The sequence below is a fragment of the Gorilla gorilla genome, chromosome 9 (genome assembly GCF_029281585.2).
Source record: "Gorilla gorilla gorilla isolate KB3781 chromosome 9, NHGRI_mGorGor1-v2.1_pri, whole genome shotgun sequence".
Taxonomy (NCBI): domain Eukaryota; kingdom Metazoa; phylum Chordata; class Mammalia; order Primates; family Hominidae; genus Gorilla; species Gorilla gorilla.
In genome coordinates, this window is record NC_073233.2 from 6,899,047 (window position 1) to 7,015,710 (window position 116,664).

Consider the following 116,664-nt stretch of genomic DNA (forward strand, 5'->3'; position numbering starts at 1 on the left):
GCTCACTGCAAGCTCCGCCTCCCAGGTTCACACCATTCTCCTGCCTTAGCCTCCCGAGCAGCTGGGACTACAAGCGCCCGCCACCACGCCCAGCTAATTTTTTGTATTTTTAGTAGAGATGGGCTTTCACCGTGTTAGCCAGGATGGTCTCGATCTCCTGACCTTGTGATCCACCCGCCTCGGCCTCCCAATGTGCTGGGATTACAGGCTTGAGCCACCACGCCCGGCCTTCTCTGCTACAGTTTTTTTGTCTCTAAGCGACAGTCAAAAATAGAACCTAAGGGGGTCTGTTAAGATCACAATAGTTGGCCCGGCACGGTGGCTCACGCCTGTAATCCCAGCATTTTGGGAGGCCAAGGTGGGTGGATCACCTGAGGTCAGGAGTTCGAGACCAGCCTGGCCAACTTGGTGAAACCCCGTCTCTAATAAAAATACAAAAATTAGCCGGGCGTGATGGCGGGCGCCTTTAATCCCAGCTACTCCGGAGGCTGAGGCAGGAGAATCGCTTGAACCCGAGAGGTGGAGGTTGCAGTGAGCCGAGATAAAGCCACTGCACTCCAGGCCTGGGTGACAGAGTGAGACTACGCTTAAAAAAAAAAAAAAAAAATCACAATAGTCAGCATTTACAAAGCGTTGGGAATTCTACTTGGCACGTGGCCAGAGCTCCGCAGTGATGGGCAACGAACACGTGGTCTGTGCGCCCGGGGCCGCGCGGTCTGGCAGCGCCGCGCCTTCTAGATCACGCTACTCCGGGTCCCAAGGCCCCGCCCTGAGGCCCCGCCCACAGTCCCCGTCCTCGGCCCCGCCCCTCACGCGCCCTTGGGCCCCACCCCCTTCCGCTCCGACCCCGAGCAGACAGGAACGAGCGTCATTGCGAGGCGGCCTCGCGCGCAGCGTCCTTGGGGCCAGGGACCCCAGTGGGGCCGGTACATCTCCCCGCCCCGGCCTCTGCACCCTGGAGGGACGGCAGGAGGGCTCTCTGTGCAGTTTGAGAGAACACCCATACGCAGGAAATGACCCCAACGCCACCGAGAGGGCGCCTGGAATGTGAGCGCCACCTGCTGGGATGGGAAGAGGTCTGGGAGGGGACCTGAAGGATGGTTCACAGGGAACCAGGCCTGTCGGGTGATCCCTGGAAAGATGGCATGGACGGGAGCTGGCTGCTCTGGCCACTCAGCCGACCCCAGCTGGACGCGGCCAGGGCCTGGGGCAGGGGGCCAGGCCTGGGGAGGCCCAACAGCACGCCCCCTGGAGCCAGCGCCTCCCGCACTGCCCAGCCTGTGTGTCAGGAGCTGGGGTGAAGGACCCATCACAGTCAGGCCCCATCCCTGCTGGGCGTGGCTGTGCAGGAGCCCCGCAAATATGTTTATATATTTAGTATGTGAGTTATATTTCAATAAAGCTGATATGAGATATACTTCACATATCATGCAGTTCACCCATTCAACTCGTTTCGAGTGGACAGTTGAGTGGTTTTTAGGACATTCACAGATAGGAGCTGAGGTCAATTTTACAGCACTTTCATCGCCCCGAAAGAAACCTGCTACCCTTTGTAGTCGCTCCTTATTACCCCTTCCCCAGCCCCCGGTGAAAACTCATCTAATTTCTGTCTTCATAGATTTGCATTTCCTGGACATTTCATACAAATGGATCACATAATGCGTAGTCTCCTGTGACTGGCTTCTTTCACCTAGCATAATTTTTTTTTTTTTTGAGACGGAGTCTCGCTCTGTCGCCCAGGATGGAGTGCAGTGGCACAATCTCGGCTCACTGCAACCTCCACCTCCCGGATTTAAGGGATTCTCCCACCTCAGCCTACCGAGTAGCTAGGATTACAAGCGCCCGCCATAACGCCAGGGTAATTTTTGTATTTTTAGTAAAGATGGGGTGCCACCACTTTGCCTAGGCTGGTCTCGAACTCCTGACCTCAAGTCATCCGCCCGCCTCAGCCTCCCAAAGTGCTGGGATGACAGGCGTGCGCCGCCGCGCCCGGCCTGCCTAGCATAATGTTTTTAAGGTCCAGCTGTGCTGTAGCATGTGCATGCTTCGCTCCTCTATGGCTAATAACATGCCGCTGTTATCAAAATGCTGCAACTAGGAGCGCTAGTGTGTAAATTTGGCGTGGACACTTGTTTCCAGGTTTGAGGAGCTGCCACATTGCTTTTCAGAGTGGCTCAGGAGCTAATTTTTTTGCAGGGTACCATGTCAACAATTTGGGTCAACCAAAATCAGCGTGTCCGCACCACTTTCGCCCGCCCAATTTCACGCGATCCTGCGAAAGAATGACCCAGACCGGTCCGGGCGCGGTGGCTCACGCCTGTAATCCCAGCACTTTGGGAGGCCGAGGCGGCAGATCGCAAGGTCAGGAGTTCGAGATTAGCCTGGCCAACATAGTGAAACCCCGTCTCTACTAAAAATACAAAAATTAGCCGGGCGTGGTGGCGGGCGCCTGTAATCCCAGCTACTCGGGAAGCTTGAGACAGAAGAATCGTTTGAATCCGAGAGGCGGAGGTTGCAGTGAGCCGAGATCGCGCCATTGCATTCCAGCTCGGGCGGCAGTGCGAGACTCCGTCTCAAAAAAGAATGACCGGGGTCGCATGGGGTGAAGGGTCGGGAAGCGCCCCAAAAGGAGAACGGGGCTAGGCTCCGGGATCCGTCGGCGAGGAAGGGGCGAAGGGGTGGAGGGATTCGGGCCAGGCCGCCGGGGATGTCTGTGGTTACCTCCAAGCTCTGGAGGCCTTGGCGAGACCCGCGCTATCCACAGCTTGGTTCCTGCGACCTCAGCCGCAGGGCGGTCCGGCTCTGGTTTCCCAGCAACCAGGCGGCATCCTTCCCAGCAAGCACTGCGTCCAACCCGCGACGTCGGACCACAAGGCCCAGCATGCCCCGCGCGGACTACAAGCCCCACAATGCACCGCACACCCTTTACCGGCCGGCCCTGGGCTGCTCTCCTGAGACCCCGCGGGCCAGCGCCGCGACCCCTTCCCAGGGCTCCTCGCGCTGTGCGCGGCGCGTCCTCTCGCCGGTGACCGGGTGTGCGTGGGGTCGAGGCGCCGGGCGGAGCGGCTCCGGGCCGAAACGCCATGCGGAGGGGCGAGCGCAGGGACGCCGGGGGTCCGCGGCCCGAGTCCCCGGTGCCCGCGGGCAAGGCCTCGCTGGAGGAGCCGCCTGACGGGCCGTCTGCCGGCCAAGCCACCGGGCCGGGCGAGGGCCGCCGCAGTACCGAGTCCGAGGTCTACGACGACGGCACCAACACCTTCTTCTGGTGAGGGCAGTGGGCGGCCGCGGGGCGGCGAGGGTGCCCTCGACCTGGGGGTTCCGGCACCGCTGGCCTGGGGGTCCCCGGCAGCGCCCTCTCGCCGTCTTGGAGTCCAGGACTGTGGCCGGGGGTTTGAGGGTGTGGCAGCACCGCCCCCCGGGTCCCGGGGAGCGGCCGGACCGAGCTCCCGATGCCGGGTCGGGCGGAGGGCGGCGCTGTAGGTGGGGGAGACCCTGGGCAGACCCTCCCTGCGGCCGCTTTGCGTCTCTCTCGCCGCCCTCCCCACCCCTGCCCGCCTTGCCTCTGACCGCGCGGTTCTGCGATCCAGACCCCTTCCCCGCCACCCGCCTCCAGCGTCACCCCAGAAATGCTTTCTCTGTCCTGCTGTCCAAGCGTCACCTGTGTCCCCCGTCATTCTGCCTGTGGTTGCTCCTCAGTGCTTGCGGCTGCACGAAATCATCTTGTGTGTCGCGCCCGACCCCACGTGGCGATCGTGTTGATTAGCAGAGTGTTGTGCGTGCTTCAGGAATGTAGTCGGTGTTCGTCGAATCCAGGCTCTGTTTCTCTCCTCAGTTGCCCCTAGCGGGGCCAGCGCCTCCTCCCTGCACAACTCAGCCCTAGCTACACCTTGGGGTCCCCCTGTCCGCCACTCTGCCTTTAATGGGGGTGGAAAAGGAAGAGGCCCCCGGGAGCAGCTGGAGTGTGGCACTTTGTGTCCAGACAGGCTCCAGGTGCCGCTCCTACTCCCAACAGCTGCGACCCTGGGCTGGCCCCTTGCCGATGCTCCTCCGTGAGAAGGATCAAGCCGTCGACCTGAAAGCAGGCTTCGTGAGAGGAGGGTTTGGCTCTTCTTGACTGCAAGGTGCCCAGTTCCCATCCTGTGGAAGGCCCGGGGGCCCAGGGGCAGTAGAGGTGGGGTCAGCCCGAGGAAAACGTGTGGGAGACAGGCGCCTGCGGCCAGCAGCGGAAGGAAGGCTTTATGGACGCTTCCAAGAGAACCATGCTGTGGGATGGTCGGAGAGCAAATCTGAGGGGCGAGGAGGGCCTGATGGAGGAGTAAAGGACTTGTCAGGGGAAGCCGCCACCACAGACAGGGACTTAACCGGCCCTGGCCTGTCACCGCAGCCGAAGCTCTGGAGAGAGACTGTCCAAGTGGTGGGAAAGCAGGTTAGGGTGGAGGAGGCCCCACGCAGGGTCTTCCGTGAGGTGTGGGCAGCTGCTGTTGCGGGGAGGGCATGCGAGCTCTCCTTTGGGGAGATGAGTGTACCGGGTGGCTGCGGGGCCCTCGGGAGGGAGAGGAGATGGGGTGCCTGCCACATGGACCCTCTGGCTTCTGGGCCCTGTGGACATCAGGCCTCTCCATCAGGTGCCCTGCCATGCCCTTCAGGCTGTCCTCCCGCAGCACAGCTGGGGACCACCGGAGTCTCTGAGGTCCTGGAGCAAGGAGACCAGACTGGCTCTTCTGAGGTCCCGGAGCGAGAAGACCAGACAGGCTCCTCTGACATCCCGGAGCAAGGAGAACGGACGGGCTCCTCTGAGGTCCCGGAGCGCGAGGAGACCGGACTGGCTCTTCTTGTTTCTCATTTGGCCGTTCAGCACATTGCGGGGACCCCTACTGCCTGTCAGTTACCGTTCTACGGGACATAGCAGAGAACTAAACAAGAAGCTTAGATTCTGGCGCAGGCATGGAACTTCAGAAGGCTCAAAATGTGCTGGCTGGGTGCTGAGTGTGGCAGGAGCCAGGGGGCACATGCAAGCCCGCGCAGCCCACCCAGTACCAGGGAAGCAGCAGCAGCAGCCCAAAGGTAGGAGGGGGCCGGTCTCTTTAGAAGCCCAGACAAGTGGTCCCTGCCCACAAGGGGTGTTTGGGACACAGACGGCTGGGCGTAGCAGAGCTCGCCTGTCAGGAGGCCAAGCGGGTCAGGAGGGCTCTCCAGGAGCGGGTGCAGCGGGGCTGGCTGGTCCAGTACCTCCTTCCTGGGTCTTCTGGGTGGGTGGCTCTGGCTCTGGCTTTCCCCTCGACCCTGTCCCTGTAGAGACCCATGGGGCAGGTTCTTGCTGTGCCTCCTCCCTTCCCTGTGCAGAGGAAGGAGCTTCATGCTTCTGCGTGGCAGGTAACTCAATGCCTGCCTGGTGAGAATTCGTTACCTGCAGAGCCTCACACTGACCTCCTGAGTCCACCTGCACTGACTTGCTGTGCTGGCATTTTTTTAACTCTAATTTTGTGTTTTAGAGAGTTTTACTTTTTATTTTTTATTCATTTTTATTTATTTATTTATTTTTAATAGAGGGTCCCCCTGTGTTGCCCAGGCTGGTCTTCAACTCCTGGCCTCAAGTGATCCTTCCGCCTCAGCCTCCCAGATTGCTGAGATTACAGGCATGCGCCACCACATCCAGCCAGGGCGTTCATTTTCAAGGATGGGTGCACTTCCTCGGGCCAGTGACGGCGGGCATGTGTGAATTTTGTTTCTCTGTGACTGCTTGTCAGCCGTAGTGATAGGGCGTGCGGTTCGATTCAGGGCTTGACTGGCCCTGGGAGCACGAGGCTGAGCTCTCCTTCTCTGGATTCATTCAGGGTAGCAAGGACAATTGTGGGGAACATCCAGAGGAAAACGTTTAGATCCACAGACTCTGAGAAGCCCTGTGCGAAGATGTGGCAGCTCATGCGGTCTGGAAATTGTTTGGGAGAACACTTGGGGACCCCTTACCCTGGCGAGGTGCCTGTGAACGTTGCCGCCTGTCTGTGGGAGACGCTGAAGCAGCTTCGGATGACCACACTTGCTAACCAGCTCCCGAGCCGGGGGCCACTGTGATGTTCTGAGAGTTTTTATTGTATGCTTGTGTCTTGGAATGGGGTGCCTCGAATGAGCCTTTTCAGTGACCTGAGGACTTTATGTGTGAGGTGACCTCTGACCTTGAGATACCCCAGGTTTCTGGAAGATGCCTTTCTCCATCATCCTGGATCGGGGCTTTCCCAGCTTCGCCTACACCTGGAAGGCGCGAGTAGCCAGATGAAGTCTTTCTGGTCTTGCTGGTCAGAGCCAGAAGGGCCAGTGCCCGGTCCAGGAGCCTCTCGCAGGCCTTGGGCTGCCCATCCTGGCGTGGCCTCTCCTTGGCCCTTTGGACGACGACGCTGCGTTTTCCTCTTGGTCTCGGCCTCCCTGCCCACCATGAGAGTGGACATGAGAGTGACCATCTCCAAGGAGGCAGCTGGGTCTTTTCCACTCCCCATGGCAGGGAGCCAGCTGTCTTCATGCCCTCACCCTAGTGAAGTGGCTGAACTGCCAGGATGGATCACAGCTCTGCTCTGTGTCTGATCACAGGACCTACACCTTCCTGCAGAGTCTGCAGGTGGGTGGGAGGAGCCATTGAACAGACCGGGCGTCCTGGGAGGGACGCGGAATTCTTCCCTTAAGAGTCTCGTGCTATCTTGAGCGGCACTCTGTCACTTCCAGGATGTGTAGACGTCGTGCTGCGTGTAGGACAAGGACCGCAACTCACTAACACGGACCTTACTTTCCAGGAGCATTGGATTTGAGCAGCTCTGAGATGTGTCCTCCTGCAGGGCTGCTGTGCCTGGGGCCCTTTGTCTGGGTCCCTTGCCCTCTGCCTCCCTTCCTGCTGGGTCCTCTTCATTCCCATTTCTGCTTCCCCAGGGCCAGGAGGGTGCTGGGCACTCGGTGGCCACCTCAATGACAGTATGCACATTTACCTGAAGGGGCGAAGGGTTATCTTTATATTTCAGGTAATCTCTGTGTTTTGGGGAAATGGAAAGATGGTGTTGGGTTAGGGTTGATCAATGATCAGCGTTTCCCTGGGCTACACAAGGAGTGAGTGTTGGGTTGGTGGCCACTTTAGAAACCACAGGAAGGTCTCTGTCGTGGAAAGTCATATTAAAGGAGTCAAGTTTTACTCCTGTAATCCCAGCACTTTGGGAGGCCGAGGCAGGTGGATCACGAGGTCAGGAGTTTAAGACCAGCCTGGCCAATATGGTGAAACCCAGTCTCTACTAAAAATACAAAAATTAGCTGGGTGTGTTGGCGGGCGCCTGTAATCCCAGCTGCTCGGGAGGCTGAGGCAGGAGAATCGCTTGAACCTGGGAGGCGGAGATCGCGCCAGTGCCCTCCAGCCTGGGTGACAGAGCAAGACTCCATCTCAAAAAGAAAAAAAGAAGTCAAGTTTCAGTTTTAACTTGTGTTAGTGTGTGATCCTGTCTTTGTGTGCTGTGGAACTTGGTGCTGGTGGGACACAGGCTGCTCGCCCCACCCCTTGAGCTTTGCATTTATTCCTGGGATTCTGCATGTGAATGGGAGCCTGTGCTGTATCTGGGAGATGCTGACTGGGGTGCGGGCACGTCCGAGGGTCAGGGTGGGGCCGAGTGCAGCCTCCTCCTCCAGTGGGCCTGTGTGTGGAGTGGTGGCATTCTGGGTGTCCCTGAGGCCTGGTCCTTTCCATCTTCTTCCTGAGCCCAAGTGGAGATGACGAGGGGTTTCCTGCTGGTCTCTTGCAGAACAGGGGTGAGTGGTGTCCTCACGTTGATCTAGCTTCTGGGTCTCCCATTCTGCATGTGAGCAGGTTGATGGGCTGTTGTCTCTTCCACGGTTAGCCTCCCTTAGGCTGGGGCTCCTTCACCCCTATTTTCTTAGAGACATTACTGCCCAGAGTGAGAACCCCTCACGTGGGGTGGCCGTGTGGTTCCAAGACAGGGTCCTGTGCAGGCCCTGTTAGCTTCCCCACTGGAGGCCTCCCTCACAGCAGGCTCCTGTCCCGGCATCTGCACTCCAGCCAGGCAGAGTCCTGCTCCCGTGCACACCACACCCTGTCTGTCTGTGCTGTGGGCCCTTGGCGGGGTTCTGGGTGTCTGGAGCCCCTTGACCTTGTTCCTCCTACAAGGTGACCTCGTCAGGAAGCCCCAGGATGAGACTGTCCCTGGCTCCTCCGAAGGTCACTTCAGACATGTGCACCCTTTGGAGAGGTCCCTGCTGTTTCTCAGAACTGCTGGGGATGGAGGCTGAGCCCGAGAGTGCTACTGGGACCTGGCTTTGCAACAAAAATAGTTGTTTTAACCTCCCTAACCACTCCCATCCCTCTTTTGTTTTTCTCTATAACGTGTAGGGTTTCTTAGCCCTCCTGTATTGGTCTCACTCCACTGGAAGGAAGGCTCAGGAACACAGGCTGTGTCTTCTCCGGATGTGGCTGGGGTGGGGGCTCAGGGAATGGCTGTGATGGCCCAGTGTCCAGGAGGCTCCGAGCCCCACCCCCCGCCTTGCTGCATGACCTTCCCAGTGTCACTTACCGGCCCTGACTTGCCTGCAGGCACCACGCACACGGCACGAAGGTGCCCTGGCCCGGGGCACGGACACAGCCAGAGCCACCGCGCTCCTGGCCGTCATCACATCGTTGGCTTTGCGATCTAAACTTGCTTGTTGTTTTGGTTTGTTTTTCTTTCTTTCTTTTTTTCTTTCATTCTTTTTTTTTTTTTTTTTTTTGAGACAGAATCTCACTCTGTCACCCAGGCTGGAGTGCAGGGATGTGATCTCAGCTCACTGCGGCCCCCGACTCCTGGGCCGAAGTAATCTCCCCTCACCCTCCCTCTTCCCAAGTAGCTGGGACCAGACATGCGCCACCACACCCAGTTAATTTTTTTTTTTTTTTTTTTGGTAGAAATAGGGTCTCACTATGTTGCCCGAGCTGGTCTCCAACTCCTGGGCTCAAGTGATCATCCTGCCTCAGCCTCCCAAAGCTCTGGAATTACAGGTGTGAGCCACGGCACCTGCCCCCAAACACTCCTGACTCTTCTTATCCTAACCGGGGTCATCTTACTCTCCTCACCGAAATCTGATGTCACCTGTATGGAGGAAAGGGTGGGCATCATGGAGGGGCAGGCCAGGGACAAGGGGACTCCTGGGCCCCAGCTGAGCCCAGCCCGTTTCCCCTCAAGGGCTGTCTCCAGGAGGACACGTTCTGTAAGTGTAGTGCTCAGCAGAGGGTGAGTTTCTGGGTCGCCGAATCCAGGCCCCCTTAGGAATGGGGGTCTGAGAGGGCCTTCTGACGCGGGTTCTCTGCTGTGATTGTGGGCAGGTCTCTCAGTACTGAAGGGCCCCACGGTGCGGAGCTCAGCAGGAAGGCTGAGGTTCCCTGCAGTTTCCTCAGGGCTTAGGACTCAAATGCAAATGTATCTAAAGAAAAAGGTGGTTGATAGTTACAATGAAACTTTTATTTACCTCTGGTTGTCTTAAATGCCTAGTATTGTAAAATATGGCAGAAGAATTCACTTTCATGCCTGTAATCCCAACACTTTGGGAGGCCAAGGTGGGCAGATCCCTTGAGTTCATGAGTTTGAGACCAGCCTGGAAAACATGGCAAGACCCCGTCTCTACAAAAAATACAAAAAAATCCAACCTGACCCACATGGCAAGACCCCATCTGTACAAAAAATACAGAAAGTTCCAGCCTGGAGCCTCCACCTGCAGTCCTGCAGCTCCACCCTGGCTCTTCATGAAATCGGCTAAGTCCAGGCGTTGGTGCGTTCAGTGCAGCACCCACGTGCAGGTGACACGTCCATGCGCCGCCACAGCCACGCTCACACTGGAACATTCCATCACCCGGAAGGCCCTTGTCTCCTCTCCAGTCTGCTTTTCGTGGATGCAAACTCATTTCCTTGAGTTGTGCGTGGGTGACAGCAGATGGGAGGTTTCTTTTGTGCCTGGCATCTGTAGCGTGTTTTTCTTTTTCTTTTTTTATCTTTTGAGATGGGATCTCACGATGTTCATGATGTTGCCCCGGCTGGTCTTGAGCTCCTGGCCCAAAACAGTCCTGCCTGGGCCTCCCAAGGGGCGTGTCTTTGAGATCTATCCACGTTGAGGTCGTTGCCAGCAGCACATTCCTCTGAGTGCTGAGCCATGCTCTGCTGGTCAGAGGGACCACAGTGTTTCGTCCACTGATAGAGTTTTGGTTTGTTTCCCGTTTTAGGTTATTATACCTGAAACATCTGCATGTAAGTCTTTGACTGGACCTGTGTTTTCATCTGTCTCAGGCCCACGTTTGGGAGTATGTGGCTGGCTGGATAGCAGACGTAGCATAGGCCTCACTTTTCTGTGCCGTTTTGCAGTCCCACCTGCAGTGCATGAGCATCTTGCTCCGAGACCTCACCAGCACTTAGCATTGTGATGTTTTTAATTTCAGCCATTCCAGCAGATGTGCACTGATGCTGTGTGGTGGCTTGGATTTGTGATGCTTTTAATTTCAGCTGTTCCAGCGGATGTGTACTGATGTGTCCTGGCTTGGATTTGCTTTCACGGTGACCAGTGCTGCTCCTCGTTTGTTCATGTGCTTATTGGCCATTTGTATGTTTTCCTTGTGAAGTGTCTGTTCAATTTTTTGCCTGTTTTTTCATTAAATTGTTTATTGAGCTGTATGAGTTCTTTATAAATTCTGGATAAAAAGTATTTTTTTTTCTTTTTTTTTTTGAGATGGAGTCTGGCTCTGTCGCCCAGGCTGGAGTGCAGTAGCATGATCTTGGCTCACTGCAACCTCCGCCTCCCAGGTTCATGCCATTCTCCTGCCTCAGCCTCCTGAGTAGCTGGGACTACAGGTGCTCGCCACCACGCCCGGCTAATTTTTTGTATTTTTAGTAGAGATGGGGTTTCACCCTGTTAGCCAGGATGGTCTCCATCTCCTGACCTCGTGATCCGCCCGCCTCGGCCTCCCAAAGTGCTGGGATTACAGGCGTGAGCCACCGCGCCCGGCCTGATTTTTTTTTTTTTTTTTTGAGACAGATCTTGCTCTGTCTCCCAGGCTGGAGTGCAGTGGCACAATCATCCTAGCGCACTGCAGCCTCGACCTGGGCTTAAGCGAATCTGCCACCTCCCGAGTAGCTGGGACTACAGGTGCCTGCCACCACGCCTGGCTAATTTTTTATAGAGATGGGGTCTCACTGTGTTACCCAGTCTGGTCCTGAACGCCTGGGCTCAAGCAATCCTCCTGTCTCAGCCTCCCAAAGTGTTGGGACTACAGACGCGTGCGGCCTACAAAGTTTTATCAGATATATGTATTGTGAATATTTTCTCCCAGTTTGTGACTTGCCTTTTCATTTCTTTAGGGCACAAATAGTTTACGTTTCATGGAGGCAAGTCCTGGGCAACATGCTTTAAATGCATTGTTCACTTAATTTTCATGATGTCCTTGGAAGTCAGAAGCTTCCCCATTTAGATATGAGGAAACTGTGGCACGGAGGGGTGCATCATCTCTCCAAGGACACACTCCGGTGGATGTAGGAACTGGGTTAGACATGAGGAAACTGAGGCACGGAGGGGTGCATCATCTCTCCAAGGACACACTCCGGTAGATGTAGGAACTGGGTCTCTGCCTCCATTTGCAGATGGTCGTGCAGAGGGGGTCTCAGGCGAGTGTCTGGCACAGGCAGTGGCTGGGGTCTGGTGGCCCCCAGTTCTGGTACTGGGCTGGTTGTGGGCTTTTCCACCAGCCATGGGACAGGACAAGACTGCAAAGGGAGCGCCCTGCCTCCTCCTCCCCCGTCTGGGCTCTGACAGGCCAGAGGACGGGCAGACCCACGGCTCGTGGCTCACTCCAGCTGGCAGCGGTCACTCTGCAGGCCTCTGCTCAGGCCCCTTCTCAGCTCTTGGTGTCTTGGGCTGCTGCACTGAATCTCAGATGTTATTTCATGAACCCAAAGAGTGGTTGTCTCGGCTTGTCTTGCGCAGTGAAAAGCGCGTGTTTTACGTGTCCAGTTGCTCTTAATAGCAGATACCTGCCCTGGACGCCAGTGGCAGCATGTGCCCTCTGAGCAGCAGCCTTCAGCTTCCCAGGAACACGGGGCTCTTCCTGTCCAGCCTCCTGGGGGCTGGTCTCAGCCCTGACTGGCCAGCAGACGCAGGGTCATCTCGGAGTTACCCAGCTAGGGACTCGCAGCCAGTTGCTGGTTGGGAGTTGGAGAGTGGAGTTTAAGCCCTCTCCTTGACGTAGAGAGGATTTGGGGCCTGTTACGTGAGTATTTAGCAATGCTGCCCAAGCTCTGACACCATGCTTATGCGTTTTTGGATTTCAGGCGAGCCCACACCTTAACCGTGCTCTTCATCCTCACCTGTACGCTTGGCTATGTGACGCTGCTGGAGGAAACACCTCAGGACACGGCCTACAACACCAAGAGGTAAGCTGCCCTCTCGTCCTGCCTTCTGAAACTGCCCTGTGCCCCGTGTGGTGGGTGTGGCACCCTTACTGCTCGGGCTGCTGGGGGCTCAGAAGGCCTTCACCAGAGGGCTGCGTGGGGCCGCCAGCCTCTCCCTTGAGTGTGTCTGACACGCAGACTCCGGGGCTGCCCTTGGTGCTGCGTGGCGTTCCCGGTCAGCCCCCGTTGCCTGTCACTGGGAGCCAGGAGTCTGTGTCATCTCCATGTGACCGGCAGCCTGTGCTGCGTTTCCCCTGAGTTTTGCATGTTGAGGTTGGAATGAGCTGCAGCAGCTACAGGGTTGAGCCCTTGAGTTTGGGCGTCTCCGGGGGTGAGGTTCCTGCGGTGGCCGCGTGCTGGTTCCGTTAGCCAGCGGGGCTCTTGCACGGACAGGGGCCAACACGGACCGCAGACCACCTGGTCAGCAGCCAAGCGAGTAAACTCGTCTTCTCAGGTTTATCTCCACAGGCAGGCAGGCTAGACCTTGGGTGTGTCCTCTGCCTGAATTCCATGGATTCTGACGCCAGTCTCAGAAGTGCATGTGGAAGAGAAGCTGGTTTTAGAGCCTGTGAATCAGTCTTGAGTTTTCTGTGCCTGACTCTCCTCTCGCGTTGCTCTTCCGACGTGCGCACAGGGTGTGTCTGCCCAGGGCTGCCTCCTTGCCCAGCAAGGCTGCTGACATCATCAGGGCCTGGCCCCACTTGCTCCGGCGGGATGGTGGGAGGAAGCCGGAGCAGGGTCTGGAGACCAGCAGCAGGATGGGGACAGAGGTGGAAGGAGGCATTGGAGGCCTGTTGGTGTCGGGGCCACAAGTCGGCTCTGGTTGGCGGGAGCCCTGGGGTTTGTAGGACTTAGCTGTCCCAACAGCTCTTGGGCCAGCACTTCATTTTGTAAAGCAAGAGTCTCGCTGTCTTCGTGACTGTTGGATGGGGTGATGGGTGGGCATGGTGTGAACGTCATCACGCTTGCACGGGCGTTGGTGGCCCTGTTTGCCCACTGACTTGGCACCAGCCCTGTGGGCTCTAGAACACAAGCATGCCCAGTGCCCTGTCTGTAGGGGAGCGGATGCTTTAGAATCACGCACAGCAGACCTCATAACTGAGTCCATCTCCCTGGGGGCAGTGGGGCATTTCTGGTTAGAAATTACTGTTGAGGTGCCTGGACCCAGGGCTCTGCAGCCTGCTCCCCAGAGGAGCTCACCCTCCATCCTCACCTGGGAGGCGCAGGTGGCTTCTCCTGTCCTGGTCTCCCTACCCTGCTCCTGGCTGCATGCTCTGTGGGTTCTCTCCCACCTTGCTGTCATCCCTCTCCCAGTCAGCTTTGCTGGCCCTTCCCCCTTTTTCTGAGCCTGAGGTGCCAGCTTGCTCCCAGGCCTGGCCTGGCCAGCGCCTCCCGTGCTCCAGGCCCAGCTCGCTCCTCCCTTTCTTAGGCAGTCCCAGTGGGGGTCACGTGCAGAACCTGCAGGCCCGGTGTGCACTGTGTAACTAGGCTCCAGAAATAGATGAGGGAGCATGTGCCGTGCCTGGGGCCCCTGTGGAGGGGCCACCTGGGGACGCTGGACCTGTGGCTCTGGAGGCAGTGAGGCAGTGGGCAGGAGCCCCGTGTGTGCCTAGAGGGAGCTTTCAAGGAGGACTTGGTCTTTCTTGAATTCATCCATCAGCACCTGGCTAGGAGGGTCTGTGGCATCTGCCGGGCACAGCAGGGGAGGTGGATTAGGAAGCAGGACCGGGTCTCACCTCAAGTGTCCCACGTGGCAAGAATTGTCAAGAGCAGGAGTGCAGGGGGTGTCTTGGGAGCGCTCCCCGAAAGCATTCACCAGGCCCCCACCAGGCACATCACAAAGCCTCACCACCCCAAGCCAGGCCCTGCCCTCCCAGGCCTGGTTCCTATGGGAAGCACTAGGTGACCCAGACCCAGAGGGACCAGGAGCTTAGACCCCTGAGGGGGCAGCAGTGGTGGGCACGTCCCCCACTTCACCCAGCACTGGCCTCTCCTGAGTGGCCCCCGACGTGAGAGGCTGGGTTCTGCCATCCTGTCCTCTCCAGCAGGGAGCCCCTGCATGTGTTCATTGAGAGGGGCCAGGAGACGGGAATTCACGGGGCCCTGGGCACTCTTCTCTGAGGTTCTGTTCTGGGAACACTAAACGCGCTCCCAACTCACATTCTCTTTCCCCCTCACCCTCTTTGAGGGCACAAAAGAGGCCACCCGTCCTTCTCTGCTGCTGGCACCTAGAACCTGCTCTGGGCTCCTTCCTGGAAGGCTCGGCTGCCCCAGGTCACCCTGGCACTGACCGTGGCTCGGTGGCTCCTTCCAGTGAAATTGCCGTGGTACACCTGTCCTGAGTCCATTCTCATGGCCTGGAGCCGCACTGCTGCACACCAGAAGCCCAGCTCCTGGGCAGCCACCCTACCCACCCCTACGCAGGGTGCCCACACACAGGGTGTCCGCACACAGGGTGTCCGCACACAGGGTGTCCGCACACAGGGTATCCAGAAGGCTGTGGGGGCTGGTTTACTTTTAATACTAGAATTATTTGATGTCCTCAAGGGTAGATTTCTTATATAGAAAATACCTTCTAGGCCAGGCGCGGTGGCTCACGCCTGTCATCCCAGCACTTTGAGAGGCCGAGGTGGGCAGATCACGAGGTCAAGAGATCGAGACCAACCTAACCAACATGGTGAAACCCTGTCTCTACTAAAAATACAAAAATTAGCCGGGCGCGGTGGCTCATGCCTGTAGCCCCAGCTACTCGGGAGGCTGAGGTAGGACAATCGCATGAACCTAGGAGGTAGAGCTTGCAGTGAGCTGAGATCGCACTACTGCACTCCACCTGCCAAAAAAGCGAGACTCTGTCTCAAAAAAAAAAAAAAAGAAAGAAAAGAAAATACCTTCTAGAAATTAGGCTTAATTTTATTTTTTATTTATTTTTTTTTTTTTTGAGATGGAGTCTCACTCTGTCCCCCAGGCTGGAGTGCAGTGATGCGATCTCGGCTCACTGCAAGCTCCGTCTCCCGGGTTCACGTCATTCTCCTGGCTCAGCCTCCCGAGTAGCTGGGAATACAGGGCCTGCCACCACGCCCGGACAATTTTTGTATTTTTAGTGGAGACGGGGTTTCACCGTGTTAGCCAGGTTGAAAATTTTTTTTTTTTTTTTTTTTGGTCAATGTTGACCAGGTTGGCCTCGAACGTGTAGCCTCACCTCCCCAAGCGCCAGAACAACCAGCCTGAGCCACCGCAGCTCCCAGCCTTATTTTTTTGTTTTCAGACGGACTCTCGCTCTGTTGTCCAGGCTGGAGTGCAGTGGCACGATCTCGGTTCGCTGCAAGCTCCACCTCCCGGGTTCACACCATTCTCCTGCCTCAGCCTCCCGAGTAGCTGGGACTACAGGCGCCCGCCACCACGCCCGGTTAATTTTCTGTATTTTTAATAGAGACGGGGTTTCACTGTGTTAGCCAGGATGGTCTCGATCTCCTGACCTCGTGATCCGCCCACCTCAGCCTCCCAAAGTGCTGGGATTACAGGCGTGAGCCACCATGCCTGGCCAGCCTTATTTTTAAAAATTAATATTTATGTTATTAAAGTTAAAAAGTTATAAAACTAGTGTGTCTTCCTTCAGCTTGCTGTTATTGTTCTTTTTATGGATCTAACAGGTTCCCCACCTTAGGGGATGATTTTCTTTTTCTTTTTTTTTTTTTTTTTTGGAAACAGAGTCGTGCTCTGTTGCCCAGGCTGGAGTGCAGTGGCGTGATGGCCCACTGCAACCTTCACCTCCCAGGTTCAATCAGTTCTTGTGCCTCATCCTCTGTGGTAGCTGGGACTATAGCCGTACACTGCCACGCCCCACTAATTTTTTTATATTTTGGTAGAGACAGGTTTCACCATGTTGCCCAGGCTGGTTTTGAACTCCTGAGCACAGACAGTACACCCGCCTCGGCCTCCCAAATTGCTAGGATTACAGGCGTGAGCCACTGCGCCCGGCCCCGTTTTGTTTTTCTTGAGTCAACGTTATTGACCTATAATTTACTATAATCTATGTCTGATTCACGCGTACGGCTGATGAGTTTTAACAGATTCATACCCCCGTGTGCCCACCACTGCATGGGGGTGCGGAAAGTGTTCACTGTTCCCTGCACTTAGAGTGCCTCACCCCGGCTGGGGCAGTGCGGAGGCATCTCTCCTGTGCTCAGAGTGCCTCACCCCGGCTCGGGCAGTGCCAGTGCATCTGCCTGGGTGAGAGCGGGGTCTGTGCTGCCAGCCCCGGCTTCCTGTGAACACATTTGCTCCTCCGGCCTGGCCTCTCCCACTGGGGGGCAGCTTCGCGGCATCCTTGCTGTGCCTGCCAGTGGGCGCGCTGGGGAGCTTCCGCTGCGTGGACACGGCACCGTTCACTGATCTGCCTGTATGGGGGTGACCCTGGGGGACAGTCCAGCTTTCCTCACCAGTCCATTACATTTTTATCCCATTTTAAACTTAGTAAATTAAACCTCTTCACACATTTTACTCAATAAAATACATGTAACATATATAAATGTAATACACTTAAAATATAAATATCCTTACTTGTAATACATGTAAAACATAATGCATATAAACATACTCACAGTGCTGAAGAATAACAAAGTTGGACACAGAAACTACACAATTTCAAGACTTCCTGTCAAAAATGCACCGAAATACCGAGCCCAGAAACAGGCGCGCACGACTGCAGGCAGCCGATCCTTAACAAAGGAACAAAGGCAAGTCCGTGGAGAAGGGATGGCCTTTTCAACACTGGCGCTAGAGCAACAGAACATCCACGTGCAAATCTAGACACAGACCTGACACTTCTCACAAAACCTAATTCTAAATGGATTCTAGATAAGCCTAAATGTAAAATGAGAAGCTATAAAACTTCTCTTTTTGTTTGTTTTTGAGACAGGGTCTTGCTCTGTCACCCACACTGGAGTGCAGTGGCGCAGTCACAGCTCACTGTAGCCTCCAACTCCTGGCCTCCAGCAATCCTCAGCCTCCCAAGGAGCTAGGACTACCGGTGTGCACCACCACACCCAGCTACTTTTTAAAATTTTTTGTAGAGATAATGTCTCACTATGTTGCCCAGGCTGGTCTCAAACCCCTGCTTTGGCCTCCCAAACTGCTGGGATTACAGATGTGAGCTATCATGCCCAGGCATAATTATAAAACATCTGAGCTATCATGCTCAGCCATAATTATAAAACATCTTGGAGAAATCACAGGAGAAAGTATAGTGACCTTGGGTTTGGTGATAATAAAATACCAGTAGCACAATCCATGAAAATAAAAACTTGATGAACTGGACTTCATTACAATTAAAATTGTCTGCTGGGTGTGGTGGCTCATGCCCTTAATCCTAGCACTTTGGAAGGCCAATCTAGGAGGATTGCTTGAGGTCACAAGTTTCAGACCAGCCTGGGCAACATAGTGAGAACCGCCCCCCCCCTTCTCTACTAAAAATTAGGAAAAGATAAATTGGCTAATTGTGGTAGTACATGCCTGTGGTTCCAGGTACTCAGGAGACCGAGGCGAGAGGATTGCTTGAACCCAGGAGGTCTAGGCTGCAGTGAGCTACGGTAGCACCACTGCACTCCAGCCTGGGCGACAGAGTGAGACCTTGAAAAAATTAAAATTTCTGCTTTGTAAAAGACACTGTTAAGGGAATGAAAGGTGAGCCACAAGCTGTTGAAAATGTTTACAAAACACCTATCTGATAAAGTACTTGTATTCAAAATATGCAAAGAACTCTTAAAGCTCAAGAAGAAGAAAAACAGGCTGGGCAGGGTGGCTCACACTTGTAATCCCAGCACTTTGGGAGGTTGAGGCAGAAGGATTGCTTGAGGCCAGGAATTCCAGACCAGCCTGTGTAACATGGTCTATTAGTCTGTTTTCATACTGCTATAAAGAAATACCCAAGACTGGGTAATTTACAAAAGAAAGAGGTTCATCGACTCACAGTTCCGAATTGCTGGGGAGGCCTCAGGAAACGTACAATCACCGTGGAAGGTCTCACAGTTCCTACTTGCTAGGGAGGCCTCAGGAAACGTACAATCACGGGGGAAGGTCTCACAGTTCCTAATTGCTGGGGAGGCCTCAGGAAACTTACAATCACAGTGGATGGCAAAAGGGGAAGCAGGCACCTTCCTCACAAAGGCGGCAGGAGAGACTGAGAACGGGCACAGGAAAAACTACCACTCTTTTTTTTTTTTTTTTTTGAGACAGAGTCTTGCTCTGTTGCCCAGGCTGGAGTGCAGTGGCACGATCTTGGGGCTCACTGCAACCTCCGCTTCCTGGGTTCAAGCGATTCTCCTGCCTCAGCCTCCCGAGTAGCTGGGACTACAGGCATGCGCCACCTCGCCTGGCTAATTTTTGTATTTTTTAATAGAGACGAGGTTTCACCATGTTGGCCAGGTTGGTCTGAAACTCCTGGCCTCAAGTGATCCGCCCACCTCGGCCTCCCAGAGTGCTGAGATTACAGGTGTGAGCCACCGCGCACGGCCAAAACTGCCGCTTCTAAAACCATCAGCTCTCGTGAGACTCCCTCACTACACGAGGACAGCATAGGGGAACCGCCCCCATAACCCAGTCACTTCCCTCCCTCCACACGTGGGGATTACAATTCAAGATGAGATTTGGGTGGGGACACAGCGAAACCATGTCACATGGCAAAACCCCATCTCTACAAAAAATACAAAAATTAGCCAGGTGTGGTGGTGCACACCTGCAGTTCCAGCTACTCAGGAGTCTGAGGTGGGAGGATCCCTTGAGCCCAGGAGGTCAAGGCTGCAGTGAGCCAAGATCACACCACTGCACTCCAGCCTAGGCAACAGAGCAAGACCCTCTCTTTCAAACACAAACCTGGGTGACAGCCACTCGGAAGGCTAAGGCAGGAGAATCACTTGAACCCAGGAGGCAGAGGTTGCAGTGAGCCGAGATGGGGCCACTGCACTCCAGCCTGGGTGACAAAGGCAAAACTTTGTCTCAAAACAAAACAAAACCTGGGTGAAAGGTCTAAGCAGATGTTCACCCGAGAAGTTATTCAGACAGGAGATTGCGGTGGGAGGATGCCCAGCATCATTTGTCCTTCAGGAACTGGAAACAGGGAGACGCCACTGCATACCCGACGGAGCGGCTAAAACCTTAGAAACCGACAGTACCGAACGCTTCCGGGAACTCTCACCCATTGCTGGTGGGAATACAAAAGGCTAAAGCCACTTTAGAAGACAGTTTCACAGACTCTCACAGAACTAAATATAAATATATTCTTGGGCCAGACGTGGTGGTTCACGCCTGTCATCCCAGCACTTTGGGAGGCTGAGACAGGTGGATCACGAGGTCAGGAGATCAAGACAAGCCTAGCCAACGTAGTGAAACCCCATCTCTACTAAAAATGCAAAAAATTAGCCTGGCATGGTGGCGGGCACCTATAATCCCAGCTACTCGGGAGGCCAGGAGGCGGAGGTTGCAGTGAGCCAAGATCGCAACATTGCACTCCAGCCCGGGCAACGGTGCGAGACTCTGTCTCAAAAAATATAGATATAGATATAGATAGATAGATAGATTCTTACCATGCAATCTAGCAGTTTTGCTCCTAAATATTTATCCAACTGAATTGAAAACTTATGTCCACATAAAAACCTGCATGCAGGCCAGGCATGGTGGCTCACGCTTATAATCCCGGCAGTTTGGGAGGCTGAGGCAGGAGGATCGCTTGAGCCCAGGAGTTCAAGACCAGCCTGGGCAACATACTGAGACCCCGTCTCTACCAAACTAAAAAACTTAGTGTCAGAGCACACACACATGGTCCCACCTGTCAAGAGGCTGAGTGGGATCTCAAGCCCGGAAGGCAGAGGTTGCAGCGAGCTGTGACTGAGCCACTGCACTGCAGCCTGGGCGACAGGGTGAGAGCCCATCTCTAAAAGATAGTAATGAGCATCAAGCCACTGCGACCGGGAGGAACCTTAAATACATGTTTCTGTAAATACACATTCCTAAGTGAGAGGAGCCAGTTGAGAAGGCCGCGCACTGTGATTTCAGCTCGATGACCTTCTGGAAGAGGCAATATGATGTGGTAGTGAAAACATCAGTTGTTTCCCGGGGAAAGGGGAGAGTGGATAGTAGAATGCAGCATTCGTATGGCAGTGAGGCCACTCTGTGTGGCACCATCCTGGTTGGTACATGACACTGCGTTTGTCCGAACCTGTAGAACTGGACAACATGAGCAGACCGTGTGCAGATTTTAAACATTCATTGAGGAGATGGGGGTCCCGGCGGGGAAGGCCGACTGAGAAGAATCTTAACTACTGCAGATGCATTCCTTGACCTTCCTGAAGGGTGTTCAGAGGAAGGTGCTGAGTAACTTTGGAAATGAGCAGTGTCTATAAGGCCAGAGGCAAAAGGAATGGCACAGATGCTGCTCTAGTCGATAAAGTTTTGCTCCACAGAGGTGCTGACTGGCAGCTCTGTCACTGTGGTGTGTATGATGGCTGTGGGAGGGGAGTCTCTGGGTAATCAGAGAAGGAGGGGAGTCTCTGGGTAATCAGAGAAGGAGGGGAGTCTCTGGGTAATCGGAGGGAGGAGGAGGGGAGTCTCTGGGTAATCGGAGGAGGGGAGTCTCTGAGATGGAGGGGAGTCTCTGGGTAATTGGAGAAGGAGGGGAGTCTCTGGGTAATCCGAGGGAGGAGGAGGGGAGTCTCTGGGTAATCGGAGGGAGGAGGAGGGGAGTCTCTGTGTAATCGGAGAAGGAGGGGAGTCTCTGGGTAATCGGAGGGAGGAGGAGGGCAGTCTCTGGGTAATCGGAGGGAGGAGGAGGGGAGTCTCTGGGTAATCGGAGGGAGGAGGAGGGCAGTCTCTGGGTAATCGGAGGGAGGAGGAGGGGAGTCTCTGGGTAATCGGAGGGAGGAGGAGGGCAGTCTCTGGGTAATCGGAAGGAGGAGGAGGGCAGTCTCTGGGTAATCGGAGGGAGGAGGAGGGCAGTCTCTGGGTAATCGGAGGGAGGAGGAGGGGAGTCTCTGGGTAATCGGAGGGAGGAGGAGGGGAGTCTCCAGGTAATCAGAGGGAGGAGGTTGGAGTGGCCGCTGTGATGGTGGATTACCATTGCACGTTTAGCCCAGAAGAGACAAAGATGGTTAAACAGTGTGTGCACAGTGGTTAATGGATACACACAGATCTTGTTGCTGTACAAGCTGAGGGGGCCTAGAACCAGCTATGCTTGCAGCAATGAGCACACCCAGGCCCAGATCCTGGTTCCTAGTGCCCTCCAGTCCACAGGGCCAGGGCTCTGAGGAGAAATGGCTGATTCCAGCACTGGGGCAGGAAATGCCCAGGATCAGCTGATCCTGGCAGTTCCAGAAAGTGAGGAGCTCTGTAAACAAAACCCCACAGTCACGGGATTGCGTCCCAGTGAAAGAGCCTCCCAGTGGCCAAAGAGCAACAAAATAATAAAGTAGTATTAGAATATAACCCAGAGTAGAAAATAAACATCCACGAGCCCATAGTGGTATAAGTGATTGAATAAATAAACAGAGGGAACAAGACCAACCTTCCCTGCAGAAGGGTTTTCAGTAAATGAGGTAGATCCCCCCATTCCAGGAGCTGGCGTGAGCTCCTGCCCCGCCGTGCGCTGCGCGTGGTGACCTGACCTCCTTCCTGGGCGTGCAGCACGGAGAGGGCAGTGGGAGGAGGACGCTGCAGCCGAGGTGCCCGCAGACACCCCCAAGCCCAATGGTCAGGTCAGCATGCACTGGTCATGTTCATGGCGTGGCCGACGGGGAGGCTGCTGCCCCATCCTCCCAACCCCGACGACCCCAGCCCGGCCATGCAGAGGCATAGCCGACCGTCTCACTAAGGAACATTCCACAGAATTCCTGACCAGGCCTCCTCCAAACCATCCAGGTCATCAGAGACAAGGAGAGTCTGAGAAACCATCCCAGCCTCGGGGAGCCTGAAGAGACAGAACGAGTAGATGCCACGTGGCATCCAGGAAGAGATTGTTGGGGGCGGGGCAGGGGGAAGGACATCAGGGGAGAGCCAAGGAAGCGTAGGCCTCAGCAGCTGTATGGCAGCACTGGCTTATTTATTTTTTATTTTTTATTTTATGTTTATTTTATTTTTTGAGACAGAGTATCACTGTGTCACCCAGGCTGGAGTGTAGTGGCGTGATCTCGGCTCACTGCAACCTCCACCTCCCGGGTTCAAGTGATTCTCCTGCCTCAGCCTCCCGAGTAGCTGGGATTACAGGTGCCTGCCACCACATCTGGCTAATTTTTGTATTTTTAGTAGAGATGGGGTTTCACCATGTTGGTCAGGCTGGTCTCAAACTCCTGACCTTGTGATCCGCCTGCCTCGGCCTCCCAAAGTGCTGGGATTACAGGTGTGAGCCACCGCACTCAGCCAGCACCGGCTTATTAATGGTGAGATGTTAATGGGAGAACTGGGCCTGTGAGATATGGGAGCTTTTACTATTTTTACAATAATTCTGTAAATCTAAAACCATTCTAAAATTAAAAATTTATTTTTAAAATGCAATATATTTGTTTTCCTTTTAAAGCACTTCCCTCGTTCTTACCCAACGGGACACACCTTCTCAAGTACTTAAGTAATTCTTTTTTTTTTTTTTGAGACTGAGTCTTGCTGTCACCCAGGCTGGAGTGCAGTGGCGCGATCTCAGCTCACTGCAACCTCTACCTCCCAGATTCAAATGATTCTCCTACTTCAGCCTCCCGAGTAGCTGGGATTACAGGTGTCTGCCACCACACCCGGCTAATTTCTTGTATTTTTAGTAGAGACAGGAGCTTCATGTCGGCCAGGCTGGTCTCGAACTCCTGACCTTTAATGATCCACCTACCTCAGCCTCCCAAAGTGCTAAGATTACAGGTGTGAACCACTGTGCCCGGCAAGTAATTCTTATGAACAAATTAGCCTTATAAAGTTGTCATAAACATTATGTGATGTGTGGCCAGGTTAGAGTCCTGTGTGACCCGGTCTGAGCTGGCCTCTGGGCAGCATGCCGTGTGGGGGGTGCCACAAGCTGATTCAGAGAGCACCGGCCTGGGGTGACGCACACCTGTCGGGCGGATGGTGGCCTAGGGTGACACGGATGGCGGCCTGGGATGACGCGCGCCTGTCGGGCGGATGGCGGCCTGGGATGACGTGCGCCTGTCGGGCAGATGGCGGCCTGGGGTGACGCGCACCTCTCTGGTGGATGGCGGCCTGGGGTGACGCGGATGGTGGCCTGGGGTGACGCACGCCTGTCGGGCGGAGGGCGGCCTGGGGTGACGCACGCCTGTTGGGCAGATGGTGGCCTAGGGTGACACGGATGGCGGCCTGGGGTGACGCAGATGGCCTGGGGTGACGCGCACCTGTCGGGCGGATGGTGGCCTGGGGTGACGCGGATGGCAGCCTGGGGTGACGCAGATGGCGGCCTGGGGTGACGTGCGCCTGTACTGGGAGCAGCTTCCCTTGGCCAGTGCCCATGTTCCTCTTTTCATTTTTATCTTTTCTGGGGAGGGCAGGGGGACGTTTTACTGTCTTTCCACTGAATGTTATGACCCTCCCCACGCCCCGTGGAGGCACAGCTGAGGTGGGGCCTATGTCTGGCTCCAGGGGTCCTGAAAGGTGCTTTCACACCTCCCACCCCTCAGCACTGAGAGACCTCGGGAGGGGTACCGGTGACAGGGACGCGTGCCCCACCTTGCTGAACCCAGCAGCGAGGGCATCTCTGCCTGTGTCCCTGGAGGCTGACAGCGGTAGTGTGGGAGCTGGGGCCTGGGTGGAGACCGGGTCAGAAATTCAGGTTTCGCCTGGGTGGGCCATAAATGTCCTGCCGAGGGTGAGACCCTCAGGGCTCTGGGTGGAGAGCAGCACCTGCCCAGAACCAGCAGACCCTTGTCCCGGCTGCACCAGGGGCCAGCGACCTTGTGCCCTCCTTCATCCTGCCAGCCTCGGGCGGTGCTTGGCCTCACCTGCCTCTGTCTACTCAGGACTTTGAGGCCAGGCACTCCTGCAGGCAGAGAGGGGAATTTCTGAGACTGAAGTTGTTACTGGGTATTTTTTAACAGCGCTGTCTTAAAAAATAGATAGCGTGTCTCTGTGGCCCCGTCTATTCTTGCGGCCACACGAACGTGCGTGTGTGAGTGCAGCTTCCCTCATGGCAGCCAAAACCCAGAGGCCGCCCAGCGTGCGAACACGCCAAGGTGTGACTGTTGGCACGGCACTGCCGAGCCGTGGGAGGGACTGGGTGGTGCAGCGGCCAGTGGATCTCAGACCCTGAGCTGAGCACGACTGGAGAGGATGGGCGCATCCGAGCGTCTGCAGAGCACAGAGCGCGTCCGCAGAGCGGGTCCACACCTTGGGTGCGGCGAGCGGATGTGAGCAGTGTGCCTGTGACCAGGGCTGTCTGCTCCTCCGCCGGCCTAAGCTGCTTCTCACCGAAACCCACTGGGACTCTGGCTGAGGCCGGCCCCAAGGAGCTTTGCCGAGGAGGGAGCACCTTGCCCCTGCCCAGCGTGGTCCCTCGCGCCCTCCTTCCCGTGAACCTGCATCTTTGGTTGCAGTTACAGCTCTCACGCTTCCATCTTATGAATCACAGGAGTCCCGTTGGTTTTGGATGAGTTGACACCAAAAAGACACAAGAGCTCTCTAGAGACACTTCCTGGGGGTCCTGCCGCGTTGGAGCAGGGAGGCAGTAGCTCCTGACGCCTTCCCTCCTACGTGGGCTTTGTGATCACTGATGGTCACATGCGGGGCATTCAGTGGCCTCTGTGTAGAGCCAGTGTCTTCCTGATGTGACACTGGGAACCACCAGCAGCCCAAGCACAGGGACCTTCTCCCGGCCACTGGGCGGGCTGCAAATGTGAGGGCGAATGTTGGGTGCAGGGCGGTGGAGGTAGCTGGGCCTTCCCCACTGCCGAGGAGGCAAATGTGAGCGCGAACGTCCAGCCCAGGGTGGTGGAGGTAGCTGGGCCTTCCCTGCCGCGGAGGCGGCAAATGTGAGGGCGAATGTCCGGCCCAGGGTGGTGGAGGTAGCTGGGCCTTCCCCGCGGCGGAGTCGCCCAGCTCGGCCCGAGGCCCCTTCCTCCCGCCCCAGCATCAGGGGCTGTTCCACAATGGGTGTCTGGGGGTCCCTGCAGCCTCCCACCTCCCTCCTGGGAGAAGCCTGCACACACTGAGGGGCTGTTTGTTCTTTATTTGCAGAGGTATTGTGGCCAGTATTTTGGTTTTCTTATGTTTTGGAGTCACACAAGCTAAAGACGGGCCATTTTCCAGACCTCATCCAGGTAACTTGCCATTTCCTTTTCCGTGTGCCCCTGTGGCATTTCTGTTCTGAGCGGCCACTCTGTGTCTGTGCTGCTGGGTGTGAGTGTCCTGTCCTCCCCTCCGCCTGGCCCCTCCCCGAGGCCTCCGAGGCCACTTCCCACATGGACGAGGGCGTGGGGTTCTGAGCTGGCCGTGTGCTCCTCCTCTAACCACCGAGGCTCTCTCCAGGCCTTCTCTGGCCCTTTCACTCTTCCCTGTCCAGGGCCCTCCAGCCCTTCTCTTCCTGCTTCTGCCTCCTCTTTCCACAGACCAGAGTGGCCGAGGGCTCCAGATGGGGCTGTGAGGCCAGGGACTGTGGGCTCTAGGTGGGGCTCTGAGACCGGAGGGGGCGGGGGTGGGTGAGGGCGCCAGATGGGGCTGTGAGGCCATGGGCGGGTGGGTGAGGGCTCCAGATGGAGCTGTGAGGTGCCGCCCACCCCCTGCCCTTGAAGTGGTTGCCCAGCGCACTCTGCCTCAGCCACCACCCCACCTTATGGCCCTGAGTTCTAACAAACCCTCGTGGGCCAGAGCATCCCGCCAATCTCAGTGTACTCTGTCCCCCAAGTCCCACCCCAGGAAGGCGGGCTCAGGCTTCCGTAGGGTCTGTTGTTTCCCCTGAGTGGCCACACGAAGTAATTAGAAACATTTTCTGTTTCAACAGGAGTATGTATTATAGAAAATTTCGAAAATACAAAGATACTTAAAAATAAAGCTACCCACAAATAATAACCACTGTTAAATTTTCCCGTGTTTGTGATACGTACATATTCACTTGTTTGTGTATATGGACATATTCACGTGTTTGTGCGTGCAGACATATTCGCACGTTTGTGTACGGACATATTCACACGTTTATGATACAGACATAATCACATCTTTGTGTATATGGACATGTTCACGTGTTTGTGTGTACGGACATATTCACGCATTTGTGATATGGACATATTCACGCATTTGTGATACGGACATATTCACGCGTTTGTGATACGGACATTCACGCGTTTGTGTGATATGGACATATTCACGCGTTTGTGTGATACGGACATATTCACGCGTTTGTGATACAGACATTCACGCGTTTGTGTGATACGGACATTCACGCATTTGTGTGATATGGACATATTCACGTGTTTGTGTGTATGGACATATTCACGCGTTTGTGATACAGAAATGTTCACGCGTTTGTGTGATACAGACGTATTCACGCATTTGTGATACGGACATATTCATGCGTTTGTGTGCACGGACATATTCACATGTTTGTGTGATACGGACATATTCACGCGTTTGTGTGTACAGACATATTCACAGCCTCAAAAGAGTGGAATCCTGAACGTGTGGCTTTGTGCATTCTCCACTTCAGGTTCAACGACTTTAGTCATTTCCTTACTAATTTTTAAAATGACTTTAATCATTTAGGTTTAAATGACTTTAGTCATTTCCTTACTAATTTTTTAACACCTGAAATTTTAATGACTGCTTGTTTAGCTCTCATTAGAATGTACTACATTTAACTAACTTATTTAAGCCATAATATTGTATATTTAGAGAGTTTCCAGTTTTATTTTAATAAACTAGGCTGTGGTGAATTTTTTCACGTATGCTCTGTGTAAATATCTGATTATTCATTTAATAAAATGTCCCAGAAGTGAGTATTGAATTAAAGGGCATACACAGTTTAAGCCCGTGATATGTGTTATAAAATTGGCCTCCAGGAGAGCAGTGTCTGCCCCAGGGTCAGTGCCATGGTGGTGAGTGAAGTTCCCCCATCCACAGAGGCCCTGAGCAGGGAGCCGTCCGGTGACCCAAGCAGGCTGGTCTTGCTGACCCCTTCCTTGCCCAGGGCCTTCAGAGAGGGCTCCTTGAGTGCCTGGCAGGCCGCTCTGCTGGCTGACAGCGGTGTGGGAAGGGCCCAGGGCTCTGTCTGCCCAGGCAGCTGAGCACGGACGGTCTTGCCTCCAAGGGGTTTGGATTCCTCAGCAGAGCAGTAGAAAGTGCAGTGATGGTGAGAAACTGCCCATCACACAGTGAAAAGCCTGGCGCGGTGACGGTGAGAAACTGCCCGTCACACAGTGAAAAGCCTGGCGCGGTGACGGTGTGAAACTGCCCGTCACACAGTGAAAAGCCTGGCGCGGTGATGGTGTGAAACTGCCCGTCACACAGTGAAGAGCCTGGCGCGGTGACGGTGAGAAACTGCCCGTCACACAGTGAAGAGCCTGGCGCGGTGACGGTGAGAAACTGCCCGTCACACAGTGAAGAGCCTGGCGCGGTGAAGGTGAGAAACTGCCCGTCACACAGTGAAGAGCCTGGCGCGGTGATGATGTGAAACTGCCCGTCACACAGTGAAGAGCCTGGTGCAGTTACATGCTTGTTGGGTGGATTTGGAGGGAAGAAGAGCTGCCGGAAGCTCAACCCATGGCCGTCCTTGCTTGGAGATGCACCAAATCCCTCCTGGGTGGCGGCATCACCGGGGACTGGGACGCAGCCGTGAGTGGGACAGACTGGTCAGCAGGCAGCAGCTTGTCCTGGCATGTGGCCCCTGGCACAGGGAGAGACTCCCGGGAGACCCTCAGCTCTGTGCAGTCAGGAGCTCCGGCACAGGTCACCTGGCGGGATGTGGAGCATCTGGGCCTGAAGGTCTTGGCGCTTCCAAAAGCTCCGGCCGCGGCATCTCTTGAGTTGTGGCTCGTCCCCTCCCGCTGGGCAGGACTGGGGGTTCCTGGGGTGTTCAGTTTTTAGTCTGAGCTCTGCTCTACCTTTCTTCTGTCCGTTTAGTTTGCTTGGCATAAATTCCATATTACTTTGCCAATCTTCGATTTATTGACGGGGAAGCCTGTCCTGGAGCCACCTTCTTCCATGCGTCTTGTTAACTTGGGGGCCGGCAGGGAGCCCTCAACCCTCTGCAGTCACAACACATTGAAGTGGACAAGTGATGAGTCCTGTGCAGCGGAGGCTCTGGGGGGGGGCAGGGAGAAGGGCTTTCTCCAGAAAGGTGGTCCCTGTGGGCTCTGCCCACCTTCACACTCCCCTGGGTCTGGCCCAGGAATGCCCAGTCCGGCAGCTGTAGCCGTAGCCATTAGTGACTGGGCCTCATGAGGAGGAGTGGAAATGGGCCCAGCCTGGCCATCTGGGGAGCTGCTTTCTTTGGAAACTTGAGTTGGCTGCAGCTCAGAGGGAGGTGGAACGTTCTGGGCCACTGAGGAGGGCATCCCTCCTGTGTGAACTGCATTTTCTTCTGGCTCCCTCCGAAGGCTGAGTCAGCCACAGCATTTCCAGGGCTGCTGAGGCTGCCTGTCTGTCTTTCCCCTCTGGTGTGATGTTTAGAAAGACAAATGAGCGCTGGGGGCTGGGGGGTGGCCCTGGGGTCAGGGAGGTGCTGGAGCTGCTCTGGGAAGCGACCCAGGAACGCAGACCAAGGGCCCGCTGGGTATTCGGGGGCGGCAGCCTGGTGCTGGTCGGGTGTGAAGCGTGAGTGGGGAGAGGAGTCCGAGATGCCACCTTTCTGATCTGGGGCCTTCCCCAACAGGAGAAACATGAGAAAGATTCAACTTGGCAGTGGGGGGAGGGAAGTTAGTACCGGTCGTGGTGACCTGTGGCCCGCTCAGAACATGATGGTTTCATGGGTGTAGCTGTCCCCTCAGAGAGCACCTGCAGGCCGGGCACCAGCTCCAAAGGCGTCCCCTTGAGTCAGCGTCAGAGAGCGCCTGCAGGCTGGGCACCTGCTCTGAAGGCGTCCCCTTGAGTCAGCGTCAGAGAGTGCCTGCAGGCTGGGCACCTGCTCCAAAGGCGTCACCTGCAGGCCAGGCACCTGCTCCGAAGGCGTCCCCTTCAGTCGGCGAGCCCTTGTGGGGCGAGGGCTGCCCCGAGTTAATTTCACCACGAGCCCCTTAAACTCTTGGGCCACTGGGAAGTTTCCAGGTTCTTCTTATCCCAAGGCGTGAGGAAGAAGTTTGTGATCTCAGTCGTCTGTCTTGGGTCCCAGACCTCCCTTTGCAGCTTTTCCTAAGAACGCCAGGGAGTTTGTATTTCCTGCCAATGATGGCGGCCTTTCATGAGCCACGGTGGCCGTCTTCCCCTGAGTACGTCGGGGCCTCCTGCGTTTAGTCTGAAAACCTCACGTCTGCATGTCTTGCCGTGAGCTGCTCGGAGCCGTGGGAAGTCAGGAATTGAGGGATGGTTTCATGTTAGAAGTCTGTTAATGTAACTCATCACATCAACATGAAAAAATTGATCCCCTTAAATGCAGAAAAACAAAAATAGGGCACATTCATCCATGACAAAAACTTAACATACTGGAATTGAAAGATTTTTTTAACATGATAAAAAGTATCCCAGCCTGGGCAACATGTCGAAACCCTATCTCTACCAAAAAAAAAAATACAAAAATTAGCTGGATGTGGTGGCACGTACCTGTGGTCCCAGCTACTCAGGAGGCTCAGGTAGGAGGATTGCTTGAGCCCAGGAGGCAGAGGTTGCAGTGCACCAAGATTGCACTCCAGCCTGGGTAACAGAGCCAGGACCCTGTCTCAAAAAAAAAAAATGGCCAGCCACAGTAGCTCACACCTGTAATCCCAGCACTCTGGGAGGCTGAGGCAGGTGGACCATCTGAGGTCAGGAGTTTGAGACCAGCCTGGCCAACATGGTGAAACCCGGTCCCGACTGAAAATACAAAAATTAGCCGGGTATGCTGGACACCTGTGAGCCCAGCTACTCGGGAGGCTGAGGCAGGAGAATCGCTTGAACCTGGAGGTGAAGGTTGCAGTGAGCTGAGATTGCGCCACTGCACTCCAGCCTGGGCGACAGACTCCATCTAAAAAAAAAGGTATCCACCAAAAACCTACTCCAAACTTAACGGCACAAGTTTAGAAGCATCACTCGTAAACACAAGGCAGGGATGTTTGCTGACTGCTTCTGTGCAACAGTTTATGGGCAAAAGATTTAAGGACTGGAATGGAAAAAATGAAGAAAAAAAATTCACTTTTCAGAGAGAAATTGTGCCTAATTCTGAGTTACAGCTTTCTTTATAAAGGCTCTCCCAGGGGCCTGTGAAGGGCCCAGAAGAGACACTGGGTGTGAAGGAGCCAGGAGCCAGCCTGGGGCTGAACGGGGCCGTGGAGGCCTGGGCCGGGTGCACTAACGTTCTGTCGTCTGTCTTTGTAGCTTACTGGAGGTTTTGGCTCTGCGTGAGTGTGGTCTACGAGCTGTTTCTCATCTTTATACTCTTCCAGGTAAGCTGTTTTTCTGGATTGGATATCTGGGAACTTAGGTGACAGTGTGGCCCCAGGCAGGGTGACAAAGGAGGCCTTGCCCACACGGCCCTCGAGTGATGGGAGGAAGCAGGGCTAGACCCCCACAAAGTAGGCCGAGCTGCGGGGGGTCTCCAGGAGCATCTGTGCGGCCCTTGAGTGATGGGGGGCAGCAAAGCTAGACCTTCAAAACGTAGGCCGAGCTGCGGGGGGCCTCCAGGAGCATCTGCTGGTGGGGCGCTGACTGTGGCTGTTTAGCGGGGCCACACTTAACGAGGGCAGGGCCAGTGGTGCAGGCACAGACGAGGGCAGGGCCAGCGGTGCAGCTGCCAGGGTGGCTTTGCCCACAGCTGTCATGTCTGAGTGCTGGTGGGGACTGGGCATGAAGGGAGCCCGTAAGTCAGGTCCTGCGACGCAGGCCAGCGTCTGCATGGCCGGGGCAAATCTGGGCCTCAGAGGGGACCCCAGCGCCAAGAGGGACGGGGTCTTTGTTTTTGTGTTTTGTGGTTGACCAGTGTGACTGTGTGTGCTTCTTCCCCATCCTGACCACATTCTGCAAGACGAGCAGGGTGCAGGTGGGAGATCCAGCTCCTTTGTAAATCCTGGGTCAGGCTGTGTTGCTGCCGCAAATGCCTACTTTATTAATACTCTTTGTTCTGTTTAACTTAGTGTAAACACACATTTTTGGGGCTGTCTTCAGCTTACAAAGGACTTTGATATTCCCAATCTTAAAACTCCATCAGTGCATGATGAGATTTTTTGTCATCGTGGCAAAATTGACTTTTCTGAGGCAGTGTACATTCTGTGAATTTTAGCATTTGTGTAGACTTCTAGAAACACAATTAGGACACAAAAGAATTCCACTGGCCCTAAAACTCCTTTGTGTTACCCCTTGGTAGTCGTACCCGGTCCTGACCCCTGACAGCTGGTGAGGGTTTGCTTCTGTGTCTTCAAGAATGGAATCATGGGGTGGGCAGCCTCTTCCCACGCTGCATAGTGCCTCTGAGGTTCACCCAGGATCATGCAGTGGGCAGCCTCTTCCCGCCCTGCACAGAGCCTCTGAGGTTCATCCAGGATCATGGGGTGGGCAGCCTCTTCCCGCCCTGCACAGAGCCTCTGAGGTTCACCCAGGATCATGCGGTGGGCAGCCTCTTCCCGCCCTGCACAGAGCCTCTGAGGTTCATCCAGGATCATGGGGTGGGCAGCCTCTTCCCGCCCTGCACAGAGCCTCTGAGGTTCACCCAGGATCATGCGGTGGGCAGCCTCTTCCCGCCCTGCACAGAGCCTCTGAGGTTCACCCAGGATCATGCGGTGGGCAGCCTCTTCCCGCCCTGCACAGAGCCTCTGAGGTTCACCCAGGATCATGCAGTGGGCAGCCTCTTTCCGCCCTGTACAGTGCCTCTGAAGTTCATCCAGGTTGCATGTGTCTTCCTGCGCTCCTCTTTCTTTTACTATTTATTTTTTGAGACGGCGTCTTACTCTGTCACCCAGGCTGGAGTGCAGTGGTGTGATCTCGGCTCACTATAGCCTCCACCTCCTGGGTTCAAGTGATTCTCCTGCCTCAGCCTCCCAAGTAGCTGGGATTACAGGCACCTGCCACCATGCGCCACTAATTTATTGTATTTTTAGTTTCATCTTGTTGGCCAGGCTGGTCTTGAACTCCTGACCTCAAATGATCCGCCCGCATTGACAGGGCACGGTGGCTCACGCCTGTAATCCCAGCACTTTGGGAGGCTGAGGTGGGCGGATCACAAGGTCAGGAGATGGAGACCATCCTGGCTAACACGGTGAAACCCCGTCTCTACTGAAAAATACAAAAAAATTAGCCGGGCCTGGTGGTGGGCACCTGTAGTCCCAGCTACTCGGGAGGCTGAGGCAGGAGAATGGCGTGAACCTGGGAGGCGGAGCTTGCAGTGAGCCGAGATTGCGCCACTGCACTCCAGCCTGGGTGACAGAGCGAGACTCCGCCTCAAAAAAAAAAAAAAAAAAAAAACAGATCTGCCTGCCTTGGCCTCCCAAAGTGCAGGGATTCCAGGTGTGAGCCACCACGCGCGGCCTGGGCTCCTCTTTCTCGGCAGTGACGGTTTCTCAGGCTCCTTGTTTCTGGTGAGCTGGACGGTTTTGAGGATTGGTCGGGGTTTAGTAGAATATCCCTCAAGTGACATTTGAAATTGGGAAGTGTGAGTTCACCCAGTTTGTTCTTTTTCAAGACGGTTTTGAATCATCTGGGTCTCTTGCATTTCCAAATGAATGTGAGGGTCACCCTTTCCATTCCTGTGAAAAGAACAGGTGGAATTTTTTATAGGGATTGCATCGAATCTGCAAGTCTGTTTTGGGAGTAGTGTCATCCTGACAATATTAACTCCGTCAGTCCTTGAAGATGGGATGGCTTTCCATTTATTTAGGTCTTTAATTTCTTCCGACAATGTGTTACAGTTTTCAGAGTTTAAGTTTTGTACTTCCTTTATTACATTTACTCCAATTATCTTGTTCATTGTATGCTCTTGTAAGTGGAACTGTTTTAATTTTACTTTTGCATTGCTCGTTACTCGTGTATGGAAATGTAGCTTATTTTTGTGTACTGATCTTGCGTCCTGCAACCGTGCTGAACTGATTAGCTCTAATAGTTGTGGTGTTTTGGGGTAGACTCTTAAGAATATTCTATATTCAAGATTATGTCATCTACAGATAGAGATAGTTTTACCTGTTCCTTTCCAATCTAGATGTCTTTTATTTCTTTTTTTTTTTTTTTTAGACTGAGTTTCGCTCTTGTTGCCCAGGCTAGAGTGCAGTGGTGCAATCTTGGCTCACCGCAACCTCCGCCTCCCAGGTTCAAGCAATTCCCCTGCCTCAGCCTCCCGAGTAGCTGGGATTACAGGCATGCACCACCATGCCCAGCTAATTTTTTTTTTTTTTGTATTTTTAGTAGAGACAGGGTTTCTCCATGTTGAGGCTGGTCTCGAACTGACCTCAGGTGATCCGCCCACCTTGGCCTCCCAAAGTGCTGGGATTACGGGCGTGAGCCACCGTGCCCGGCCGATGTCTTTTATTTCTTTGCGTAGCTGCCCTGGCCAGAACCTCCAGCTCAATGTTTCCTAGAATAGGCAAGGATGGGCTTTTTTTTTTTTTTTGAGACGGAGTCTTGCTCTGTCGCCCAGGCTGGAGTGCAGTGGCACGATCTTGGCTTACTGCAAGCTCCGCCTCCCAGGTTCTAGTGATTCTCGTGCCTCACCCTCCGTAGTAGCTGGGATTACAGGAACATGCTACCACACCCGACTAATTTTGTATTTTTAGTAGAGTCAGGGTTTCACCATGTTGGCCAGGCTGGTCTCAGAACTCCTGGTCTCAAGTGAGCCACCGCACCTGACTAATTTTTTAACTTTTTGTGGAGATGAGGTTTCGCCATGTTGGCCAGGCTGGTCTCAAACTCCTGAGCTCAAGCGGTCTGACCCCTTTGGCCTCCCAAAGTGCTGGGAGTATAAGCATGAGCCACTGTGCCTGGCCAGATGGACATTCTTATCTGATTCCTGATCTTAGGGGAAAAGCATCCAGTCTTTATCCCACTGAGTGTGTTAGCTGTGAGTTTTTCATAGATCTCCCTACCAAGTGGAGAAGGTTCTGTGAGTTTTTCATAGATCTCCTTACCGAGTGGAGAAGGTTCTGTGAGTTTTTCGTAGATCTCCCTACCGCGTGGAGAAAGTTCTGTGAGTTTTTCGTAGATCTCCCCTACCGAGTGGAGAAAGTTCTGTGAGTTTTTCATAGATCTCCCTACCGAGTGGAGAAGGTTCTGTGAGTTTTTCGTAGATCTCCCTACCGAGTGGAGAAGGTTCTGTGAGTTTTTCGTAGATCTCCCTACCGAGTGGAGAAGGTTCTGTGAGTTTTTCGTAGATCTCCCTACCGAGTGGAGAAGGTTCTGTGAGTTTTTCGTAGATCTCCCTACCGAGTGGAGAAGGTTCTGTGAGTTTTTCGTAGATCTCCCTACCGAGTGGAGAAGGTTCTGTGAGTTTTTCGTAGATCTCCCTACCGAGTGGAGAAGGTTCTGTGAGTTTTTCGTAGATCTCCCTACCGCGTGGAGAAAGTTCTGTGAGTTTTTCGTAGATCTCCCTACCGCGTGGAGAAAGTTCTGTGAGTTTTTCGTAGATCTCCCTACCGAGTGGAGAAGGTTCTGTGAGTTTTTCGTAGATCTCCCTACCGTGTGAAGAAAGTTCTGTGAGTTTTTCGTAGATCTCCCTACCGAGTGGAGAAAGTTCTGTGAGTTTTTCATAGATCTCCCTTACTGAGTGGAGAAAGTTCTAGTATATTCCTAGTTGGTTGAGTGTTTTTATCATGAAAAGTTGTTAGATTTTTGTTAAATGATTTTTCGCATCAAGTGAGATGATCATATGGGTGTTTTTCCCCCTTTGTTAATATGATGAATTACATTGATTGATTTTCTTATCCTGAACCAACCTTGCATTCCTGGGATAAATCCTGCTTGGTCCCAGGGTGTGCCTTTTTACATACTGCTGGACTTGCTTTCCTAGCATTTTATCTAAGATTTTTGCATCCATATTTGTAAGAGGTACTGTCCTTTAATTTTCCTGGAATGTCTTGTTCTGGCTTTGGCACCAGGGTTTGTGAGGATGTGTCTGACGTTTTCTCATTATTTGTCTGGGGTGAAGGCATGCACTGGCACCATCACCATGATGCATCCCTGGTGCTGTGGACCTTGACTGCCTGGCGAGATGTGTCTGTCAGGCTTTCCACTGTCAATCCATAGTGCATTCTCCACAAGGAGGTCACTGGTGCAGCCTGCACGGAGGGAGGGGAGTTTCGTTGCCCTCCTTGGTGTGTGGCGTCTGCACGTTGCCAAGAATTCTTGTGCATGGGAGAGATCCTGCTTCTCTACCATTAGTTATTCCATCATGTATTTATATCAGTGTGGACTTACAGATACTTGTCTTACACTTGGATATTTATTTCAGCACTGCTCTATTTATCGTGGTGCCCAAATTCTTTTGCCAAAAGGAGTTTCCACGTGGTTCCTGTATTGCTTTCACACACCCTCACGGAGTTCTTGGCTTTTCGTTTTGTTTTTCTGAGGACATCCTGACTTCCTAGCACTGCGGGATGCTCCAGGCTCCTCCTGTCCACTCCCCAGCCTGGTCCTGGAATCAGCCCCTTCTCCAAGAGCCCTGGGGCCTTACTGAATATTAGGAACTGAGGCCTGGGTGTTGGGTGGGCTGCATGGTCCTGGGTGCCATAGCTCACAGAGGACGGGCATGTGTGCGCTCACTGTGTGCGCAGGCGTCTGTAAACACAGCCAGTGCAGGGGTGCATGTGTGCTGTGTGCGCAGGCGAGCGTAAACAGTGCACGGGCGCGTGTGTACTCACCGTGTGCGCAGGCGAGCGTAAACAGTGCACGGGCGCGTGTGTGCTCACTGTGTGCGCAGGCAAGCGTAAGTGCACGGGCACGTGTGCTCACTGTGTGCGCAGGCGAGCGTAAACAGTGCATGGGCGCGTGTGTGCTCACTGTGCAGGTGTCTGTAAACAGTGCATGGGCGCGCGTGTGCTCACCGTGTGCACAGGCGAGCGTAAACAATGCACGGGCGCGTGTGTACTCACCGTGTGCGCAGGCGAGCGTAAACAGTGCACGGGCGCGTGTGTGCTCATTGTGTGCACAGGCGAGCGTAAGTGCACGGGCGCATGTGCTCACTGTGTGTGCAGGCGAGCGTAAACAGTGCACGGGCACGTGTGTGCTCACTGTGCAGGTGAGTGTAAACTGCACGGGCGCGTGTGCTCACCATGTGCGCAGGCGTCTGTAAACAGTGCACGGGCGCGTGCTCACTGTGTGTGCAGGCGTCTGTAAACAGTGCACGGGCGCGTGTGTGCTCACTGCACAGGCGAGTTTAAACAGTGCACGGGCGCGTGTGCTGTGTGCGCAGGCGAGTGTAAACAGTGCACGGGCACGTGTGCTCACTGCGCAGGCGAGTGTAAACTGCACGGGCGCGTGTGCTCACCGTGTGCGCAGGCATCTGTAAACAGTGCACGGGCGCGTGTGTACTCACCGTGTGCGCAGGCAAGCGTAAACAGTGCACGGGCGCGTGTGTGCTCGCACAGGCGAGCGTAAGTGCACGGGCGCATGTGCTCACTGTGTGCGCAGGCGAGCGTAAACAGTGCACGGGCACGTGTGTGCTCACTGTGCAGGTGAGTGTAAACAGTGCACGGGCGCGTGTGCTCACCGTGTGCGCAGGCGTCTGTAAACAGTGCACGGGCGCGTGCTCACTGTGTGTGCAGGCGTCTGTAAACAGTGCACGGGCGCGTGTGTGCTCACTGCGCAGGCGAATTTAAACAGTGCACGGGTGCGTGTGCTGTGTGCGCAGGCGAGTGTAAACAGTGCACGGGCACGTGTGCTCACTGCGCAGGCGAGTGTAAACAGTGCACGGGCGCGTGTGCTCACCGTGTGCGCAGGCGTCTGTAAACAGTGCACGGGCGCGTGTGTGCTGTGTGCACAGGCGAGTGTAAACAGTGCACGGGCTCATGTGCTGTGTGCGCAGGTGAGTGTAAACAGTGCATGGGCGCGTGTGTGCTCACCGTGTGCGCAGGAGAGTGTAAACAGTGCATGGGCGCGTGTGTGCTCACCGTGTGCATAGGAGAGTGTAAACAGTGCATGGGCGCGTGTGGTGTGTGCAGGTGAGTGTAAACAGTGCATGGGCGCGTGTGGTGTGTGCGCAGGCGTCTGTAAACTGCACGGGCGTGTGCTCACTGTGTGTGCAGGCGTCTGTAAACAGTGCACGGGCGCGTGTGTGCTCACTGTGCGCAGGCGAGTTTAAACAGTGCACGGGCGCGTGTGTGCTCACTGTGCGCAGGCGAGTTTAAACTGCACGGGCGCGTGTGCTCACTGTGCACAGGCGAGTGTAAACAGTGCACGGGCGCGTGTGTGCTCACTGTGCGCAGGCGTCTGTAAACAGTGCACGGGCACGTGTGTGCTGGGTGCGCAGGTGAGTGTAAACAGTGCACGGGTGTGTGTGCTCACTGTGTGCACAGGCGAGTGTAAACTGCACGGGCGCATGTGTGCTCACTGTGTGCGCAGGCGAGTGTAAACAGTGCACGGGCGCGTGTGTGCTCACTGTGTGCGCAGGCGAGTGTAAACAGTGCACGGGCGCGTGTGTGCTCAATGTGTGCGCAGGCGTCTGTAAACACAGCTGGTGCACCGGTGCGTGTGTGCTGTGTGCACAGGCGTCTGTAAATGATGTAAACCTCCCTTGAGGTCAGGCCCAAAAGCCTGCCTTGCCCTAAGGTGAAGAGGTGTATCTGGCTGATGCCAGCGTCTGGGTGAGGAAAGAGCAGGTTCCACAAGGGCGACTCCTGTGAGGGTGTTGGCCCGAGCGCACATGCGGGGAGGGGTCGGGGTGGGGGCGGTGCACCGCAGTAACTCGGGGCCCCGTCCCGCTCCCGTCTGTCCAGCGGTCCTAGACCCCCATGTCCTGAAGCGCACCTGTGCCCACCTGGCCCCAGGGAGCGCAGGTGTGGAGATGGGGTGTCGTGCCTGGGGGTTCCTTCCCCACGCGCTGCCCCACCAGGATTTCCCTGGGGTGGGGAGGGCTGCTGAGACAGGGCGCTGCCCTCTTCCAGGGTGACTGAGATGCAGTTTACAACCATGATCTCCTGGCTGGGCGTGGTGGCTCACGGCTGTAATCCCAGCTCTTTGGGAGGCCGAGGTGGGTGGATCACGAGGTCAGGAGATCAAGACCATCCTGGCTAACACAGTGAAACCCCGTCTCTACTAAAAATACAAAAAAAAAATACTAGCCGGGCGTGGTGGTGGGCGCCTGTAGTCCCAGCTACTCGGGAGGCTGAGGCAGGAGAATGGCATGAACCCGGGAGGCGGAGCTTGCAGTGAGCCGAGTTCACGCCACTGCATTCCAGCCTGGGTGACAGAGCGAGACTCCGTCTCAAAAAAATAAATAAATAAACAACCATGATCTCCCGTTTCAAGTTGCCACCACTAACTGTAGCCCCACTGACGGGGGCACTGGCCTTGCAGACTGTCCAAGATGGCCGGCAGTTTCTAAAGTATGTTGACCCCAAGCTGGGAGTCCCACTGCCAGAGAGAGACTACGGGGGAAACTGCCTCATCTACGACCCAGACAATGAGACTGACCCCTTTCACAACATCTGGGTAAGACGCCGGGAGCCCTGAGGCGAGTCCCTCCCCAGGTGTGGCCCTGTGCCGGACCAGGCACCATCCACGCTCCTGCCTCGCACCCCTCGGCCTACACGTGGGGTCTCCTGGTGCAGAGATGTGCTGAGGCCCTATCCGTCCAGATGGTGCTCATGGTGGGCAGGGGGCCCCTGCTCTCTAGGCTGTCATGGACGTGGTCTCCACAGGCCACGGCAGCACCTGTGAGTCCCTGGCCTTCTTCCCGGGGTCTGGCAGGTGCTGCTCAGGTGTGGGCTGATCTGCCAGTGTGGGGAGTGGGGGTGGCTGTGCCCCAGGGTCAAGGGTCATACCCTGTCGCCAACAGGACAAGTTGGATGGCTTTGTTCCCGCGCACTTTCTTGGCTGGTACCTGAAGGTACGGCACCTCCTCTTCCCGGCCTCCCCGCCCCAGTTCTCAGGCCTGCCGTGGGCTCTGGACCGTTTCTGTCCATGGGGTTGAGCTCAGGGTGCTCTGAGTGTGGTGGGAGGGTGTCGCACTGCAGCCACCCAGAGGTTCGAGAAGCCGTGGGGCTCCCGGACCTCCCAGAAGCCCTGATCCTGGCCGGGTCCCCGCTCCGTCCTCAGGGTCGGGGCGATGGCAAGAGGCAGCAGGGCAGGAAGTCCCGCCCCTGCCTGGGCTTGAGCACTGCCCCATCCCACTTTCGAGGGACCCTGTGCTACCTATGGGGCTAAGAGCAGTGCCTGCTTGACCCTGCAGCCCACCCTGGCAGAGTTGGGTGTCAGGCCCCGGGCACGGGGATGCTGCCTTGTTTGCTGACAGTCGTACATCGAGGCTGCTGGAGGGGCAGCCACCCACCCCACGCTCACCCTGAGACCTCACTGGGGGCCCTGCCAGTGCTGTCGACTCCAAGAATGCTCCCAGCCGGGGTGGGGGCTGCATGCACCCGTGGGCAGGGCTGGGTGTGGCCTGCGTCCCATACTCTGGCTGACCCTGGCGCCCGCAGACCCTGATGATCCGAGACTGGTGGATGTGTATGATCATCAGCGTGATGTTCGAGTTCCTGGAGTACAGCCTGGAGCACCAGCTGCCCAACTTCAGCGAGTGCTGGTGGGATCACGTAGGTGCCAGCACAGCCCCCGGGGCAGTGGGTACAGGCTGAGGGGCATTCTTGGACCCCCTCCCCCTGTGCCCAGCGTGGCCCCCGGACCCCCCTCAGTCCCCCCGGGGCAGTGGGTGCAGGCTGAGGGGCATTCTCGGAACCCCTGTGCCCAGCATGGCCCCTGGACCCCCTCATTCTCCCCGGGGGGCAGTGGGTGCAGGCTGAGGGGCATTCTCGGTTCCCCTGTGCTCTTCCGGGGTCCTCCTCAGGGGGCTCGTTACCCCTCACCCCTGCAACGAGTGCCGGCCCCTCCCTGCAGTGGATCATGGACGTGCTCGTCTGCAACGGGCTGGGCATCTACTGCGGCATGAAGACCCTCGAGTGGCTGTCCCTGAAGACGTACAAGTGGCAGGGCCTCTGGAACATTCCGACCTACAAGTACGTCGTGGGGGCTGCGAGGGCAGGGCCGGGTGGGGGTTACCTGGAGGCAGCCTCAGCATCCGTGCTCCAGCAGACCCGGAGCACCAGGCCTGTCCAGTGTGCGGCTCAGGAGGGGTGACCGTGGGGCTTTGCCTCCTGGAACCTCCCCTCTGACCTGGTGTACTCAAGCCCGGCCGCCCCTCACAGTGGCCATGGCGTCTGACCCACTCACCTCCCTCCTCAATCCCCGGCCGGCCTGGCGCAGGGGCTCTGGGATCATTCCGTGCTTCTCCCTCCCTTGGTTGCTTTGGTTATGAAATAGTTGCAGGTACTTTGTCATTATGACTTTGGAATTTAAAAAAGAAACGAAAGTCTAAGGAAAGGCCTGGGGGCCGGGGGTCTCCCCTCCTGCCTGTGGGTGCCCCGGCTCTGCCTGGCCCTGCAGACGTGGCCAGCTCACGGCACCGTGGAGCGCCCTCTGAGGCGCTGCAGCCACTGCTCAAGCTGGAAGAGACTGAACAGCAGAGGGCTGTGGAGAAGCAGGGCTTGTAGCTGGGTGGCCAGACCTCGGAGAGCGGCCGGGCAGCAGCTGGGTAACCAGGAACAGAGTCTGTGGCCCGAAGGCACAGGGCGGGGCCGGGTGACCAAGAGCAGAGCTGGTCCGATGGCACGGGGCGGGGCGGGGTGACCAAGAGCAGAGCTGGTCCGATGGCACAGGGTGGGGCCGGGTGACCAGGAACGGTCTGTTGCCCGATGGCACAGGGCAGGGTTCGGTGGGCTGCCTTCCTCAGGCTGCCGGCTCTGTGGTTCCCAGGGGCAAGATGAAGAGGATCGCCTTCCAGTTCACGCCGTACAGCTGGGTTCGCTTCGAGTGGAAGCCAGCCTCCAGCCTGCGTCGCTGGCTGGCCGTGTGCGGCATCATCCTGGTGGTAAGGCCGGGCTGCCTCGCGACGGCGCGGCGGGCTGGGGGCCAGAGCTGGTGCTCACCTTCTCCTCCCCTAGTTCCTGTTGGCAGAACTGAACACGTTCTACCTGAAGTTTGTGCTGTGGATGCCCCCGGAGCACTACCTGGTCCTCCTGCGGCTCGTCTTCTTCGTGAACGTGGGTGGCGTGGCCATGCGCGAGATCTACGACTTCATGGATGACCCGTGAGGGCTGCGGCAGGCCGGGTGGAGACACCCCTGGGGGGCAGGGGCTGGAGGGCTGGGAAGCAGAGCCTGGGAGGCCGGGGCCTGGGCGAGGCCGCCTGGAGGACCCTGGGGGTCCCGGGACGCTGAAGCCCCTGCTGCCCCTGCAGGAAGCCCCACAAGAAGCTGGGCCCGCAGGCCTGGCTGGTGGCGGCCATCACGGCCACGGAGCTGCTCATCGTGGTGAAGTACGACCCCCACACGCTCACCCTGTCCCTGCCCTTCTACATCTCCCAGTGCTGGACCCTCGGCTCCGTCCTGGTGCTCACCTGGACCGTCTGGCGCTTCTTCCTGCGGTGAGTCGGGGCAGGGCGGGTATGTTCCGAAGGAGGGCCGCTGTCCGGGTCTCTTGGTGCAGGCACTGTGGGAGTTTGGTGTCGCTGGTGTCTCGCTGTCCCTGCTTCAACCCTCTGGCCGCCTCTGTGGGAGGCGCCTTTCCTGACCCAGCCCTCGGGGCCTTCGCTCTGCACTGACAGATCCAGGCTCCTCAGGGCTCCAGTCTGCCACGGCTGCCGTCCCAGGGCCAGGGTACCCGGCCCCCACCCAGTCCATCCCGGACCTCCACAGGGACTAGGTGCCAGCTGTCCATGGGGCCTGCAGTGGGGCTGGTGTGGGGGCAGGTGGTGACGCTGCATCCCGCCCCCCAGGGACATCACATTGAGGTACAAGGAGACCCGGTGGCAGAAGCGGCAGAACAAGGATGACCAGGGCAGCGCTGTCGGCAATGGGGACCAGCACCCACTGGGGCTGGACGAAGACCTGCTGGGGCCTGGGGTGGCCGAGGGCGAGGGGGCACCAACTCCAAACTGACCTGGGCCATGGCTGCCTCGTGAGCCTCCCAGAGCCCAGGCCTCCGTGGCTTCCTCCCGTGTGAGTCCCACCAGGAGCCACGTGCCCGGCCTTGCCCTCAAGGTTTTTTGCTTTTCTCCCGTGCACCTGGCGAGGCTGAAGGCGAGGGGTGGAGGAGGCCCCAGCACAGCCTCATCTCCATGTGTACACGTGTGTACGTGTGTACGCATGTGTGTACGCGTGTGTACGTGCGTGTGTACACATGCGTGGCTGCCTGTGATGTGCACGTGTGCTCTGGGCTCCGAGGCTTCTCCAGAGCCGGGAGCTGGCTGGCGTGGCAAGGGCATGCTCTGGGGCAGTGTGTCCCTCAGGAACCAGGGTCCTCCCTCCCCTTTCTGCCTGGTCAGCCCCGCGGCCTCTGGCCCACCAAGCTCCCTGTCACCCAGCCATGGTGTGGTCCAGGCAGGGACATCTCGGTACCCTTTCTGCACTCCGTGGGCCCTGGGTGCGCTGAGGCCTGGAGGCGTCTACACTGGCTCCGCATCCACTTCCCCACAGCTCGTGTGGGGCGCTCGTCCACAAACACTCCATGGCTGAGAGGCAGCAGATCCAGGCGGCGATGTGAGCCACCTCCTCCGAGCCTTCCTTTCACACAGACCACCCCGGAGGACACGTGGATGATGGGGTCAGAGATCACTGAGCTGCCCCTCAAGGGTGCCTGGAACCCGGGTGCTGGGGTCATGCTGCCTCCGTGGCTCCGAGGTGAGGGTCATCTTCACGAGCAAAGAGAACCAATAAAGTGACAACGAACGTCTGAGGCTTCCAGCCCTCCCCCCAGCTCCCCGTGTCCTGCTTTGGGGTCCAGTGCAGCCCTCCAGCCTGCCCTTGTGCCCAGTGCCCACTTGGGGAAAACCACACAGAGGACAGGAGGCACCGGGGTCAGCCTCAGCCTCTGCACCTGAGCAAAGACTTGGCTCCTGCCCCGCCCCACCCCCCAGAGAGAGCAGGTGCCAGATGCAGCCCCTCTCCCATTCTCCAGGAGGGTCCAGGTGGCACCCACCCTCTGCTGCGCTTGTCCGAGGGCTGGCGGCCACTGGGCAGTGGACACAGGATTCCTGGGGTGCTGCGTTTGTCCCAGGCTGGCAGACACTGGGCAGTGGACACAGGATTCCTGGGGTGCTGTGTTTGTCCCAGGCTGGCCGCCACTGGGCAGTGGACACAGGATTCCTGGGGAGGGGCAGCCGCCTTCTCGGGCCACTATTTTTACGTTTTTTTTTTTTCTTTTTCTTTTTCTTTCCTTCCTTTTTGTGGAGAACGGGGTCTCATTATATTGCCCAAGCAGATCTCGAACTCCTGGGTTCAAGTGATCCTCCCGCCTCTGCCTCCCTGAGAGCTGGGATTACAGGCGTGAGCCACCACGCCCGGCTTGAGCCACTATTTTTTTGAGATGCAGTCTCACTCTGTCAGCCAGGCTGGAGTGCAGTGGCGCGATCTTGGCTCACTGCAACTTCTGCCTCCTAGGTTCAAGTAATTCTGCCTCAGCCTCCCAAGTAACTGGGATTACAGGCGCATGCCACCATGCCCGGCTAATTTTAGTATTTTTAGTACAGATGGGGTTTCACCATGTTGGCCAGGCTGGTCTTGAACTCCCAACCTCAGGTGATCCACCCGCCTTGGCCTCCCGAAGTGCTGGGATTACAGTTGTGAGCCACCGCGCCCACCCAGGCCACTATTTCTAAAACTTTACCATGAAAATTTTCAAACACAAATGGAGAGAAAAATGGGTTCCCTGAGCCCTGTTCGTAGCTGGAGGGGGTAGTAAGGGGTGTTGATGGCTGATTGGACACAGCCTGGGGGGACTCCGGGAGCCATTTGCACCCACACCCTCTGGTCTGCCTCGGGGCCCCAGGCGTCAAAAAGCTTTACTTTTAGTATTTTTCCTTGACTACTTTTGGGGAAAATTTCAACCCCTCTAAGTCAAGGGCTGTAATGTGGAGCACACTCAAGAGCAGCCTCCGGGGCTCAGCAGGAAGACGTCCTGTGTGGCCACCGTGCCCAGCAGTCCTCTTTCCAGTCATGGCCACTCACAGCTTTGGCCTGCGTGGCCCTGCATGGATGGGTTCTGCCAGCTGCCCTGCCCTGCGTGCTGCAGGACACATGGGGCCTTAGCATTCTGCTCTTTGCAGGTGGCAGCTTTGATCGCTCAGGAGGAACTGCCACCTGATCTCCCCACTGCAGGGGCCCCCACTCCCCCCCTCACACGCTGCGGGTCCTGTCACTCCACCCACGCTGTCCATCCCCGCTGATGCTCTGAGCCAGGTGGTGGCAGGTGGGGGTGGCGCCCCGCTCACGGTCACCGTCTGCTCTTCCCGAGGGGGGTGAGGCAGGGCTTGTGATGAAGGTCCTGTGTTCCGGCGCCCGTGTCCCAAAGGCAGCCCCTGGGAGCCCTTCCGGCAGCAACTCAACCCCAGACAGTGCCCAGGGGCTCTGGTTCCTCACACGCTGAGATGCTGCGGACTCACCTTGGGCATCTCTCACCCCAGGCCTGGCATCACCCATTTCCCCAAGGAGCTCTGTTCCCCACTGGGGGTCATAGTTAAGAAACTAAGATCCTGGGTCACTTTATTTTACTTATTTATTTTTGAGATGGAGTCTCACTCTGTCGCCCTGGTTGGAGTACACTGGCGTGACCTCAGCTCACTGCAACCTCCACCTCCCAGGTTCAAGCGATTCTCATGCCTCAGCCTCCCGAGTACCTGGGATTACAGGCGTGCGCCACCGTACCCAGCTAATTTTTGTATTTTTAGTATAGATGGGTTTTCACCATGTTGGCCAGGCTGGTGACCTCGAGTGATCCGCCCACCTCAGCTTCCCAAAGTGCTGGGATTACAGGCATGCGCCACCATACCCAGCTAATTTTTGTATTTTTAGTATAGATGGGTTTTCACCGCGTTGGCCAGGCTGGTGACCTCGAGTGATCCGCCCACCTCAGCTTCCCAAAGTGCTGGGATTACAGGCGTGAGCCACCGCGCCCGGCCCCTGGGTCACTTTAAAGGGCTTTATAGGCAGGTGCAATGGCTCACACCTGTAATACCCGCACTTTGGGAGGCTGAGACCAAACACCAGCCTCGGCAACATGGCAAGACCCTGTCCCTACAAAAAGTACAAAAATTAGCCAGGTGTGGTGGTGCATGCCTGTAGTCCTAGCTACCTGGGAGGCTGAGGTGGGAGGACGGTTTGAGTCCCAAAGGTCGAGGCTGTAGTGAGCCAAGATTGCGCCACTGCACTCCAGCCTGGGCAAGAGAGAGACCCTGTCCAAAAAAGGGGGGTTGCCAGGCAGCTTCTTTGCAATGAACTTGTAGTTGCTGACTCAGCATCGGACCTTTGAAAGCTGGTGAGCGTCCCCCTCTTGGCTTGGCAGGGCAGGGCACCCCGGGCTGGGCCACCTTGGTCAGCTGTCCACCCGTGGGCAAGATGGGCTGCCCCATCGTCCCACTCAGAGCTGGGGCGAGCCCTGGGCTCCGGGCAGGAACCTGGGCCAGGCCGGGCCACGCTGGGCTGGGGGCAGTCAGGGCAGTGCTGGGGGCTCCTGAGGCTCCGGGGTGGAAGCTGCGGGAGCAGCTGGGCCTGCAGGCAGCTCCCAGCAGGCGTCACCCTGCACGGGCAACAGAGCCAAGGGGCATCCCTCCACCCCGGGCAGGGCCTGCCCTGTGCTCCCCAGTGTGGGTGGGTGCAGCTCAGGGGACCAAGCTGAGCACAGCCAGGGCCTTGGGCTGCTTCCCTGGTGCGGGTCCCTTAGGCAGGGAGAGAAGCCAAGCGGGGTGGTGTCGTCTCCAATGCCAGCGCCTCGCAGGGACCCCAGGAAGGACAAGAGCCCCTCCTGCCAAGAAAGTGCTTTAATGATTATAAAGTGTCCAAAATATACTGGCAGAAATAAGCGGATCTAAGCGTTTCTCTTCAAACCTAGGATATGCAGGGTGAGAGCATGGCAGGGGCTGGTGGGCCCCAGGGTTGCCTCGAGGCCGGTCGTCCAGGGAGAGCAGCGGCAGGAAGAGCCTCAGGAGATGACCCTCAGGGATGGCTTATCCTTCTCCAGGGCCTGCAGCCGGTCCTCCATCTCCTCAGACCAGTAAATGTCGTACAGGCTGCACATAGGCCAGAAGGGAGGCATGGGCCCGTGTCCTCCCCCACCCCCGCCTTCCTCCCTGGGCAGCCCTGGCCGCACCACCCGCCCAGCGCATGCACATACACCAGCTGCTCCAGGAGGCAGCCCGGCTGCCGGACGCTCTCCACCAGCTGCAGGATGCCCGCGTCCCCCAGGCAGTTGTTGCTGAGGTCCAGCTCACGCAGGCTGTGGTTGGCCAACAGGGTCGCAGCGAGGCTGCTGCAGCTGCTGTCACTCACATCGCAGTCGGCCAACCTGGGTGAAGCAGGGCAGGGGTCAGGGTGCCGGGCGTGCCTGGCACCGTGCTGACCGGCAGAGCAGGCCTGGGCCTGGGGGGCGCGACGGACACCTGTGATCGGCAACTCAGGACCCTCAGGTGGGGCCGTCCCCAAGGCTCACCGTCCCTGTGGCCCTGGGCAGGTTCCCCACCACGGACAAGGAAGGCACAGACAAGCGAGGCACAAGCAGCCTCACTCGCCTGAGACCTTCTGCAGGGAGGAGAAAGGACAGGAGAGAGATGTCCACCCAGAGAGCCACACCGACCCCCTTGTCACCTCGACACCGTCTGGCTGCGTGGGCTTCAGAGGAGAAGCCAGCCAGAGACTGAGGGGCAGCTGTGGGGAAACGAGGGTATGGAGGGCACCAAGACAGGAACAGAGTGGACAACAGACTTTAGGCTCCAGAGAGAGACAAGAGGACAGGTCAGACAAAAGAGGATGGAAAAGAGAAGACCCAACACCCACTTCCCGGGGTGGAGCCGCCACAGGCCGGACAGCAGGGCCAAGGAGTTGCACTGGACCTCTCCAAGGTGGGGGCCAGGGAAGCTGCAGGACCCCCACCCTGTGCAGTGGCTCAGGGGGAACAAGTCTGCAGTGACCAGGACCCAAGCTTCCTCTCCACATCTGGAACACCCACAAGGTCCTGGCAGCCAGGATGGTGTCCCCTGGCAGGGAACTGAAAATCCCCCATCAGGAGGAAGCCCTCGAGAAACGCAGCCATGACTTGGCCTGCAGGGCTCACTGTCCAGGGCTCCCGGGCCTCACTCTGCACCTGGTGCCCAGCCCAGGATGACCAGCCACCCACGGAAAGCCCCTGGCGAGAGGCACACGGGAAACAGCAAACAAAAGACAAAACACTGAGGGTGGAAATTCAGTAGACTGGCTGGTAAATGAGAATATCTCCCAAAAATAAAACATCGAAAAGAAAGAAAATTTGGAGAACATAATTAGAGGGTCACTCTACAAGACATCAGGACAGGCTCATGGGCACACCAAAAAAACAACATAAGAAAGGAGAGAGAAAAAAATCACCAAAGGCATATTTTCTTAGTAGAACCAAGTATCCAGCACAAAGAACCAAGACCCACATCAAGGCCAAGCACATGGAACCCCGAACGCAGTGAACAAAGAGAGCTTGAAAAGCTGCCAACGAGAAAAAGCAGATTGTGCACACAAGGTCACAGTGGCTCATGCCTGTAATCGCAGCACTTTGGGAGGCTGAGGCAGGCTCATCACTTGAGGTCAGGAGTTCAAGACCAGCCTGCCCAACATGGTGAAACCCCATCTCTACTAAAAATACAAAAATTAGGCCGGGCGGTGGCTCACGCCTGTAATCCCAGCACTTTAGGAGGCCGAAGCAGGCGGATCACGAGATCAGGAGATCGAGACCATACTGGCTAACACGGTGAAACCCCATCTCTACTAAAAGTACAAAAAATTAGCCTGGCGTGGTGACGGGCGCCTGTAGTCCCAGCTACTCGGGAGGTTGAGACAGGAGAATGGCGTGAACTTGGGAGGCGGAGCTTGCAGTAAGCCAAGATCGCGCCACTGCACTCCAGCCTGGGCGACAGAGCAAGACTGTCTCAAAAAAAACAAAATAAAATTAGCCAGGCATAATGGTGCATGCTATACCCGGCTAAATGATCCAAGGGCAGAACAGGGGCACAAGACCCCCAAAAATTACCTTCTGCAAAACCTTTTCTTAGAAAGCTGCAAAAGAACGTGCTTTAACAAAGAAAACAAATCTGGAAAGACATCCTGACCCAGGCGCGGTTCCCGCACGGGAGGTAGGTGGGCGGGGCTTCCAGGAAGATGGACCACAGGGTGGCCAGGTAGGGTGGAGCTCCATGAAGCTCTCAGGCTTCATGAAACATGACCTCTGACTTTCAAAGTTAAAATGAGAACTAAGCCAGAGTGGTGCCGCCAGCCGGCCTTTCCCAGCACATGAACATGCACCCTCACACCCATGTGCTCACACTCACACGGACACTCGTGCTCACTCTCGCCCATGTGCTCACACGGACATGTGCTCACTCTCACCCATGTGCTCACACTCACATGGACACTCGTGCTCACACTCCCACACGGACACTCGTGCTCACTCTCGCCCGTGTGCTCACACTCACACGTGCTCACTCTCACCCATGTGCTCACACTCACACGGACACTCGTGCTCACTCTCACCCACATGCTCCCACACGGACACTCGTGCTCACTCTCCCACACGGACACTCGTGCTCACTCTCACCCACGTGCTCACACACTCGTGCTCACACTCCCACACGGACACTCGTGCTCACTCTCGCCCATGTGCTCACACACGGACACTCGTACTCACTCTCGCCCATGTGCTCACACGGACACGTGCTCTCACCCATGTGCTCACACTCACGGACACTCGTGCTCACACTCCCACACGGACACTCGTGCTCACTCTCGCCCATGTGCTCACACGGACACGTGCTCACTCTCACCCATGTGCTCACACTCACATGGACACTCGTGCTCACACTCCCACACGGACACTCGTGCTCACTCTCACCCATGTGCTCACACTCACACGGACACTCGTGCTCACTCACCCACGTGCTCACACACGGACACTCGTGCTCACTCTCACCCACGTGCTCTCACCCACGTGCTCTCACCCACGTGCTCACACTCCCACACGGACACTCGTGCTCACTCTCGCCCATGTGCTCACACACGGACACTCGTGCTCACTCTCGCCCATGTGCTCACACACAGACACGTGCTCACACACTCGTGCACTCTCGCCCATGTGTGCACACACGTGCATATGACCTCCCAAATGCACATACTCATGTCCCTCACACACTCACCAGAGCACCCGCAGCACAGAGCCAGGCTGGCCCAGGCCCTGGCAGAGCTCCCGCACGCCCGCATCCTCCAGCCTGTTGTTGCTTATCTGTAGCTCCAGGAGAAACTTATTCTGGGCCAGCACTGAGCTGAAGTGGGAGCAGCAGGCGGCTGTGAAGCTGCAGGACTTCACCCTGTGGACACAGACAGGACTGAGGCCTGGCAGGGGCCCAGGCTGGCCCACAGCTGCAACTGGCCCTTCCCCTGAAGGTCCCACGTGGACCTGAGCAAAAACATCTGACAGCCTCCTAGCATGTGGGCACCTACACCTGGTCCTCGGCCCCAAGCACTGTTCCCATCAAACCACAGGCTGCTCCCTGGCCTATGCATTCTGAACGTCGGAGCTGAGCCCAGCACCTTCCCTGGAGTTGCTCACTCCTCCCCTGGTCTCCTCGGTCACCCTGGCCCTCTCTTCTGCAACACAGCCCTGCCCCAACAGCCACACTCACCACAGCGACTCCAGCTGGCAGCCGGGTTCCAGCAGGGTCTCACACAGCAGTCGGGCACCCTCATCCCCCAGCTCGTTGCCGGCCAGGCTGAGCTCCTTCAGGCTCTCCTTGGCCCTGAGGACACGGCACAGATCCCCGCAGCCCTTGGCAGTGATGCCACACTCCCAGATCCTGCAGGACATGGACCACCACAGACTTTCCTCAGCACCGTCTCATGGCCTGAGATGAGCCCAGGGGCGGGGGAGAGCTCTGAGCACGGCCCGTCGCCCCTGACCCTCCGGGAAGGAGGCCTCGCGAACATGACTCACCACAGGGTCCTGAGCCTGGAGCTGGGGTGGAGCAGCCCCGGGCACAGCTCCGCGATGCCCACATCACCCAGCTTGTTGCTGCCCAGGGCCAGCTCCCGCAGCGAGGCCTTGGAGGCCACAATGCCGCACAGGTCCCGGCAGTTGTCTGACGTCACACCGCAGCTCTCCAGCCTGGGGACACGGGTCACACGTGAGGCAGCACAGGACCCCCCCAGCCCACACCCCGCACCCCCCCAAGGCCCAGTGCCTACTTGAGCGCCTCCAGCTGGCAGGGGGAGTCCTTCAGGCCTTGGCACAGCACACGGACGCCAGCCTCATTGATGTCGTTGTTGCTAACCGTGAGCTCCTTGAAGTCCGGCTTGGCCCTGAGCACGGAGGCCAGGGGCTCACAGCTGGCAGCTGAGAGGTTGCAATACTCCAGCCTGGGGGATGGCCAAGCTTAGCACCACACAGGAATGTGCACCAGCCAAGGGTGTGATGCCAGGGAGCACAGGGGTGTGCTGGTGTCTCATCTCCCCCTCAGCCTTCTCCTGCCTGGGCATCAGGTGTCAGTGCTGAGGGACCCCCACAGACTCATCCAGAGGCCCGGGCCTCTGTGGACACCGGCATTCCTTCTGGAAACCCCTCACCCCCTCCCGGACCTCAGACTTTGGGGCGCAACCGGGCCCGGGAGAAAGAAACCAGCCTCTGGAAGGCAGGGCCACCTGCACGTCCCAGGCTATGGTCAACTCACAATGGCCGGGTCCCCCACACACACTGAGGCGGTGAGTGGAACCTGACTCACGGCCAGGCGTCTGTTCCCACTGTCAGGTCCTGGGGCAGCTGTGCCTTGCAAAGGACAACTGGATGGGGAGGGAGGGTGATGACAGATCCCCCCAGCCCCAGCATCATGGGGAAAGGAGAGCACCACAAGGCCCCTGTGACCCGAGTCCCCTCCTCACGGCTCCTGGCAGGCGATGTTCTATGTAGGGGGCTGGCTGGGGGACAGGCAGCGGCCAGCATGGGCCCTGGGGCAGGACACAAACTCACTGCAGCTTTTCCAGGCGGCACTGGGGGTCCAGGAGTCCTTCGCAGAGCAGCTGCAGGCCTGCATCCCCCAAGAGGTTGTCGCTGAGGTGCAGCTCCTGCAGGGTGGGCAGGGAGCGTAGCGTGCTGGACAGGACCCCGCAGCCAGCCCCCGTCAGGCAGCAGTTCTGGAGGCTGGAGCATACCTGGCTGTCAGCAGGGCTCCCCTGAGCCAAGCTGCCACACCCTTCGCCTGCCAGAGCCCAGAGCCCAGAGCAGCACTCTGCAGGCGGCAGGTCTATACCTGCTCCCTCCCTGGACGGGGCTCTGGGGTCTGGGGTCTCCAGGCCGAGTGAAGGAGGGCACGCATGTGGCTCGACCCAGGGAAACCTTGTCTGCAGACACACCTTTCAGTGGGGGTCCTGTGGTGATGCTGGAAGGCTAGGGATGGCGGGCAGGGCCAGATCTTGGGTGCGGGGGCTGGGATAAGGCAGGAAGGGCCCTGTCCCCCCGCTGTGAGACCGCCAGGCCTGTGTGCCTCTGGCTGATGTTGGAAATGCCTGCTGCCACTGCCTGCCCACCCGCAGCTGCCCACACACCCTTGGCGGCTCTGTCCCCTGCTGCCAGGCTACCAAAGCAGACCGCACCAGGCCAGAGGCAGTGCCAGGCCCCACCTCACCTCAGCTTCTGGATCTTGCAGGAAGGGCTCTGCAGGCCCTGGAGCACGCAATGCACGCCGACATCACCCAGCTCATTGCTGCGCAGGTTGAGCTCTGCCAGTGCAGGGTTGACTCGAAGTGCAGAGCTGATGTCCTTGCACCGTGCTTCCGTGAGGCCACAGTCGTCCAGCCTGCGAGCAGACCCCAGGGTCATGTGGACCACGCAGACAGCACTGGCCTCAGCCTCCACCACCACCCCACATGCAGGTTACAACCTATCAGTGGGTCCAGAAAACAGCAAGGCAAGTCACACAGGACATTTCAGAAATGAAACAAAAAAGAGGAGGAACTGTTCCATGAAAGTTTTGTTTAAGATGCTCGCATGTGGCCAGGCGCGGTGGCTCATGCCTGTAATCCCAGCACTTTGGGAGGCCAAGGCAGGCAGATCACCTGAAGTCGGGAGTTCAAGACCAACCTGACCAACATGGAGAAACCCCATCTTTACTAAAAATACAAAAGTAGCCGGGCATGGTGGCACATGCCCGTAATCCCAGCTACTCGGGAGGCTGAGGCAGGAGGATTGCTTGAGCCCAGGAGGTTGAGGCCACATAAGCCATGAGGGAGCCACTCCAGCCTGGGTGACAGAGCAATGCCCTGTCTCTAAAAATAAGAAGAATTTAAAGTATCTCTCGAAGGCATTGATCAGTCACAGGAGGAAAGGCAGTGGCGTCACAGTGGAGAGGGTGGCAGACGGCGCCTGTGACAAGACGCTCCTGGCAGGTCCCACGGCATCTCCCTGCATTCCTGCCAAAACTGTAGGACTTCAACCACAAGAAACCACCAGACAAGCCCCAACAGAGGACGTCCTGCAGGAGCCTGGCCAGACCCTCAGACCACCAAGAACCCAGAGAGACGAGGGGACAGTCACAGGCGGGAGAGGGCTAAGGAGACAGAGGGCTGAGGGCCACGCAATCCTGGACCAGTGAGGAAGACGAAAAGGGCAGGGCGGAGAAGCAGACTCTGCCTGGAGGTACTGGGCCAGAGCTAGCGTCCGCAGGTACACAGGACCACCTCACCAGGGAGCCCCGTCCGGTCCTCGTAACGCCTCCGCAAACCTGACACTACTCGACATCACCAGGTAAAAAGAGAAAAGATGCGGCCCACCCAGGCACTCGCGTCCTGCTTGTGAAGCTGCTGGGTTTGTGAGGACCTCGAGGGCCGAGGACTCCCAGCCCCCAGCTTGGCAGGGACAAGCAGCGCCCCATGGAGGCTCACGGAGGAGACCCAAGCTGTGTCCTGCCCTCGTGTCTCCAAGGGAGGGAGAGGAGCTGAGACACTGGAGCCAGAGAGCCACTGGCCAGTGCCCGCCCACCTCGGCCCACCCACCTCAGCCCATGCTGCATGAGTCTCGAATGGGTTTTACATTCCTAAATTGTCAAAAAGAAACAAGAATCACATCTCATGCACGTGGAAGCTGCACGGAATTCATACTTCATGTCCACAAACAAGGCGTTCCAGAGCAATGCACCCTTCAGAGGGAGCTGCCACCCGCCAGCCTGCCCCGCCAGCACCCCAAGGCCACCCCGAGGGCAAGCGTACCTGACCACTTGGCACTGCTGGAGTAGAGGGAGGAGCTCGGCCCATCTAGCGTCGCTCAGCTCCTCACACTGGATGTCCAGGCTCTGGATGTCCAGGCTCATGGTGGAGGTGAAGAGTGGCCTGGGTGGGAGGCAGAGGGAAGAGGACGTCTTGGCCGAATCCCCTCACGGTTTCACAGGCCGGAGATTCTGCAAACAGGACCCACAGGGCTGATGTTTCAGGAGGAGCCGCAGCCTCTCCCTGGGCAAACACTTCGTCTTCAGCACCCTCCCCACCTTTGTCTCTGGAGCAGACATCGGGGGTGGGGCAGGGGGCAGGGACCAGCACCCACCCCCAGAAAGGCCAGCATGGGCAGCAGAGCTTGGGTAATGCAGATGCCAGCCCACCTCCTGGCTGTCACCACCCAGCCTCTGTGGACACCTCCTCCTGCCCCACAGAGGGTGGGACAGCAGCAGCCCAGGAAGCCCCTGCCTCTCATTTGCCTGGGCAAGGACAGGGTAGGGTGGGGTGGTCTGTGCGCTTGACCTGTGTTTCACCCTCAGGACAGGCAGACTGGGCGGGCCAGGCAGGCTGCCCACAAAGCCAGAGACCTCCCAGGATGCCAGGATCCTGGAACTGGCCACAGTGTCCGAAGCAAGACAGAGTAGGGGGGCAGCCACTTGGGGTGTCAGCTTCCACGGCCCCCTTCTGGGGTTGGGGACTCTGCACCAGGCTACGGCACATCCCCTGCCCCACGGCACACTAGCCCAGAGGCTGGGCTACCAGGCAAGCTGGGTGGGTCAGCCTGGGATGGGCACAGCTGCTACACCCTGAAACCTCCCCAGGCACAGGCCCTGAATATGGAAGGAGGTTCCTGAGGCCCTGAGAGCACAGCTCAGGTACCCGCCAGGGGCCTGGGGAAGGAAAGTGGTCAGGCAGAGACAGCCACCCCAAACCTTGGTTGGTGGATACATTCCCTGAGCACCTGCCAAGCACTGGCCTGGGGACTACAGCAGGGCAGGAACCTGGAGAGGAGGCTTGGACAGTCAGGAAGGCTCCCTGGAAGCAGCAGCACTGATGCCACACTGGGGGGAGGGGTGGGCAGGGTGGGGAGAGGGCTCTCATCCAGAAGCCCCAGAAAGCTGGCAGGATCCACTCCGGGAAATGACGCAACCCCAGCTGCCCTTCAGAAAGACGGCCAACAGGACCACTTGAGAGGCTCCTGGTGTCCTGACACCCCCAGCTTCCTGAGTCTGTGTGCCTGGCACTCCTCTCCCCGGAGCTGCTTCAGAGGCGGCTGGTCCACTCTGGATGAGTGGAGGCAAGAGGCCCCTGGTACCAACTGGGAGGAAAGAGGCAAAGCTGGGCTCGGGTCCACACGCCTGGGCGCCCGGCCTGCAAGGACAGTGGCAAAGGGTGGTGACATCCCACGGCCCCACATGGAGAAACTGAATCCACCCGACCCGAAGCACGTGAGCAAAACCAGGGTGTGGTCACCCAAATTCTGACTCCAGAATCTAGTCATCAGGAGGCACTGTGGGCGGGAGGGCGGGTGGAAGGAGAGCCTCAGGCAGCTGCCCAGGGTGCACACGCTCCCCAAATCCAGCCTGACACTCCTGTGTCCTCTGCAGCCAGATGAAAGGTGGCCCCAGGGTGTCCTCCTCCTGGGAAAGCTTGGTGGGAGCTCAGGGTGGCCAGTGCTCCCGTGACCATCTGGAACTAGCGCTGCGGGAGTAGCCCTGTCCCTACCCCTCAGGCTTGGCCAGACCCTGTTGTATCCCAGAAAGGCCCTTCGGAACCTCTGTGGGTCACGGATCCCACTGAGGACCCCATGAAAATGCAGGAGTAAACGCCCTTCTTTGTGACTGGAGGAGTCCCTGGCTCCCTACACAGCCAAAGCTAAAAGCACATTCAGGAACCCACTACCACCAGCCGGCAGCCTGATTTGGTTGAGGCAGGGATCTGAACAGAGGCCCTAACGGTCCCTTATCCGGAGACCAGACTTTCTCAACCTTACGGCGGGAGGTCTCCGCAGCACCCAAGGCCTGGGCCCCACCCTGGGGAGCCACATGGGAGGGGCCGTCTGGAGGCCAATTCAGGTCCTTATGTTCCGACGTGACGGGGGCGCGGGGCCACCCTCTAGGCAGACACGGGCCACGCTCAGGCGACGCGCAAAGGTTCCCGGTCCCTGGGACCCCCGCCCGCGCCCGCGTCCAATCCCTCGAACCTGCTAGTTCTGGACACCCTGCTGCAGACTAAAGGGCTGGGAGAGAACCTCACAAAAACACGAAGGGGGTCTCCCCTGCCTCTCTGCCCCCGCCCGCTCGGCCCGGGACGCTCACCCGACGCCGCCGCCGCAGACCCAAGGCCAGAGCCGCTCCGCGCTCCTTCCGCCCAGGCGGGGACGGGCGGAGCCTCCAGGCCGGGGCTGGCGGGGAGTCCACCCTGGGGGCCGCACCCGCTAGTCGTCGCCCACTCGACCCTCTGGGCCCTCGGCCGAGCGGGCCGTGCCCGGCTCAGCCCCCGGGCCTCGTCCCAGCTACTACCCCAGCTTTCCCACTCCCCCCTGGGTCGGGGGTGAAGCCTGACGTCCGCATCCCGTTTCCCACTCTGGCCCCAACCAGCCTTTCCACCGTACAGCCACCTTCTCCCAGACCATCCCTCCAGCTCTGGCAGCCCCCACCACCCTCGAGGGACCGGCCCCTGCCTCCTCCCACAAGCAGGCCGGATTCCAGGAATTGCCCAAACAATAAAATAAAGCAAACCTGAGACACCCCTTTTTGCTACCAGACTGGAGAAGGTGGAACAGGTTGAGGATGATTTGTTGTGGCTGAGGCGAAAGGGGCGAGGCTGTGAGGACGGGTTTTGGAGCGCCGCTCGGCCGTCCTGAAAACTTTGGACACACCCTCCGTTTCTATCAGTCAAGAGTTCTTCATGCCTGAGCTCGGGAAGCATGTTCAAAAATCTTTTTTTTTTTTGTTTGGTCCTGCCTTTCTGGACCAAACCAATGTATATCTTAAATGTATTTCATTAATGCCTCATGTCTCTCTAAAACATGTAAAACCAAACTGCCCCAACCACCTTGGGCACATGTTCCCAGGATCCCCTGAGGGCTGTGTCACCGGCCGCGGTCACTCATATTCGGTTCAGAATAAATCCCTTCAAATATTTTACATTTTAACTATTCTTATCGACAGTACATTTTTTAAAATAAGAATGACCCTGAAAGATGTCCACCTCCTAATCTCCAAACCTGTGGTGTTACCTTACGTGGCAAAAGGGACTTTGCAAATATTAAGAATACTGAGATGTGAAGGCTACCCTGGGGTGTCTGGGCGGCCGGCATATAATCATGAGAGTTCTTATGCAGAGATAGTAGGTTTTGAAGATGGAAGAAAGTGGCCTCTAGAAGTTGGAAGAGGAAAAGAAGCAGATTCTCCTTGGGAACCTCCAGAAGGAACTACCCTTGCCAACACCTTGATTTTAACCTCCTAAAACTCACTTCGGGCTTCTGAGCTCCAGGCCTATAAAACAGCCTGTGACAAATTCGTTATAGCAGGGATGAGAAAATAGCTCACTGCAGCCTCCTCCTCCAGGGCTCAAGTGATCCTCCTCCCTCAGCGTCCCAAGTAGCTGGGACTACAAGGATTCACTACCGCAACTGGCTAATTTTTTCTATCTTTTGTAGAGACGGGGGTCTCACTATGTTGGCCAAACTCAATACGTTGGTCGCAAACTCCTGGGCTCAAGAGATCCGCCCGCCTCGGCCTCCCAAAGTGCTGGGATTACAGGTTGCACCAGCGCACCCAGCCTAATGTAACTTTTTTTTTTTTTTTTTTTTGAGACGGAGTTTCGCTCTTGTCAGCCGGCTGGAGTGCAGTGGCACGATCTCGGCTCACTGCAACCTCCGCCTCCTGAGTTCAAGCCATTCTCCTACCTCAACCTCCCAAGTAGCTGGGATTATAGGCGCCTGCCACCACGCCCGGCTAATTTTGTATTTTTAGTAGAGACGGGTTTTCACCATGTTGGCCAGGCTGTTCTCGAACAACTGACCTCAGGTGATCCGCCCGCCTCTGACTGCCCGGCCCAGTGTAACTCTTAACGGCAACATCGTGTGCAGTCTCCGGCTTGCATTCGGTTTAGTCAGCCAATCGCTAAGACGACACTTGAGACCGTTTTCAGATCTTTAGGCTTTCCACCATCCTAGAAGGGGGCCTGCCTGGTTCTAAGGTCCTTCTGAAACACTGCCAAACTGTCCTCGGGAAACGGTGCAGAAGTCCTCTGGTTTCCCCCAAGGCGCGTGGGCACCTTGGCTGGAACCTCGCCCAGTAACACGACGTGCCTGGGGCCCCTTCGTCATTTCCGCCAACCCCGGTGACAACCCTGACACCGGCCCCTAAGTGCCGTTCCAGTTATGTTGCTCTCCTCCCCGCAGCCCCAGGCGGCAGCTTCGCGGCCCGGCGTCCGGTCCCCCGGTGGTCCGGGAGCGAGGCTCCGCAATGGAGGGCGGAGGACCCTCCCTCCCCGACCTCGCACGACCGAGACCGCCCACCTTTCCCCCAACGCCCGGCTGTGGGAGCCGTTCGAGTCTTCTCCGCCAGGGCGGTCCTTCCCGGGAGGCCGCTTCTTTGGGGGAATAAGGTCAAGGATTACGGGATTTGGGGAAGAAAGCTCGGCTGGGCCAGGATTGCTTGCGTAGCTCGCTGGAATCTAAGGCACGAGAGGGCTTGACGGCCACGCGAGGACGAACCACGCAGGCGCAGCCCCGCCCCCCCGGGCAAGGACTTCCGGCACGCCCCAAAGGGGAGCGTGCACCGCGATGACGTCCTCAAGGCGCGCCACGTCCGCCGGGCGGCGCAGCTGCCCAGCGCAACCTCGGCCCCGCCTCGATAGCCCCGGACCCCTGCCCCGCCCGACCCCGCCCCGCCACGGGGGCGCGCCACTCGCCCGCGCAGCAACGGCCTCAATAGCGCCAGGCGCGCGTCTACAAGAAGCCCAACCAAGGCCGGCGTGGGCGAGGCCTGGCTACAGGCTGACGCACCGCTGGAGCTACTGACCTCGGGACGACTGGCGGACTGTCGCGGGCCTGGAGACCCAGAGCGAGACGGCCTATTTCCTTCTCGAGCCAGCAGAACGGGTTGAACGTGTCGACAACCCCACCCGCCAGAGTCAGCGGCGCGGGCGTGTTCGAGCCGGCTCGTGGGCGTGGTCAGGTGCGTGGGCGGGGACTACTGGGCGGGGCTCGGCGCGGGGGCGGGGCCTGGCGGGAGTAGTCTCGGGGTCGGGGCGGGGCCCGGCGGGCGGGGCTCGGCTAAGCACAGTCTTGGTGCAGGGGCGGGGCCTGGTGGGGCGAGGCTCATTGGGGGGGCGGGGTGTCTCGCTTGGGGGCGTGGTCTCCTCCCAGTAGGCGGGGCTTGGTGCCGGGGGCGGGGTCTGGCGGGCGCGGGCGCGTGTGCGTGTTGTGGGCCTCGCACTGGCATGCACGTCTCAGCAATTCCTCAGAATCCTCGGAGGAAGAGGTCGGGGCCCGGTGCGGCAGCGCCTTGGGGGCGGAATCGCAGGCGCGGGTCGGGCCTTGCTGGGGCGCGGGGCGCGGCCCCCGGAGAAAGCGGCCGCCTGGGGACAGGAGGGACCCGGGAGAAACCCCCCTGGGGCAGCTCCGCATGTCGGGGTCGCGACTCTAGGCGACCTTGGTAGAGGGGCTCGTTTGCGCCGAGCTCGCGACCCCCGAAGGAGCCACGGCCCCGTGAACCACGCCGCCCGTCCTGGCCACTGGCTGCCGCCTTTGTTTCTTGGTTCCCCAGCCCGCAAGGCCCGCGGAGCTGCGGCCTCGTCCCGAGTGTTCTGAGCGCGGTCCGAGCTGCTCCCGCGTCCACTCTGCTGCCGACACCCGAGCGTCGCCCGGAGCCCTGGCACTGAGGGGCGCAGGCCGAGTTCCAGACCAGCCTGGGAAACCCAAAGCGACCCCACCTCCACAAAAGTGGGTTTTCTTTAAGTTTTTGACTAGTCCGCAATTCACAGAATTGACATTTTGGCAGATGAAGATTGCAAGTAAGGAAACTAACGGTACCTCAGATTTGTTCTTTAGCAATTTGCTAAACCTCTCCTCTGACCGCCTTTATTAGGTATTTGTTTTCGAGACAGGGTCTCACTCCGCTGCTTAGGCTGTACTGCAGTGGCGCGATCCCAGCTCGCTGCAGCCTCCACCTCCCGGACTCCAGTGATCCTCCCGCCTCAGCCTCCCAAGTAGCTGGGACCACAGGCGCCAGCAGACCTGGCTAATTGTTGTATTTTATGTAGAGAAGAGGTCTCCCTGTGTTGCCCAGGCTGGTCTTGAATTGGGCTCAAGTGATCCTCCTGCTTCAGCCTCCCATGGCGCTGGAATTACTGGCATAAGCCACTACACCCGGCCTGATAATCTTTAAAGAAGGTGGTTCTGGCCGGGCGTGGTGGCTCACACCTGTAACCCCAACACTTTGGGAGACCGAGAAGGGTGGATCACCTGAGGTCAGGAGTTCAAGACCAGCCTGGCCAACGTGGTGAAACCCCATCTCTACTAAAAATACAAAAATTAGCCAGGCATGGTGGTGGGCACCTGTAATCCCAGCTACTTGGGAGGCTGAGGCAGGAGAATCGCTTGAACACGGGAAGCAGAGGTTGCAGTGAGCCTAGACCACACCATTGCACTCCAGTTCGGGCAACAAGATGAAACTCTGGCCGGGCGCGGTGGCTCACACCTGTAATTCCAACACTTTGGGAGGCCAAGGCAGGCAGATCACCTGAGGTCAGGAGTTCAAGACCAGCCTGGCCAACATGATGAAACCCCATCTCTACTAAAATTACAAAAACTTAGCCAGGCATGGTGGTGCATGCCTGTAATCCCAGCTACTCAGGAGGCTGAGGCAGGAGAACCACTTGAACCCAGGAGGCAGAGGTTGCAGTGAGCCAGGATCGTGCCACTGCACTCCAGCCTGGGCAACAAGAGCGAAACTCCATCTCAAAAAAGAAAAAAGAAACTCCGTCTCAAAAAGAAGGTGGTTCACACACACACACACACCCCCCCCAAGAAAGCTCAGGGCTGGAAGGCAGCCAACCTGGCTGTGACCCTCATCCTGCACACGTGAGCTTGGTGACCAGCAGCTGATTCTTTAACTCTCTAAGCTTTGGAGTCTGGATGTGAGGTTTAGAATTCATGACAAGGAGCTGGAAGGATGCCGCCAGCCTGACTCCTGGACTGGTTCTCTTGACATCTTTGCGAAAGCTGCTGAAATGTTCTGGTTTCATTTCATTCTTTTCTTTGCCATGACCTCTTGGATTTGTTCGTGGCAATTCTCATAAGAGTGAAGAAAATGTGTAAAATGGCTGTTGGGCTCCCTTTTGTGACACCCTGTGGGGAAGGTGCCCAGGTATGTATAGGTGCTGAGTGTACGGCCAGCATGGTGTCTGTGGCCAGGCCTCCCTCCTGGACAGTGCGGCCACAGCCCCTGAAAGGTATGTCTTCATTTTTATTTTATTTTATTTTATTTTATTGAGATGGAGTCTCGGTCTGTCGCCCAGGCTGGAGTGCAGTGGCGCGATCTCGGCTCACTGTAAGCTGCGCCTCCCAGGTTCCCGCCATTCTCCTGCCTCAGCCTCCCGAGTAGCTGGGACTACAGGCGCCTGCCACCACGCCCAGCTAATTTTTTTTTTTTTTTTTTTTTTTTGTAATTTTAATAGAGACAGGGTTTCACCGTGTTAGCCAGGATGGTCTCGATCTCCTGACCTTGTGATTCGCCCGCCTCAACCTCCCAAAGTGCCTGGCCTTCATTTTTATTTTTGAACTTACTTGCCTCACCTTGTTATGTCTTTATCTTATTTTTAAACTTACTCAGTTCACCCACTGTGGAATTGGGAGTATATGGAAGTATTCCCACCCCCAGTTTTATATACCGCCCCAGAGCTGACCATTCTCGCTCATTTCTGCTGGGTCCTGGCTGACTCGAGTGTGCCTTTCGTTCCGATCCTGCTCCACACAGATCTGAGGGATGCTGCCCTTTCCTTCTCCACCTGCCCCTCCCTCACATCCAGCCCCACCAGCCTGCACGTTAGCTTAAATAGGGAGCTTTTACATTCCCCATGAAAGGGAATCCAGGGACAGGCTGAGGCAAGAGACCCCCAGTGTTCATGAGATGCCATCTAGAGAATGCACCATGGTGCTGAAGGCCTAAGTCAGACCCCGGGGAGAGATGCACCAGGGTGACTTTGGGTGGAGAGTCCTGTGCCCGTTCTACTTCTATAAATACACTCAGGTCAGGCGCGGTGGCTCACGCCTGTAATCCCAGCACCTTGGGAGGCCGAGGCAGGTGGATCATGTGAGGTCAGGAGTTCAAGACTAGCCTGGCCAACATGGTGAAACCCCATCTCTACTAAAAATACAAAAAAATGGCTGGGCACAGTGGCTCACACCTGTAATCCCAGCATGTTCGGAGGCCAAGGCAGGCAGATCATTTGCGGTCGGGAGTTCGAGACCAGCCTGACCAACATGGAGAAACCCCGTCTCTACTAATAATACAAAAATTAGACAGGCATGGTGGCACATGCCTGTAATCCCAGCTACTCAGGAGACTGAGGCATAAGAATCGCTTGAACCCAGGAGGCAGAGGTTCTGGTGAGCCGAGATCACGCCATTGCACTCCAGCCTGGGCAACAAAAAGCAAAACTCCATCTCAAAAAAAAAAATACCAAAAAATGAGCTGGGCGTGGTGGCCTGCCTCTGTAATCCCAGCTACTTGGGAGGCTGAGGCAGGAGAATCACTTGAACCCAGAAGGTGGAGGTTGCGGTGAGCAGAGACCACACCACTGCACTCCAGCCTGGGTGACAGAGTGAACCATGTCTCTAAATAAATAAATAATATGTTTGTCTGAAAGTGCCTTTTTAACGAAGTATGAGATGTGGACATAAAGTGCACATAGTGCAAGTGTCGCACGCAGTGGATTTTCACACGCGGCGCGTGAAATGGGAAAACACTGGCCAAGCGCGGTGGCTCACACCTGTCATCCCAGCACTTTGGGAGGCCGAGGCGGGCGGATCACGAGGTCAGGAGATCGAGACCATCCTGGCTAACACGGTAAAACCGCGTCTCTACTAAAAATACAAAAAATTAGCCAGGCGCGGTAGCGGGCGCCTTTAGTCCCAGCTACTCGGGAGGCTGAGGCAGGAGAATGGCGTGAACCCGGGAGGCGGAGCTTGCAGTGAGCCGAGATGGCGCCACTGCACTCCAGCCTGGCGACAGAGCAAGACTCCGTCTCAAAAAAAAAAAAAGAAAAGGGAAAACATTGAGGATGAAGTAGCAAATATTTGAGAATTCAACTTGATTGGTGGCTGTTGCAGGTTCATATGTGAGTGGTTACATAGTGGGTAGTTAAACTGGCAATGACCAGCTGAATTTTGGTGACAGGACTGCTCCTAAGGTTTGAAATGTAGCGTACCCTCTGATTCACGGGCTAAGCTCTGCCACTTAGCAGGAGGAGCTCATGATAGAGCAGGTTGAGGGGAAAACTTTGCCCCATAAGGGTTCCTCACTGCAAGTGAGAAGGTCTAGGCTTTGAGCCTCCAATTTCAATCAGACAGAAAGCAGACCAGTCGGCAGGACGGTGTATGCCTCGGGAGATCCGTGCTGATGTGGGGGCCTCAGATACACGACGCCTCAGGGCCCAGGCGTGACCCTCTCCTTCCCTCCTGCACGGAGATGCTGTGAGAATTAGACACTCCCACAGGGCCCTGTCAGACACTGAGCTAGCCTCTGGGAACCGGAAGATATTCAAAACAGCAGCCACCCCCCACACACACAGACACAAGGCACTGGAGGGGACAGCTGTGAAGTGGCAGAACATGGGAAGTCTTGATCAGTTAACTCAGTGAGGTTAGGAGGCGAATTTTTTTTTTTTTTTGAGATGGAGTCTTACTCTGTCACCCAGTCAGGAGTGCAGTGGCGTGATCTCGGCTCACTGCAACCTCCGCCTCCTGGCCTCAAGCGATTCTTCCGCCTCAGCCTCCCGAGTAGCTGGGACTACAGGTGCGTGCCACCACACCCAGCTAATTTTTGTATTTTTGGTAGAGACAGTGTTTCACCACGTTGGACAGGCTGGTCTCAATCTCTTGACCTCGTTATCTGCCTGCCCTGGCCTGCCAAAGTGCTGGGATTATAGGTGTGAGCCACAAAGCCTTTTTGTGTTTGTTTTTGAGATGGAGTCTTGCTCTGTCGCCCAGGCTGGAGTGCAGTGGCGCCATCTCGGCTCACTGCAAGCTCCGCCTCCCGGGTTAATGCCATTCTCCCTTCTTAGCCTCCCGAGGCTACAGGTGCCTGCCTACAGGCCCGGCTAATTTTGTTTTTGTATTTTTAGTAGAGATGGGGTTTCACCATGTTAGCCAGGATGGTCTCGATCTCCTGACCTCGTGATCCACCCACCTTAGCCTCCGAAAGTGCTGGGATTACAAATGTGAGCCACCACGCCCAGCCTTTTTTTTTTTTTTTTTTTTAAGACGAAGTCTCTGTCACCCAGGCTAGAGTGCAGTGGTGCGATCTCGGCTCACTGCAACCTCCGCTTCCCGGGTTCAAGTGATTCTCCTGCCTCAGCCTCGCAGGTAGCTGGGATTACGGGCTCGTGCCACCACACCTGGCTAATTTTTATATTTTATTTATTTATTTATTTATTTAGAGATGGAGTCTCGCTCTGTCGCCCAGGCTGGAGTGCAGTGGCACGATCTCAGCTCACTGCAACCTCTGCATCCCAGTTCAAGCAATTCTCCTGCCTCGGCCTCCTGAGTAGCTGGGATTACAGGTGCCCGCCACCACACTCGGCTAATTTTTTGTATTTTTGGTAGAGATGGGGTTTCACCGTGGTGGCCAGGCTGGTCTCAAACTCCTGACCTCAAATGATCTGCCTGCCTCGGCTTCCCAAAGTGCTGGGATGACACTGAGCCACCGCGCCTGGCAAGGAGGTAACTTGATCCATATGTTTGTGTTTACCTGGTGCGAGGAAAGGGCACCCTTGGTAGATGGAACAGCGTGTACAAAGGCCCGGAGGTTTAAAATCACCACTCTTCTAGCCCTCATACTAACTTTGCCTATTTTGAACTTTATATAAATGGAATTATATTGCATGTTCTCTTTTGTATCTGACTTCCTTTTCTCAATACTATATGAGTGGTATCCATGCCATTTAAAGTAATGGTGGATTAACTCAATGCTACGTCGCCTTCTAGTTGATGGAGGGCAGGCAAGACCCACAGTGGGGCTGAGCCCCTCGAGAGTTCCTGGCTTTGCCCAGGAAACAATTCAAGGGCAAGCTGGAAGTGAAAGTAAACAGGCCAGGCATGGTGGGAGCTACTACCCCTTTCCATGGCAATGACCCCACGACCCAAAAGTTACTACCCCTTCCCTAGAAACTTTTGCCTGGGCTGCCCCTTAATCTGCATGAAATTAAAAGTGGGTGTAAATGTGGCTGCAGAACTGTCCTGTGCTGCTGCTCTCAGCACACTCTGCCCAGCACACCCCGCCTGCAGGGGCCGTCGCGGAGCTATAACCCTGCCGCTTCAAGCTGTTTTGTTTTGTTTTTCTTTCGAGACAGTCTCGCTCTGCTCTTCCAGTTTGAATATCATGCAGGCTGGAGTGCAGTGGCGCAATCTCGGCTCACTGCAACCTCTGCCTCCTGGGTTCAAGCAATTCTGCCTCAGCCACCCGAGTAGCTGGGATTACAGGCACACGCCACCACGGCCGGCTAATTTTTGTATTTGTATTAGAGACAGGGTTTCACCATGTTGGCGAGGCTGGTCCCGAACTCCTGGCCTCAAGTGATCTGCCCGCTGTCCGCCTCGGTGTCCCGAGGTGCTGGAATTACAGGTGTGAGCCACCGCACCCAGCAAAAGTGCTTTCTTGAGATGGAATCTGCGCCTGATGAAGATGCTCTAAACATTGCTGAGATAACAAAGGATTTAGAATATTCCATAAACTTCGTTGGTACAGCAGCGATAGGGTTCGAGAGGATTTTCCAGTTGTGAGAGAAGGTCTGCTATGGACAAAATGCTACCAAACAGCATTGCGTGCTACGGAGAAATCTTTTGTGAAAGGAAGCTCAATGTGGCCAGCTTTATTGTTGTCTTATTTTAAGAAATTGCCGGCCGGGTGTGGTGGAGAATCACTTGAACCCAGGAGGCAGAGGTTGCAGTGAGCCGAGATCACGCCATTGAACTCCAGCCTGGGCATAAGAGCAAAACTCCATCTCAAAAAAAAAAAAAAAGAAATTGCCACAGCGACCCCAGCCTTCAGCCACCACCACCCTGATCAGTCAGCAGCCACAAACAAGACCTTCCACCAGCAAAGAGATCCCAACTTCCTCAAGCCTCAGATGATTGCTGGCACTTTCTATCAGTATCGTAGTTTTTTGTTTGTTTGTTTGTTTTTTAATTTTTGAGACAGAGTCTCACTCTCTTGCCCAGGCTGGAATGTAGTGGCACCATCTTGGCTCACTGCAACCTCCGCCTCCCAGGTTCAAGCGATTCTCTTACCTTAGCCTCCGGAGGAGCTGGGACTACAAGCATGCACCACCACACCCGGCTGATTTTTTTCCATTTTTAGTAGAGACGGGGTTTCACCATGTTGGCCAGGCTGGTCTCGAACTCCTGGCCTCAGGTGATCCGCCCACCTTGGCCTCCCACAATGCTGGGATTACAGGTGTGAGCCGCCACCCCTAGCCATTTTATTTTTGAGACGAGGTCTTGCTTTGTTGCCCAGACTAGAGTGCAGTGACATTATCTCGGCTCACGGCAACCTCTGCCTCCCAGGCTGAAGCAATCCTCCCACCTCTGCCTCCCTAGTAGCTGGGACCACAGGTGCACACCCCCACACCTGGCTAATTTTTTGTATTTTTGGTAGAGACAGGGTTTCACCATGTTGCCCAGGCTGGTCTCCTGAGCTTATGCAATCTGCCCATTTGACCTCCCAAAGTGCTGGGATTACAGGTGTGAGCCACTGTGCCCAGCCTATTATTATTATTATTATTATTATTATTATTATTATTTATTGTTTTTTTGGTCTTGAGGGAGGGTAGGGTGGTGGGAGCCCAGTTGGGGAGGGAGTGAGGAGTGGTCAATAAACTATTTTAAATTGAGGCATGTGCATTGTTTTGTAAACATAATGTTATTGCACACCTGACTGCACTGTGGTATAAACATAACTTTTATATGCAGTGGAAAACCGAAAAATCCCTGCGACTGGCTTTATTGCGACATTCGTGTTATTGTGGTGTCTAGAACTGAACCGTGGTAACCCAGGCCCGCCTGTGCTAACTTCCAGCACTACCGAGTTTGACGCAGCTAGATGGTTTTCTCCCCGGCTGGTTGCTGCTTCTCACCTACAGAGGCGGTGGAGCCCTTGGAACTGGGCAGAACACAGGGCTGCCTCATCGCCACTGCCTGGCTTAACCTGAAATCGGGCCGTTTGACAGAAAGACTTGAAAGGGCCACCAGTAAATTCTTTTTTCTTTCATTGATTTTCCTCTTCTTACTTTCCTCCTGCTGAAGTTGGGGTCATGTCCCAAGAAGACCCACAAGGCCTGGCCTGTGGGTGCACATGTGGGGAGGGTCAGGTCTGTCGGCTGAGGAGGGCATTGGTAGGGGACTTTGAGCAGTGCTGCTCCGGAGACACGAATGACGGGATGGGAGGCTCTCCCATATCTGCCGAGAGCACAGCACCCCATGACTCCTGGGAGCTTGTCATAGATGCTGCAGATGAGTCCTTCCTCAGACGGGATATTTGCTAATGCCTCTGCCAGCCTGGGCTTGTCTTCTCAGGGCCTTTCAAAATGCACACACCCTTCATTCTCATGAAGTCCAGTGGATCAGGTTTTCCTTTATGTGTCATGCTTTTAGTGTTTATCTAAGAATCATTTCTCTAACGCAAGTCACACTGACATCCTCCTTTTCCTTCTTAACGCACATTTTACAGTCGTAGGCCTTACATTTTGGCTTATAAGTTCTGAGGCCGGGCACAGTGCTCACACCTGTAATCCTGGCACTTTGAGAGGCCGAGGCGGGTGGATCACCAGAGGTCAGGAGTTTGACACAAGCCTGGCCAACATGGTGAAACCCCGTCTCTACTAAAAATACAAAAAGTAGTCAGGTGTGGTGGCGGGCACCTGTAATCCCAGCTACTCAAGAGGCTGAGGCAGGAGAATCACTTGATCCTGGGAGACGGAGGTTGCGGTGAGTCAAGATTGTGCCACTGCCCTCCAACCTGGGGGAGAGAGTGAGACTCCATCTCAAAAAAATTAATAGTAAATTTTGAATGGATTTATATATGTACTGTCATGTGTAGATTGAAGCTTCCGTTCATATGCGTAGCCCCGTCATTCTAGTACCATTTGTTGCTAAGATTCTCCTTTCTCTGCTGAATTTGCTTACACTTATTTCAAAATCAGTTGAGCATGTATGTGAGGGTCTACTCTGGATCCTCTATTCTGTTCCACTGATCTATTTGTCTGTCCTGTTACCAATGCCACACTGTCTGGATTTCTGAACCTTTATAACACATCTTGGGCCAGGTGCAAAGGTTCACGCCTGTAATCCTAGCACTTTGGGAGGCCAAGGTGGGTGGATCACTTGAGGCCAGGAGTTCAAGACCAGCCTGGCCAACATGGCAAAACCCGTCTCTACCAAAAATACAAAAACTAGCTGGGCATGGTGGTACACGCCTGTAATCCCAGCTACTCGGGAGGCTGAGGTACAAGAATCACTTGAGCCCCAGAGGCGGAGGCTGCAGTGAGCTGAGATCGCACCACTGCACTCCAGCCTGAGTGACAGAGCGAGCCTCCATCTCAAAAAACAAAAAAACCCCAAATCTTGAAGCCAGGCATAGAATGCCCTCTCGACCATTGTTTTCCAGAGCTGTTTTGATGATTGTAGGCCCACTGCATTGCCACACACTGAAACACAGGCCCATGAGCACACATATATGTACAATACAAATATAAGTGCACACCATGATGCAGTGAAATTTATCACAGGAATGCAAGGCTGGTTCAACATGAAATATGAGCCAATGGAATTCACCATATAAGCAGATTAAAAGACAAAAACACAGCTGGACGTGGTGGCTTACGTCTGTGATCCCAGCACTTTGGGAGGCTGAAGCAGAGGATTCTGAGCAACATAGTGAGACCTGGTCTCTAAATAAATAAAATAAGACAAAAATACATCATCATTTCAGTAGACTTAGAAAAGGCCTTTGACAGAATCCAGCAGGCTTATAAAGCTTTTTAATTATTTTTTTCTCCCTCTCCCTCTCCCTTTGGTCTCCCTCTGTTGCCGAGGCTGGACTGTACTGCCGTGGTCTCGGCTTGCTACAGCCTCCCTGCCCCGGGCTCCCGTGGTTCTCCTGCCTTGGCCTGCCAAGTGCCTGGCATTGCAGGCATGTGCCGCCATGCCTGACTGGTTTTTGTATTTTTGGAGGAGACGGGGTTTCGCCCTGTTGACCGGGCTGGTCTCCGGCTCCTGACCTCCAATGGTCTGCCCCCCTCGGCCTCCCAGGGTGCTGGGATTGCAGACGGAGTCTTGCTCGCTCAATGCTCAGTGTTGCCAAGGCTGGAGTGCAGTGGCGTGATCTCAGCTTGCCACAACCTCTACCTTCTAGCCGCCTGCCTTGGCCTCCCAAAGTGCTAAGATTACAGCCTCTGCCCGGCCGCCACCCCGTCTGGGAAGTGGGGAGCGTCTCTGCCTGGCCGCCCATTGTCCGGGATGCAGGGATCCCCTCTGCCCGGCTGTCCCGTCTGGGAAGTGAGGAGCACCTCTGCCCGGCCGCCACCCCGTCTGGGAAGTGAGGAGCATCTCTGCCCGGCCGCCCATTGTCTGGGAGGTGAGGAGCGCCTCTGCCCGGCCGCCCGGTCTGGGAAGTGGGCGCCTCTGCCAAGCTGCCCCATCTGGAAGGTGGGGGGCGCCTCTGCCTGGCTGCCCCGTCTGGGAGGTGAGGGGCACCTCTGCCTGGCCGCCCCACCTGGGAAGTGAGGGGCGCCTCTGCCCAGCCGCCGCCCCGTCTGGAAGGTGGGGAGCGCCTCTGCCCGACTGCCCCATCTGGGAAGTGGGCGCCTCTGCCCGGCCGCCCCGTCTGGGGGGTGGGGAGCGCCTCTGCCCAGCTGCCCCGTCTGGGAAGTGGGCGCCTCTGCACGGCTGCCCCGTCTGGGGGGTGGGGAGCGCCTCTGCCCGACTGCCCCGTCTGGGAAGTGGGCGCCTCTGCCCGGCTGCCCCGTCTGGGGGGTGGGGAGCGCCTCTGCTCAGCCACCCCGTCTGGGGGGTGAGGAGCGCCTCTGCCAGGCCGCCCCATCTGGGAAGTGTACCCAACAGCTCCGAAGAGACAGCGACCATCGAGAACAGGCCATGATGACAATGGCGGTTTTGTCAAAAAGAAAAGGGGGAAATGTGGGGAAAAGAAAGAGAGATCAGATTGTTACTGTGTCTGTGTAGAAAGAAGTAGACATAGGAGACTCCGTTTTGTTATGTACTAAGAAAAATTCTTCTGCCTTGGGATGCTGTTAATCTATAACCTTACCCCCAACGCCGTGCTCTCTGAAACGTGCTGTGTCAACTCAGGGTTAAATGGATTAAGGGCGGTGCAAGATGTGCTTTGTTAAACAGATGCTTGAAGGCAGCATGCTCGTTAAGAGTCATCACCACTCCCTAATCTCAAGTACCCAGGGACACAAACACTGCCGAAGATGGCAGGGACCTCTGCCTAGGAAAACCAGAGAACTTTGTTCACGTGTTTATCTGCTGACCTTCCCTCCACTATTGTCCTATGACCCTGCCACATCCCCCTCTCTGAGAAACACCCAAGAATGATCAATAAATAAAAAATAATAAGAATAATAATTTTTTTTTGAGATGGAGTCTCGCTCTGTCGCCTAGGCTGGAGTGCAGTGGCCCATCTCAGCTCACTGCAAGCTCCACCTCCCAGGTTCACGCCATTCTCCTGGCTCAGCCTTCCAAGTAGCTGGGACTACAGGTGACCCCCCACCACACCCGGCAAATTTTTTGTATTTCTGGTAGAGACGGGGTTTCACGGTGTTAGCCAGGATGGTCTCGATCTCCTGACCTCGTGATCCACCTTCCTCGGCCTCGCAAAGTGCTTGGGATTACAGGCGTGAGCCACCGCGCCCGGTCAGCTTTTTAAATTTTTTTTGTATTGTTAGTAGAGATGGGGTTTCATTTGGCCAGGCTGGCCTCCAACTCCTGACTTCGTGATCCGGCCGCCTCGGCCTCCCAAAGTGTTGGGATTACAGACGTGAGTCACCGCGCCCGGCCGCCTGTTGACTTTATTACTTGGGGACCGTATTCCATTCCCATAACCCGGGGGAGGAGGCACGCACGAGCCGACACCAGCAGGTGGGGCAAGAAACTCAGCCAGCGAGGAACCGGACGCCCAGGAGCCGGCCCGGGCTGCCCACGACGGGGCCGCCGGACAGGGCTTGCGGCGCCCCCTCCTGGACGCGGCCGGCGGCGCGCGAGGAAGGAGCCGCCCCGAACGCGCGAGCGAGGCCGGGACTCGGGCGCCCTCTGCCGGCCGTTCTGGGGGACGGAGTGCGGGGGGAGGAGGAGGAGGAGCTGGTCTCCCGGTCACGTGACCTGGAGACCCCGCCCCCAAGCCGAGGGGAACTTGCGGCCCCAAGACGCCGCGCGCTTACGAGGGCGCGCGAGGCGCCCAGGGAGAGGCTTCTCCGAAAGCCGCGCGGGCCGCTCCGTGTGTCCGCTGTGCAAACCGGTCCTTCTGCCAAAAACCTGCTGTCTGGCTTTTCTCAGGTAAGAACGACCCAAAAGCTAGACGACATTTTCAGAACATACAAGTACAAATAAGAAGAGGGAAAATCACCCGCAGTTCACCCCTGAGCCGCGCGCATTCCTTAGATCTCCGTGTTTCTTCATAAAGGAAGGTGGGCTGATGATACACAGGTGAGCTTTATTAGAACGTGGGCTGATGATACACAGGTGAGCTTTATTAGAACGTGGGCTGATACACAGGTGAGCTCTATTAGAACGTGGGCTGATACACAGATGAGCTTTATTAGAACGTGGGCTGATACACAGGTGAGCTTTATTAGAACGTGGGCTGATGATACACAGGTGAGCTTTATTAGAACGTGGGCTGATGATACACAGGTGAGCTTTATTAGAACGTGGGCTGATACACAGATGAGCTCTATTAGAACGTGGGCTGATACACAGGTGAGCTTTATTAGAACGTGGGCTGATACACAGGTGAGCTTTATTAGAACGTGGGCTGATACACACGTGAGCTTTATTAGAACGTGGGCTGATACACAGATGAGGTTTATTAGAACGTGGGCTGATACACAGATGAGCTCTATTAGAACGTGGGCTGATACACAGATGAGCTCTATTAGAACGTGGCCTGATACACAGGTGAGCTCTATTAGAACGTGGGCTGATACACAGATGAGCTCTATTAGAACGTGGGCTGATACACAGATGAGCTTTATTAGAACGTGGGCTGATACACAGGTGAGCTTTATTAGAACGTGGGCTGATATACAGGTGAGCTTTATTAGAATGTGGCCTGATACACAGGTGAGCTTTATTAGAACGTGGGCTGATGATACACAGGTGAGCTTTATTAGAACGTGGGCTGATGATACACAGGTGAGCTTTATTAGAATGTGGGCTGATGATACACAGGTGAGCTTTATTAGAACGTGGGCTGATACACAGGTGAGCTTTATTAGAACGTGGGCTGATGATACACAGGTGGGCTTTATTAGAACGTGGGCTGATACACAGATGAGCTTTATTAGAACATGGGCTGATACACAGGTGAGCTTTATTAGAACGTGGGCTGATACACAGATGAGCTTTATTAGAACGTGGGCTGATACACAGATGAGCTTTATTAGAACGTGGGCTGATGATACACAGATGAGCTTTATTAGAACGTGGGCTGATACACAGATGAGCTTTATTAGAACGTGGGCTGATACACAGATGAGCTTTATTAGAACGTGGGCTGATACACAGATGAGCTTTATTAGAACGTGGGCTGATACACAGGTGAGCTTTATTAGAATGTGGGCTGATACACAGGTGAGCTTTATTAGAACGTGGGCTGATACACAGGTGAGCTTTATTAGAATGTGGGCTGATGATACACAGGTGAGCTTTATTAGAACGTGGGCTGATACACAGGTGAGCTTTATTAGAACGTGGGCTGATGATACACAGATGAGCTTTATTAGAACGTGGGCTGATGATACACAGGTGAGCTTTATTAGAATGTGGGCTGATACACAGGTGAGCTTTATTAGAACGTGGGCTGATACACAGATGAGCTTTATTACTGATTTTTTTTTTTCATGGGGAATCTCGCTCTGTCGCCCAGGCTGGAGTGCAACGGTGCGATCTCGGCTCTCTGCAACCTCTGCCTCCCGGGTTCCAGCGATTCTCCTGCCTCAGCCTCCTGAGTAGCTGGGATTACGTGCGCCACCACATCCGGCTAATTTTTTTGTATTTTCAGTAGGGCCGGGGTTTCATCATGTTGGCCAGGCTGGTCTCGAACTCCTGGCCTCAAATGATCCGCCCACCTCAGCCTCCCAAAGTCCTGGCATTACAGGCATGAGCCACCGCGCCCGGCCTAGTATTGAATATTTCAAACATACAAACAGGTTTTTTAAAAATAATGAGCCCCATGCCTGACCTCTCCCCTTAAACACATGCTCAGAGCCCCCCAAGTCGCCCTCTCCCCTCCATCCAGGGTCTCCTGGAGGCCTCTGCCGCCTGAGTTCTGTCTCCGTCCTTCCTGTTCCCTGAGGCCGTGCTCACCCCTACGCCTTCCCAGATGGCAAGGGCCTCTCCCGCGCCTCTGAACAATGTGGAAACGCAAGGGCCTCTCCCGCGCCTCTGAACAATGTGGAAACGCAAGGGCCTCTCCCGCGCCTCTGAACAATGTGGAAACGCAAGGGCCTCTCCTGCGCCTCTGAACAATGTGGAAACGCCGCGCAATGCGCACCCGCCCGCCAGTTGCTGGTTCCGTTCAACAGAATTGGGGTGGGAATTGTCCATATTGAGACGGCGTCGGTTATTCATCTCAGCTGCTGTTGACTGCTCCACTGCCTGAACACCGGCATTTACTCACCGATGCTCTCGTCTTGTCTGACTTTATGCAAACACTGCCACCGCCAGCGTACTCCGGACCTCTGTGTGCCCAGACACGGGGCAGACGCCCTGCCAGGCCCAACCGCCCCCCAGCAGTGGCTCTCAGAATTTACGCTCCCGCCCCAGGGCACAGGCTCCCTCCCTGCTCCAGACCTTCACTAGCCACTGGTTCGACTGCCTCAGGCCTCCCTGTCCCCACCCTAGTCATGAGAATATGAAATGGTAACTCACCATGGGTCTAGCTGGCATTTCACCAAGTACTAGTCAGGCATACTTCCGCTTGGTCCTGCCTGTTCCTACCCTTTCCTTTGTGCGTTTTGAGACAGGCATCTGGAGTGCAGTGCCGTGATCACAGGTCACTGTAGTCTCAACCACCTGGGCTCAAGCAACCCTCCTGCCTCAGCCTCCCGAGAAGCTGAGACTACAAGCACACACCACTATGCCCAGCTAATTTTTGTATTTTTGGCAGAGATGGGATTTTGCCATGTTGTCCAGGCTGGTCTTGAACTCCTAGCTCAAGCAATTGGCCCACCTCAACCTCTCAAAGTGCTAGGATTATAGGTGTGAGCCCCTGCACCCAGCCAAGAGATATTTTCAAAAACACAATTACAGCCCAGTGCGGTGGCTCACGCCTGTAATCCCAGCTACTCAGGAGGCTGAGGCAGGAGAATCACTTGAACCCGGGAGGTGGAGGTTGCAGTGAGCTGAGATCACGCCACTGCATGCCAGCCTGGCCAACATCAAGATTCCATCTCAAAAAAAAAAAATTTGCAATGTGCCGTGTGGCATTGCTAACCACGAGCGCCTTGCGCAGTGAACTCTGGGACTCACACATCTTCCCAGACTGAAATCTGTTACCAGTTGAACAGCAACTCCCAGCTCCCCTCCCCAGCCCCTGCCCATGGCCACCCTACTTTCTGCTTCTGAGTTTGACTGCCTCACAGCAGAGAGTCATCATGCACTTGGCAAAACGATAGGGTAAGGGTTTCGTTTTGTTTTGTTTTGTTTGAGACGGAGTCTTGCTCTGTCCCCCAGGCTGGAGTGCAGTGGCGCTATCTTGGCTCACTGCAAGCTCCGCCTCCCAGGTTCACGCCATTCTCCTGCCTCAGCCTCCCGAGTAGCTGGGATTACAGGCGCCCGCCACCACGCCTGGCTAATTTTTTTTTTTTTTTTTTGAGACAGAGTTTCGCTCTTGTTGCCCAGGCTGGAGTGCAATGGCGTGATCTCGGCTCACCGCAACCTCCACCCACTGGCTTCAATCAATTCTCCTGCCTCAGCCTCCCAAGTAGCTGGGATTACAGTCATCCACCACCACGCCCGGCTAATTTTGTATTTTTTTAGTAGAGACAGGGTTTCTCCATGTCGGTCAGGCTAGTCCCGAACTCCTGACCTCAGGTGATCCGCCCGCCTCGGCCTCCCAAGGGCTGGGATTACAGGCGTGAGCCACCGCACCCAGCCAATTTCTGTATTTTTAATAGAGACGGGGTTTCACCGTGTTGGCCAGGCTGGTCTTGAACTCCTGACCTCAGGTGATCCGCCCGCCTCGGCCTCCCAAAGTGCTGGGATTGCAGGCATGAGCCACCATGCCCGGCCTGAAACCCTACATTTTTATCCAGGCCTCCCTGGATGGATGTTGGAGAGTTTATGCGTGGCCTTGTGGGATCGCTTTGGCGGACTCTCAGCTATCAGAGGGCTCCATCGCTCCATCCCAAGGAGGCAGCTGGTGGCGAGTCCTGAACAGGGATGTGATCCGACGGGCAGGCGGCGCCCGGGACAGAAGCTGACGTCACACAGGTGAGTCCCCCACCTCCCCCCAGGCTTCCTCCACCCCCTCGGCAGCCCAGCAGGGCCTGTCAATCAGTGGGACCTGGTCAGCTGGCTGCTAGGGGACCTCAGGCAGGGGGCTTGTCCTCAGGGCCTCCAGCAAGGGGGACATTCATGACACCAAGCAGGGCTCAAGAAGGTGAGACAGAGGGACACTGAATCCAGCCCTTTACAGAAGACCTGAGTCCACCGAGGAAGGGGGCCAGCCCCCTCCCCGCGTCTGCATCCCCAGGACCACCCCGGGTGGAGAGGGCTGAGTGTGGTGCCTCCGCGGGTGCTCTGATGATCGTCTCGGGCCACGGGGGTGACAGTGACAAGGACCTGTGTGCACGTTAGTGGGGCAGCCAGGCCTAGCTGGAGAAGAAACACACACACGCACACGTTCACCCACATACAGGTGCACACATGTGCTGCCAGTTCAGGGGGTGGAGGACACCGACTCCAGGCCCAGCTGACCTGCGCGGGGCCCTATTGTGATGTGTGCAGCCACCCCATGACGTCACCGGTGCCAAGTGCCTGCCGTGTGCGGAGCAGTTGGAGACACAGTGGGTGTCCGAGGGGGGGCTCTGCGTCCGAAGGTGAGAGGTGGGTCTCAACACAGCTGCCCTCCCCCATGGTATGGTGACAGTCACTAACAGGTGGCCTGCGCTGACCTCCACGTGGCTGCCAAGGGTCATTCCTGAGCACTCAGCGGGTGCCTGTTCCACACGGACTGTGCAAATGACTGTCTTGTTCACGTCATGGCGACCCCGTGGGGTGGATACGAACTCACGCCATTTGACAGGCGAGATGTCCGAGGTCAGAGGGGAGGAGACAGACCCGACCTTCCTTGGCTGTGCTCTCCAGCCCTGCCCTGTGCTGGACCCAACCTAACCTCTGCAGCCTCCCTGCCCTGGACACAAATCTGGCTGAGACCCCAGACCCTGATGGGGCAGAGCCTGGCACTGGAGGAGCCACCAGGATGGGCCCCTGTGGGTGTGGGCAGAGGGTGATCCTCAGTTCAGGTTTTTGCCAGAAGATGGGTTCCTGCAGGAGGGGATCTCAGCAGCTCAGACTTCAGATGCTCTCACTGCTGCTCACTGTGGGACAGCCAGACACGGAGCCCTCTGTTCTCCAGCAGTTGTGGACAACGAGGGATCCCTGGAGGGATGCCTGGTGGGCAGCAGGAGTCCCTCTTGTGGGTCAGGGTGCGGGGATGGGCTCTCCCTGCACGGACTTCCCAGTCTTGTCCTCTGGGATTGGCAGTTTGCAGGGGTATCCTTGGCATCAGACCAGGAGGGCCACACAGGGACCCAGATCTATGGGCCCAGCCCCGTGAAGACCAGATGGGCTCAGTGGAGAAGCTGACCACATCTGCTTTCCTTTCAGCCAAACCGGGGAGCGTCCTGGCACCCAGGCCTCTGCGGGTAACCCCAGGCATCAAGACCCTCCCTCAAGGGGAAGAGCTGGCTCTCCCCTGCCCATCAGCACAGCTCCAGAATCCCAAGGGGTCAGCTCCCACATGGGGGCCTGGTCCTGCCACACACTGGCCTGGCTGGGCTGTCCCCAAGGCCAAGGCCTAGCGGCATGCGGGGGCTTCCATGGAGCCCAGGGCAGCGGGCTGCTCTCTGGAGTCCCTAGGACTCGGGGTGTGGCTGGCCTGTCCCCAGATCAGGACACACCCCAGGTTGTCCAGTGGTTCCCGTGCTGGAACTCCTGTTGAAGCCACCCAGGGACCTGGATGCTTCCCACAGTTCAGCATGGAGCAGGGGTGCTGGGCCCTGACCCCTCCATGTCTGTCCTGGACACCCCAGGAACACAACACAGGCCCGGCCCTGCAACCCCAGCGGGTCCCTGACACCAGGCCCTGCCCAGCCCCGTAATGACCAAGAGGCAGGTCCAGAAATACCTCCTGCACAGGGTCACCTGCATCTGACACCCTCAGCAGGCAGTGACCAGCACGGTGTGGAAGGAGCCAGGGTGGCACCCGGCAGCCCCAGAGGGCTCCTGGCCTCGGGAAGTCTTATCGATGGGGAAGCTGGTCACTCGGAGGCTGCTGGGGAGAAGGGGGTGTGGCATTCCCTGGACAGAAGGGCGAGTGTGGCATCCCCTGGACAGAACGGGGAGTGTGGCGTCCCCTGGACAGAAGGGGGAGTGTGGCGTCCCCTGGACAGAAGGGCGAGTGTGGCGTCCCCTGGAGAGAAGGGCGAGTGTGGCGTCCCCTGGAGAGAAGGGCGAGTGTGGCGTCCCCTGGACAGAACGGGGAGTGTCCCTGCAGCCCTGGCCAGCCAGCAGCATGCCCTGCTAGCTCTCCCCCAACCTCAGGGATAGGGAACCCTGACAGGGCACAAGTCCCCGTCCCAGAGGGGCCTGGCCCAGCCTCAACCCGAGCCCTGGGAGGGGAGGGGCACCAGGGGCGCTGTGGGCCCCCAGCAGCAGCCAGGATGACCACACAGGGGATTGAGCTGTCTGTGGCTGTGGCCAGACCTAGAACTTGGCCCAAGGCAGGGCAAGCCCCTTGGAGCAGAGTGGGTGGCGGAGCCTGTGCATACCCAGCAAGGCTGAGCCAGTGACACTACCAGGCTCCAAGAGCAACCACCCATGAGGCAGGCGTGGGGCAAGGGTAGGGTGAGGGCAGGGGCAGGGGAGAGTGGGGCAGGAGCAGATGGACCAGCTGCCAACCTCGTCCACTCCAGGAGGCAGGGATGGCCAGGCTCCCAAGCCCTAGTGGCCGCTACCCGACCACCGATGAGGCAGAGGCCTGAGGCCAGTCGGTGCTGGAGCCCTACTTCCAAGGTCCACAGACCGCTTCAGGCCACAGAGCCGAAGAAAACTGGGCATGTGAAGGCCCAGAAGGCGGGGTCCCTACGTCTGCCATTCTTGGCAGGTGCATTTCACGCTGGGAGCAAGTCAGGAAAAGTGATGCCTCACCGCCAAAAAGGCTCCCAGCAGAGACCAGAGCCACCGGCACAGATCCCCAACCCCTGAAACCACCTCCCTCTGGAGGACCAGGACGCCCTCCTAGTTGGTAGAAGCACAGTAAGCTCTCTGTCCGTATGATCTGCCTGCTTGTCCAGAGCTCTCTGCCGGAAGCCGTGGACACTGGGGCAGGCGGGAGGAGAGAGCACCACAGCCCAGACCCCCTGACCGGCCTCTCCCAACCTCCCCCTCCCAAAGGCTATGGAGATCCCAGGGCTGGACAGGCCCGAGGTTCCGACATACCTCATGCCAGGCCACGCGCGTGCCGTGTCCCACCCTCAGCCAAAAACCAAGGTCAAGACCATCCAATAATTTACTGTGATCCCATCTGTGCCCGACAAGGGCCCACAGAGGCCTGGGAGGGGAGCTAAGGGCTGGGGTTCCGGTGGCATTTGGGATGTTCAAGACAGTCTGTGCACAGCCTCCCTGGGAGGGTCTGCGGTCACCTCGGCCCACGGTCCCGGGGTGACTGGGCTCCAGCAGCCCTTCCTTCCTTCCTTGCTTCCGTCCTTCCTCCTCCTTCCATCTGCACCTCCTCCCTGCATCCGGCACCTCCATGTCCTGAGCTTGTGCTGGGCGGGGCACAAGGGAGGCTGCTGACCGCAGGCCAGGAGACCGGCAGGGGCGGGGAGCCGGGGTCATCCGGTGGGCGTGGCGGCCACCCTGGGAGTCCCCCTCACCTGCGTCAGGAGAGCACACACTTGCAGCTCATGCAGCCGGGGCCACTCTCATCAGGAGGGTTCAGCTTCCGCAGCTTGTGCTGCCGGATCTCACGCACCAACGTGTAGAAGGCATCCTCCACTCCCTGGGAAAGGAGGGATGGGATCAGGAGGGACCGGCCTGTGGCCGCCTGCCTGGATGAGGGGCTCCCTGCTGTGGGATCAAGCCTTGCCTGGCCCGAAGCTCCCGACTCCACCAGCCACTTCCCCAGGCCCACCACACACGGGAAGCTGGGCTCTGGCCATCTCGAAGGCCCAGGGCCACCCGCATCATGCTACAGCAGCCCCTCAAAGGTCAGGGTGGCCCAGGGCCCTCCTGAACTCCAGGTCTGGCCAGGGTTTGACCACCCTGCACCCAGCTCTCGTCTCAGCTACGGCCCGTGTCCCCAGTAGCCCCACTAAGACTCAGAACCAACAGGTGCCCGTGGGACACTCTGGGGACAAGAGGGGCCGGGCCCCAGGGTCACCGCTCCGGCCTGGCTCAGGGCAGCTCTCCCCAAGGACCTCCGCCTTCCCCGGAGCTGTGTCGGCCCAGGACTGCAGGGCGTGAGCCCAGACCCCGGCCCTCGCCTCCCTCACTGCCCTGCCGTCCCGGGAGACTTACAGCGCGAGGGGCCGCTGGGTCACATGGGTCCCGGGGGGTCCCAGAGGGTCCCGGAGCTGGAGCTAGAGCCAGAGCGGCTGCCCTGTGTCAAGGGAGAGGGTCAGTGAGTGCTGCTCCCTGGCTGGGGCGGGGCGGGGCGGGTCCCTGGCTAGCTGTGGGGTGGAGAGCTGCCTCACCTGCCGGGTCTTGGCCGACGTCTCGATGTAGGGGATGCCGTAGCTTCGGGCGAGGTCCTGAGCCTGCCGAGATTCCACAGTGCGTACAGCCAGGTCACACTTGTTCCCCACCAGCACCATGGGCACGTCATCCGAGTCCTTCACCCGTTTGATCTGCTCCCTGAGAGGTGGAAAGCGAGAGCTGGCTACGGGGGCTGCAGGCACATCGGCATCCAGGACACGCACAGAGAGGACAGGAGGCCCCTGCCTGGACGCAGCTGGCCTGGCCCCACCTGTGCGGCGTGGCCTCCCGGGCCAGCCTCACGGGGTTCACCTGTACTGGTGGATGTCCTCAAAAGACTTGGTGTTGTTGATGGCAAACACACACAGGAAGCCCTCCCCGGTGCGCATGTACTGGTCCCGCATGGCGCTGTACTCCTCCTGGCCGGCCGTGTCCAGGATATCCAACAGGCATGTCTCCCCATCAATGACCACCTGCTTCCGGTAGGAATCCTGCAGGAGGACAGGGCTCAGGGACCCCCTGAGGACCTTCCGTGGGGGGAGTTCACACGGCCAGCCTCTCCCTGGTACCTCTCATGCCCCTCTCATGCCCCCTCCTCTCCTGGGGTGCTGAGACGAGGGACTCCCCTCCTCTAGAGGAAGCAGGAGACAGGACCTCAGCACCATGCAGGGGACCAGGGGCTGCAGCCAGCCCTATCCTGGCTGTGTCCTGGGCTTGCCCGCAGCAGCTGCTGGCACCTGGACGGCGCCGCCAGGCTCACCTCTATAGTGGGGTCGTATTCGTCCACAAAGTGGTTCTGGATCAGCTGGATGGTCAGCGCACTCTTGCCCACACCGCCGGCGCCCACCACCACCAGCTTATATTCCGTCATCGCTCCTCAGGGGCCTGCGGCCCGGGGTCCTCCTACAGGGTCTCCTGCCCCACCTGCCAAGGAGGGCCCTGCTCAGCCAGGCCCAGGCCCCACAGGGCAGCTGCTGGCAGGGCCATCTGAAGGGCAAACCCACAGCGGGCCCTGGGCCCTAACGCCAGGCAGCAAGGACTGCAGCGTGCCTACCTGTGCAGCTGCAACCCAGCGTGCGGGAGGGCTGTCGCCTCGCCCCCACTTGCTCTTAATGACCCAGTGATGGGAAAAGGAGCCAACCCTCAAAGGCAGGGCTGACAGCTGAGCGCTCTCAACCACGCACCCAAATTAGAAGCTGCTGGGTCGGCAGAAAGGCTAAAGGGAGGCGCCCGAGGGCTGAGGTTACCGTCCTCCAGAACAGGTCTGGCCACGGCGGAGCGCGCCACGGCGTGCCCGGGCAGGCTAGTGCCAGCCTGCAGGCCCCGCGGCGCTGGTGCCTCCGACAAGTATTTGCTGAGCGCCTACTGCGTACTAGGCGCCGCCGAGGGGAGGGCAGAGCCGGGCAGCGCCCCGCACCCCCGGCGGGGAACCGGGGGCATCTTTCAGCCACAGAAAGCTGGAGAAGACAGAGGAGCTCCTGGGAAGCAGGGACTGAGCGACGGGAAGGGGCCGAGAAGCGGCGCGGGAGACCCGGAGAGGGAAAAGGCACTGGGGCTGAGGTCCCCGGCCTGGTCCGCGACCTGTGATGCTGAATCGGGGGTGCCCGGGCGTGCCGCGGCCGCCTCCGCCCAGACGCGCCCGGGTGTGAGGGCGCCGGGCCCCAGGCTCCCGGGTACGCCGGCGTGGGGACCGTACCCAGCGCGAGGCCACGGGCGGGGCCCGGATTCCCGCAGGCCCCAGGGAGGAAGGGGCCCCCGCCCGCCGCAGCCCCCGACGCCCGCTCACCTGTGCCCGCGGGCCCCGCCCGGCCCCACCCACCCGCCGCCGCCGCTGCTGCTCACGCCCGCCGGCCCCGCGCCCCCGGCCCGCGCCGCGCGTATTGCTACCGCCTGGGGGCGAGGAGGGCGCGCGGCCCGGCCGATCACTGCCCGCACTCACCGTTCACAGGCGCGACTGCCCCCGGGGCCGGGGCCGGGGCCGAGGCCGGGGCGGGGCGGGGGCGGGGGCGCGCGGTTCGCCCCGCGCATGGGCTCCGTCCGCGGCGGGTGCGGCTCGCGTTGCGGGCGCAGGGCACGGGCGGCGGAGACTCGGGCGGGCCTGCGCACGCCCCGCCCCGCGCCCGTCCGTCTGCCCGGCGCGGCCTACCATTGGCTGCGCGCCACCGGGCCCCGCCCCGCCCCGGTTGGCTGAGCGGTCCGTCTGTCAGGAGCCGCGGTCGGGCGGGGCTTCCGGGAGCAACGCGGGAGGCGGAGCTAGGAGGGCCGGGGTCTCTTGGGGTTGGGCTTGGCTGGAGACCGGAGCCGAGCTCGGGGTTGCTCAAGGAGGGCGAGGGAGCCGGTGTCTGGGGGCCCGAGGCGGCATGTCCTAGCAGGGCCCCGGACTCTCCCGGAAACAGGCCGGCGAGAGAACCCGACTCAGCGGTGCCGGTGCACCAGAGGCCCTCCCTGCGCCGGCAGCGCGGCGCCGCCCACCGCGGAGGTCCCGGGGCTACGGGCTGGGGAACGGCTGGGATCCGCCGGGACCAAGGCGGGATGCTCGGAGCTGGGGGCCCCCGGGTGGCCGCGGGGTCCGGTTGCCCGCGCAGGTGGAGCGGCCGCGCACCCCACCTACCACCACGCACCCCAGCTCCCCTACTCCCACCGCAACCCACCCCGAGGACGCCTTGCAGCCCCGGTGGGGTTCCGGGCGGCGGGCGCAGCCGTGTGCCCTGGGGCCAGGCGTGAGAACGCCCCGTCCACCACTTTCCTCTTACTCGGGCCTGCGTGGCAGGCGACCCTGCCCGCCCAGTCCCCCCAAACTTGAGGTTCCAACGCTGCAGAAGCTCAGCGTGGTCCAGTTAAACCGTACCCACAAGTTGCCACAGGGGAGCGAAGTGCCCAGGGCTCACCCCAAGCACATAAACGCACATCCTAGCTCTTTCAAACCCAAAGAGACATGTTTTTAACATTTTTTAAAATTGCAAAGGAATCAGAAATACATCCTCATTAAAAAAAAGGGCGGGCGCGGTGGCTCACGCCTATAATCCCAGCACTTCGGGAGGCCGAAGCGGGTGGATTACTTGAGGTCAGGAGTTCAAGACCAGCCTGGCCAACATGATGAAACCCTGTCTCTACTAAAAATACAAAAAATTAGCCGGCTGCAGTGGCGCGCGCCTGTAGTCCCAGCTACTCGGGAGGATGAGGTAGGAGAATCGCTGGAACCCGGGAGGCGGATGTTGCGGTGAGCCGAAATCGCGCCACTGCACTGGGCAACAGAGCGCTACTTCGTCTCAAAACAAAAAAGGCGTTTTACAGTCAAGCAAACCCTGCCTCTGCCCAGTCCAGCGCCCGCCTCGCCCTCCTGCGCCGGTCGCTGCTGACCCGGGGCTCCACCCACGTGCGGTCCCGGGGGTCCCGCCTGCCGTCCGTCCACCGCGCGGTCGCAGTCAGAGCTCGGCTTGGGGCGGACGCGCATGAACGCGGGTGAGAAGCGGCGACTGGACGGCGGGCGGCGGCGTGTCCCGCGGGCCGGGCACTCGGTTGCGCTCCGGCGTCCAGTCTGTGTTTCCTGGTCCTCGGGGGCGCTTCCCCCGGTGCTTCTTTTTGCCGTCGGCCTCACTTCCAAGCGAAGGGCAGGACGTTAGGCCTCGGCCCCAGGGGCGACCCTTCCACCTGGGAAAGGTGGGCGCGAGCCTCCAGCAGAGACCGCCTTTACCCGCCCCGCGTGGGAAGCGCCAGGATCGCGAGGAAACGCGACACGTGCACCGCGACGGCCCAGGCACGGAGCCGCAGGAAGCTGGCACCTGACGCGCCTGCGCCCACCCAACTCGAGTTGGTGGCGCGTCACCTTCCCCTGGGATCTCCCGCAGCAGGGGCGCCCACGCACGTGCCAGCCCACGTGGCCCCTCCCTAGCGACCGTTGCTAAGGGGCGTGGCTCAGCCGCCCGGAACCCGAGCCCCCTGCGACTTATAAATATTTGCGTATTCAAATGAGGCCTGGCTCCCGTTGCTATGGCGCCCAGGCCGCAACCCCGCGGCGGCCGGAAGAACAGCCTGGAATAGGAGACAGCGCCTGGAGGTGGAGGGCGCCCAGGGCCGAGCTGCCAGGGCCGGACATCTAGGCTGAGCCCTCAGGTGAGAGCCGAGCGCACCCTTGGGGTGGGAGCCGCAAGCGGAGCGCACCCTTGGGGTGGGAGCCGCAAGCGGAGCGCACCCTTGGGGTGGGAGCCGCAAGCGGAGCGCACCCTTGGGGTGGGAGCCGCAAGCGGAGCGCACCCTTGGGGTGGGAGCCGCAAGCGGAGCGCACCCTTGGGGTGGGAGCCGCAAGCGGAGCGCACCCTTGGGGTGGGAGCCGCAAGCGGAGCGCACCCTTGGGGTGGGAGCCGCAAGCCTCGCCCTATGCCCGGTGCCAGGAGGGAGCCTGCGCCGAGGCGTGGGCGCGGGGACGAAGCAGCACAGCCATCGGGGACCCAGTGATGGCCCCGCACGTCAGATCTGGTCCCCTGAGGACCCTTGCCTCCACCACCCCCTGGCCCTGCACTGAAAGGGCTCCCTGTCAGGAGACAGGAGGGGCCCCAAGCCCTGCCCCTGAGGGAGACTCAGAGGCAAGGACCCAGGGTGCTCAGGGTTCCAGGGTGGGGCTCAGGAGGGGAGCGGGCTCTGCCTTCCGAGCCCCCATGGTGAAGGGGCGAGGGCAGCAGGGGACCCAGAGGTGATGGCTACCCACCAGGGAATGGCACTAGCAGGGGTGTGGAGACAGGCCCCCCAGTTACCAATTTGGGGAGCATGGGGGCTCGCAGAGGGGACACAGGGTGGGAGCAGGGCCGTGAAGTGTGTGGATGGGTTCAGGCCTGGGTGAGAACACCAGGTGCAGTGTCTGAGGTGGGAGTCCAGTAGGGGCTTTGGATCCCACAGCCTCCAACCCCTGGTCCTTGCACCCCCAGGCCTTGGGGCTCAGACCAGTCTGATGCTCGGGGCTCTTGGGCACAGAGGAGACAAGGGTAGCTGACTCAGCCCTTAGTGTCACCCATAGGTGTCCAGGGGCTGCCCCTGACCCCGCCAGCTCACGCCCTCCATGAGGCTCGAGGCTGGCAGGCCTGGGATGGAGGTGGCCAGAGTCTTTGGGGGGATGCAGTGTTGGGGTCCGGCTGTGAGGCCTGGGGCCTTGCACTGGCTGGAGAAAGGCAGGCAGTGGGGGAGATTCGGGCTGGAAATTCTGTGAGATTCTGCTTTGGGCTTCACTTCTTTGATTCTTGGTGCATGGTCACCTTCCAGACCAGGCCACTGAGGCACCCAGAGCCTGAGCCACTGCTCCGCTCCAGAACTCCCACCCACCACCTCTGTCAACAGCCGGCCAACTCGCCTGGCACAGGGGCAGCTCTAGACGGGATGGAGAGGATGCATCTTCAGTGTCCACACGTGGTCAACAGATAAAAGCCATGGCCAGAACGTTCTAAGTTGGTACATGTGCATCTGCCTGTTCACGGATTCCTTCGACAAATATTTGAGCGTCCCCTCCTGCGACTGTGGACAGCAGAGGAGCACGCAGGCCACGTGCAGCCCACAGCTCTGGGGCGAGGCAGGCCCTCAACCGAACACGTAGTAAGACACACAGGGCTCCGAAGCGAATTCGTCTCATCAGGAAGATAAATCTGGGAAGGCTGGGTGGGGAGTGCAGTCAAGGGATCAGTCCAGGTCCAGACTGAAGACACAGAAGGGTGGTCAGGGAGGAGGACACTGGACGCTCTGAGCACACTTCTCACTCCACGCCTGGAGCTCATGATTCCAGGGCCTGGGGCCGAGGCAGATGTCTGCATCTTTGTTTGTTTGTTTGTTTTTTGAGATGGAGTCTCTCTCTGTCGCCCAGGCTGGAGTGCAGTGGTGCCATCTCGGCTCACTGCAAGCTCCACCTCCTGGGTTCACGCCATTCCCCAGCCTCAGCCTCCCAAGTAGCTGGGACTACAGGTGTCCGCCACCACGCCTGGCTAACTATGTTTTTTGTATCTTTAGTAGAGACGGGGTTTCACCGCGTTAGCCAGGATGGTCTTGATCTCCTGATCTTGTGATCCGCCCGCCTCAGCCTCCCAAAGTGCTGGGATTACAGGTGTGAGCCACCGCACCCGGCCTTTTTTTTTTTTTTTTTTTGAGACAGAGTCTTGCTCTGTTGCCCAGGCTGGAGGACAGTGGCGCGATCTTGTCTCACTGCAAGCTCCGCCTCGTGGGTTCATGGCATTCTCCTGCCTCAGCCTCCCAAGTAGCTGGGACTACAGGCACCTGCCACCACGCCAGCTAATTTTTTTTTTTTTTTGTATTTTTAGTAGAGACAGAGTTTCACCGTGTTAGCCAGGATGGTCTCAATCTCCTGACCTCATGATCTGCCCGCCTCAGCCTCCCAAAGTGCTGGGATTACAGGCGTGAGCCACTGCGCCCAGCCAGACGTCTGCATCTTTAAGGGGCAACACCAGGTAAGCCTGATGCACGTGGTCGAGGGACACACTGGGCCAATACCCTCAGAGGCCTGGGGAGGGGCTCAGGAAGAACAGGGTGCAAGAGAGGACCCCTGTGGAGAAGGAGGGAAGTGGGATTTGGATGAGCAGCAGGCATTGCGTTGGGGGACCCAGAGGTACCCCAGCATCGGTCACACACCTGACTCTGTCTTCCTCCTCGCCAGCTGGGCCCGTGGATAGTCAGGTCCTGGGCTGACCTGCTCACCTCTAGGTGCTGTGACCTCAGCCTGGCCCATTCCAGGCTCCCATGGGCACAGTAACCTGGCCAGGAAGGCACCCTGACTCTTGCAGGTACTGCCTGAGGGTACATGCCGCCTCCTTGCCTGGATGTTTGACCCACAGCAGGAGAAGGCGGCTGCCTGCAGGTGAAGGGGCTCGGCTGGCACAGGGGTGGGGTAGGGGAAGGCCTGGGACTTGATCCTGGACCCCAGGCTCAGAGACCATCAGGTGGAGAAGGACCCATAGCCCACAGCTTGAGGCAGTGCCGGGAGCCCCACAGCCACAGGCAGCTGGCCCGGCACCCCAGGCTCACAGCCCTTGTGGGCCTCAGGTGGGGAGGCCCGAAGCCAGCACTCCCTGCGTGGACCCTGAGGATGGGCAGAAACACAGGGAGGGTGTCCTACGAAGCAGAGGGGGTCGAGCCAAGGCTGGGGGAGGGGAGCGTGAGGCCCTCCAGGCTGGAACTAAGCAGACAAGGGCCCCATGAGGCCCAGCCAAGCTAGGAGCCTTCTCTAGGCTCGGGGTGGGGGTGGGTGCCAAGGGCTTGCTGTGAGGGGGGCAGGGGGTTGAGGGCTGGGCCAGGGTCTCAGCCGGGCTGCAGAGGAGGAGCAACAGCGTGGAGCTTTGCACTGTGCCTCTGTCAGCAGGTTACATGTGAATGGACCCAGGCTGGGACAGATCCCGTGGGCCTCGGCCGAGCACCTCCAGCGTCCGGGTGCGGGAGCTGAGCTGGCAAGGCCTGCACAACCCCTGCCCACAGAGCAAGGGCCCTGGCAGTCAGAGGGACAGCCTTGGAGAGCAGCTGGTGGAAGAGTACCTGTCCCCTGCCCGGCTGGTGAGTGTGGGCGCTGGGGGCTGTGGCCACAGAGGCCTCCGTGGGGTGACATCCCAGGGCTCCTTCCTGCTGATGGTCCAGCCTGCCCTCTGTCCCCCTCCTGCTGGTCTTGCCTGCTGATGGTTGGCCTCAGCCCAGCCCCTGCAGCTGGGTCTGCTCCACCCACTCTGCCCTTGGGACCCCTACCAGGCCCCAAAACACCAGCAGCTCACTGACACAGACGTCCCCAGGCATTTGGGTCACAGACAGGACTGAGCCAGGCCAGAACCCACAAGTAGGGGCTGAACATCCATTGTCCTCCAACCAAAGAGGGGGGTCCTTCACTCAAGCGGGAGACCAAATGGCTGAAAGCTCAGGGCAGGGCCAGGCGCGGTCCGGGCTCTGGGTGCCGGGTGTGGTGTGTCTGCCCTGGGAGTGTCTCTGGAGACGGGCAGCCCCCAGGACAGGTCCTTCTCCGGCAATGACCCCCCAGCCAAGTGCAGAACAAGCTCTGCTCCTGTCACATCCACTCCCATCCCACCACCCAGGCCAGGGCCAACATGGCCAAGGCAGGGAAACGTCGGTGTCTGCTCCAGCGGGAGCCCCAGAGTCCTGTAGCCAGAAGCAAGGGTGGAACTAAAGTGGCGAGAGCCAGGACCAGCGCTGACCCCCGGTTGGTTTCTACAGCAGGCCCTGGCCCGGGTGGATGACCTTCGGCTGGTGAGGGCGCTGGAGATGTGTGTGGACACTCGTGAGGGCAGCCTGCGGAACTTTGGTGAGCCTCTTCCCACCCCGCCATGGCCACGGCCACGGCCACGCCTCCCTGTAAACAACACACGTTTCCTGGTTATGACGACAAAGCTGTCCTCACCTCTCGAGCCGCGTATCGGCTTCCTTAGGGTTGGCCTCTGACCTGAGGTCTGTGTCAGGTACAGGCAGAGGGCAATGCACTCAGCACCCCGCACACCACACCAGTACCCCCAGTAGGCCCAGTACCCCACACACCCACACCAGTACCCCCAGCACGCCCAGTACCCCACACACCCACACCAGTACCCCCAGCACGCCCAGTACCCCACACACCCACACCGGTACCCCCAGCACGCCCAGTACCCCACACACCCACGCCGGTACCCCCAGCACGCTCAGTGCTCCACACACCCACGCCGGTACCCCCAGCATGCTCAGTGCTCCACACACCCATGCCAGCATCACAGAGGAACAAAGGCCGAAATGGTGCTGAGTGCCACTTGGTGTCTCCTGAAACTCATCTTGAAATAATCTCAGCCGGGCACAGGGGCCACGCCTGTAATCCCAGCACCGAGTCCAAGGCGGATGGATCACTTGAGCCCAGGAGTTTGAGATCAGCCTGGGCAACATAGCAAGACCCCTGTGTCTAAAGATAAAAAATTAGACAGGCATGATGGCACCTGTAGTCACAGCTACTCATAGGAGGCGGGGAGGTCAAGCTGCAGTGAGCTGAGATTGCACCGCTGCACTCCAGACCGGGCGACAGAGCAAAACCCTGTCGCAAAAAAAAAAAAAAAACTCCCTCCCCGCCCTCCGCCAGGTTCCTTCTCTCTCGCCGTGTTCACGGTGGTGCTTGCCCCTGCTCCCTCCCGTGCGTGCACAGCGCATCAGGCCACTGTTCTTTTTCCTGAACTAGTTGAGAGTTGGACATGCAACACCCCTTTATCTACTGACACTTCAGTGTGTATTTCCTGAGAGGGAGGACATTCCCTTAAATGCAGTGCGATGGCCAAAGTCAGGAATTACACCTGCATACGACTCTTGGCCATGCTGAAGACCATATTCAAATGTCACCAGCTATCCCAACGGTGACTTTTTTTTTTTTTTTTGAGATGGAGTCTCGCTCTGTCGCCCAGGCTGGAGTGCAGTGGCACAATCTCAGCTCACTGCAACCTCTGCCTCCCAGGTTGAATTTTCCTACCTCAGCCTCCCGAGTAGCTGGGATTATAGGCACGCCCCATCACGCCCAGCTGATTTCTGTATTTTTAGTAGAGACGGGGTTTCACCATGTTGGCCAGGCTTGTCTCGAACTCCTGACCTCAAGTGATCCACCCACCTCAGCCTCCCAAAGTGCTGGGATTACAGGATTACAGGGATGAGCCACCGCGCCTGGCCTGTTTTTTGATTTTTTTCATTGTTGTTTTTTTTGTTTGTTTTTTTTAAGACAGAGTCTCTCTCTTGTTGCCCAGGGTGGAGTGCAGTGGTGCAATCTTGGCTCACTGCAACCTCCGCCTCTTGAATTCAAGCAATTCTCCTGCCTCAGCCTCCTGAGTGGCTGGGATTACAGGTGTGTGCCATCACGCCCGAGTAATTTTTGTATTTTTAGTACAGATGGGGTGTCACCATGTTGGCCAGGCTGGTCTTGAACTCCTGACCTCAGGTGATCCACCTGCCTCGGCCTCCCAAAGTGCTGAGATTATAGGTGTGAGCCACCGCGCCAGGCCCCACAGTGACCTTTAGAGCAGGGAAGCGTCTTCCCACCCAGGATCGCTGGTTGTCTGCATTTCTCCAACTGACTGAGGTGAACCAGGCCCATCCTGATTGGTCTTGTATTGTTTTGCAGTGGCCTGTGAAGTCCCTGACCATTGTGTGTGGCTAACCCGCGGCCATCTGCACTCACTCGAGCCCTTCCCACAGGCATGGTCTTGGAGCGCCTGTGCCCACACACTCTGCGCCCCTTCTTTTATTTTTTTTTTGAGACGGAGTCTCGCTCTGTCACCCAGGCTGGAGTGCAGTGGTGCAATCTTGGCTCACTGCAAGCTCCACCTCCCGGGTTCACGCCATTCTCCTGCCTCAGCCTCCTGAGTAGCTGGGACTACAGGTGCCCGCTACCGCGCCCGGCTAATTTTTTGTATTTTTAGTAGAGACGGGGTTTCACCGTGTTAGCCAGGATGGTCTCAATCTACTGACCTAGTAATCCACCCGCCTCAGCCTCCCAAAATGCTGGGATTCCAGGCGTGAGCCCCCGCGCCTGGCCACTCTGCACCCCTTCTCACAATGCAGGATTCTGTCTGCCTCACAGGGGCATATGCCCCATCCTACAAAAGACTCCAAACGCAGAGCCTTTTCCTGGGGCCTTGGGCTGTGCAGAAACACAGGCTGGGGCGTGCAGTGATCTGGTCCTGTGTTGTGTGTGCGACTGGGCATGACGGTCTGAGATGCCAGGGGAGGGGTGTGGAGGCAGCTTGGGGGTGGGGCCCAGACTTTGAGCCAAGGGAGCACCACCCAGCCACGCCAGCCTGGCCCCAGTTCTCTGAGCCAACTCTTGGAGCCCAGTGGCCTCTTGCAGTCCATAGACAATGGTCTGAGCTTCCCTGCTGTGTGGACACCCCTCCATGCTGTGCTGCGTTCAGGCCGGCTACAGACGAGGGGCACGGAGCCGTGAGGCTTTGGGGGCTCAGGGCCACTAAGCCAGACCCTCTACCAGGCCCCATAGAATCAGCAGACCCCTTTGGTGGCCAGAGGAGCCCGCAGCCCTGGAGCAGCTCCTGGGTGCCACGCAACCCCTCCTGTGGTGTGGAGGGAGGCTTGTGAGGCTGGCCCACGAGCAGTGAGGGGCTGGGGGTGCTGATGCCACGGGGTGAAGGAGGGTGCAGAGGTGGGCAGGGGTGAGGGGCCGGGCCAACCTCCCCCTCCTGCGGCCATACAGGGGTGCACCTGCCCAACCTGGACCAACTGAAGCTGAACGGCAGCCACCTGGGCTCCCTGAGGTGAGCGCCTGAGGGGGGTGGGCTGGGGCCCTGCCATGAGGGGGTCCCATGGGACAGGCCCTGCAGGGATGGGGGGAGAACTTGGTGGGAGTGGGGGGACTTGGGCTGGGACCAGGGACCCAGGGGTCTAGCGAGCTCCATCCTGCTGGCTGCCTGACCCCGCGTGACCCTGTGGAGGGTGGATGGGCAGGTGGGGGGAGCCTGGGACATTCAGGCAGGTGTGAGGGGGTCTCTGAGAGGGTCTTTGTTGAAAGGACGAGGTCCTGGGCCAGCCTGACTCCCGGGGGTCCTGCCTATGCCCTGTGGCCTCTGGTTCAGCCCAGATGTACCCCCCCTTGCCGTGTGACTCCTACACATGGAGCTCTTGTGTCTGCAATGGGTGGGAGCCCCCTGCTGCAGGTAGCACCTCACTCAGAGCTGGGGCCAGGGTCAAGGCAGTCATGCCAGGTCGTGTGGCCAGCAAACTCCACAAAGGTGCCCCTGACCTGGGCCCAGAGCTCCCACCTTGAGGTGTCCCTGGTGAACACCCCAAAGCCAACCAAGGACTGGGGGCCTTCTGGCCCCCGCACAGCTCATTGCAGCCCAGGACTTTGGCCGCACCATGAGGCCACGAGCTTGGGGTTTGGGCAAGAACAGCAACCACCAGCCAGAACCTGCATGTAGAACCCAGACCAGACGGCAGCCCCCGGGAGAGGCACAGCCAGAGCCTGTGTACAGAACCCAGACCAGACGGCAGCCCCCGGGAGAGGCACAGCAGAGCCTGTGTACAGAACCCGGACCAGACGGCAGCCCCCGGGAGAGGCACAGCAGAGCCTGTGTACAGAACCTGGACCAGCTCCCAGGAGAAGCACAGGAAGCTCCGTGCTCCACAGCAACTCACAACATTCGGAGCTGAAGACGTCGGCGGCTCTCACGTCATCGGAAGGGAAAGAACAAGGCTGAAGGAACATCCGACTTTATTCTGGGGGTTTGGGCAAAGTGGGTTTTGTGAAAACGCTGCTGGTTTTATGTAGCCTGTTCCCAGCAGCATAAGGCAGGGGAATTCCAGGCAGAATTCTAGAACATTCTCCAGCTGTGTGAATTGGGCTCCAAGGGCCAAATCTAGTTATTTCCAGATGAGGATAAGGGTATTCATTAAGCAACCTCTCTTTGAATGTTTTCTTGATTTTCCTTATTTGTACTTCTGTTTATCAAACAAATATCAAAATGGGCCAGGCATGGTGTCTCACACCTATAATACCAGCACTTTGGGAGGCCGAGGCGGGCGGATCACCTGAGGTCAGGAGTTCGAGACCAGCCTGACCAACATGGAGAAATCCCATCTCTACTAAAAATATAAAATTAGCCGTGCATGGTGGCACACGCCTGTAATCCCAGCTGCTCGGGAGGCGGAGGCAGGAGAGTCGCTGCAGTAAGCCAGGAGGCAGATGCTGCAGTGAGCTGAGATTGCACCACTGCACTCCAGCCTGGGCGACTGAGTGAGACTTCGTCTCAAAAAAAAAAAAAAAAAAAAAAACACATGAAGATCTGGAAATGGAAGAAAGTTGGAAAAGACACAGTGGGCAGCCCCCAGAACTGGAGCAGAGAGGGGCCTGGGCATGAAGTCAGGCCTGCAGCAGGCGCCCAGACGACACCGCGAACCAGAAACTAGCATGGGTCTGGAAAATGGACTTCTTAGAAACATGTCTCCCAGCCAGGCGCGGTGGCTCACGCCTGTAATCCCAAGACTCTGGGAGGCCAAGGCGGGCGGATCACGAGGTCAGGAGTTCAAGATCCGCCTGGCTAACGTGGTGAAAACCCATCTCTACTAGAAATACAAAAAAAAAAAAAAAAAATAGCCAGGCATGGTGTGCGCTTGTAATCCCAGCTACACACGAGGCAGAGGCAGGAGAATTGCTTGAACCCAGGAGGCGGAGGTTGCAGTGAGCCAAGATTGCGCCATTGCACTCCAGCCTAGGCAACAAGAGCAAAACTCCATCTCAAAAAAAAAAAATTAGCTGGGCTTGGGCTTGGGCTTGGCAGTGCATGCCTATAATGCCAGCTACACGGGAGGCTGAGGCATGAGAATCACTTGGACCTGGGAGGTGGAGGTTGCAGTGAGCTGAGATCGCGCCACTGCACTCCAGCCTGGGCAACAGAGCAAGACTCCGTCTCAAAAAACCATAAAAAACAAAAACAAAGAACAAAAAAAGTGCCCCTAATACAAAAGTAAATGATATTCTAATGGAGATGGCTGTACTTTTTTTTTTAGCTTAACAAATAAGCCTCTATTATTTTGTTGTTGTTTTTTTGTTTTGAGACAGAGTCTCGCTCCGTTGCCCAGGCTGGAGTGCAGTAGTGGTGCGATCTCGGCTCATTGCAATCCCCACCTCCCGGATTCACGCCATTCCCCTGCCTCAGCCTCCCGAGTAGCTGGGACTACAGGCGCCCGCCACCACGCCCGGCTAATTTTTTGTATTTTTAGTAGAGACGGGGTTTCACCATGTTGGCCAGGATGGTCTCGATCTCCTGACCTCATGATCTGCCCGCCTTGGCCTCCCAAAATGCTGGGATTACAGGCGTGAGCCACCGCGCCCGGCCAGAAGCCTCTATTGTTAAGACCAACAAATTAGCTCTAAGAACAACAAAAAAATATAAAAAGCACATAAAGTTAAATACACAAAATATAAAAGAGCAGTGGAAGGTATTATAAAATTAAATATGATGCACTACTTGTAACAAAACAAAATAGTTCCAAAGGAAAAATGACTAGGTCATAAATTGTATAAAAAATATATTCAGGCCAGGTGTGGTGGCTCACACCTGTAATCCCAGCACTTTGGGAGGCCAAGGCGAGTGGAACATGAGGTCAGCAGTTCAAGACCAGCCTGGCCAAGATGGTGAAACCCCGTATCTACTAAAAATACAAAAATTAGCCGGGTGTGGTGGCGGGCACCTGTAATCACAGCTACTCGGGAGGCTGAGGCAGGAGAATCACTTGAACCTGGGAGGCAGAGGTTGCAGTGAGCCAAGATCGTGCCACTGCACTCCAGCCTGAGTGACAGAGACTCCATCTCAAAAAAAAAAAATTAAAAATTAAAAAATTTCAAAGGAACTTGTCAGAAATAAAAGACTGAAAGGAAAAACAAACTGAATTATTGGCACTGAAACATATCCTAATAAAGTTACTGGCATGAAGATAAAGGTAAAAAACTGGAGCAGCCAAGAAAAGAGATTGACTTGTCTTTTTTTCTTTGAGACAGGGTCTCACTCTGTCGCCCAGGCTGGAGTGCAGTGGTGCGACCATGGCTTACAATAGCCTCGACCTCCTGGGCTCAGGCGCTCCTCCCACCTCAGCCTCCTGAAGTGCCAGGATTACAGGCATGAAGCACTGTGCCCAGCCTCAAGTTTTGTTTGTTTGTTTGTTTGTTTGTTTGTTTGTTTGTTTTTTTGGAGACAGAGTCTCACTCTGTCGTCCAGGCTGGAGTGCAGTGGCGCAATCTCAGCTCGCTGCAACCTCCACCTCCCCGGTTCAAGCGATTCTCCTGCCTCAGCCTCCCAAAGTGCTGGGACTACAGGCACCCGCCACCACGCCCGGCTAATTTTTTTGTATTTTTAGTAGAGATGGGGTTTCACCGTGTTAACCAGGACAGTCTAGATCTCCTGACCTCGTGATCTGCCTGCCTCGGCCTCCCAAAGTGCTGGGATGACAGGCGTGAACCACCGCGCCCGGCCTCAAGTGGTTTTTTAAGAACAGAAATAACGAAGTGCTCCTTAGACGTCGCCACAGTGGACACTGGAACGAAAGGCTTTGCAGCCTCCTGGGAAGAGGCGTGAACTGAGAGTCTGACACCCAGCCTAATGGCTGCATAAGCTCACAGCCAGCAAACATCTGTGAGTCAGAGATCAAGGGGTTTCCATTAGCTGCTCTTGAAGAAATCACTAGACAGAAATCCCAGCCAATTCAGAGCGGAGTGGAAAAGCCATTGAAGGCAGCAGGCTGAGGACAGACACTGACTCCACAGCGCCAAAGGACGGACCACCGGGAATGCACCTGGGGGTCCACAGAAGGAAGCTGAAAACACAGTGGGCGGAATGAAGCCCAGGTGAGACGCAGCCTACGGGTGCCGTGAACTGGACAGAAAGAAGATTTCCGAAGAAATCACCCAGCCCTGGAGGAATCTGTGGCTCCTCGGGGAAAGCCTGTGAGCTCAGGTGGCCCTTTCACAAGGAGAGGTGCGGAGATGGCGTGGCGGGGCTGAAGGGACGGCCTCCCAGCCGAGAGGGGCAGGTGCAGGGTCCCTGGGGACAGCGCATGGTAAACTCACTGTGGCTACAGTGGGGACAGGGTGGGCCCGGCAGGAAGCAACGTGTCCCTGCACACATCAAGCCGCCCTGACCCACCACCACCTCCAGCAGCTGGTCCCCACCAAACCTGCCAGCTCAGCACGGGGTCAGCCCCCAGCAAAGCCCCCCACATCGGTGTCTAGGGGCTCAGGCTCCCAGGCAGCACTCCAGACCCTTACTCCAAATTCGAGTGCCCCAAACGCTATTGAGGAGACAATTAGAAAGAGAAAGGTGACGCCTGCAGCCTGCCAGGGAAGGGACTGAGCCACCCGCTATGAGCGCAGCGCCTCGGGCACAGCTGAGCCACCGGTCACGAGGGCAGCTCCCCAGGCCAGGCCCTCCAGGGCTTGGAGAAGGTGGGGGACACTGTACCCACACCAGAGCCAGAAGGCCAAGGCAGAGAGCCCCTTCTTCAGTCTAGAGGCCACCATAGGTGGTCACACCTGCCGCTACCCCTGGAGACAGCCAAAGTCAGGTGGTGGCTGAGCACAGAGCTGGGCACATGTTGACCACCAAACCCTGCCTTCTGCAGGGACTTGGGCACGTCTCTGGGCCACCTGCAGGTGCTGTGGCTGGCTCACTGTGGCCTCGCTGACCTGGATGGCATCGCCTCTTTGCCAGCACTTAAGGTGAGTCTGGGCACCCTGGGCTGGGGAGGGCTGGGCTGGGCCGGGCCCTGGCTCAGAGCCCCGCGCTGCCCAGGAACTCTACGCCTCCTACAACAACATCTCGGACCTGAGCCCGCTGTGCCTGCTGGAGCAATTAGAGGTGCTGGACCTGGAGGGCAACAGCGTGGAGGACCTGGGACAGGTGCGCTACTTGCAGCTGTGCCCACGCCTGGTCATGCTCACCCTGGAGGGCAACCTGGTGTGCCTACAGCCAGCCCCTGGCCCCACCAACAAGGTGCGTGTCCCGGGCACCCGGCCAGCATGTGCATGGCCAGGAGAAGCTCCCTGTGGCTCCAGCCCCGGGGCCCCTCCTCTGGCCAGGTACTTCTGTGCCCACGCGCACCCTATGGCCTGCTCACCATGAGTTCACCTCCTCTGTCACTGGAAGTCTGACGGCTCCCAGGACATCCTCCTGGACCAGCCCTGCCAGATCCCACAGGGTCACCTGCACACACGCCATGTCCCTTAACCCACATATGCACCTGTGAGGTCCACACATAAGCCACGTGGAAACACAAAGAACCACGTGTACACGGATGTGTGCATACACACACCTGTGTACGCCCTGTTCAGAGCCACCTCCAGCCCCACAGGCCCCACAGACCACCCTATGCAGTATCTCGGGGCTCTGCGTGCCGTGCTCAGAGCTGGCACACCTGTGCATGCAGGCCCCGGCGTAGCTCACAGACCCTGCACAGGGCACATCTGCCCTGAGCTCACAGTGCTAGCCTCATTAGCTGCTGCTTGGTGCTGCCACATGCTGAGGTCAGCGTCTACCAGTGCCCAGTGGCTACTGCTCCGTGGGCCAGAGCCCTGAGCTGAGGGCAGTTCCATGGGCCAGAGGGCATCCTTGGACCCGGCCTTGGGTCTGGAGAGTGGGGTCCTACATCCTGAGCAGGTGAGAGCCCAGTCCCTCAGTCCCTGGGGTCTGAGAGTGACCCAAGCCCACCCCAGCAGGGTAGGCAGCATCCCCACCTCTGGGCCCCTGCGCTGCCCCACGGTGGGTCTGGGAAAGGGAGCCAGGGAAAGAGCTGGCCGGAAGGAAACACTGGACCCAGACCTGCCCTCCCTCCCCCTCCCCCTGCAGGTGCCCAGGGGCTACAACTACAGGGCAGAGGTGAGGAAGCTCATCCCCCAGCTGCAGGTCCTGGACGAAGTGCCGGCCGCACACACAGGCCCACCGGCCCCCCTGCGGCTGAGCCAGGACTGGTTTGCGGTGAAGGAGGCCATCAAGAAGGGCAACGGCCTCCCCCCGCTGGGTACGGCAACTGCGCCCGGAGGACCCGCTGCTGAGCCCCAGCTCCCCCCAGGAAGAGGCCCCCACCCCAGGCCTCTCAGAAACGGATAGCCACATCTCATGCCCTTCCCCAGCCTTGACCCTGGTCCCCAGAGCTGTGCACACCCGGCCCCAGGCCAGGACACTGTCTCTGAGCAGCCCACAGAGGGAGAGGAAGGTCTGAAGATGAGAGCCTCTCTAGAAGGCTGCAGCGCCAGAGGCCAGCCTCAGGCCATGCAGCATGGGGATCGGGGACCCTGGTCTGTGGACAGAGTCTGGGGGGCGCTCTCAGGCTGGGCCTTGGTGACCTCTGCTTCTGAACCTCGGGCAGACTGTCCCCGTGGAGCCCCCATCTGGAGACTTGACCCCGAGCTGTCCCTGCCTGAGACGCAGCCCCGGGCCTCCAGGCCCTGGCCCTTCTCCCTGCTGGTCCATGGGGGCCCCCTGCCTGAAGGCCTGCTTTCTGAGGACCTGGCCCCAGAAGATAACACCAGCAGCCTCACCCATGGTAACTGACTTGCCTCAAAGCTGACCCTGCAGCCCCTCGGCCCCGAACCAGGCCCAGCCATGCTGTCTCTTGCAGGTGCTGGCCAAGTCCTCTGTGGGAACCCCACCAAGGGCCTGCGGGAGCGTAGGCACCAGTGCCAGGTACAGCCCACAGGGACCAGCCCCCCACGAGAACCAGTGTCCAGGGTTGCGGCCCTGATAGTGCCCTGCCCTGCCGCCATTCCAGGGCCAGAATCCCTAAAGCAGTCCCTTTTCCTCCCCAGGCCAGGGAGCCCCCGGAGCAGCTGCCCCAACACAGGCCAGGAGATCCAGCCGCCAGCACTTCCACCCCAGAGCCTGACCCTACAGACAGCTCTGACTTCCTGGCCTTGGCTGGGCTCAGGGCCTGGAGGGAACGTGGCGTGCGGTGGGTGTCCCTCCAGCTCTTCCACTGTGTGTGTCCTGTCCCGTGGGGAAATCAGGGCTGGGGCTGCCTTGGCTGAGTCATCCCCAGTCCCAAGGCTCGTGGACCATCCCTGCGTGTCCTGTCCCGTGGGGGGATCAGGGCTGGGGCTACCTTGGCTGAGTCATCGCTGGTCCCAAGGCTCGTGGACCATCCCTGTGTGTCCTGTCCCGTGGGGGGATCAGGGCTGGTGCTACCTTGGCTGAGTCATCGCTGGTCCCAAGGCTCGTGGACCATCCCTGTGTGTCCTGTCCCGTGGGGGGATCAGGGCTGGTGCTACCTTGGCTGAGTCGTCGCTGGTCCCAAGGCTCGTGGACCATCCCTGCGCGTCCTGTCCCGTGGGGGGATCAGGGCTGGGGCTACCTTGGCTGAGTCGTCGCTGGTCCCAAGGCTCGTGGACCATCCCTGCGTGTCCTGTCCCGTGGGGGGATCAGGGCTGGGGCTACCTTGGCTGAGTCGTCGCTGGTCCCAAGGCTCGTGGACCATCCCTGCGTGTCCTGTCCCGTGGGGGGATCAGGGCTGGGGCTACCTTGGCTGAGTCGTCGCTGGTCCCAAGGCTCGTGGACCATCCCTGCGTGTCCTGTCCCGTGGGGGGATCAGGGCTGGGGCTACCTTGGCTGAGTCGTCGCTGGTCCCAAGGCTCGTGGACCATCCCTGTTTGTCCTGTCCCGTGGGGGGATCAGGGCTGGGGCTACCTTGGCTGAGTCATCGCTGGTCCCAAGGCTCGTGGACCATCCCTGAGTCTCACATGCACTTGGGATCAAGAAGAGACAGGGCTGGAGCTCCTCCTCCTCTCCCCACCCTAGCCCCCTCCCCTGTAGGCACCCGGAGTCCCAACAGGAAGGGGCTGTAGCCCCCTGGGGCCCACGGAGGGTCCCTGAAGAGCAAGTGCACCAGGCAGAGCCCAAGACTCCCTCCAGCCCCCCAAGCCTGGCCTCAGGTACTGAGCCTGTCCCCCTGCCCCCCAGTGCCTGGGAGTGACCAACACCCCACCTCTATAGGGGGGCCCTTACCCCAGATCGGACGTGTCAGCCTGGCTCTGCTTCCTCAGCCAGGCTCTGAAAGGGACTGTGACAGGGAGGCCCCCTTCTGGGGGTGGGGGGCTCACGACCGAGGGAGGCCCAACCCAAGTCCTCCCTCTCCCAAGCCACGGTCCAAGCCCTGTGACCTTGTGGGCCACCCGGGCTGGACGAAAGAGAGGCGTTCCACAAAAGGGGGTATGAACAGAGTCCAGAGGAGTCTGGACAGAAAGAAGGAGCCACCCCAGGGCACCAGCAGGCAGAACATGGCCACTGGGCAGCTTTCAGGGACACAGGCATGAGTCCGGGGGCTGGGAGGAAAGGCGGTCAGCAGCCCCACTGGGAGACCAAGGCAGGAGCGTGCTGCCGCTTCACCCTGAAGATGGCACGTGCACTCGGGGACATAGAATTAAGCCATGCAGTGCCCTTTCCGAAGGACACCGACTTCAGTGTGATCACAGCTGCAAGGCAGAGATGACCCTCCCTCAGCGGGCAGGCAGGCCAGGCAGGGGGCAGTGTAAGCAGGGGTGACCCCACAGTGGGCAGCTGACCCTCCTCTGTGCAGGAGCCTGGTTAAGGGAGCTGGGATGGGCAGGGAACAGGGCAGGCCAAGCCTCTGCTCTTCCATATGGTGGTGGGTGTCTGTGGAGGGGGCAGACAGAGGGGTCAACAGCTGGTTACCTAGTGGCCGTGACCTGCAGGGGTGGAGGGAGGGCAGGCAGGGTGGCCAGGAGGAGGGGAGCTGCAGTGGCCTCGGGGCAGGGCCAGGACAAAGGCATGCCAGGGCTCCAGACACTGGTGGAGGCGGGTGCTGGGGGACCCGAGGCTTGGGAACCGGCCCGGGGCGGTCAGCCAGTGAACAGGCTCTCAGGGTCAGGACACAGATGACCAAGGGTCAGAGCCAGGCCTTGTGGTCTCCTTCTCAGGGACAGGACACAGAGGACCCAGGGCCAGAACCAGGCTTCGTGGCCTCCTTGCCTGCCCCAGAGGTGGGCCCGCCCATGCGAGTCAGGGGTCACCGGGCTGGGAACACAGAAAGTGGGGTGCAGGGGTGCTGCTGCCTGTGGACCCCCAAGGACCACTGCCTCGGGGCTGCAGGGCCATGGGTGGGCTGTGCCCTCCCCACTGGGTGACTCCCTTCCCTGACAGCCTTTCTGACCTCCCGTCACTCTGCTTGCTTTCTAGAGTCCTCCGGGACCTCGAGCCAGCACCTGGTCCCTTCACCTCCCAAGCACCCAAGGCCAAGAGATTCTGGCAGCAACTCCCTGCGGTGGTCGACAGACCTGCAGTCCAGGGGGCGCCGGCTCCGAGCCCTGGGCAGCTGGGGGCCTGGCCTGGGTGATGGGGTGGCTGCAGTGCCTGTCCTGAGAGCCCTGGAGGTGGCCTCAGGCCTGAGCCCTCGAGCCCAGGGACGTCCTGGCCCAAAGCCAGCACCAGATGCAGCAGCTAGACCTCCCAGGGCAGCTGAACTCTCTCACCCCAGCCCCATCCCCACTTAATGTAGCCCCCACTGCCAAGCTTGCCTGTGCTGGGGCCACGACTTGCCCACATATGTGGTCACAGAGCACAGAATACCTGGGCGGGTGTGTTGGGGGTGAAAGGAGTGCCTGGCCCTGGGGAGGACCCTCTTGGTGGAGGGGAGTGGGGGACTGGGACCAGCCAGGGAGGCAGCAGAGGCCGGAACCCAGTTTAGGCCCCCAACTGGGTTTGGCCTGGGGAGGGAGGGTCCGGCTCCCCAGCCCTTCCTTAGGGCCAGGCTTTCCCGCGGCCACGGGGGTGGGGGGTGGTCACCCGAGCAGGCCTGTGAGAGGCCTCTCCTGCTAGAGTTGGGCATGGCCGAGGGGCAGGGGCTGGAGCTACGAGTCCACCACTCCCTTGCCGGCCCCAGGGTAAGAGCCACCTCCTAGGCCGCAGTGGCCCAAGATCCCAGCTGCTCGCCTGAGGCCGCCGGGGGTGCGGTCCAGGCCTCCCGTCTCCGGGGGATCTGTAGGGTTCCCGCGCCGCGATAGGGCGGCCTGTTCCCTCCTCTTGGCGCAGGACGCCCCGGAACCCAAACCAACATTTCCAGCTCTCAGGTGTACACAAATGCGGTTTACTTTGTAGGCCACGTTGGTTCAATAAATGATGCAGCGGACACAGCCCGCCCAGCCCCGGCGCCCGCCCGCGCCCTCCCTCGCGGTCCCGGCCCCGCTCCTCCGCCCCTAGGCGCCGCGGCAGGTGTCCGCGGTGACCGGCAGGCAGCTGAGGAAGCGGAAGCCGAATCTGCTCTCCGCCGCGTTCTGCACCGACAGGGCCACCAGGGGGCAGCTACGGTCCACGCTCTTCCGGCACACCTGGGGGGCGCGGGGGCTGAGAGGCGCGCGGGGCGGGGCGGGGACGGGAGGGGAGGGGAGCGGCGAGGAGGGGAGGGGAGGAGAGGGGAGGGGAGGGGAGGGGACGAGGAGAGGAGAGAAGAGGGGAGGGAGGGGAAGGGAGCTGACGGGAAGGGGAGAGGCGGGGAGGAGACGGGAGGGGAGGGGAGCGGCGAGGAGGGGACGGGAGGGGAGGGGAGCGGCGAGGAGGGGAGGGGAGGAGAGGGGAGGGGACGAGGAGAGGAGAGGAGAGGGGAGGGAGGGGAGGGGAGCTGACGGGAAGGGGAGAGGCGGGGAGGAGACGGGAGGGGAGGGGAGAAAAGAAGAGGAGAGGGGAACAGAGCGGAGGAGCGGGGACGGGGGAGGAGCGGGGACGGGGGAGGGGCGGGGACGGGAAAAAAGGAGGGGGGAGGGGCGGGAGAGGAGAGGAGGAGGACGGGGAGGGAGAGGAGGAGGACGAGGAGGGAGAGGAGGGGGCGCACCCGCAAGCGCGCACTCACCCGAACTCGGTGCTCTTTCTGGAGCCCACAGTCCTCCAGGCCCAGCCCGGCCTCTGCGGGAGGCGACGGCAGGGTGGGGTCACCCGGGATGGCGGGCAGGTGCTGCGGCGCGGGGATCTCAGGGTTCTCGGGCCGCGCGGGCCCCTCTCGCGCGTGGAAGAGCTTCCCCGAGCTCACTGGGGGCAGCAGGCCCCGCGTCCTGGTGGGGCGAGGGTCGTGAGGGCGGCAGCCGGCCCGGGAAAGGCGGCCCTAGAGGGCTCCGCGCCTGGGGCGGGGCAGGGGCCGCGGGGCGTACTGGAGGACTAGGGGGCGGCCGGGGCGGGGCCTGGGGAAGTTGGGGGCCGTCCTAGCACGGGGATACGAGGGACCGTTTCTGCTGGGGTGGGGCCTGGGGAGGGAGGCCAGATCCCGGGGACCCGCGGTCCCCACCCTGGTCTCCGGCGACTGACCCGGGGCTCCCGCACCCGGCCTTTGCGCAGAGGTCGAGGTGGGCGCGGCGGCTTGCGGGTGTCGGCGCCGGGCCCGGCCTCAGGGAGCGGGAAGCGGTCGATGGACAAGTCGGTGCCGTCGGCGAAGACCCTCGGGGCCGGAGTCTCGCGGCGTGGGATCCGGTGCTCACTGAGGACCTGCGAGGCGCGTCGGTCACCCCCACACCCCAGCCCCGGCCGCCCCACCGGGGGCCCGCACCGACCTCGCCCTTGGGGCTCAGGAGCAGCGTCGCGCAGCCGCGGATGGAGAGGAGGGGAACCGGCTCCCGGCTCGAGGACGCGCGCAGCGGCTTCTTGGCTCTGCGGGTCGCCTCGCCCCAGACCTGGAAGGGCGCGGAGCGGCGGGTGAGGGGCGGCCGGGCCGGGCCGTCGGGGCCGGGGCGCACCGTGACGTGGTGCCGCGGGGCCAGCAGCGTGCCCGGCGGGAAGCGGTACAGGCGCTCCGGGAAGCCGCGCACCAGCTGCTTCAGCACCACGCCGCTCAGGTCGGCCGTGCTCTCCTGCGACGGGTTGAAGATGCGGACGAACCTCTCCCGGCAGCTCACAGCCACGATCTTCAGGCCTGTCGGGCTGGGAAGAGAGGAGACGCTGTGAGGAGGTGTGGTCGGTCCACCCGCACAGCTGCGCGCCCCGCCCGGAAACCAGCTCCAGCCCGGCGCCGGAGGCTTGGGTCACTCGCCCCTTACCTCTGCAGGAGTTCCGCGCTCCAGTGGTCGGGGTCTGTGCAGGGCTGGGGCGACAGGACCGGCTCGCCGTGCCTGGGTGAGTGGGTTTTCTGGAGATCTAGAGTGAGCAGCGCTTTTAGGGAGGGGACCCTCGAATGGAGTCTCCACCGGATGTTCCCCGTGAGGTCAGAACAGGCCTGCAGCGCCTGGCGGGGCGGGGAGCAGGGCCAGGGTCAGATGGGGCAGGAAAGGTGGCTGGACCTTGGGGGCTGGAGGACCACCTCCAGGGCTCTGAGTGAGATCACAGCTCTGAGGGGGTGGAGGGTGGGTGAAGGGTAACCAGGGGAGAACCGCCCCACTGCACCTTCTGAGTCCCTGCCGTAGCCCCCGGCCTGCACCAGCGCTTGCTCGGAGGAAGCGCGGTGGTCCCGGGGCGGGTGCCCTATCACCTGCACGAAGGAAGGCAGGCCCGGTCTGCAGCTGCTGGAGTCGGAGTCAGCGCCCCCTGAGCTGCTGGTGTTCAGACAGGGCGGGGAGCCCCACTCCACGGTCTTGTGATGCCGCTCGGAATGCTTTCCAGAGGACTCTGGGCTCCCTGTGTCCAGCTGTGGCCAGGGCCGGGGCTGCCCGTGGACCACGCTCTGCTTGATGGCCACTGCAGCTCCAGACCCCAGCCCTGCCCCCGTCCAGCCTCACAAGGCAGTGCAGCAGGGAGCCCCTCTTGCCTCCCAGTACCCAGGCTCAGTTCATGGCAGGACAGTGATGGCCGCCTCAACCCCAATGCATTCTACAGATCAGAGAACGTGCATTGGAAGGTTTAAGGGACTTATCCAGGGACACTAAATGGTCCTTTAGTGTCCTGGGTCTTCACCTGCCAAGGTGAGCCCTCCCTTCTGCCCTCTGGGGAGTCCCTGCTCTGTGCAGTTACTTTTGCTTTGAGCTGGGCTCCATGTTGGTGAAGAGGTTGGGGTACTGGCGGGCAACGCTGTTCCAGTCCACGTCCTCCAGCCGAAAACCCTGGCCAGGAAGCAAGAGGCACATGGTCCACCCCGCCCGCAGGGCTCCAGATGCCAGACCACACACGTGGGAGGCCTAGCTCACCTCCCCGGTGGGGGCCTGAATGTTTTCAGAGAGGTCGCTTGGGTCCATCAGAGTCTCTGCCGTCACTACCTGCAAGAGGGGACCGGAGGCCAGTGGGCAGGGGCTGGGTGCTCCTCCACAGCACCTCTCCTATTTGACCTCACCTGTGCTTTGAGGCCTCCTGATTCCTCCCTGCTGGAGCCCAGAGTTCCAGAGGCACCTGAGCAGGGCAGGCTTCCAAGCAGGCCAGGGCGCCCCAGCAGAGGCACCCGACGAGAGGGGGAGGGCTGGGGAGGGCAGCCTGGGGCAGGAGGGCTTGGGGGACAGGCTCACCTCCACACTGCCAGTCTGGGATCGTAGCATGCGGCCCACCCACGAGGAGTGGGCCAGCTGCAGGAGGCAAGAGTTCTGCAAGTTCTGCAGCTCGGCCTCCACCTCCTGGAGCGTGCGGGTGGTCTGCAGCAGCCGCTCCTCCAGGTGCTCCTTCTCCTACTCCGAGAGGGCCCGTGGTTGGTGGTGGGGGGGTGTCTTCTGCAGAAGGCCCCCAGGCCAGCCCCAGCCTGGCTCCCCAACACTAGGACCCTGCCCACTCCCTGTGCCCCTGCCTCACCCACTGGGCTCGCTCCTTCTGTTCCTTCAATTCCAGGGTCAGCTTCTGGACCTGGTTCTGCAGGAGTTTCTCCTGACTGTGGGAGCTCCTGGAGGAGGGGTGACCTCAGCAGCCCCCACCCTGCTCAGGCAGGGGTTCCTAATGTCAGGTCAGTGGCGAAGAAGGGGAGGAGGGGCTCCACTGCCACCTTGGCCCCAGGGGCACACAGTACAGCCCCGCTGGGGCCGGCCAGCCTCCGGCTGGTCTGGGCAAGGGTCTAGCACCCATCCACATGCGCAGGGTTAGGGTTGAGGCTATAGCGTGTTAACTTAGGATCAGGGTGGAGGGTCAGCGCGGGCAAGGATGAGGGTAAGGATCTGCCTCAGCGGTTGGGGTTGGGGTCAGACAGAAACCAGGAGTCCGGGCGAGGACAGGGCGGGGTTGGGTTGGGCTGGGGACTGTGCTGCAGACCTCTTGGGCGGAAGCCCCGCCACCTTTTCCAGGATGTGGCAGAGCCAGGCGTCCTCACCATTCTGGACGGCCCACCGCAAGGCCTGGATCTCCAGTTCTCGCTGTCTCCACAGCAGCCGCAGTGTGCGAGGGTCCAGGGACTCAAGAGCCAACCTGCAGCAGCAGCAGACCCTGCCGCTTACTCAGGCCGGGCCCTGGCCACCTGGCCCAGGAGGCTCACCAGCCCTCCCTCTCCTCCTTACTGCGGGTCGGCAGAGCAGACCACCGGTGCGGGGTGGGGCGTGGTGTCTGGCAGGCACGTGGGAGTCTCGGGGGCTGCAGGTGCGCCTGCTGGAGGTCCCAGGTGACCACTGACCGACTCTTGCTCTGTGGGGGACAGGAGAGCCTCTTCCTCGGCTTCTTCAACCTCCTGGCCAGACTTGGGGGCCATTCTCAATGTTCTTCGGGAGCTGGGAGGGGTGGGGGGCCCGTCTGCCGTGTGTGCCTCGTGTGGCCACACAGGTTGGAGCAGCCCAGGCGTCACCACTTACTCACAGAGCGTTGCTCTCTGAAGGGACCCACATGTGGGTGTCCACACCCGTGTGTTTCTGACCAGGCTGGGGCAGCAGGTCACCACCCGACATGTCCCTGGTGTGTCCCCCTGCCACCCAGGTGCTGGCCCTTTGCCTGTGTTGTGGTGTCCCTCTTTCTCTCTCTTGTCCCCCCAGCTCAGGGCCCTACCCCCAGCACTCACCTGAGGCCCGACCTCCAAGCAGGCCTGGGAGGGAAGGGCTGTATACCGTTGCCATGGATACCAGCTCCCAGAAGGGGTGGGGCTGTTTGTTACCAGGAGCCTCCAGGGAGACCCCAGACCAGGCCCCTGGGTGAGTTCTGGGCCAGCCCAGCCTGGAGAAGGTGTGAGAGGCTGAGCCACTGCTCAGCTTAGCGGGGGGACCACTTAGTGACCAACACCCTGAGGGAGGCCCCAGCATCCCCTACCTAGCCTGGCAGCAGCAGCAGGATAAATATGGGGGCACTGCTGCCTGTAAGCCAGCCTAGCATAGCCATGGGTGTGTGGGGGAAGGAGACAGGTAACAGTGACAAGCTGGGGACTGTGCTGAACGCTAACTGGCAATAGTACACTCCTGCCCACAGCCTGTTTTTAAATTAATAATTAATTCTTTAGAGACAGGGTCTTGCTCCGCTGTCCAGGCTGGAATGCTTCGGTGTGATGACAGCTCACATTAACCTCGAATTCCTGGGCTCAAGTGATCCTCCCACTTCCGCCTCCTGACTTGCTGAAACTACCGGCACCTGCCTCCACCGCCAGGCCCAGCCCACAGCTCCTTTGACCTCAGTGACAGGCACTCACCCACCTGACCCCCAAACTGAAGCCTCACCTTTCCCAGCCGTCTCCACACCCTCTGGGCTACCCCATTACCATGACAAGTATTCCCTCTGCTCCAGGAGAAAAGCGAGGTCCCAGACCTGACCCATAAAACCCAATCATTCCAGCTTTCACCCTTCATCTCTGCAACTTTGGGCTATGGAAGAGCTCCCTGGGGGAGCACAGGAGACAGGCGGGCAGGAGGCCCACGCCTACAACTCTTTCTGAGCTGGGCAGAACAGGCAATCAATGGCCCACACAGCTGACCGCGAGGCTGCGGGGCCCTGGGCGGGACAGTAGGGTAGGGGGTGGAGGAGCGGCTTCCAGCCAGCTTCACTGTGTGCATGGCCTGGCGCTGGGTCCAAAGGGGCAGGAAGGTGTCGGAGAAGAGCCTCAGCTAGAGTCCGGGCCTGCTCCTGAGCGGACACCTCCCGCACCAGGACTCTGCGCCCGCCAGCTCCGCAGGGCTCCACCTCCCTCGCCCGGACTGGTGACCCTGCGACCCCGCGACCCCTGCGCGTCCAGACTACTGCAGCTGCGCTAGGCCCCAAAGGCTGGCCCGGGAGGCGAGGGGAGGGGCTGGCCCCGCTGCCCCTGGACGCAGGCGGGGGTTGCGGGATCTCAAGCCAGAGACCCTTCCTGGGCGGGAACCCGCCACACTAGAAGGCTGCTGAGGAAGTCGGCCCAGGAGCGGGGCCAGACACCTACCCCGACGCCTGCCCGCGGGCCGCAGCCACCGAATTTCCGCGTTTTTCCCGGTAGGGGGGAGGTGGGGGCGGAGACTGCGGCTCGGCGCCCCCCTCCGACCCGCCCACACCTGTAGTCTCTGGGGGGGGCGGGGCGCGGCGACGGGCCAATGGGTCGGGGAGGGGCGTGACAGAGGCAGCCAATGGGCTCGGGGGAGGGGGCGGAACACCCGCGCTGAGCAGCCAATAGGGGTGCTAGGGGCGGGGCGTGAGGACCGCGGGCCAATGGGGGCGGGGCGTGCGGACCGCGGGCCAATGGGGGCGCGGGGCCCGGGTGCGCCGCGGCGCTGGGGGCGGCAGGTTGCGGCGGCACCCGAGCGGGTCCCCAGGCTGCCGAGCGCCCAGGTGAGCCGCGCGGGGTCTCGGGGATTTCCAAGCGCGGGGCGCGCCTCGAGCCGGCCGGACGCCGACTCCAACTGGGGAGAGTTTTCCGCGATGCCCGGACGGAGAGCGCCGCACCTGCGCCCGCCCTGCGGAACGGGGACGCCCTGGCTCCCGCCAGGCTGGGGTCGCGGCGCGGGCTTCGGTGCCCGCGGCGGGGACCGGGACTTTCGGGGCGAGCGCAGCGATTAGGCGGCAGCGGCGGGGCTCCCCGGGCTGGCGGGGGCTGCTCAGACCCGGAGTCCGCTCCATCTGCAGGGTCGAGGTCTGGGTTGCGACCCCGAGCGCCTCTGCGGCCTGAGCAGGTCGGGGTGGGGCGTTCTCATGCCGGCGGCCGCGGGGCCTGGCGTGCGGGCGCCTCCGCGCCGCCCGGGGAGGGGGCAGTGTCCTCCGAGCCAGGTGAGGCGAGTAGGAAATCCTGGATCTGGTTAATGATTCGCCTTGTTCCGGGAGTGCGAGCGTGGCAAGAGGAAGCTGGTGAAGTGGGGGAGGATGCGTGCTCCAGAGGGCCGCCACCCCAGGAATGTGTGGCTGGCGGGTGGGGCTGGCACAGGAGGGTGGGGTCCGTGCGGAGGGGCGGCAGCCCAGCCGTTTCTAGGGCAGGCCAGGAGGATGAGGAGAGAAGGACCAGCCTGCGATAGGAGTAGGCAGGTCCTGACCGGGTGCCTGCGCCCTCCCCACAGAACAGGCATGTTGTTGGGACTGGCGGCCATGGAGCTGAAGGTGTGGGTTGATGGCATCCAGCGTGTGGTCTGTGGGGTCTCGGAGCAGACCACCTGCCAGGAAGTGGTCATCGCACTAGCCCAAGCAATAGGTGAGTCCTCTCGGGGTCAGGCAGGCCGGGCAGGTAGAGCTAAAGTGGGACCTGGTGGTCCAGCCCCATGGTCTCCCCCAAGGAGAGTGAGGCTGGTTGCTGATCCTTTTTGTCCTCCCCAACTCTTCAAGCCAGGTGGACAGAGAGTCGGGGGGACATAGGCTGACCTTTTTCTCTTCCTCCCAGGCCAGACTGGCCGCTTTGTGCTTGTGCAGCGGCTTCGGGAGAAGGAGCGGCAGCTGCTGCCACAAGAGTGTCCAGTGGGCGCCCAGGCCACCTGCGGACAGTTCGCCAGCGATGTCCAGTTTGTCCTGAGGCGCACAGGGCCCAGCCTGGCTGGGAGGCCCTCCTCAGACAGCTGTCCACCCCCGGAACGCTGCCTAATTCGTGCCAGCCTCCCTGCAAAGCCACGGGCTGCGCTGGGCTGTGAGCCCCGCAAAACACTGACCCCCGGGCCAGCCCCCAGCCTCTCACCCCCTGGGCCTGCGGCCCCTGTGACACCCACACCAGGCTGCTGCACAGACCTGCGGGGCCTGGAGCTCAGAGTGCAGAGGAATGCTGAGGAGCTGGGCCACGAGGCCTTCTGGGAGCAAGAGCTGCGCCGGGAGCAGGCCCGGGAGCGAGAGGGACAGGCACGCCTGCAGGCACTAAGTGCGGCCACTGCTGAGCATGCCGCCCGGCTGCAGGCCCTGGACGCTCAGGCCCGTGCCCTGGAGGCTGAGCTGCAGCTGGCAGCGGAGGCCCCTGGGCCCCCCTCACCTATGGCATCTGCCACTGAGCGCCTGCACCAGGACCTGGCTGTTCAGGAGCGGCAGAGTGCGGAGGTGCAGGGCAGCCTGGCTCTGGTGAGCCGGGCCCTGGAGGCAGCAGAGCGAGCCTTGCAGGTGAGCCCGGGGACCTGATCCCCTGTCACTCCCCCACCCCTGACATGGGCAGATACGGGGGGTCACAGGGTCTGACTCGAGAGGCAGGTAAGCCCGGGGACCTGATCCCCTGTCACTCCCCCACCCCTGACGTGGGCAGATATGGGGGTCTCAGGGTCTGACTCGGGAGGCAGGTGAGCCCGGGGACCTGATCCCCTGTCACTCCCCAACCCCTGACATGGGCAGAGATGGGGGTCACAGGGCCCGACCAGGGAGAGTGCTCCCTCCGGAGCACAAGGGCTGTGGAGCCCAGTGGCTGTGCCTCCTAAGGGTCTCATGTGTCCCCAGGCTCAGGCTCAGGAGCTGGAGGAGCTGAACCGAGAGCTCCGTCAGTGCAACCTGCAGCAGTTCATCCAGCAGACCGGGGCTGCGCTGCCACCGCCCCCACGGCCTGACAGGGGCCCTCCTGGCACTCAGGTCGGAGTGGTTCTGGGGGGAGGCTGGGAGGTGAGGACCTGGCCTAGCCCCACTCCAAGCTGACTTCCCAACCCACAGGGCCCTCTGCCTCCAGCCAGAGAGGAGTCCCTCTTGGGCGCTCCCCCTGAGTCCCATGCTGGTGCCCAGCCTAGGCCCCGAGGGTATGTCTGTGCCCCACCTCCCCCTGGAGCACCAGGCCCTCCTGTGGCTGCAGCCACCTCAGCCTGTGTCCTCCCGCAGTGGCCCCCATGATGCAGAACTCCTGGAGGTAGCAGCAGCTCCTGCTCCAGAGTGGTGTCCTCTGGCAGCCCAGCCCCAGGCTCTGTGACAGCCTAGTGAGGGCTGCAAGACCAGCCTGCCCGGACCACAGAAGGAGAGTCGGCGGTCACAGAGGGCTCCTCCGCCAGGCAGTGGGAAGCCCTGGGTTTGGCCTCAGGAGCTGGGGGTGCAGTGGGGGACTGCCCTAGTCCTTGCCAGGTCGCCAGCACCCTGGAGAAGCATGGGGCGTAACCAGCTCGGAACTTGGCAGGCCCCAAAGGCCACGACTGCCTGTTGGGGACAGGAGATGCATGGACAGTGTGCTCAAGCTGTGGGCATGTGCTTGCCTGCGGGAGAGCTCCTTCACTGTGTGTACACAGCAAGAGCATGTGTGTGCCACTTCCTCTACCCCAACGTGAAAACCTCAATAAACTGCCCGAAGCAGCTTGAGTGTGTGCGGAGGCTGCGCCGGGCAGGGTCTGAGGTCTTGAACTTGAGCCTCCACGGGGTGCCACTGAGCAGTACCCTGACGCACCTGGGGCTCACCACAGCTGGGGTATCTGAGAATAGGATCCCTCGGTGCTCAGTAGGGCCCAGGGCTGGGGCTTCCTGAGCTCCACATTCCATCTGCTCTGCCTCACCTAACCCCAGGGGCTCTCCTGTGAGGGCCCCAGCCTGGTGGGCCTGCTGGTTCAGCCTGGCCTGACTGTCCCAGGCGTTTGTCTGGACCCCCTCCCACCTGACTCTCTGTCATGTTGCCTGTGCCCCGCCAGCGGCAGGAACTAAGGACGCCAGGACAAGCTAGACCCGCCCGTCAGGTTTACTGAGAACTTGTGGGGGTGGATCCCAGACTCAGGTCAGCCAAGCCCCAGGCTGCTTCACCACCCCAGGGAGGGCATGGGTACCAGTGGGCAGGGGCTGCCTCCTCTTCTCCAGGTGGGTGTGAAATGTCTGCTCTGAGCTTGCAGCTTTGAAATCGGGGGAGGGGCCAGGCACGGTGGCTCACGCCTGTAATCCCAGCACTTTGGGAAGCTGAGGCAGGCGGATCACCTGAGGTCAGGAGTTTGAGACCAGCCTGGCCAACATGATGAAACCCCATCTCTACTAAAAATACAAAAAATTGGCCGGGCGCAGGGGCTCATGCCTGTAATCCCAGCACATTGGGAGGGCCGAGGCAGGCGGATCACAAGGTGAGGAGATCAAGACCATCCTGGCTAACACGGTGAAACCCCATCTCTACTAAAAATACAAAAAATTAGCCGGGCGTGCTGGAGGGTGCCTGTAGTCCCAGCTACTCGGGAGGCTGAGGCAGGAGAATGGCATGAACCCGGGGGGCGGAGTTTGCAGTGAGCCGAGATCGCGCCACTGTGCTCCAGCCTGGGCAACAAAGCGAGACAATGCCAAAAAAAAAAAAAAAAGCCGGGTGTGGTGGCATGCACCTGTAATCCCAGTTACTTGGGAGGCTGAGGCAGGAGAATTAGTTGAACCTGGGAGGCAGAGGTTGCAGTGAGCCAAGATCACTCCACTGCACTCCAGCCTTAGTGACAGAGCAAGACTGTCTCCAAAATAAAAAAAAAAATTGTGTCCACAGCCCAGCCCCTGCCTGGGTCCTTGGGCTAGCTGTCACCTCTCCTGGTTCTCAGGGTAAGCCATACACTCCCAGCTCCAGGATCCATGGTTGGGGTTGGAGAAGAGATCTTTTGTGTTGAGCAGAATGTGGAGGACCCCTATACCTGGGTACAGCCATGCATGGGAAGGCAGAGGATGGGGATGCCCTAGGTCAGGGGTGTCCAATCTTTTGGCTTCCCTGGGCCACATTGGAAGAATTGTCTTGGGCCACACATAGAATACACTAATGATAGCTAATGAGCTTTAAAAAAAAAAATCGTAAAAAAAACTCACAATGTTGGCCAGGCACGGTGGCTCACACCTGTAATCCCAGCACTTTGGGAGGCCGAGGCGGGCAGATCACAAGGTCAGGAGATCAAGACCATCCTGGCTAACACGGCGAAACCCCGTCTCTACTAAAAATACAAAAATTAGCCAGGCGTGTTGGCGGGCGCCTGTAGTCTCAGCTACTCGGGAGGCTGAGGCAGGAGACGAGCGTGAACCCAGGAGGTGGAGCTCGCAGTGAGCCGAGATTGGGCCACTAACTCCAGCCTGGGCGACAGATCGAGACTCTGTCTCAAAATAACAACAACAAAAAACAACTCACAATGTTTAAGAAAATTTATAGATTTGTGTTGGGCTGCATTCAAAGCTGTTCCATGGGCCGACAGTTGGACAAGCTTGCCCTAGATCATGGGGTCTTTGTGCTCTGAGAATGGGCAAGTTTGGGATGGACTCAGCTTTCTCTTGGTTGGCCCTGGATCTGGATCTGGTGCTGCCCCCTTTCTCTGGAGCACACAAAGGGAACAAGAAGGCCTGAATTTGGGCAAGGAAGCCATCCACAGGGCTCCCCAGAGGCCAGGGCCACCAGGAGCTCACTGCTGTGCAGAGGCAACTCTGCTTGGTTATTTCTTGCCTGAGGCAGGGAACAGGGAATGCAAGGAAGCCAGGCAGCAGCAGGAGGCTCCAAACGCTGGTGTCAGCAAGCCAGAACCCCCACCTGACTTCACTCCTGTCTGCCCAGCTCACAGTCGCCTGTCCCTGGGAGGTCCTTGGGGCCTGGACCTGCCTGACCTGTGGCCCCAGAAGGGGCTAAGCCCAGAGTCACATGGGATGGAGCCTGGAATGCATAGGCCAAGTGGGTTGTGCCTGGGCAGCAGGCCTGGGATATGAGGGGTCTACTCCTCCATCCACAGCCCCGACCCACATTCTGGAGGGATGGTTGTACCTCTGTGACCAGCCCTCCGCACCGTCACATAGGCCAGCAGGGGGCAACGCCAGGTGCCATCCAGAGCCCACCCCCATGTCCTCCCGGGGGTCATGAGCTCTGCCCTATGTACCCCAGCCCCACAATGGGAAGGAGGCATGGAGCTGGCAGAGCATGTGCCACGCCGTTCCTGTGTCTGTTTTTGAGGAACACCTGTTCACTCTGAGGCCACTGCCTAGGTGCCCGTCCCTGGTCTGCTGCTGCTGGCTCTGATGAAGCTAACCAGCCTTCTTCCCCACCAAGAGGGTATCCCAGCAGCAGCTATGTTCTGGCGGGGGGAAGGCAGGGAGCCTTCCTCCTCACTGGCTGTTTCATTTTTTTATTTTTTTGAGGCAGAGTCTCTCGTCACCCAGGCTGGAGTGCAGTGGCGTAATCTCATCTCGCTGCAACCTCCACCTCCCAGGTTCAAGCGATTCTCTTGCCTCAGCCTTCCAAGTAGCTGGGATTACAGGTGCCCACCACCATGCCTAGCTAATTTTTGTATTTTTAGTAGAGACGAGGTTTCACCATGTTGCCCAGGCTGGTCTTGAACTCGTGATCTCAAGTGAGCGATCACCCGCGTCTGCCTCCTGAAGTGTTGGGATTACGGGTGTGAGCCAGCACACCCGGCCTCTCACTGGCTGTTTCAGGTGAACCAAATCCCATGGCCCCAAAAAGTGGCCAGAGTGCTTCAGATCACTCAGCAAACCTTTGAGTTGCTGAAAAGTTTACTTTTGAGTTTTAAACTGTACTTTGAAAACTATATTGTGAACTGTGCTGACATGAGGAAAGGCTGGGCTCCCTGAAAACATCCAGTTCCACAGCAGGGCGGGCCCAACCCCAGCCAATCCCAGCCAATCCCCAGGCGATGCAGGGCAGGGATCCCACCTGGTATAAGTACGGGCAGAGGGCAGAGCCAGGCTGTATCGAGGGGCGGTGCTGGGACCCTCCTTGCCCAGAGTTCTTACTCATCCCCAGCACAGAAGTGCTCTGTAGGGCCAGCTGAGGACACCCCGGTTCACTGAGGGTGGCCCCCAGTAAGTCGCCGTCTGGCAATAAGTTAGCTCTGCAGGTGTGGACCCCGAGACCACACACAGCCTTTCTCAGGTGCAGGTCCTGCCAAGCCTCACTTCGCAGTGGTGACAGGCAACCCCGTCAGGGCAGGGAGCTTCCAAAGGCCAGTCCGAGTCCATGCCAGGCGTCCACTAAATCTGCCTCTCCCTCTCCAGCAAGCAGGTGCAGCCCTCAACTCCTGCAGGCCTGGGGAGCGGAGACAGGGCCTGTAGGCTTGGACACGACCCGGTCCTGATTTTAACAGTAGACTTGAGAAGGCAGGCTCAGCAGACAGGCTGCTGGAGGATCCACCCGCTGTCTCCCGCAGTGGCCCCACTGAAGCGGCAGAAACACACAGAAGCACCAAATCTGTCATTCTCTTCCCGCAGGAAGTCCCCAGAGGTGGCCCTCAGGAGGATGGTCCTGTTGGCTGAAGATATAACCACACCTGTGCCTGCCCAGGGCCACCTTCAGCTTGGCAACAGGAACTCCGCACACTGGTACCCTGGACACACAAGGAAAAGAAAGTTCCCTCCAAGAGGGTATCTGGCCCAGCCTCAGCCCCAGCAAGCGGAGGGCAGCAAAGCCCCCGAATGATTTCTATTACCCCCACCCGCCGTCCCTGCTGGCCAGACAGGCACACCCCGTCCATAGGGCACCCCCTCCCCACGGTATCCAGCTGCCCTCGCGTCCCCGTGTGGCCGCTCGCCTGCCCGCCAGACCCGGACACGGGGCCAGGAGGGTCGCGCTGCCCAGGCACAGATCAGCCGCTGTCACACGCACAGTGGGTCTGGGGCAGCGCAGTGTGCGGTGGGCAGGGGCTGCCCTGCGCCTGGAGGGACTGCCGGGTGGGCGGGCGGAGGGATTGACCCCACCCCCGTCCCCTCCAACTTGGGCGTCCGAGCCCCGCCGCGCCTGCCCAGCCCGACCCCCCGCAGCCCCCGCGGGAGGGCGGCCTCTGAGGGGCGCCCCGCCCGCCAACCTGGGATCCCTCGCGCGTCACCTGCGACCCCGGCGCGGGGCCGTCGCCGGCTCTCGGCCCAACTTCAGCCGCGGCCGCTGGCACCCTCTCGCCCCCCGGCCCGACCGGACCGGCCCCGGGCCCCGCGGCTCCACGCCCAGCCCCGTATGCAAATGACCTGGTCCCTCAGCCAATGGTCGGCCTAGCCGGGCCCGCCCTACCGCAACGCAGCCAGTGGGCGCGAGGGGGGTTCGCGACGCCCCGCCCACCGCCGCGCGGCCCTTCGCGGGCGAGGCCGGCGCGTTCTTTTCTGCACGTCTGCCCGGGGAGGGGCGGCACCTGCCGGGCGGGGCCTGCGGGGCGCCAGCTGCGAGGGCGCGGCGGGGCCAGGGCGCGTCCCCCGGCCGGGCGGATGGTACGGCCCGAGGTGGTCCTCCTCCCCCCGCGCGGTGGTATGGCCCGGGCTCGCGGGGCTTCCGGGCTGGGCGTGGGGCGCAGCCTGGGGACGGGTCCTCCGCCCGCGGGTGTGCGTGGGGCGGCAGGGCCGGCCGGGAGCTGCCCCTCTTCCCGCGGCGCGGTGGTACGACCCGGCCGCCTCCGTGCCCCGCACCCGCGTCCCGCGGGCCGCCCCCCCGAACCCGCTGGGCGCCCGGCGCACGTATCCCGGGCCGTGACCCGGGTGGGGCCTGCGCGGGCCCGGACACGGCGTCCTCGGGACGCACGCACCACCCCCCGGGCGGCTTGGGGTCCCCAAAGGACGCCCGGGTCCGTCCTGCTGGCGAAGAGGGGGCTCTGGCTCTGCCTGGTTTGCCTGGCG

The 116,664-nt window shown here is 58.8% G+C and overlaps 6 protein-coding genes and 1 non-coding gene across 40 annotated transcripts; 3 read left to right on the forward strand and 4 right to left on the reverse strand.

The window, feature by feature from the left end:
• Positions 1 to 838: 838 nt before the first annotated feature.
• Positions 839 to 43,476, forward strand: PTDSS2 (phosphatidylserine synthase 2). 11 transcript variants are annotated; one of them, XR_008669726.2, is made up of 13 exons: positions 853 to 1,047; positions 12,327 to 12,428; positions 25,653 to 25,735; positions 30,915 to 30,982; positions 39,027 to 39,161; positions 39,508 to 39,558; positions 40,148 to 40,261; positions 40,563 to 40,681; positions 41,478 to 41,592; positions 41,666 to 41,811; positions 41,961 to 42,146; positions 42,498 to 42,720; positions 43,198 to 43,476. XR_008669726.2 is itself a non-coding variant. In XM_063710852.1 (13 exons), the coding sequence occupies exons 8-13, from the start codon at positions 40,154 to 40,156 to the stop codon at positions 42,658 to 42,660; spliced, it is 837 nt and encodes a 278-aa protein (XP_063566922.1). In that variant the 5' UTR covers positions 3,173 to 3,265; positions 3,980 to 4,121; positions 12,327 to 12,428; positions 25,653 to 25,735; positions 30,915 to 30,982; positions 39,027 to 39,161; positions 39,508 to 39,558; positions 40,148 to 40,153; the 3' UTR covers positions 42,661 to 43,476. The 11 variants fall into 11 exon arrangements, 8 of the variants coding, with proteins under 8 accessions (XP_055211692.2, XP_055211691.2, XP_055211690.2 ...); XR_008669724.2 differs by lacking the exon at positions 853 to 1,047 and adding an exon at positions 2,899 to 3,265 and having other exon boundaries at positions 38,979 to 39,161; XR_008669725.2 differs by lacking the exon at positions 853 to 1,047 and adding an exon at positions 2,901 to 3,265.
• Positions 43,477 to 46,520: 3,044 nt separating this feature from the next.
• Positions 46,521 to 59,159, reverse strand: RNH1 (ribonuclease/angiogenin inhibitor 1). Of its 4 annotated transcripts, none has more exons than XM_031015773.3 (10): positions 59,019 to 59,159; positions 53,983 to 54,102; positions 52,404 to 52,574; positions 51,749 to 51,919; positions 50,971 to 51,141; positions 50,720 to 50,890; positions 50,412 to 50,582; positions 49,926 to 50,096; positions 46,889 to 47,059; positions 46,521 to 46,784 (listed from the first exon to the last, which is right to left on the reverse strand). In XM_031015773.3, the coding sequence occupies exons 2-10, from the start codon at positions 54,081 to 54,083 to the stop codon at positions 46,697 to 46,699; spliced, it is 1,386 nt and encodes a 461-aa protein (XP_030871633.2). In that variant the 5' UTR covers positions 54,084 to 54,102; positions 59,019 to 59,159; the 3' UTR covers positions 46,521 to 46,696. The 4 variants fall into 4 exon arrangements, with proteins under 4 accessions (XP_030871633.2, XP_030871636.2, XP_030871635.2 ...); XM_031015776.3 differs by lacking the exon at positions 59,019 to 59,159 and adding an exon at positions 58,514 to 58,686; XM_031015775.3 differs by lacking the exon at positions 59,019 to 59,159 and adding an exon at positions 56,727 to 58,661.
• A 14,273-nt stretch (positions 59,160 to 73,432) lies between these two features.
• Positions 73,433 to 102,064, forward strand: LRRC56 (leucine rich repeat containing 56). 9 transcript variants are annotated; one of them, XM_055355707.2, is made up of 15 exons: positions 82,549 to 84,547; positions 85,688 to 86,014; positions 86,731 to 86,877; positions 87,084 to 87,284; positions 87,786 to 87,973; positions 88,640 to 88,727; positions 91,632 to 91,692; positions 96,551 to 96,647; positions 96,721 to 96,921; positions 97,774 to 97,945; positions 98,294 to 98,470; positions 98,546 to 98,610; positions 98,733 to 98,875; positions 99,718 to 99,851; positions 101,116 to 102,064. In XM_055355707.2, exons 5-15 carry the CDS (start codon positions 87,797 to 87,799, stop codon positions 101,427 to 101,429), a joined length of 1,629 nt encoding a protein of 542 aa, XP_055211682.2. In that variant the 5' UTR covers positions 82,549 to 84,547; positions 85,688 to 86,014; positions 86,731 to 86,877; positions 87,084 to 87,284; positions 87,786 to 87,796; the 3' UTR covers positions 101,430 to 102,064. The 9 variants fall into 9 exon arrangements, with proteins under 9 accessions (XP_055211683.2, XP_055211682.2, XP_018891926.3 ...); XM_055355708.2 differs by lacking the exons at positions 82,549 to 84,547; positions 87,084 to 87,284 and adding an exon at positions 73,433 to 75,946 and having other exon boundaries at positions 87,783 to 87,973; XM_019036381.4 differs by lacking the exon at positions 87,084 to 87,284 and having other exon boundaries at positions 87,783 to 87,973.
• Positions 79,230 to 81,332, reverse strand: HRAS (HRas proto-oncogene, GTPase). Of its 3 annotated transcripts, XM_004050359.5 has the most exons (5): positions 81,195 to 81,332; positions 80,747 to 80,925; positions 80,434 to 80,593; positions 79,615 to 79,739; positions 79,230 to 79,506 (listed from the first exon to the last, which is right to left on the reverse strand). In XM_004050359.5, the coding sequence occupies exons 1-4, from the start codon at positions 81,303 to 81,305 to the stop codon at positions 79,620 to 79,622; spliced, it is 570 nt and encodes a 189-aa protein (XP_004050407.1). In that variant the 5' UTR covers positions 81,306 to 81,332; the 3' UTR covers positions 79,230 to 79,506; positions 79,615 to 79,619. The 3 variants fall into 3 exon arrangements, with proteins under 3 accessions (XP_004050407.1, XP_055211704.1, XP_018891922.1); XM_055355729.2 differs by lacking the exons at positions 80,747 to 80,925; positions 81,195 to 81,332 and adding an exon at positions 80,258 to 80,339 and having other exon boundaries at positions 80,434 to 80,564; XM_019036377.4 differs by lacking the exons at positions 79,230 to 79,506; positions 79,615 to 79,739 and adding an exon at positions 80,257 to 80,339.
• A 51-nt stretch (positions 102,065 to 102,115) lies between the features above and the next one.
• LMNTD2 (lamin tail domain containing 2) lies at positions 102,116 to 107,243 on the reverse strand. The gene is made up of 13 exons (XM_063710846.1): positions 106,808 to 107,243; positions 106,317 to 106,440; positions 106,075 to 106,227; positions 105,625 to 105,712; positions 105,348 to 105,503; positions 105,036 to 105,104; positions 104,863 to 104,951; positions 104,299 to 104,573; positions 103,956 to 104,052; positions 103,473 to 103,839; positions 103,211 to 103,407; positions 102,782 to 102,980; positions 102,116 to 102,263 (listed from the first exon to the last, which is right to left on the reverse strand). The coding sequence occupies exons 1-13, from the start codon at positions 107,043 to 107,045 to the stop codon at positions 102,132 to 102,134; spliced, it is 2,184 nt and encodes a 727-aa protein (XP_063566916.1). The 5' UTR covers positions 107,046 to 107,243; the 3' UTR covers positions 102,116 to 102,131.
• Positions 107,244 to 108,121: 878 nt separating this feature from the next.
• Positions 108,122 to 111,423, forward strand: RASSF7 (Ras association domain family member 7). 11 transcript variants are annotated; one of them, XM_055355725.2, is made up of 6 exons: positions 108,391 to 108,966; positions 109,251 to 109,381; positions 109,568 to 110,265; positions 110,593 to 110,721; positions 110,800 to 110,882; positions 110,962 to 111,423. In XM_055355725.2, exons 2-6 carry the CDS (start codon positions 109,258 to 109,260, stop codon positions 111,047 to 111,049), a joined length of 1,122 nt encoding a protein of 373 aa, XP_055211700.2. In that variant the 5' UTR covers positions 108,391 to 108,966; positions 109,251 to 109,257; the 3' UTR covers positions 111,050 to 111,423. The 11 variants fall into 11 exon arrangements, with proteins under 11 accessions (XP_063566923.1, XP_055211700.2, XP_055211699.2 ...); XM_055355724.2 differs by having other exon boundaries at positions 108,391 to 108,531; XM_063710853.1 differs by lacking the exon at positions 108,391 to 108,966 and adding an exon at positions 108,122 to 108,198 and having other exon boundaries at positions 110,800 to 111,423.
• Positions 111,424 to 115,629: 4,206 nt separating this feature from the next.
• On the reverse strand, positions 115,630 to 115,740 carry MIR210 (microRNA mir-210). The gene has a single exon (NR_106359.1). It is a non-coding gene; the product is annotated as a microRNA mir-210 (primary transcript).
• Between the last annotated feature and the right edge of the window lie 924 nt (positions 115,741 to 116,664).

Bases quoted from the DNA above. Each gene is read 5' to 3' on its own strand.
- HRAS (XM_004050359.5), bottom strand. From the start codon at position 81,305: ATGACGGAATATAAGCTGGTGGTGGTGGGCGCCGGCGGTGTGGGCAAG. The intron at 80,594-80,746 runs GTGAACCCCGTG...TCCACCTCTCAG, and splicing joins GAGGACATCCACCAGTACAG to GGAGCAGATCAAACGGGTGA. The intron at 79,740-80,433 runs GTGAGGCAGCTC...CTCCTTTCCCAG, and splicing joins CGTCGGCCAAGACCCGGCAG to GGAGTGGAGGATGCCTTCTA.
- RASSF7 (XM_019037702.4), top strand. From the start codon at position 109,060: ATGCGTGCTCCAGAGGGCCGCCACCCCAGGAATGTGTGGCTGGCGGGT. The intron at 109,382-109,567 runs GTGAGTCCTCTC...TCTTCCTCCCAG, and splicing joins CGCACTAGCCCAAGCAATAG to GCCAGACTGGCCGCTTTGTG. The intron at 110,722-110,799 runs GTCGGAGTGGTT...CCCAACCCACAG, and splicing joins GGGGCCCTCCTGGCACTCAG to GGCCCTCTGCCTCCAGCCAG.
- LRRC56 (XM_055355708.2), top strand. From the start codon at position 87,797: ATGGACCCAGGCTGGGACAGATCCCGTGGGCCTCGGCCGAGCACCTCC. The intron at 88,728-91,631 runs GTGAGCCTCTTC...GCGGCCATACAG, and splicing joins GGGCAGCCTGCGGAACTTTG to GGGTGCACCTGCCCAACCTG. The intron at 99,852-101,115 runs GTACTGAGCCTG...CTTGCTTTCTAG, and splicing joins CCCCCCAAGCCTGGCCTCAG to AGTCCTCCGGGACCTCGAGC.
- LMNTD2 (XM_063710846.1), bottom strand. From the start codon at position 107,045: ATGCTGGGGCCTCCCTCAGGGTGTTGGTCACTAAGTGGTCCCCCCGCT. The intron at 106,441-106,807 runs GTGAGTGCTGGG...TGTCCCCCACAG, and splicing joins GCTTGGAGGTCGGGCCTCAG to AGCAAGAGTCGGTCAGTGGT. The intron at 106,228-106,316 runs GTAAGGAGGAGA...CTGCTGCTGCAG, and splicing joins GTCTGCTCTGCCGACCCGCA to GTTGGCTCTTGAGTCCCTGG.
- PTDSS2 (XM_055355714.2), top strand. From the start codon at position 3,084: ATGCGGAGGGGCGAGCGCAGGGACGCCGGGGGTCCGCGGCCCGAGTCC. The intron at 40,682-41,477 runs GTACGTCGTGGG...TGTGGTTCCCAG, and splicing joins TGGAACATTCCGACCTACAA to GGGCAAGATGAAGAGGATCG. The intron at 41,812-41,960 runs GTGAGGGCTGCG...CTGCCCCTGCAG, and splicing joins TACGACTTCATGGATGACCC to GAAGCCCCACAAGAAGCTGG.
- RNH1 (XM_031015773.3), bottom strand. From the start codon at position 54,083: ATGAGCCTGGACATCCAGAGCCTGGACATCCAGTGTGAGGAGCTGAGC. The intron at 52,575-53,982 runs GTACGCTTGCCC...GTCTGCTCGCAG, and splicing joins CAGCAGTGCCAAGTGGTCAG to GCTGGACGACTGTGGCCTCA. The intron at 51,142-51,748 runs GTGAGTTTGTGT...GCCATCCCCCAG, and splicing joins TGCCGCCTGGAAAAGCTGCA to GCTGGAGTATTGCAACCTCT.